The following is a 119243-nucleotide window of genomic DNA, read 5'->3' as shown; positions in this document are numbered from 1 at the left end:
CCAATCACAATATAAAAAGATTTTTCAATGCTTGGCAAGATCGGAAGATGGTCACCTTCAAACATGTCCACCTGAACAAATTTAATCTCATGTGGGAACGTGAGGTCGAGGATGAAAGATGATAGAGATAACATCCAGAGAATATAACACTCCGCTATATCTGTGAAATATTTAGAATAGATCCTAGATAAACTCGAAAGAGGAGTAATCCTGGAGCACTTAACAACAAAAAATACACTTTATACCTAATTGAACCTTGAAGCCTTTGAAGACGGACTTCAAAATATATTATAATTCTTAAAAAGACCAGCGACGCTACCCAAACAGTTGCCCCAATCCCAAAACAAACAACTACCTTCCAAGGATCCAATTTGTTACTGTGATTGTTCACCTTTAGATCTCGTGTTGCAGTCATCGATAATGAACATAAAAAAGCAAGGAGGTAAACAACGAATGATAATGCAGAAGAAAACTTTTGATAACAGTTCATGGTGAAAGTTAAAGCACGAAGTACTCCTCGACGTCAGTCCACCACTACAAGAAAAACAGGCCAACGACAACGCACCTACGACAACGATTTTTTTTGAAAAACCGATGTCGTATAGTTTTTAACAACGGTTTTAGTAAAAATCGTTGTCGTAGGTGCGTTTTGACAACATTTTTGTAAATAAAACCGTTGTCTTTTAGGGGGTCAACGACAACGGTTTTCTAAAAACCGTTGTCTTTTAGCATTTTTTTAGGGCAAAAGACAATAGTTCTATGAACTATTGTCTTTTGGCGAGTTTATTTTAACAATCGACAACGGTTTTTGAAAATCATTGTCGATTAGCGTGTTTTGTTACAAACGACAAAGGTTTTTTTAAACTGTTGTCTATTAGTATGTTTCTTAGGAAAATCGACAAAGGTTTTACCGTTGTCGATTGACGTGATTTTTGGACAAAAAACAACGGTTTTGGAAAAAAGTTGTCATATTTAGCGCCAGATTTTCTAAAATCGTCGCTAAATGTAGCGACGTAACCGTCGCTAATTTCTACTTATTGCGACAGTTTTAGATAAATTGTCGCTAATGATAGCGATACTGTTTTAAGGAAATTCGTCGCATGTTTAAAATTAGCAACTGTTTTACAACACTCGTCGCTAAACATACGAGGGTTCTATAAAACTGTCTCTACATTTAGCGACGGTTTTTCTAAAACCTTAACTACATTTGGCGATGGTTTTCATAAAATCGTCGCTAATTTAAACTTAGCGACGGTCTAACCTAAAACCGTCGCACACGCTCTATAAATAACTCCATATTCGGTCCATTTTCCTTCACAACACTTAAAATTTTTTCTTTTACACAATTTTATCACTTCACACAACACTTAAAATTTTTCTCACTACTTCTTAACACTTAAATATTTTCTCTCTTACACAATTTTATCACTTCACACAACACTTAAAATTTTTCTTACTACTTCATAACACTTAAAATTTTTCTCACTGCTTCATAAAATTTTTATCACTACATCATAACACTTAAAATTTATCTCTCTTACACGATTTAACTACTTCACTACACTTAAATTTTTTCTCTTTTATACGATTTTAGTTTCATTTAGATTTATTAAATTATTAAAAAAAATTATTTTATTTTTCGAAACAAGTTAGCGACGAAGATCATGATTAAAGGCCGTCGCTAAAATTAGCGACGATCTATATATGCTAACCGTCGCTAATTTTAGCGAAAGTTTAAATAAAAATTAGCGACGATTTTCAAAAACCATCGCAAATTCTACCTACTTACCACGGATAGATACCGTTGTCGTTGAACGGACTTTCAACAACACTCTCAGTTACAACAGTTTTAAAGGCTACGACAATGGATAAAACCCGTTGTCGTATGCCGTTTTTGTTGTAGTGCACTTTAAATCATATAAATAACAGAATGAATGATTCATGAAATAAAATTTAATGTTAACCAAATTTTAATTCTAGAAAAAAAACAAATTAGGCAGAAACAACAAAAAAATTGATGCTGGAAAATAATAGAATGAAGGGGCGATATCAATATCTACCGGAACAACAAAAACAGAACTTTAATCAAAATTTTAGTGACGGTTTTAGTGAAATTGTCGCAAAAATTAAACATGTTTCAAAAACCGCCATAATTAGCGATGATTTTATTAATAACCGTCGCTATTAGTGGCAGTTTTAACGATAACCGTCGCAAACTGTCTATAAATACAGTCATTTTCGATCCATTTTCTTCCACCCACTTCACAACTCTTAAAATCTTTCTCTTTTACACAATTTTACCACTTCACAACACTTAAATTTTTTTTCTCTTACACGATTTTAGTTTCGATTTAGAATAAAGTTTTTCGCTTTAATTTTTGGTAAAAAAATTTAAGTCTTAGTTATGATCAGAAATATTGTTAGCATAGTAAGATTGTAAATTTTTTAAGATTTATTAAACTAATATAAGTAATTTTTTTTATTTTACATAAAATATTAGCGACGTAAATCATGAAAAAACCGTCGCTAAATTTAGCGACAGACTTTATGGCACATCATCGTTAAATTTAGCGACGGTTATTTAAAAATCGTCGCTAATTTTAGCGCCGGTTTAAAAAATCGTCCCTAATTTTAGCGCCGGTTTAAAAAATCGTCGCTAATAATAAAAAATCGTTGCAAATCGTAGTTACAATAAGAGTAAAAAACCGTTGTCTTTGAGCGAACCTTTTAACAATAGTTTGAAAAGGGCAACGACAACGGTCATTGTCGTTGGGCATTTTTTTGTAGTGCAAGTTCGAAAAATCGCCTCGCCCGAATCGGTAACTATAAATTCCATAACCTCAACTCTCTTTATGTTTGGTTGAAAGGGGTGAGAGCTTATGTTATGCTGGTTTCATCTAATTAGTAATACACTAGAATTAGACTTCATGACTTGAGTGCTCGATTTTTAGGTGTCACCACTAGAAAGTAAGTTCGTGTCAAAGATAGTCTTCTCGCTCTCGTTATATTGTATTATTTTTACTCTCCAAAACAAAAAAACAAAGGTAATAATATTTTGTTTTCTTCTATACTTCTCTTCATCCTCTCCAATAGCACACACATTCAAGAACAAGAAAAAATTCTGCTACGCAAAATTATTGAATCACACACAATTCACAACAATTTTTATATAAAATAAAACCGATTATAGTTCAAAATCAAACCAGTTTTATTTGGATATATATTCTTGGAAAATTTTGGTCATATACGATCATATAATGATTTCGTTTTATCTATCATGAACTCCTGAAGATGTTCCGGACATTCCTCCCTTCAAATTCAACTTACTATCTATCAACTCCTTTATTGACAACACCAAATCAATGATCAAATTTTATCATGATTCATTTGTTATCCAGGAGGTAACAACGAGGAAGATGATTAGCAGGGTAGGAAATTAGACGGCTATATGTATTGATTCAAGTGATACAACTTCAAACTATCAAGATGTTTTTGTCAACTTTATTTCCGCAAATACGGCATTATACATCAATACTCGTGTGTGCAAACACTGCAACAAAACTCGATAGTCAAACGAAACATCTCCTTAATGAGATTGTGTATTGAATGCTACTTACTTGATAAATCATATGCTTTCTCCCAAGAAACCAAATCTCAACTCACTTTCTTGCACACCGCAAGCCGGAAACCAACAATGGCGGAACAGACCGAGAAAGATTTTACTGAAGAGAAGAAGGAGAAGGTTCTCGAAGAGTCGGGAGAAACAGCATCCCTAGATAAATCTGCAGTCGGGAGAAATTTGCGACGGTTTTGCTTAAAGCCGTCGCTAAATTTAGCGACAGTTTTGCTTAAAGCCATCGCTAAATTTAGCGACGTTTTTCATCTGTCCCTAAATTTAGCGAATGTTTAAAGTAAAACCGTCGCATGTTTAATTTTGCGATGGTTAACAAAAATTGTCGCTAAATTTGCGACAATTTAAGCCAAACCGTTGCAAAATTTAAACATGTTTCAAATACCGCCATAATTAGCGATGGTTTTACTAATAACCGTCGCAATTAGCGACGGTTTTAAGTGATAACCGTCACAAACTGTCTATAAATACATCCATTTTCGATACATTTTCTTCTACCCACTTCACAACACTTAAAATATTTCTCTCTTACACAATTTTACCACTTCACAACACTTAATTTTTTAACTTTTACACGATTTTAGTTTCGATTTGAGATAAATTTTTTCCCTTTAATTTTTGGTAAAAAAATTTGAGTCTTAGTTAAGATCAGGAATATTGTTAGCATAGTAAGATTATAAATTTTTTAAGATTTATTAAATCTGTTGAAAAATAATATTAAAATGTGTGTGTTGAATATTTGAATGTTGAAAATAAGAGTTATAAAAATTAGAAATTTGTGTGTGATGATGTAGGTATTGATGTATTTTATTTTTGGATTATTTGTAAAGATTTTCTATAAATAGATCTCTCATTTGTGAAGAAAATCACAATTGAGTAGAGAGAAAAATATTATAAAGTGTGTAGTTTGGTAAATTTTGAGAGTTTGAGATTTTTACTTTTTACAATAAATTTTTACTTTTTCACAACACGTTATCAGCACGAAACTCTAAAAGTCCTACATACTTTTCCAAGCTCCAAACAGAAGAAAAATGTAACAAAAGTAATAACATTTATTTTACTGTTATTTATTTATTGTGTATTTATTTAATATATAATATAATGTTATTATTAGAAATAATAAAAATAAATTTTTCAAAAAACTTGTTATAAATCTTGGGAGGATGTTAAGACGACATCCCACACTTCCGGTAAGGGATACGACAAGTATAAAAGCCTATAAAGTTTTTAAACAAAATGAATTATGACACTCATTATAATAATATGATATGATATACATAATTATTTAAACATGACTAATATTAGATACACCATATTATTACCATAAAATTATATAAATACATACATTTATTTTTTTGTACACCAACGGTCATAAACGGTAAAAAAAACAGCTAGTTTTTGCCCTATAAATATCATCTCACAAACACATTCAATCACTACAACTTTTTCTTCTTCTCTAAAAATATTCTTCATCAAATTTTTCGAAGAAAAAAAGAAAATGACTCTCTCAATGTTATTTTTAATTATTTTGGTTATCATACTCACGAGTCTTGTATTTATCGGATAATATCATCCTCGTGTGTTTTCTTTATTTTTACAAATGCTTGTACTTGTTGTTTATCCATTACTTTGTATTGCAATATTCATTAACTAATAAAATGCATCGTAATTTTTTTTAGTACCACCATGTCAAATTTAACAAAGCTCGAATTTGTTGAGCTCGACATCACGGGAAAGAATTATATGCCATGGACTCTAGATGTAAAAATGCATCTTCAGTCATTGGGTCTAAGCGAGACCATTAAAGAAAATGGTATATCTTCGTCACTAGAAAAATCAAAAGCTATAATATTTTTGCGTCGACATTTCGATGAAGGTTTAAAATGTGAATATCTCATCGAAAAAGATCACATGACTCTGTGGAAAGGATTGAAAGAAAGATTGGAACATATAAGGGAAGTTATACTTCCGACCGCCTGTGATGAATGGAATATGTTAAGATTCCAAGATTTTAAGAAAGTCAGTGATTATAATTCAACGATGTATCGAATAATCTCGCAAAACATTCTGAACTCATCGCCTGTCTTCTCGCAAAATATTATAAGTCAGTTATACTTCCGACCGCATGAGATCACAAAATCTGAGATGCTTGAAAAAACATTTTCCGCGTTTCATGCATCAAATATTAATCTACAACAACAATATAGAGTACGTGGATTTGCGAGATATTCTGAACTCATCGCCTGTCTTCTTGTGGCGGAAAAGAACAACGAGCTATTAATGAGAAATCATCAGTCCCGACCCACTGGATCAACAGCATTTCCGGAAATAAATGCTGTAAGTAAAAATAAATTTAAACCTGGAAATCAAAATCAAATTCAAAGACAAGGTTTTGGTCGGGGTCGAGGTCGTGGACGTGGACGTGGAATTGGTCGTGGTCGTTGACGCGGCCGTGGTTTTGAAAATAATCGAGATAGTTATTTTTATAACTCATCTCAAAAGAGCGTTCCAAACCATCCACTGAAAAGGCATCATGAGAATACAAGTGTTAATGAGAATCACTCAAAAAGATATGAAAGTTCTTGTTTCAGATGTGGTACTCCAGGACATTGGTCCAAAATTTGTCGAGCCTCTGAGCACCTTTGTAAACTTTATAAAGAATCATTAAAGGGGAAAGAAAAGGAGACCAACTTCACTGAACGCAGTGACCGTTTGAGTGATTCAACTCATTTTGATGCTGGTGATTTTATGAATGATTTCTCTGGAAATGATCAATATGTTGATGGGATAGAAATGAACAATATTGATGCAGCAGATTTTCTCAACGATTTCTCTGAAAATGAACAATATAGTGGTAGAATATAAATGTACAATTATTTATTTTTCATGTATTCATGTTTTATTGTATAATTATGATAAGTGTTATATTTAAATATATATTGCCAGTAATTTATTTCATTGCATATTTTTTTGAAGTTTAAATATGGAAAATGCTATGAGCAAAGCTGAAGTTTGGCATACCCGATAGTGGTACAACGCACACTATCCTCCGAGATAAAAGATATTTCTTTGAACTAAAACCAACAAAAACAACGGTGAATACAATATCAGGTCCTGTAGACTTGATTAAAGGATGTGGTAAAGCACAATTTTTGTTACCTAATGGTACAAAATTTTTGATCAATGATGCTTTATATTCACCACAATCGAAAAGAAATTTGTTGAGTTTTAATGATATATATTCCCATGGTTATGATACTCAAACAATGAATGAAGAGAATGAGAAATATATGTGTCTTACCACATATAAATCAGGAAAGAAATATGTGATTGAAAAACTACCAATGCTCCCTACTGAATTGCATTATACACATATAAGTCTCATTGAATCAAACATGGTAGTTGATAATTCTTCAATATTAACCAATTGGCATGATCGATTAGGACATCCTAGGTTCAACAATGATGCGAAGATTATAGAAAATACACATCGTCATCCGCTGAAAGACCAGAAGATCTTTCAGAATAATAAGTTTCAATGTAAAGCATGTTCTCTTGGAAAACTTATTATAAGACCATCACCAGTCAAAATCCAAACTGAATCACCAATGTATCTTGAACGTATTCAGGGTGATATTTGTGGACCAATCCATCCATCATGTGGACTATTCAGATACTTTATGTTATTGATTGATGCCTCCAGCAGATGGTCACATGTATGTTTATTGTCAACTCGAAATGTTGCATTTGCAAGATTACTTGCTCAAATAGTAAAATTGAGGAATCAATTTCCCGATTATACAATCAAGAAAATTAGACTTGATAATGCTGATGAATTTACTTCCCAGACTTTCAATGATTATTGTATGTCTATGGGAATCATTGTTGAGCATCATGTTGCTCATGTATATACACAGAATGGATTGGATGAATCATTGATTAAACGTCTACAAATGATTGCTAGACCAATGATTATGAAAACAAAGCTCCATATTTCTATATAGGGACATGCAATTTTACATGCTGCTTCATTAATTCGTATCAGACCAAGTGCATATCATAAATACTCCTCATTGCAGCTTGCATTTGGTAAAGAACCAGATATTTCTCATCTGAGAATTTTCGGATGTATGGTGTATGTGCCTATTGCACCATCGCAACGAAAGAAAATGGGACCTCAAAGAAAGGTTGGAATTTATATCGGTTATGATAGTCCATCAATCATTCGATATCTTGAACTTCAGACAGGCGACGTGTTCACAGCACGTTTTGCTGATTGTCAATTTAATAAGGAAATCTTCCCAATGTTAGGGGGAGAACAGAAACATACCAAAAAAGAAATTACATGGTATGTATCATCATTGTTACATCTGGATCCAAGAACAAAACAATGTGAAAAAGATGTACAGCAAATTGTGCACTTGCAAATAATAGCAAATCAAATACCTAGATGCATTTGCAGACACAAAAGGGGTAGCTAAATCATATATATATGCTGCAAATGCTCCTGCTCGAATTGAAATTCCGAAGAAACAAATTGAAGATACTCATGATGTCATTAAACGCCTGAAGCGTGGAAGTCCAGTCGGCTCCAAGGATAAAAATCCTCGAAAAATAAAATTCATAGAGAAACACGATGATCACAAAATAAAGAATGATGTTCCTGAAGAAACACATGATGATCACAAAATAGAGAATGGTGTTCCTGAAGAAAAACATGATGATGAAAATATTCTGTCAGAACCACAAACTGACGAGAATCATGAAATCTCTATCAATTACATTAATACTGGAAAAATATGGAACCGAAAAGATATAGAAGAAATTGATGATATATTTTCTTATAATGTGGCAATCGACATCATAAATGATAATGAAGATCATGAACCAAAATCTTTTGGTGAATGTAAAAGTCGGCAGGATTGGATAAAATGGAAAGAAGCCATCCAGGTTGAATTGAATTCGCTAAATAAACGTAATGTTTTTGGACCTATAGTCCTTACACCTAAAGGTGTAAAACCTGTTGGATATAAATGGGTTTTTATTCGAAAGCGAAATGAGAAAAATGAAATATTAAGATATAAAGCTCGACTTGTTGCACAAGGTTTTTCTCAAAGACCTGTAATTGATTATGAAGAAACGTATTCTCCCGTGATGGATGCAATTACGTTTCGGTATTTGATTAGCTTGGCAGTATCTGAAAATTTAGAAATACGTCTTATGGATGTTGTTACAGCTTACTTATATTGATCACTTGATAGTAATATATATATATGAAAATCCCTGAAAGATTTAAGATGTCTGAAGCACAAAGTTCAAAACCCAGAGAATGTTATTCTGCGAAATTACAAAGATCATTATATGGGTTAAAGCAATCAGGCCGAATGTGGTATAATCGGCTAAGTGATCACTTGATGAAAAAGGGATATGTAAATAATTCAATATGCCCTTGTGTTTTCATTAAGAAAACAACATCCGGATGCGTAATTATTGCTGTATATGTTGATGATTTAAACATCATTGGAACGAATAAGGAAATTCAAGAAGTTGTGTCATACTTGAAGGAAGAATTTGAAATGAAGGATTTTGGAAAAACCAAGTATTGTCTGGGTTTACAAATTGAACAAAAAGAATGCGGAATGTTTGTTCACCAGACAAATTATACAGAAAAGATCCTTAAACGTTTTAATATGGATAAATCAAATCCTTTAAGTACTCCAATGGTTGTTAGATCATTAAACATAGAAAAGATCCATTCCGTCCATGTGAAGATGATGAAGATATTCTTGGTCCAGAAGTACCATATCTAAGTGCTATCGGTGTCTTTATGTACCTTACAAATTGTACAAGGCCTGATATATCTTTTGCCGTGAATCTATTGGCAAGATTTAGCACATATCCAACAAAGAGACATTGGAACGGAATTAAACATATATTCCGTTATCTACGAGGAACGACAGACTTGGGACTTTTGTATTCAAAAGATGCTAATCCAAGTATAATTGGTTATGCCGATGCTGGATACTTATCTGATCCACACAAAGCACGTTCCCAAACTGGATATGTATTTACTCGTGGAGGCACTGCAATTTCTTGGCGTTCACAGAAACAAACGCTCGTAACAACTTCATCAAATCATGCCGAGATTATTGCACTACATGAAGCAAGTCGTGAATGTGTGTGATTAAAATCAATGACCCAACATATCCAAATCTCATGTGGATTATCATTCGATGAGAAGCCTGTGATACTATATGAAGATAATGTTGCATGTGTTGCTCAAATGAAAGAAGGATACATAAAAAGCGACAGAACTAAACATATTCCTCCTAAGTTCTTCGCATTCACCAAGGAGCTTGAGAAGAATAAATGTATTGATGTTCGTCACATTCAATCAAGTGAAAACTCATCAGATCTCTTCACAAAGGTACTTCCTACGACAATATTCAGAAAGCACATATATAATATTGAGATGCGCAATCTACGAAATTTGTGAAGAATTGTTCGTGTCAACATGAGGGAGAGTTTACGTGACTGCACTTTTTTTCCCTTACTATGGTTTTTATCCCAATGAGTTTTTCCAAGTAAGGTTTTTAACGAGGCAATATAAAAACACGTAATGAAGACAATCATTATGATTATCATCACAAGGAGGAGTGCTTGAAAAATAATATTTAAAATGTGTGTGTTGAATATTTGAATGTTGAAAATAAGAGTTCTAAAAATTAGAAATTTGTGTGTGATGATGTAGGTAATGATGTATTTTATTTTTTGGATTATTTCTAAAGATTTTCTATAAATAGATCTCTCATTTGTGAAGAAAATCACAATTGAGTAGAGAGAAAAATATTATAAAGTGTGTAGTTTGGTAAATTTTGAGAGTTTGAGATTTTTACTTTTTACCATAAATTTTTACTTTTTCACAACAAAATCAATAAAGTAATTTTTTTTTATTTTACCTAAAATATTAGCGAAGAAAATCATGAAAAAACTTAGCGACGAACTTTATGGCAAACTAGCGACGGTTTTGCGTAAATCCGTCGCTAATATTATTTGCGACGGTTTTTTAAAACCGTCGCATCGTAGCTACCACAACGGTGAAAAACCGTTGTCTTTGAGTGAACCATTTAACAACAGTTTTAAAAGAGCAACGACAACAATCGTTGTCGTTGGGCATTTTTTTTGTAGGGCAAGTTCAAAAATCGCTCGCCCGAAGCGATAACTATAAATTCCATAACTTCAACTCTCTTTATGTTTGGTTGAAAGGGGTGAGAGCTTATGTTATGTTGGTTTCATCTAATTAGTAATACCACTAGAATTAGACTTCATGACTTGAGTGCTCGATTTTTAGGTGCCACCACTAGAAAGTAGGTTTGTGTCAAAGATAGTCTTCTTGCTCTCGTTCTATTGTATTCTTTTTACTCTCCAAAACAAAAAAAAAAAAAAAAAAAACAAAGGTAATAATATTCTATTTTCTTCTATACTTCTCTTCATCATCTCCCATAGCACGCACATTCAAGAACAAGAAAACCTTCTGCTACGCAACATTAGTGAATCACACACAATTCACCACAATTTTTATATAAAAATAAAACCAATTATAGTTCAAAATCAAACCAGTTTTATTTGGATATATATTCTTGGAAAATTTTGGTCATATACGATCATCTATTGATTTCGTTTTATCTATCATGAACTCTTGAAGATGTTCCAGACATTCCTGCCTTCAAATTCAACTTACTATCTGTCAGTTCCCTTATTGACAACACCAAATCAGTGATCAATTTTTATCATGATTCATTTGTTATCCAGGAACAACGAGGAAGATTATCAGCATGGTAGGAAATTAGACGGCTATATGTATTGATTCAAGTGATACAACTTCAGACTATCAAGATGTTTTTGTCAACCAAATATCATTGGAAATATGGCATTATACATCAATACTCGTGTGTGCAAACACTGCAACAAAACTCGATAGTCAAACGAAACACCTCCTTAATGAGAGTGTGTATTGAATGTTATTTACTTGATAAATCGGATGCTTTCTCTCAAGAAACCAAATCTCAACTCACTTTCTTGCACACCGCAACCGGAAACCAACAATGGCAGAACAGACCGAGAAGGATTTTACTGAAGAGAAGAAGGCGAAGGTTCTCGAAGAGTCGGGAGAAACTGCATCCCTAGATAAATCTGCGGATTGGGCCAGACAAAAATAAATTCCACCAGGCCCACATATATTTTTTTAAGAGGTATATAATATATGTGCAAAAAAAATTTATTCTCAATTATCTAACTATAATGAGGATCCAAAAAAGTGTTATTGTGTAATGTGCTCACCGTTGGTGACACTTGTGTGGTAGAGCTTATAATGAATAGAGTCGTTTGCGAATTTTTGAGTCGACACGATAAATATTTGATTCGTATTCAAATTTATCGAACTTGAGCGGAACTCAAAAATGTTCGAACTTTTTTGTGAGCCGAACTTGAGAAAAATTAAAAAAATGAGTTTCGAATCGAACTCGAATATACTTAATACGAGCCAAATTCGATCCTTAAATTTTCACTAATATTTGACTCGGTTCGGTTCGGTTCGTTTAGACCCTTGTATAGAAATTCTAATATAGCAATCTACTCCATCGGTTGGTTATGTGTCAAATTATTTTTATTTTTTATTTTGAAAAAAGTTTTTTTTTAAATATATCTATATATATATTATATATATTGTGGGAAAAATATTGTGAATTGTACAGCTTAATTGATTGAGGCTCTCGAGTTTTCAAAAAAATACTAAGAAAAAAAAACTGATAACAAATTTTAATTGTGGGAAAATTATTTATTTAGTCTGTTATGCATGTAATATTGTACTATTAATCAGTTATATAATCAAATTGCAATTTTGGTCTCGTAAGTTTATTATTTTTGGCAATTTTTGTCGAAAAAACTCATGTTCAACGGAGTTTAGTGATTTAAATCAGAACTTGTCTATCTGCTTAAAAATTGGGGATATTTCAAAATAGTTGGAAAATTCTCTTTCCACCTATTCATTTTATAAATTATTACCTTTCAAATCATAAATATTCTAAAATAATAGTATAGAAAAATTCAATTAACATACAATGAAAGTCAAGCAATTGTTCAAGGGATTCAAGAAGAGCATTTGTTTTTGGAAATTTTATTTATTATTTTAAGATATTCGATTATTTGGATATATTAATTTATAAATAAATAAGTAGAAAATATTTTATGTGTGATGTAGGATAATCTTCCTTCCATTATTTTGAAAGATATCCAATTTTTATGTCACGTAAGCAAGTTCCGACGGTAAATCATCACAATCCGATGAACATTATCAGATCAAAATTGTCAAAAAAATTAAACATACTAGACTAACACTTCGATTTCACTATGTAGCGGACGAAAATCGCAAGTGGACAAATATAACAGACTGAATTTTTTTTCTCTTTTAACTATATTTTATGAATTCTAATTTATTTAGCTGCTGCAAGTATACGCGTAACAATAATTCATTCATATAACGTGTTTATAACTCGAGTTAGATCTAAACTATTTGAATCAACGGTTAGAGAAAATTCAATAATACATGTGTTCTAATATATTTGGAATTTTATATTTTTTTACATGTTTTGTTTAGAAAAAGATGTATTAATTAAAAATAAAATTTCCTTGCTTTGCTATTTGAGGGTCCATTTTCTAAAACTCATCTCAGAACTAAAAAATGTCAGGTCCGGCCTTTGCTAGAAGAATGCCTCTAATTTGATATATTTAGACATGTTCTTGACTCTACATTTTTCATATTCCTTTTCACGTCTCTAATTGGATTTGGCTCAACTTCATCTTTCTTAATTTCATTCTAATACTAAACAATGCTATTTCTACTGTTTTCGTCCCACAATTACAGCGTCATGAAAGTCTAAGATATTTATTGCACATGCAAAAAACTGGACTCAACTCTTGTTGTTTAAACCAAAATATTCTTTAATAATCTTGTCTATCAATTATAAATTATCAATTATACTAATGTTGAACCAAAGAGGTCACCGTTACGTTAAAATCATTAGACTCATCAATTATCACAATATCAACATAACCAATAACAGAAATCAAGTGAGTATATGTAGTGTGATCTAATAATAAAACGTGTATTTCCAAATGGTCCTTTTAATGACTTAAAGAGTCTACTAACAGACTTTCAACTAAATATTAAACTGAAATGAAGTCATCACCTTATTTCAGAATATACTTCAAATAAATCTTAGTTTTTTTAGAAACTTAAATCATGTCAAATAAGTTAATGCACAAATCAAATACAAACTCCTACTATATAGACATATCATTTATATGGACAATATCAATGTGTATCACCTGTCCATAACATATTTGGAGGCCAACCCATGATAAACACGTCTGCAACTATAAAGTTTGCAATAACAAGTTCAACTGACACACAACTTTGAAATATTTCCTTCACAACTAGAAACTTCATGTCAATATGTTTTAACTCTGCAAGCTTCAGTTGTTTTTTAAAATATAACTTAACGACTTTATTATCACAATTGATCCTCAATTGTTTCGTAAACTAATGATCATTCTTGGTAATAAAATTCGGCAACTTTATTCGGAGTCGAAATATCCAACGATTTCCAAATGTCAGATCTCCGATATGTAACATAAAACCATTAGTTCACTTTATATACTGCATAACCCAATTAATAATCCAATACCGTATTTCTTAAATATCTTTCCAACATCCTAATTATGTACACAATATCCAAATATATACAACTCATGCATGTATGACATTCCCACTGAATATAAAAATATGTGCAATGATCAGTTATATTCTCTCTATATCCGAATGAGATGATCACCTAAACAAATTATATTTCCACATATGAAAATATAAGCATTAATATATTTTTCCTCAAATTTGACTTTCCAATTTACTCATTCCCTCAAAAGTTAACATACTATATAAACTTAGCTTGCCCTATTTTAAAAAAAGTATCCAAACTAATTAGAATATAAACTGCTGGTTTAATACATTGTCACATCCCAAAATTTAACTTGGATTTAATTTCATAATTATATGCATGCATATTTTGGATGTCATTTAAAATATTGATGTTTAATTTATAAAGCTATCATTCAATGAACTAATAATTAGACCTAGCCAAGGGTCGGGTCAAACCAAGACCAGACCCGAAACCGGCCCGTGGTCTGGTTCCACCAACACAAGCATGTACCTTAACGCCAAGGTAGTCACCAAGTGCTCTCATAACCTTCTCGATCTGTTGAGCAAGTTCTCTGGTGGGTGCCAAAACCAAGGCCTGACACTGCGTTATATCGTAACCAAGTTGTTGCAAGATGCCAGAACAGAAAGTAGCAGTTTTCCCAGTTCCAGACTGAGCCTGCTGAATGACATCAAGTCCCTTACAGAATGGAACAATTCCTCTCTGCTGGATGGCAGAGGGCTTCTCAAAACCTATACCAAGAAAAGGCAAGCATTTAACATGAGCATGTTAACATCTATTGTAATAATACAAACAAACAAAAAAAAAACTAGCATGATCAAAGACTAAACAAGCACTCCAATTCACCTTGGGTTACAAAACATTCTGGCTAAGAATTATATAATAGAAAAAAAGTTGCTCACATAAAAATTTAGAATATCACAACACATACTTACCATAAGCCTATATGCCTCTAAGGAGATTCTCTTGAAGGGCCATAGCATCAAAATTATCATAGACTTCATCATAAGATGTGAAGAACTCTTGTCCATCAGCTTGGAGCCTGCATCAGAAATGGGACAAAGAATCTCACCTATATATCAACCTAGTACCTACCATTTTCAAAAATTCCAACGAACGGCTCCGGAAACATGAACATATAGGATTATGAGTGAATGAAATAAATAGATACTTACAACTCGTTCATTTTTGTGTCATATTGACAAGCATCAAATTGAGATCCTTCAGGAGCCAAGCCTGCCATAGCTGGAATGTTCTTGATATATTAGAAACAATATGCCCATTTTCAAAGTTTGGAGAAAACCAATTTCAATTACTGTAAAGAAGGATATGTTAATAATACCAAATATTGGGAATTAAAAAAAAAGAAAAAAACCAAGGAATAGTGATGGAATGCAAAATTAAAATTCAAACATGGATCAAGGATCCCAAAAACATCATTTTAATGGGAATATGTCACGGAAGAGCCAAACTTACAAAACATCCAATGTAAATTACAAACATTAACTTCTTTTCTCTTGTTTAGCGAAGATAGTCTCAGAAGCAAAGAGCTATACTACAAGAAAGATGGCATCCTTCTCAAAAGTATCCATTTCACCATCTCCCCCAAATGTATCGCGTGAGACAACTCTGACGCGAAATGAAGGAACTCGTGCCAGAAAAATTATCTTAGAACAAAAAATGTGCATAGTGTATTAGAGATAACAAATGTTTATTGAATGTGTTGAAAAGATGTTCAGAAAAACCAAGAGTTGAAAGAACCCGAAACTGCGATGGATGATAGCATGTTGTTAGTGGAAACAAAAACAAACACCATATCAAAAAATTGAGGGGGCAACAAATTATTAGTTTCAATCACTTGCACAAGGGATACCACCCTTGAAAGGAAAAATGTAATAGAAAAGCCAAATGGGCAAGCCATTCAATATGGATTGCCAGCATTAAACTTCTGTTCCCATGTTTGGGAAAGTTATTCCGAATGGCAAAGGGCAGTATCGAAACTGGGATAAAATCCACAACATATAGCAGCCCTTCTAACCCCTCCCCATAATTTATCAGGCCCACAGGCTCTGAAACAACCAAAGATTCAATTTTTAGACTAAAAACCACAAGAATGAATAATAAAAAGGACAACACAAAAGAAAACCTTTGATACACTACAAAGTTCATCTCCTATGCTACTTCAGTAAACGTAAATAATTTGAGATTTTTAAAAAATATGCACTGAAGCATCAGCATTGTCATTGACACACTTGGATACAAACTGTGAAGATAAAAATTGCCTAATAAGAAAAACCAAATCCTACCAATTTCAAGATCTCCCAAACTCAACAAGCAACAACACCTGATCCAACAGAAATCCCACCAGAAACCCAAACATATTTATCATCACCAAGCTGTCACCTTTTTCACACAATACAGCCAACATTACACAAAACGAAAAAAAAATTAAAAAAGGGAAGTTAAAACAGAAGAACCTTTGAATCAGAACAAAAAATGCTGAAGATTGATTTGTCGTAGAATTTGCTGTGCTGTAGCTTCCCCTCGGGTCTGCGCCTTTCTGTTGGAACCTGGATTCAAGAAAAGCTTCCCCCTTCCCTCCCCTTCCGGTATACATAAGGCATTACACGTGTCTTTTTGTTTCTTCATGTCTAACTAAATAATTTTAAGATAAAGTTAAATTTCTAAAATTTTAACAAACTAGGATTTTCACATTTTTTAAACCAACAAGTAGGTCAATTTTTATTGTTGGTATATAATATTTTTTAAAATCATTTTCTTGATTTTTTACTTTAACCAGCAACTACGATAAAAATAAATGAAACATTATATAAATAATATGTAATATATATATATATAATATGATTATATGCATCAATATTGTAGTAAATATATTTATTGTATAGTTAGAGATTTCTATATGTTTTTCAAATGAATTTTCCAAAGACGAAATTTTTATTAAAAACGAGAGAGAGAGACACTGGTTGTGGAGCGAAGAAGCGTATTAACAAAACGGAAAGTGCAGTGAAGGTGTGCGGATCCTGCTGACTTCCCCAAATCAATTTCATTCTGCGGATTACTCCCAATCTGGTGAGGAACGGGGCTCTCGTCATGACTTGCGCTTCTCGATTTTTCAGTCACTCCAAAAAGGTTGTCCATTTCTTGTGTTTTAGATTATTTTGTTTCTGTTTGTTATTTGATGCCCTGATTTCGTTTTGTCTATACCCGATGGTTATTTTGAGTGTTCGTGTTATTGTTACTGTGGCTGGCAAAAGTTTCTTCGTGGATTGGTATGGTTTTAGTATAGATTTTGTAGCTCAATCTCGATTCTAAATGTCATCATTCCCTTTTTAAATCTGAGTTTGGAACTTGGGAGCTTACCGTGGGTGATAAATTTGATTATTGCCTTTTATACGCTGATTTGGGCAAGTTTACTGTTCCTTTAGCTTGTTAAGGTAATGAATGACTTGGTCATTTTGAATACATGATTCATGATCCTTTTTTTTGCATCTGAATATTTTGTTTTTGAGTATGTTTTAGGGACAGCTTCTTCGTTAAAACATCATTAGTTATCAATTATTAGTAGTTTTTTGAATCATTTCATAATAAAACGTGAATGAGATTGTATTGAGGCGATTTAAACTAGAGACAACGATTTTCACTCCTCCTGTATCTGCATTTATGTATCTCCTCACTATCAATGTTACTCATCAGCTGGACGACGGATCTGCATTCCCTTAATTATTTTTCATGAAGCATTGTATTTTATTTTTTTCCATGTGTATTTTAATGACTGAATTGTTTGTGTTTTCCCCACTCACTTTACAGTTCAGGCATGCCCATATTGTTCTAAGAAATGATCATGCAATCTTGATGCGCTGGTTTGCCAATGATGCCAGACCGTCTGTTGATAAAGTAGATAGTAAGTGGTGCCGTACTTCTATCTGTGATTGTTTTCCTGCTGCCTGAATGTTCGAGTCCTATTCGAGTGGATACTAATCTCTGAGATGTCCTTCATCAATAAAGTCATTCCACATTGATGTTCAAATCAAGAACAAGCTATCTTTTTGAGCGACATTATGAGTTTAAGTATGGATGTGTGTGTAGGAGGATAGTTATTAGAAGCATAACCCGTGCTTAGACAAGTATGTGTGGTAAAGCCTAGGTGCGATATTTGGTGAGATGCTCACTTTATTGAAGTGAATCATCTAGAGAAATGATGAGCTAGAATCTAAAATTATAATAAGTAATCTAATATGTGGCTTAGAAGATATTAAACAAGAATCAAATTAATAATCATTATTTTATTCTGTGAGCGAAAATGAATTAGTATGGTCTTGCATTTCATTTTCGATTTTGCTATCCTTACAACTAATGCGAGCTTGAATTGTTCCTTGAGCTTTGAAAACACACCAAGGACGGGGCTTCATTTTTAAGGCATGCACTTTATTGAAGGTCATGTCTTTGCTTGTGTCGAGGAACAAGGACCAACCCTTGCTGGACCTTCAGCCTAGACGCATATCTTATGGACGTTTAGTAACAATGGTTGTGAGTGTATAATCTTAAGATTTATGTATTCACTGCAATGTGTATTGCGGTACAGAAATTTCAAGGTTCAGCCAACATGGTCATGTGAACGAGCATGGTATTTCTAAGTTCTCCAGTGGAGGTTGCTTTAATGTCGGTAATGGAGCGGGAAATCCTACCAAGGTTATTGGATTCATTGAAAAATTTCGTGCTCTCATTTTCAGGCATGATATAAGAATATAAAAGTTTGATCTTTTAATAATGTAATGCAGGTATCAGCTATGGAAATGCTCAGGGGAAATGTGAGAGCAAGGAAGATGCATCCACCAGCTATTGGGATAGTGTTTAGCAGGTTACCAAGATTTGTTTTGTTTTTTGTACCCTCCATCTTTACGTGTAAAATATGTTGATTCTTATTGGCCCTTTTCCGTGTGCATGTTCCCAGTCGACAACCAATTACAGCCAGAAGTTTTTCAACTGATGGAGGTTAGTTATCTGTTGTACTCTGTCTGTTATCACTTTGTAAATCTGAGGCCTCATAATTCCAGTGGAAACATTAAGTTGTGGTATGTGTTAGAGTTGTCTGATTGCATGTTCACGATAACTGAAATTATGTGTTTGTATTGACATATTGAAGTTGTTTCTTTCATAATGTTAAAGTTAAAACTCACTGTAAGATGTTTATGTATGACCAATTCCATCTACAGCTTCAACCTCATTTCTAGGATGCTGTATGATATTGGAAGGTTTTGCCGTTCTGTTTTGAGACATATCAGTGTAACTCTAGATTTGTTGCTGCCTTTCAGGTCTTCCACCACACCAAGCGATTGGGATGCCTTCTCTGTCGCCTACAATGACAGAGGCATGTAATTTTCTCGTTTTCTCCAAGTAATCTCCCTTTTTCCTTTTTGTATGTAGAGCTGCATACTAAATGCTTCTTCTATTATTTAAATGCAGGGTAATATTGCAAGGTGGCTGAAGAAAGAGGGTGATAAAGTTTCTACAGGAGAAGTGCTTTGTGAAGTGGAGACCGTGGGTCCCTTTTGTTTGCTGTGTGGTTCTCTTGACTGAATAAATATATTTCTCTGTGTTTCATGTAAATCTGATTTTCTATTTGTAAATCCACTTGATATCTCTAGGACAAAGCTACAGTTGAAATGGAGTGCATGGAGAGGGATATCTTGCAAAAATTTTACACGGGGATGGATCAAGTGGGATTAAAGTTGGTGAGGTGTGAACTGATATTATGTGAGAATTTCTAATTAGAATCTCTTGCATATCCTGCAGGTCTGTCTCTAGATATGTGGAAAGATGCAACACTTGATCAGAGGATTTTACATTGTTCTTTGTTACAGTTCTTTCAGCTTTGCATGTGAACCAATTCTATATCTTTCTTGGTCTTCATTTGTCATGGCCTTATTACACTTGATAATACATGCTGTTGAATGACATCTTTGGTTTTGTGTGTAGTGCTCATCCAAATTGAATTATCTTTCTTGAACTAAAATAAGTTTTGACAAAAATAAAGTTCCATGTCGTTGGTAATTTTATGGACTTCCTTGGTTTTCTTGAGATCCATTCCTTGTTCTGAGACCTAGACGATGTTGTGATTGTATATCAAACTAAATAGTTGCATCTAATGATCAGATTTGGAGACAGAAAGATTATTGATCACAAAGCATGAATATAGCTACTTAATTTTGGATACTGATTCAAGTATCATATGATTGTCTCTAGATTATTGCCATAACCGTCGAAGAAGAGGAGGATGTTGCAAAATTTAAAGACTACACACCTTCGACTTCAGATGCTGCTCCTGAACCAAAAGCACCTTCTGCTCCTACTCCACCAAAGAAAGAGACCGAAGAAGCGCCTGTTGCTTCACAAGAGCCAAAAGCTTCCAAGCCCACTGCACCTTCTTCAGGAGGAGATCGCGTTTTTGCTAGTCCTCTCGCCAAGAAACTAGCGGAAGATCATAATGTAACTTATATGCTCTTACTACAAACATTACAATACTATTCAATTGAAAAATGTAAAAGTGATTTTATGTTCCGTCTTTCAAAATGCTGCAGTGCTGAACATTACTCAAACTTGTCATAAATGCAGATATCTCTTTCAAATATCAGAGGAACTGGTCCAGGAGGGCGCATTGTAAAGGCTGATATTGAAGATTATCTTGGTAGTTCTCTTTTCTTCTGCACTAGCGTATAGTTAGTGAACTGATCACCTGATATTTGGATGCCATTGAATTTATCTCACCTTTGTTGTTCCCTTTTTCTGGCTTTCTACTGTCCTTTTTTTTTCTAGTTTCTACCCTTCATATTATTGGATCAAGCAGCCGATTTTTTAGACGGCTTGTTGATTCATTTTTCCTTCTCTTTTTTGTAGCCTCTCATGGCAAGGAAGTCTCACAAGCTCACAAGCTTGACAAGACAACCTCTGGTGACCTAGATTACACGGACATCCCTCATACACAAATTAGAAAGGTAAAATTTAGCATCTGTATTTTGATTTTTAAAAACTTTTATGTTAGATTCACCATCAGGCATCATGGAAATAGTACTTTAGGCTTCACCATCCTCTTCTTGTCTGCATAAATATCCTCAACTATGAAGTTTTGATCTAAGTTACTGAGTTACTTTAAGTCTTCATTATAGAGCTAATGTTTTTATGAATCTTGCCATGCCCTAATTCCACTTGGAGATATATTTTTCAAAGAGACTTATGTGCTAATGACAGTTTTTTTTGTTGGTTTGGGGGATTGTTAGCGAGTAATGCAATTCCTCGTACCAAAAACCAAAACTTACCAAAAACTAAAATTTGATGATATGATTGGCATGCCAATGGTGATTCTGAGTTCTTTGTTCACTTAATACGTGTCATCAACTGTGGCAGATTACAGCATCACGATTGTTGCAATCAAAGCAAACCATCCCGCACTATTACCTCACTGTTGATACATGTGTTGACAAGCTTATGGAGTGAGTGTTAAGCTTGTCTAGTTTTGGGTAATGAAAATAATGCATGGAAGATTTTTTATTTCCTCTTATGTTCTCATTCTTTTTAGACTGCGCGGCCAGCTAAATGCATTGCAAGAAGCTTCAGGTGGAAAAAGGATATCTGTCAATGATCTTGTGATTAAGGTACGAGACATTGATGTAATTATTCCTTCTTTTGTGTAAGGTCACCTTTCTTCATGCCCTCTTCCTTTTTATTCTGTTTTTCTTTGTTGACATTGCTTAAAAACAGAGGTGGGGGTTTATGCGTGTCTCACTACCAATTGTTTGACTGCAGGCTGCTGCCCTAGCTCTTAGAAAAGTCCCTCAGTGCAATAGTTCATGGACCAATGACTTTATTCGCCAGTAAGTATGTTCAGTGAAGAATTCGTTTTCAATATAGGCTGCTAATGATTTTCAATCCAATAAAGGTATCACAATGTGAATATCAACGTCGCAGTGCAAACAGATAATGGATTGTATGTGCCAGTAATTAGGGTGAGTGATTGCCTTTCTGAATGTTAAATGGTAGATCAGTCCTTGTTGGTGACACTTACCTTTTATTGGTTGTAGGATGCTGACAGGAAAGGTTTATCCAAAATTTCCGACGAAGTCAAGCATTTAGCTCAGAAGGCAAAAGATAACAGCTTGAAACCAGAAGATTACGAGGTGAAACTAAAACTGCAGTTCTTTTGCATTTAGACCATGTAGTGTTTTTATATTTACATGAAATCTTTAATATCCTCTTTGCAGGGGGGCACATTCACCGTATCAAACTTAGGAGGGCCCATTTGGTATTAAGCAATTCTGTGCTATCATCAATCCACCTCAATCAGGCATTCTAGCCGTTGGTTCTGGTAAGATAATCCACATCTCTTCGCGATTTTTACAGTTCTGCTACATATCAGTTAATCCTCACTGATTAGAACCTATATGCTCAGCTGAGAGGAGGGTAGTACCTGGTACCGGTCCTGACCAGTATAGATTTGCTTCATTCATGACGGTAACATTGAGCTGTGATCATCGAGTTATTGATGGTAAGCTACTCTCTTAGTACATCTCGACATGAAGCCTTAAATGGCTGCCGATTTAAGGACATTATTTTGATGCTGTTTTTAGGTGCCATTGGTGCGGAATGGCTGAAGGCTTTCAAAGGTTACATCGAGAATCCTGCGTCGATGTTGCTTTAAATCCATTTTTCACCTTCTGTAATTTTTACTACTTTTCCTGTTTTGATCCAAGTCCCATGGAGATACGAGATGCGATCTCAAATTTTCAAGCTTGGGTGTGTCTGCCATTGATTATCAGTATCAATATGCTGTTTTTAGAACTAATCTATAATACCAACATGATTTGTCTCCAAATAACGGGATACGAGGCAAACTTCCTGAAACTGAGTTTTGCTCTTGTAGAGTATAAACTTGCCTAGGATTTTTCTCCCCCCATCCCTTGAGAGAATATGTTGAGGCATGTTTCGTTCTTGAATAAATTTTTTGTTCTATACTTAATTGTGTTGCCAATTTGCTTACTTTACATATTTTGATAAGAGAGTGATGGTTTCATTCAAGAAATACCAAATTTTTATTTGTGAAAGAATTATTTTATTTGAGAAAAGCCAATGATGTCATCATGCTTGCTGGACGGAATCTATTGTATCATACAATGATATTTGTTCAAGTTAAATGATATGCATACTACTTGACGAATCGATCGATTGTGTTTTCTTTCTTTAAATAGATTAAGATATCATAGGAGAATCAAATATAATAAGCAAAATATGTATTTTATTACTATTTAATTGGTGATATCATCGGAGGACCAAATATTATAAGTAGATTATATGTTTTATTACTTTAGTTAAAAAATGTCTGTACATCTTTTCAGGGATGAATTATCAATAATTTCTCATCTCCAAGCATAATTTCTCTTCATTTTGTATTTTTTAAAGTTTGTTTAAGCTAGTTAATCTTTTATAATTTTCAAAAATATTTTTAATCTTCATAATTATGGTACGTTGTATTGTTATACCTGTCGAGTTCGATTTTTACGGAATATAGTCCAAAGACACCAAGGTTCATTGATTATATGTCATGTTTCAGATGATTGATTTTTTTAAATGATTCATCATTCTTCCGTTTAATAAATTAAACAATTCACCTCTTTGATCAGAGTGTTTTCGGGTTTTATAGACTGCTCTTCATAGTCCAACCACACGGTCGCAACAGTGGTTCCTAATGTAGATTCCTTCAACATTACCCAGCACAACTATGTTTCGTTCCTACCTCATGGTGTATAGTAAAGTAGTTCAATTTAAAAATAATACATGAGAGGTGCAGTGAGCATTGGTCTTTTTATTCAACAAAAACAATTTATTAATACCCTCTTGTAGAGGAAGAAGAACTTTGTTAGCTACCTATAATAGCCGGAATTACAACCCATATACAATAAAGAAAACTATTACAAGTTTATTTTGAGATAAAAATGAAGAGGTTGAATTATGTCATCATCATCCTTCTTTCTTGATATATATAAAAGTTTTGATAGATTTGAAATCCAGACTTCAAATCTTGTGAATTATTCGGCCCGTTGTATCCAACAACATCTTGTGAGTTATGGTCCCTTCAACCACTAGTTAGTGACTTTTCTTTATAGGTGGTTGAGTGGTTCATCTTCCACTGGTTGGTGGAATAATTTTTAGTGGTGGTCCATCATCCACTAACGAGGTGATTAGATCACGTGTTTGCTTTATCTTTGTGGGGAATTATCTGCTTTTGTATTGTCCCGAGGAAATTGTTTTTTATGTGGTCCATCACAATTTGGTTATTTCTCTGTAAATGCTTTCAATCTATTCTGGATCGAAATCCTTTACCAAATTCTAACTCTTTTTGGTTCGGGCATTCTGGGCAGATGTTTGCTAATTATCTTCCCACATGAGCGATATTATAGAATTTTCGACGAGTTTTTTTGCTCTCCTGACAGCTTGCTATTCCACAAAATATTTCTTTTCAAATAGGTCTTCTGCAAAACTTGCTTTTCTCTAATAGTGTTTCATAGAAAAGACCTATTCACAGAATTCTGATAGAACTTAAATGAAAACTTGACTTTGTTCATCTCGGTTAGACAGACTTATAGACTTCATGTTCTTTTGGTAGATATGACATCTTCAATGAATGAAGCAACAGGTGGTGTTTCTTCTATTAGAAGATCTTTGATAAATTTCTGAATATCCGTATCTGGCCTCCTTAGCTTGATAAATGAAAGGTTTCGAGTGAGCTAATCACAGTTGGTTCTGGTGTTATACTGAGAAGTATATCTACAAAATATCTCTTTTAGACAAATAATCATTGTTTTCGTCCATGTCTCGCATATTGTTTCCTGAATCCACTTAGGTAATCCTAAAATTTCTTGGAAGCTCTGTGATATAATATAAATTGAGACAAAATCCTCGAATTCATATAATGCTTTGACCTCGTTTGGATAAGAATTTGGTTTCATCTATACCATAAGATATTTTTCTGTTACATCAACCAGAATTGTTGTTGGGTCCATACATATTCTTGATTTCAGTTTCTCCAAGTTCTGTTGATATATCTGAAATGGAGAAACTACAAATTCATTAGTATCAACATTAGATTTACCCTTGTCTGTAGGAGGTCTAAAGTTGATATATCACTCTTCAATTCTCAAGTTGAAGAGTTGACTTGAAGACTCTAGATAAGGACATGGAGATTAAATTTTTGTTTTGGTCGACTCATCTGGAGTTGATCTCAACTTAACATTTGTATTAAGGGTACTTGAATTCCCTGCTACATGTATATAGTCATGTATTCAAAAACTCTCCATTTGGGAACCAGTGTCTTCTCATGCCTTGGAGGATAGGCCTTCCATTACACACTATAGCTGGGTATAAGCCTGTAAACATTATGCAATTCGATTAGAGACAATTCTCTTATCGGTTTGCTATAGCCTACCAGCAACTTCTGCATTTAGGACAAGCTTGTTAAACTCGTTTTGAAACATTTCAATGTGTTCCCTTAAATTCATCTAAATTTTTATGATATCATCGATATCACCGTTGTCCATCTCTTGCTAAAAAATCTGCAAGCATATTTTCATGATATTTAATAATCATAATATCAAAAATACAATTTTGACACAAAGTATGACATCTTAATAATTTAGTTTTCTCATGTTTAGATTCAACTCTATTCTTTAAGAAAGTATTTACATGTGTGTTATAAACCTCAAGATAAATTTCTTTGCAAATAAAAATAATGGTCATTTTTCAAAGTCTCTTCTTACAGCATAAAATCTCTTTTCGTTGATATGTCATCATATGGTCTCTGTCTCAGAGAATAGACCACTACAATACCTACATGGTTATTCTCTATCTAGTGTGAGCTTCATAAGAATTGTTGCCCACTAATAATCACTGACATCTATATATAATATCATATCATCTTCATCTCGAGGAATAACCAATTTTAGAATATTTTTACAAATCTCCTTTAGTTGGCTAATCCTTTTTGTGTGTTATTTTGTCTAAATTTTGCATCTTTTTCAATAATGGACTAAGCACTTTTATGTGTTTTGCTAGGTTTTTAATAAACATTCAGGCAAAATTTAAAACTCTTAAGAAACTTTACAGTAGTTAGAATTGTCAAATTGGGCCAGACCCGTCAGGCCGGCACGCCTCGTCATAAAAATTGAGCGGCTTGGATTGATAAAATAACATCCCTCTTGGAGGTGGGCAAAACGGGCTCATCTGTTTGGATTGTGGGCCGACAGGGCGGCCTAAACATGTTGGGCTGGCCCGTCAAATTAGGATAGAGTTTTACATTTTTAGGTTTTAAGAAATGGACATTGAATAAGTCTCCTCACTCTTGCCAAGCTGCTGCTGCCTCGATTTTCTTAATAATGATTTAACCATTTAATTAACCATCTGAGCTTATGTTGTCTCTTTGTTATTCAAGATTTGAGTGGCTTTCCTTGCCTGTTGAAGGCGGTCGCCGTAGCCATACACATTTTAGCTGCTCAATATATCTGGTAAAATCTCGGTGCCCATCGGACTCCATTGCTTTATCTTGGAAAATTGCTCTCGAAAGTGATTTTTTTTAGTTATTTAATTAGCATTTTGAGATTTATATTAGTTTCTTGAACATGATATAAATAAAATTTGCATTATTTAAGCTCAAAAACATTTCAATAACATATATCTCATTGTTTTTTGGGTTTCAAAGGAAAAAAAAAGAGAGAAAAGAACACGTTATTATGTGATTACATCCTTAAATTTGTGAGATTTTATATTTCTTTAAATTATCAAAAAACAGGGATCAAAGTCCGAAAGAATGCCCGAAAAGTACCTGAAAATGGCTGAGAAACAAATGATGTTGATCTTCCTTGTTGGTATTCCATATTGTAAAGGTTTTGTAACTCAGCATCCCAAGTTAATGGCTGAATTTGTTGTATTAAAGTTGGTTTTTGAGGGAAAAAAATGCTTAAAAAGTATTATATTTTGTCCACGGGTAATTCTTCATGTCAATTAGCATAAATATCTTTTATTAAAAAACTAAGAGTGAGTCTCATGTGAGACCGTCTCACGGATCTTAATCCGTGAGACGGGTCAACCATACCCATATTCACAATAAAAAGTAATACTCTTAGCATAAAAAGTAATACTTTTATATGGATGACCCAAATAAGAGATCCGTCTCACAGATACGACCCGTGAGACCGTCTCACACAAGTTTTTGCCAAAAACTAAATATACAACATAGGAAAATAACCAAAAGTTATTTAACTATTTAAATAAGAAACATAAGTGGAACTTGGAAATAGTTAAATAGCATATGAGTGTTGATAAAAATGACCACCACATACCATTCATCATGTCTTACTAGAAACTATCTCAACTCTTTACCATAATTATTGTACAACAGTACAAAAATAGCATCATTGTGTTCAAAAAATGCACATTTATACATTAAATGAGCTCCAAGCTTTGAAACTAAACCTATGATTGAACATATTGTTTGATGTATACAGATAGAGTAGTAATATGAAAGCAGAAATTGGTAATCTTATTTAATGGCTGAATTTGATGTCAAGTTTCCATGAGATCACGATTCTTATAATCTAATATATGCAACAAGGTGTTGATTTTGTATATGTACTATCTATATTTTTCTCTTGTATTTGAAATTTTTTTCTGATCTAAAAGGTGTGGATGAAGATTGCTTGAAAAATGTTATATTTGAAATAACTGAAGTTATTAATATTTTTCACCATTGTATTTGCAGATTATGGATTCTACCATAAACCAAAGTATTAACATAGATTATTATGAGAAAATTGGAAACAACAAGCATGGCAAGGAGGAAGCTACATCAAAAAAGCCTAAATAATTTTCTGATGTCTGGAATTATTTTACGAAAAAAGAGATTGGTCAAGATGGCATACAAAGATCCGAATGTAAGGCATGCAAGAAAGAGTATAAATGTGGGGGAAAACAATACGAGACTTCTACATTAAGGCGTCATCTTCAAAATTGAAAAATGGTAAAACTTCATGATGTTGGACAAATGATTATTGATCATGATGGGAACATAAGGTCAAAAAAAATAGATCAAAAAATTTCACATGAATTGTTAGTTGCTGTCGTTATTAAGCATGATTTGCCATTTTCTTTTATCGAGTATGATAGTATTAGAGCTTGAGTTAAATGTATAAATCCTGATATGCTTTGTATTTCCAGAAATACTCTTGTTTACGACATTTCAATAATCTACATGAGAGATAAAGAGAAACTTAGGCAAACTTTGGCTAACATAAAAAATAGATTTTGTTTAACTTCAGATGTATGGACTGCCTGCACTAGTGAGGGCTACATTTGCTTGAGTGCCCACTTCGTTGATGATGATTGGAAATTAAAATAGTAAAATACTTAGCTTTGTTCATATGCCTTCTCCACACCCAGGAGTTGAATTGACATCAAAATTGTTTAGAGTTTTGAAAGAATGGCAGATTGATAAAACAGTTTTCTGTTTGACATTGGATAATGCATCAAGTAATGATAATATGCAAGGCATTTTGAAAGAACAACTCTCGTTGCATGATAGCTTGTTGTGTGATGGTGAATTTTTTCAGGTACTTTGTTCTGCTCATATATTGAATCTAATTGTCCAAGAAAGTCTCAAAATAGCTAGTGTAGCTTTGAATAAAATTAGAGAATCTGTCAAGTATGTGAAAGGCTCAGAGGGTGGGATGAGAAAATTTGAAGAATGTGTGAGAGCAGTTGGTAACATTGACATTGATATTGGCTTGAGATTGGATGCGCCTACTCGTTGGAATTCAACATATTTGATGTTGACTAGTGCCATCAAACATAAAAAGGCATTTTCTTCTCTTTAGTTGAACAATAATAATTATAAATATTGTCCTTCAATTGAAGAGTAGAAAAGAGGAGAAAAAATATGTGAATTTCTTGAGTCATTTTATGATACTACTAATTTGATCTCTGGTTCTTCTTATCCTACATCAAATTTGTACTTCATGCAAGTTTGGAAGATCGATGTTTTGCTGTTTTTGAATTCTAGTACATCAAGGTTAAGCATAACATCATAAGGATATATATGTTCCAAAACAGATTTCCCATAGGGTATTTATTGCTAGAAAATTTGACTTTTCATTGACCTTATTCCTGCTGAGTGCACTTCTCCATCAACATGAAAATCTGTTTGGGGTCCTCTCATATTTATTATGAGATCACACACTTTCCATTGGTGGTTCAAGAGAAGATTTTCAGGTTATTGTTGGTGGTTCACCTCCAGTTGTGTTCATCTTCGGATCTATGACCCTAAGATTTGCAAAAAAAAATTCAAGGTTTTGGAGATCATCGAGACCAATCTTTTCTAAAGTTTTCATCAGATTAATTTCTTCTCTAAGACATTTTTAATTATATTGATCATTTTTTCTTCGTCGGTTAAATGTTTTGACATCACCTTAGCCATCCGTCTTTGCTGTAATAAGAGTTCAGGACCAAAGGATGATGATAACCTTCCAACCGAAGTCATTTTACTAGCATTTGTTTGTTGTTCTAGAGTTTGGATTCTTGTCTGAATATCATTTAGTGTTACAATAATTCTTTTTTGTCTTTCAATGATTTTTTCCACCTTTTGTGGTGCATAATACAACATACTGTCATAATTTTGTACCAAGAACTTATTAGACATAAACATAATTTTAACTATATATTCTGATAAGTTCTACTTTGCTTATTGTAGTAGCCCGAATTTCAAATTGGGTAATTAACGGATTAATGGTGATTAAGAAGGTTTAATGTGTAATTTTGACCGTGGTCATGATCGGACGGACCGAAGATGGTTCGGTAGCACCGAAGAGTTCGGACGGTCCGAAGTGTAGGTTCGGTAGACCCGATCATGAGGTGTCAAGAGTTGATCGACACGTTAGTTTTCATGCAAGTTCGGACGATCCGAAGTGTAGGTTCGGTGGATCCGATCATGAGGTGTCAAGAGCCGATGGACACGTGGGAGTTCGGACGTTCCGAAGTGGGTTCGGTGGATCCGAACATAGCCTATAAATAGTGCTCGGATTTCCTCATTTTGCATTGCAAATTCTTGAGTTGTGTCTCATTTTTTAGAGGTTTAGAAGGTTCTAGGGTTAGTTTGTCGGTCGAGCGATAGCCAAGAGCTGCCAGGATTGGTAGAGTAGCGACGCCGGAGTTTCGAGGCAATCGACATCAAAGGGCTGTCGACGGACGAAGGTAAACCCTAAACCTTTGGTAGTACTGGGGAGTACTGGTTTTGCTAGTCGAGCATGGTAGTTTTGTTCATTGGGTATGCTTTTGTTGCGTAGGCTTGTGCTAGACCTGATTAGCAGTGTTTGCGTAAGGCTAGGCTTGCTGTGATAAGAGGTACGAAAGTACTATCCGAGATATCCTGGTCGAGTATACATTCTTATATGTGTTGCATTATTATTTGCTGCATTGATATATGTCATATGATGCATGCTATTATGTCACGCTTTATGATGCATGTTGCATTTCATGTTGAGCCGTATCTCCTTCGAGATAAGCTATATCTTGGGGCCGCTCAGCCTTGTCTTGTGGACGCATGGACACCGAGAGTACACAGTGGCCGACGGGTCGGGAGGGCTTCGGTGATCCGGGACATTTTAGGTCCACGTCTGATCTTGTAGTGGATGCAGTGACCCAGAGGAGTACCGCGCGGCACTATCCACTTGGCGCCTCTAGACTGAGCATTTTGAGATCCTTTGTGACTCATGTTTCTTGACTACCCTGGTATCATGTCATAGCATGTGCATTTCATATAGGTTTGTATACTCATGCTTTTGTACTGAGCGTTCTTATCGCTCACGTCCTCGGTTTTGTTTATCTTGGACACCCCATTCCCACGGGGCAGGCCTCAGGTTGGACAGCTCAGGAGGAGGAGGAGGAGGACGTTGAGTAGCTGGTTGGTTTAGTTCTTCGGTATCTTTTTGATTCGATATGGTTGTACCGTATATTTCATTTTAGTTTGAGTTGTCCTGGATTTTCGATTGGGTTGTATAACTATCTTTTGGTAACAGTTTTCCGCCTTTATTTCTGATTGTTTTTAATTAAGTTAATCGCATGCTTAGTTCTTGATTAGTAGGTGATTCTGGAACGGGTCACTACACTTATGATATTTAACATTGGTTACATCTTTTTGTTCCAAATATTCCAAAGTAATGGAATAAGTCTGTTGAGTTCAATAATTGTCCTTGTTTGATAGAGCGATCGAACCGTGGTGCTTGAGCTGCTGTGCGGTTTAAAAGATTTGAGTTGCACCATTACCACTAGCTATAGCTTTTGGTAAAACGGTAAGCACTCGGCCCTACAATTGGTATCAGAGCCAAGGTCACGGGTTCGATTCCCATTGATTGCAAGGAGTGTAATTATTGAGAGGGAGATTGTTGGGTGCAATAATTGTCCCTGCTTGACAGAGCGATCGAATTGTGGTGCTTGAGCTGCTGTGCGATTTAAAATATTTGAGTTGCATCATTACCACTAAATATAGCTTTTGGTAAATCGATAAGCACTCGGTACTACAAAGTCCTGTAAATAATTAATCTCGGACATATGGTTCGGATTCATATTATTTGAGAAATTCTCCTCTTCAAACATTTAATTACACGTTAATAATGATTTTGTATGTCTGAAATAATTTTACTCCAACTCCGATACTATATCTAGCCTAGTAAATAATCATTCAATAAAATCAACAATTATAATGATATTTTTGATATTTTTAGCATTTTAGAGAGTTTAAACAAAAAAAAAATTAATGTAGGAAGTTATTATATATGTATATTTTGATTTGGAGATTTATTTTCAAGTTACCTTCTTTTAAAACTTGTCAGTAAAGATTATATACAGTTTTGATATCCTGCACATCTATCGTGCACACTTTTGTGAGCACCGATGAGATGTCACTCACTCATTGGATGCGCAATTTTTCTATATTTTATCACATCCAATGGGTGAGTGACACTTCATCGATGCTCACAAAAATGAGCACAGTAGGTGTGCATGATATCAAAACTGAATATATATAAAACGTAAAAGACAAGATATTACAAGTCCTTATAAATTCGAGACAACTGAAATAAATGCAATATATGAGATGAAGATAATAGTTTGTGAGTAATCAATGTTTTCTTTCAAATATGATTTAAAAATATTTCATCATTTATCTCATAGAGAACTACAATATTTGAATATTAAAAATATAAATTTGAATAAGTTTCAAGCTAGTTACATTTTTATATTTATATTATGAAATAAAACAATCTTTTTCTTATTCCAAAAATTTTATTTAATAATAGATATGTGAGACGATTCACAATATATTTATTCTATATTTAGTAGTGCAATATTATATAGCTACGTAGGATACATTGAAAGAACGGTTTATATATCTCAATTACAAAATGATTTTCAATTGTTGAATATATCTAACATAATTTTGGAGTCTCAAATATAGTTTTCGAGCTCAATAAAAATAAAAATTAATTTTGAAAACTAAAATTACATAAATGTATACTTTTTTAAAACAATTATTGGATTAATAATAATAATTATTATTATATATATATATATATATATATATGATTAGAAGTAAAACCTCTGTTTGAACAGCAAAAGCAAAAGCAAAAACCCTCTTCGTCTTCTTCTCCCTTTGCTGTAACAACCAACAATGGCCTACCAGTCCCGAGAAGACATCGATTCCACTCGCAGGCTTTACAACCCATACAAAGATTTACGACCGGAATATCTTTTCCAAGAAGAATCGCTCGCGCAGCGCCGCTCCTGGGGTGAGAATCTCACTTACTACACCGGTATCGGCTACCTTGCCGGATCCTCCGCCGGCACTGCTAGGGGTTTTGTCTCCGGGGTGAATTCGATCGAGCAAACCGACACCATGAAGCTGAGAACTAGTCGGATTCTAAACGGATCTGGTCATACTGGTCGACAGGTCGGGAATCGGTGTGGCGTCATTGGGCTGATGTACGCCGCTCTTGAGAGTGGAATGATGGCTATAAGGGACGAGGATGACGTCATCAACAGCGTCGTGGCCGGGTTGGGAACTGGAGCACTTTACAAGGCAGCAGCAGGACCCAGGTCTGCGGCGGTGGCGGCGGCAATTGGCGGCGTTATTGTGGGGATTGCTGTGGCGGGGAAGCAGGCGTTGAAGCGATATGTGCCCATTTGAGTTTCTTCTTCTCTCTTTTTTTTTTGCTTTGCTTTTTGTTGAAGATGGTCTGTTGTGATTATAGGCACTGAAAACAGGCGCAGTTTTTATGATTATTTTGCAATGAATTATGCAGAAAGTGGAGGATCCTGCATCTATAATACATCTTTGTTGCTTTTACTTGGCTTATTTTTTCTCTATAATATACTTGGTAGAAGCACAAAAGGTCCGTGCATGCCTTGGTTTGCGGCCTTTTGGAATATGTTGTTCACTCTCGTCACTTTCTCCAACTATTTTTGTCAGGAATGTTGAGTTTTCACATGGCTTCTTCTTCACCATCTCAAGGTGATAAACTATTAAGGCTTTCTTGAATATATTTTTTAATTCTATTTTCAACCAAGTGAAAGGAGTTTGACTTGTTGTAGCTTAAAATGGTTAACAAAATGTACCAATCAAGGGTGAAGGAATTCAACCGGTCGAGAGCTGCACAATGAACAACTGCAGGGATAATGTATACGGAAGATTTGAAAGCTCGAAATCTTAATGACATCTCAAACAGATTCTTGTTGATTTTGGCTAAACATATTGGCCATACTAAGTTTCAAAACAGAATCTCGCTCTACTATATGAGCATAGGGTTCAAACAAGAACATACGTATTTTTTTGTTGCACATCAATAACCACAGTCACACGCTACACAAGACGAAAACCTAGAAAAGCTCATAATACAAACAAAATGTACCCACATTCGTAAAATGCTCCTTAGGATCAATTAAACACCCTTGCTAACTTTCGAGTTATACAACACCCGAGTAGTCTTAATTTTAAGTGATCCTTCTAGCATTGTGCTGCCGGATGGGAGAGCTTGCACTTTTCAGGAAGCTGCATGGCAAGAGTAGGATCAATGCCGAGTGAAGGCAACATCCTTGAGTTCTTGAAAGAGCAGAGGCACGACATGTTTGCATGGGAGAGGGCGGAGCAACAGGTGGTCGAGGGCATTGGAGGACTTGGGAGCGCAGCCGCTGGCTCGCATGCCATGAGACCCTCAAAGGTCATATTGCAAAGCATTTGGGCATCGGCCCACTGAATAACATTTATGTTGTTGGCTAAAAAAGATGCCATGAAAAACATACTGAAAATTTCAAACTTTCGATAGGAGAAATCCATTGATTATCAAGGAGTCTTTGTGGCTCTATACATACTATATGTTGGTTTATATACAAGGAAGGTGGTGGGGTTGAGAAGCCGTGAACTTACATAGGCCATTCATTTTGGCACCAGAATTTAGAGTCACGGACGATAGATTAGTGGTGCTAGAGAACTTCGTTGATTTGTTTATCCAGTGACCAGTAGATTCAGTGTATCACTGCCCACTAGTTGCTATACGACACACGTGTATCCATTTTTTTTTAAAACGTCTGCACCCAAATTTTCACTGAGGATTAACTAAGCGAAGTGTAATTGAACTGGAGTAGACACATCCTCCCCCATAGTTTCACTTCGTTGCCATACAAATAAAAAGCCATGGCAACACTATTTAAATCAAAATGGTCAATCTCTTCTTCGATTAATCAGTTCTAGCAACAAACACTGGAAGATCGACAAATTGCGTAAAGAATAACATGTTTCATGTCAAACTAATAACTACCAAAAGTCCTTGGCTAAGGCTGAGATAAACTAAGTTCAGTTCTTGAAAGAAAACAACTAAACAGACAAGAATAAAGAGGATTATAGCATCCAACCACAAAAAATGTAAACCCCGACACGTATAACAGACCAATTATAGCATCTAGCCTTCAAAAAAGAAAAAAAAAAACAAACAGTAACAAAGCATACCCACGACTCCAACAAGGTAAACACGTTGAGAAGATCCTGCAAAAAGGAAAACCAAAGCTCTTAACAAGATTTGGTAGGAAACCCTCAAGAATAGGTTTTTTCCACCATATGAGATGAAATGGAGACAAGGGAAACCCTTCTCAACCTCCTGATGTCACAGGTTTTTAATTACAAAATATCCTCTATCCCAAACATATGCCCCTACACGTGCAAGATTCTACACTAAATAACTAGTTCGTGATATCTGAACAATTACCTCATACAAAAATTTGATGTTATTGCATCAAAGAACCTATTTCTCAAACTGGACAGAGAGAATAGGTGAGGGTTTTTACCAAGTACTAAATTTAAACACCAAAAACAGGGCAAGAATTGTAAGGGCTGACGGTATGCATGCTCTGTAATAATCCTGCTCTAAGAAAATTGTCTTGATTATTCAAATCCCCCTTGCTTTGGTGAGAAACACTGTTCTCCCTTTTCCATTTCACTTCTGATTCTCGATCAGAAGGAAGTACTAGGCTGGAAGAAAATGGCATGACAATCAACAGAGTTACTTTGGCGTTAAAACTTCCTCTCAGAGAGATGTCTATGAAAAAGCAAAGAAAATGGCATGACAATCAACAAAATTTGTGTACCACCAGATTAGTTCACGATAGAGTTAATCTGAAGCAACTGGGTGAGTGCAGCCCCTCCAACAATTGGCTAGTGGAGGGGGAATAGCAAGCACCTTTGAAGCAGAAAAATAATGATAACATTTTATGCATAAATTAATTGAGCCTCATTGAAAAGAGACCACGATAAAAAGTAAGACAAAAAACAGTAGCATGACTTATGCTATTGATAAAGGCTTCAAAAACAAATGATAAACTCAAAACATTGTTAATTAAAAACAAAAATTCCATCAATAATAACGGCAAAGGTAAATCGAGTCTCTACAGCTAGCTAACCAGCTCAATTCAAGACTAATAGCAAGACAAAACAACACATTTTAAGCACTCAATGCATTTTGGAATCCTTGTCGAGCAAATACGTCTTCAGAACATCCATAACCAACCCAAAATCCGCCTTAACTTGCACAGGCGGGTTTGCATACCGGCAAGTCATTTCTTTGATCTGATTGGAATGGTAATCAACCTTGGACTGTGTAAACTTCAATCCATGAGCAGTACTCACCACCACGGTCCTGTCTGTTGGTGCAATAATCCCACTATTCCTCAATTTTATCAATGCGGTCAATGCCACGCCAGTGTGCGGGCATATAAACATCCCAGTAGAGTCGGCCTGCGCCATAGCATCCATCAACTCCTCCTCTGTCGCTTCCTCCACAATCCCATTTGAATTCCTCAGTGCATACACCGCTCTATCAATAGAAACCGGATCGCCAATCTGAATAGCTGATGCAAAAGTTGTTCCCGCCTTCACAGCCTTAAAGTCCTTCCAGCCTGATTTGTAATGCAAATATAGAGGATTGGCATTTGCTGCCTGAGCACAAACAAGCCTTGGGATCCTATCAACTAACCCCAGCTCTTTGCACATTTGGAACCCTTTGTAAAATGCATATATATTACCAAGATTTCCACCAGGAACAATCACCCAATCAGGAACTTGCCAATCAAACTGTTGCAAAATCTCAATAGCTGCAGTTTTCTGGCCTTCTAATCTCAAACTATTCAGTGAATTTGCCAAATATATAGGCAGCTCCGCTGTAATTTCCCTTATCAAATGCATACAGCCATCAAAATCCGTATCAATGCTGAGCACGAAAGCTCCATTAGCAATTGGCTGAACCAGCTGAGCGAGAGAAATCCGGTTTGCAGGCAAAAACACGATGGATGGAATCCCAGCCGCAGCGCAATAAGCTGATAAAGCAGCAGATGTATCACCAGTTGACGCACAACCCACACCCACCAATGGCCGGTTCATTTTACGCAACCGATTCACTTGACTCACCAAAACAGTCATGCCCAAATCCTTAAAACTACCAGTGTGGCTGATACCACAATGTTTCACCCACAAATCACTCATGCCTAGAAACTGCTTACCGAAACGCTCAGCCCAAAACAGATTCGAGTTCCCCTCAAATGCACTAACGATATCATCGCTATCGATCTCGGGTAAAACCCATTCTTTCTTGGACCAAACACCGGAACCGTAAGGCCATGTCGTCTTGCCCACGCGTGAATCAAACAACGAACGCCAATATTCACCGTCAAATTTCTTCAACGCCTCCATATCATGCTCAACGTCGAGCAGACCGCCGGATCGGCTCCTGTAGACGATCTCGTCGAGCGAATAGAATTCATTGGACGTGGGTTCAGCGTTGAACGGAACGTACTTGGCGGAGAAGCTATGGGATGACGTATGGCGTCGGGCCTCGTCCCGAATATTCTCGTCTGCCGAGCGGCGGCTTTTGAGGTGGTTGGATGAAGGTGGTGGTGGGGGTACGGCGGCGGATCCGGAGGACGTGGCAGTGGCTCTGATGACCGGGGTGAGACGAATCTCCGGAGAGATGGCGGATGAGTGGTGGAAAAGCGGCTGGGGGTAGAGGAAGGAGGATCTGAAGATGGGAGGAGCCGCCATTGTCGATTCCCGCAGTTGGCCACCGACTTAGGTATGGTATGCTGTTTCATCTATCTGAGCATAGGACCTCTTTATATTTTTTTTGCGTTTTCGTAATAATTTAAATTTTTAATTTTTTTAACAATTATATTATGACTCACTATGATATCACAATTTTTAAAGATCAATAAATATTTAAAAAAATTATCTTTTACGATTTATTTTTGGGATATTATTTAAAAAATTAATTGATCAACTTCATTTTTTGAAATATACCCAATTTAATTTTTTATGGGTATCCATATTTTGCCCTCTTATATTATTAATTATATATATATATATAGATTTAATTGCCAAGAAAACACTATGCATATATTCAATGATGTGATTTTCGTTGATGGAGCTTTGAGTCTTGGCAAAAACTTGTGTGAGACGGTCTCACGGGTTGTATTTGTGAGACGGATATCTTATTTGTGTTATCGATGAAAAAGTATTACTTTTATGCTAAGAGTATTACTTTTTATTGTGAATATAGGTAGGTTGACTCGTCTCACATATTAAGATCCGTGAGACGGTCTCAAATGAGACCTACTCTTGAGTCTTATCGATCATCCAAATTTCTTGTGATATATCATCAAAATGAGAATATCATAAAACTTTTTTTTCCCAAGAAAACCATATATCATTCCTCTTGGATATAGTCCAATCCAACCAAAAGTTGCTAATCTGAGGATTTCAAATACAAAATATAATCTCATCTTAATCTTAAACATGCTGAATGTCGAACAAGTACGAACGCGTATTCTTGCCACGCAAACAAGAGAAAAAAGGGAGGAAAAAAACAAAGTGAAATCAGTTTAATAAAAACCATATGATCTATTGCCGGACTCGAAGGACATGGGGCCTGGCTGCCATTGGAATGCTATCGAACTTGCAGTCCACCGTTAAAGGTTGAACCGAGCTTTCTTGGATCCTGATTTTTTCTATAAGTTTTAGAAGAACACTTTCAAGCTCTGCTCCATCCACCCATTCATGGATTTCGGCCCGTATACATCCCTGATTTTCGCGTATCAAATTCCACACTGGGAAGTTCTTTCGTGGCATCATGAAGTCTCCTTCCTCCAGCTTCAAACTCGGGCAGAAATCGCCCATCCCGTCGCCGAGATAGATCATCCTTTTCTTCCCTTCTTTGGCTACAGAGCATTTGATCCTTTCGAGAATCATACCCTTTCATCGATTAAACAAACGCAAGATCAGATTCAGGAGTCAGGACACGTTCAAATAATAAACATGTATGATAATATTATACCTTGCACATGTTTGGAGGGCAAGGATTAATGCAGCCGTGGGGAGATGACTTGAAATCATTGTATGGAGAAATCCTCAACCTCCCTTCATCGTCCCGGTAGCTCGGGTTCGTGTTGATCTCGGAGAAGCAGTGTTTTATTCCGAGGTGATCAAGTATTGTCTCGATGAAAAAGATGTTTGCATCACTCACTATCCTCATATCACACCTAATTCACAAAAACATAGATCAAAAACCCGAAAAATTTCGGAATTCGTATGCATGTATCATGAGAATTATATATATATACCCTAAAGCATGTGCCGTTTTGATTGCAAAGATTATCCTAGGATGTATCGGGACCCTCCTCAGCACTTGTTCAATGTCTTCAATGGTTTTTCCTTGTGCATTAAGCTCTATCATCATCCTATCCTGTATTTTTTTTAAAAACAAAAAACATATAAATATATAAATATATATATATACACACACATACACACATACACAGACACAACCTATCAAGAAAGTTGCACGTACGTACCATGAGAGAGTTCCAAGGCATGGTGGGCAGAAGCTGGTTGAACAAATCGGTGGCGCCAAGCTCGTCCACCACCCAATTATCGCTATCGGGCTCGATGATCGTCTTGTCAAAGTCGAAAACCACCACGATTCCGGCCATTGAACAAATATATACGTACGTATAGAACTTGATACACGTCGAGACTCGTAGAGGGTAAGGGGTATAAATATATAGGGTTGGAAGAAAATCCAAGTGGGATATGATTCAAATTAGATTCTAATGGAATATTACTCTGAGATAAAAATTGTTATTCGATTCTTGTGGTCAAAATCAGCCGCTGGATTAGTTTCATCCAACGGCCGGGTGTAATTTAAGGGTAATTATGAATTTTTTTACGAGGGAATAAGAGAATATTCCACGAGAATTGAGTTCTTGTAGGAATCCACTTTCCCACAACTAAATCGGAATTAGATAAAAAGATTGTTCTCTATTTGTCGATTTGGTGCATTTAAAGCATCACCCACCTAATACTAGTGATTTTTTTAAAAAAAATTTAAATTTTAAAAAGTTTAGATAAAGATTAAATAAAATATTTAATATTTTTAAAAATTTTGAAAAATGGAAATAGATAAATGTACTAAAATATATATTTTTTTAAATAAAAATATAATACTTTTGAAAAGGTTTTAAACTTGAAGGAGCCGATAATGAAGGATAATATATAATAATATTTATTCCCCGTTGTCGAATAAAGTAAACAAGGATGGACAAGCACTATCATTCAATCAGGTAATAAGAATGTCTATTTATTGCTATGATGGACTAGCATTGTCTCATTACGACTCACCAATTTTTCTTTCCAAAAATCCTTATTACGTATGCTCGTAAATCAAAATCTTCACGAAGAATAAGGGATATGTATTCAATTTTAGAAATTTAATTATTTTTATTATTTTTTATAGAGTTTAAAATCTAAATATATAGATTTTTATAAACAATATAAAAGTTCAGTGATATTCAAATTAATTTGATTTTTAAAAAATTTAGATATCAAATATTTTCATAGATTTATAATGATTCGAATATAATTCTTTACTTACAAACCTTAAAACTCGAGGGTTACTCGAATTTCAGACTTGTGATTCCTTTCTTGAATTATTATTGATTTGATAAAAAAAAACATATTATGATTTGTATGCATATCTTTCTGTGTTTCGTTCGTTGTTTGTTTTTTTTTTGTTTATGTGTGTGCCAAATTTTTGCATATAATATGATATGAGGAAGTCTGTATATCTGACTTTCGATTTTTTTAATAAATAATATGTTTTGGTATCCGTATTTTCTCAAACCAAAAGTTGTGGTTTCTAGTTAGGAATTAAACATATCTTATTTCTCTAATTATATGTTTTGTTTTCTCTACTCAAATATTCATTCTTTTGAAAAAAATTAGAATATTTTTGTTAATTTGATGTGATTTAAAAAACTACAATATTGTATAAAGACAAAAACTTGTGTGAAACGATCTCACAGACGTATTTTGTGAGACGAATATCTTATTTGGATTATCCATGAAAATGTATTACTTTTTATGCTAAGGTAGTGTTTGGTTGTCTTGATTAGGTGGGTTTATTTTTTTTTAACCCACCTAATCACTCGTTTGGTACGTTTTTTATTTAACCAAGTCAGTCCCTCCTATGAACGATTAGATTATATTAGGTAGGTTAAAATAATACTTACTCACCCCCTAGGATTATTTATCACACCCTTAATCCATAATATTTTTTCAATTTTACCCTTCTCCTAAATCCAAACTCACCACCATTTCCTTCCACTGACCGCCCACTGCCAACCCCTGCCGCCGACTGCCGCTTCTGGCCGATCGCCGCCATCGCTTCTGGCCGACCACCCCCGCCGCTTCCGGCCGACCACCGCCGACCGTCGCCACCACTTCCGGCTGACCGCCGATGCTTCCGACCAACCGACCGGCTGCCACCGCCGGCCGACCACCGCCGACGCACAAATGGAAGGGCAATTTTGTCAATTCATCAAAAAATTATTAATTATCACATTCTTATCCATCATACCAAACATAATATTATTTTATCATTATATATTATATTTTTACTTCAATCATTCTTTTTTATCATTTCTCTTTTAATCATTTCATTATTTTATCCTCCAAACCAAACGTAGCCTAAGAGTATTACTTTTTATTGTGAATATCGGTAGGGTTGACCAGTCTCACAGATAAAGATCCGTGAGACTGTCTCATAAAAGACCTACTCTTGTATAAATGAGAAAAATATATCGATTAAAATCTCAGTAACATATATAGCTCTTATTTGTTAATATCAATAAAGTCGGGTAAAAGAGTTTACTTGATTACCTCCTAATCTAATTACATTTACTTCAGGGTGTGGGAATTCTGAAACATATATAACTCTTATTTTAGTTTTGATGAGGTTTTGTAATAGGATCTCTAAAAAAACAATATTGCCGATTGAGTAGGTCTCATTGATCTTAATATGTGAGACGGATCAACCTTACCGATATTCGCAATAAAAAATAATACTCTTAACATAAAAAGTAATACTTTTTCATGGATGACCCAAATAAGATATCCGTTTCACAGATAATAATAAGATATCTGTCTAACAGATGACCCAACAAGTAATACTTCTAATTACAATGAATTCCATTTTTTTTCACTTAATAAAATAATCGTAAATCATTTTAAACGAGATTACAAGAACAAAAAGTTCCTCAACGGAGAGAAATCCACCAAAAATATGTAATACTCAAGATAATAATAGTGAACAATTAAAATCATAGACCAATAAATTATTTACTAGCTTTTATACAAATAAAAACAGACTTCCTCATGTCAATATTCATTGATTTTATTTTGTGTCCGGGACTTATTTGTTATTTGATTATGTTGGTCAATACCTAGTAAAATTATATACTTGTTAGCTTTTTATCATTGTATATTTTCTATCTTATACAAGTAATACTATCTATGAGATATTCACAAGCAAATATAATGTGTGGACAACTGAATAGAGTAATGAATTGCTAAAAGTCATTGTTGATGCTGCAATGCAAGAATGACGTGATAAAAATGAAGTATTTAACAAAAAAAAACATAGATAAAAAATACTTCTTACTCTAAACGAAAAACTTGGATGTGAAGAGACTATTACACAATATCAAAGTTGTTCAAACAACGACACAATAATTATTATGAGATTTTACTTCATGACTCTAGTTTTGGATGGGATTTTGTAACGAAAAAATTCACTGCTAAAAACGAAATATGAGAGGATTATTTTAAGACAAGAGTCTTTAAGTTAAAATAATAAAATTTCTATTTATAATGAGAATTATAACTAGTTTTAACACCTTATATTTTTTATTCTTTATCAGTCTCATCCTAAACATGAACACTATCCGACGAACATTTTTGAGAATTATGAAGATTTGAGAATTGTGGTTGGGACATGAACTTCTACTGAGAAATACTCAATTGGACTAGAAGATGACACTGATGCAAGAACATTCGAGATATAAGAAAATAGGGAAACTAATTTATTTGAGATACCCAAATAATATGCGTGAAATATCTAACACTCTTGATAATGTAGTTTCTAATATATAATCAATAGGGAATGCATGTGACACTTGTTGAGACGTTATCAAGGAAGTCTCAAATTTGGATAACCGTACTCGATACAAGTTGCTTGATCTGCTTAACACCAGATAAAAAAAGATGGATTTCGTGAAAATGACAATTGAAGAGCATTCGAGATGGATTGATTTAAATTAAATGAATGAGTATTTTTAGGGACATGATCAATAATGAGTTATATTATGTACAATTTCTAGGATGATTGTTAAAGTATTAACAAATTATGGACTTTTGGATTATTTATATACGTTTGAGTTTTACTAGGAATTGTTTTCGATAAAAAAAATTATTTTAATTCTTTGTCTGATATCAAATTTTTACTTGTTTGAAGAAATGATTGCCACATTTTTATTTGTTGTCGTCAAAATATTCGATATTGTTTGATTCGTAAAATATTTGGTCGATCACTATACAATTCTAACCAAAACTTCAACAAGGTGTTGAGAGCATTGAATAGTATTGTTGTAATGCTTGAAGTAAATATCACAATTTGTTGATTTAGTAATGTGAGATTACTAAATAATTAATAATTTTTAAAGAATGAAATATGACATATCTTGGTCATATGAAATCCAAATGATTTGAAATTTGGATATAACGTAGAAATCTCAATGATATAGAAGTTTCATGTTTTGAGTTTTGATAAATTTGATTGTTTGACTGGTCCAAACGGATATATCGGCGTTGAAAATGTTAAATATTTTATATTATATTATTAATATAATTTAATATAATATTAAAAAATATATAATTTTAGGAATTTCACCGCGACAAAAGACATTTGAACAGAAATGTGATGCAGAGAGAAGAAAGAAAATAAATAATACAGTTTTGAATTTTATTTTTGATCCTATAACTTGTCGGTTTATACAATCGAAGAACCGATTTCAGTTTTGGAATACTTGACACGAGGTCTTCGATTTGAGATATAAATTTTATATTGTTTGTGATATTTGAAATTTATCGATTTCTGGAATAAATCCGATAAATTGTTAAATCATAAATAAATTGAAGATTGTTGAGTAGTATATGATTTTAACGAAGAAGAGAAGATTATAATGATGTTATTTTAAATTATTTTTAATTTATTATAATTAAAGGTTTTAATAGTTGGATTGAAACTAGAGAGTTGTTTGTTAGTTGTTTTTAATTCTGATTATATATTCGGAGTTTACGGAGTATATGCTACATGTTGATATAAAGTTTTTGCAGTTTAACGGATATTGTAAAATAGCCTATTATTTGAAGTTAATTGATTAGGTATATTTGATTTTAGTATTGTGAATTGAATGCACCATAATATTAATTGTTTGAACGATAAAAATTTATAATCGAGTTTTGTTCGTTGTGAATTGATTGTTAGGCTATTTGATGTTATATATTGATGTTATGATTGTGTTGATAATGTGACCATGATATGATATTTGTTGTTAAATTATTTAAATACATCAAAAGCCTCGGGATCAAAAAAAATAACTTGATTTTATATATACTCGATTATCAGGTACGTGTTGACGTACGAGCATACGCTATTATTGTTTTATATTGATGAATACTATTGTGTTGAACCTTGGGTGATTTGTTAATATATTCGTTGTTGTTTATTATTGTTTATATTGTTGGCTGTCGTTTATTGGGAGACGTATGGATGATGTTTTTTGTCGCATTAGTGGGGGAGCGACGTACTGATCGACGATATTTTTGTCACCGGAGTAGGGGAGAGTAGGGTACGACGTCTCGTTGATGTTGTTTGATCGATGATATTGCTGTAGCCGGAGTTGGGGTGCGACATATCATTGATGTTGTTGCAATAGTATAAGAGTGATGTGGTTGATATTGTTGATGGTTTGATTTTCTAGAGACAACAAATGTGGTATTTCTGTTATGATTTATGTTATATTTTATGTTGTTAATATAATTGTTATGTATTTTGATGATATGGGTTGTGTATGCTCACCTTTTGGGGGTTGTTTCTGTTGGACATGTTACAGGACTAGTGCTGAGACATGATAGAGATGAAAGACTACGTGTGTCTAGTTAAAAAAGTCATGTAGTTGATAGTGGATAGAGATAATATAGCTCATTGTTGTATTTGAGTTATGTGTGTATTTATTAAACTATTTTTGTTACACTGATGTAGATAGTGTGATGATTGCACTATTTTGTCGTATATGCATTATATTATTACGTTGTTGAAAATAAAATTTTTATGCATATGACGTCACTTATTGTATGATTACGTGACAAAGTTTGGGGTGCCATAATTGCAGTAGATATGATGGTCAAACCTGGATATGTAGTGCCAGAAAGAATAGGAAAGAGTACAAAATTTTATCTTTATTTTAAAATAAGTAACGAATTTTTTGTTGTTGTTATTATTATTAGTACCACTATTTTTATTTTGTTTTTCGTGTTGTACGATTGCATTGGGGCTATCGATGACACTCATTTTCTAGCAACAATGTATGAGCACATGATACTAACAGTTATCGTAATTGTCACGAGACAATTCCTGAAAAAAATTTAACAGCTTGTAACTTTAATTTAGAATTTATATATGTGTTTAGTGGGTGAGAGGGATCTGCTCATGATTCAAACATTTTGACAGATGCATTATCAAGAAATAATGGGATTAACGTGCCACAAGGATTTTTTTTTGTTCTATATGGCTACTTAGTTAAAAAATTTGTAATTTTCCATGTAATTTCCCAATATTATATATCTTATCCATTGGTTATCCGATTCTACAAATATGGTTCGATAGGTAATTTTTTTTAATGGATTGTGGATTTGCATATTGACGTCAATTCTTGGCTCTTTTTATAGGTATTCGTTATCACCTTCAAGAATTTACTGGCCAAAGTCGTCACCCTGAAGATGTAAAAAAATTTGTTCAATCTTTGTTGTGCCTATTTGAGAAACATCATTGAGAAGATATTTGGTATATTTAAATCGTGGTTCAAAATATTCAAAACAGCTCCTCCATTTACATATACAACACATGCGGAGCTTGTATTGGTTTGTGCCTGATTATACAATTTTTTTTCGAAAGAAGTATCGATCTGATGAATTTCTAGTTGAAACAGATAATGAAGTTCTACAAGTTTCATCAGAACAAGTTTACGAAGATAACAATTTTGATAAAATATTTGACACTCAAGAACAACAACGAGCAAATGCAAATGCACATAGAGATAATATGAGAAATCAAATGTGGAGTAACTTTGATCATATTGACAATAACGAACCTTAGAGTTTTTTCATAAAGACTGCTTAAAATTTATCAAATTTCATACTGTTTTAATTAGTTATTTATCTATATTGATATAAAAATTTGTTTTATATATATATATATATATATATATATATATATATATATATATATATATATATATATATATATTTAAATTTGGGTAAATTGTAGATAAATCCCTAATACCCAACCAAACTTTATTACAACTCCCTAAACCTAAAAAAACTTTGTTCAAACTCCCTATAAGTTTAAAAAAAACGAAAATACCCCTTATTCTTATTTTGATTTTAATTGATCCTCCGCGCTTTCACAAAATGGTATCAGAGCATGGTTAATTTATTTCAAACACGAAAATTTTATTATTACTAGTAACTAAATGTATGAGAAGGAGAATTTCGAAAAAATTATGAATCCGAACTTTAGTTCGAGAAGAATAATTTACAAGAACTATTCCAATATTTTGGAATATACACAAGTTTATCTAACTATTGTTAGATATCAGAATCAGAAGAACAAAGGAAACTTATCTCCTGATGAAAGACAGCAGTGTTTGCAAAACCTTGCATACACAAAAGGTAGACTCTTACAGGCCGAAAAGACCAGATCTTCAATGATCTGTTAAATATGCCAGGGACTACCATCCAGTTCGAAATTGAACTTATTTCCCTGGAAATAATTCAATTAGAACAAGAATTACAGCGAAGTACATGCTTTACTGAACTCAGAACGAAAGGTATGCGTTTACAAGGTTTAAGGAACCGTAAAAACATACTTCAAAATCTACTCAGAAGAAATTCTTCAGAGAACAATGGATCTGTATAGACAAAAGATCTACGAAGGGAAGCAACAGCACCCTCAGGTAAAAATTTATGATTCAGAATAAGATATTTCTGGAGATAGTACCAGATTCCTCTAAGCTCTCTTTGGATCTTAGAGAAATTCAGAAAACAGTACAAAGTTATGGCACTTTGCTATATTATGTACCATAACGAGTTGAGAAAATCCTAGAGAAACAAGAAGAAATTCTTGTGACCTTAAAGGATATTCAAACAAGAATTCAGAAACTAGAACAACAACCAAGTTCTAGTAGACGAACTTCAGGAGGTTGGTTACCACCATCTTTTGGTACTGAACCTTTGTTAAATCAACAAGGGAAGGCCAGAGTAGTGTCAAAACCTTTGACTGAAGAAGAAAAGATGATCAATCTAATCAAGTCTGTCTCAGAAAAGAAATTTATCTGATGACAACTTTAGAAAGGATTGGTTTAGACGATCTACAAGAGCTTGCAGAATCTTTTGCAAATCTCAAAGTAGTAGATCTAAAGATGAATACAGCAGTAGGTGAAACACCACCTGCAATAACCTAGTCATCTTCTCAGGAACCACCAAGGGAAAGTATGGGATCTCATAATGTAAATATGAGAGAATCTCAGACTGATTTCCATACTGGTGGAGGATCACACCCAGCGGGAACAGGGCAAGGAGAACTCAAATTCCTTTGCACCAAACACCCTATGGGAAAACTGTTTTAGATCCTATACATCCTTACGGGGTTATGCTTAACCTTGATGTATTGGACTTCAAAAACAGAGAAGATCTCATAGACGATTGGACATCTGCTATGAGGATTGCAGCAGGAACACTTGATCTCAACAAAGAAGGATTCATTAAACTTTTGGAAATGAGTCTTATGGGATCAGTGAAAATTGCTTGGGACATGACTTCATCAGACATGAAAGAGTCAGTCCTAGTTGGAGAATCTCTTAGTGAGATCGCTGGAAAGATGGCTACCCTATTCAAAGCACACTTTATAGGGGTAGACTATTTCAATAGTCAAGATACAGAGAAGGAGAAAAAATATACTCAAGCTCTGTATAGTCTTGAATTACATGATATATGTTTGGTAGATGAATACATTATGTTATTCACCAAATATATGGAATTCAGGAGTCGAAGAAGATATAGCTATACAGCTTTTCTTCGCAAAAATGCCAAGTCCTTGGAGAGAAATGCTCATAAGGGAATACGTACCTGGTAATCCAGATACATTGGCAAGAAGAGCCTCTTTCCTTAAAGGAAAATTGGCAGAATGGTGTCACATGGCAGCATTACAAAAGAATTACAAACGACTAAGGGGTATCAACAAAAGAACTCCTTTGTGTTGTAAGGAAAATGATCTTCCAACAATTATTGGAAGTAAACCACAGAAGCATAAAAGGAAAAGTTTTAGGACTCATCCCTATGCACGAAGTGGAAGAAGTTCTTGGAAACCAAGATCCGTATGGTCCAGACAGAAAGTCAGATCTTATAAATCTGGACAAAGAAGCGGACCATCGAGAAGTAGGATATCATCCCAGGCATCGAGTTCATCTCGAAGCACAGGAAGAACACCTACAAAGAAAACTTTCAGAAGAGCTCATACGCGAGCCAATGAAAGTTTCAAGGATTGTAATTGCTGGACATGTGGAGCAAGAGGTCATATCTCGACCAACTGTCCAGAAAATGAGAAAAGAGGTATTAAACGCTTCGATCCTACTCCGGATATAGAAGATGCAGTTTATTACCAAGATCTCATTCAAATATACCAATTTGAGGACATTGCCTCAGATGAGAGTATATATGAAGAAGAAGAAGTCTTAAGTCAGGAAGAATCTGATGGAACATAATCGGAATCTGACTGAAGACGAGGCGTTTCGACACGAAACACATGAAGATTTGTCTGGGTTTTTTAGCCAGACAACAATATCTCATAACATGGTTCAAAGAATCATGAGAGAAAACCCGAGTCTACAGAGATACCAAGGTTTCTCTGCAGGACAGGTAGAAAAGTTCTTAGGAAGTCTTGGCCTAAGAAACAGAAAGCATCATCTAATCTATAAAGTTTCTAGAAGGGAAATGGCAATCCCGATGGAACTAACAGGAAATAGAATGGAGATGCAGTTAATTCCTTTCGAAGAAATCAAGGAGGAATTACAAAAACTCAAGATAGAAGTAGCAAGGACTATGTCCTGGATTCATATAGGAGCAATCCAGATTATGATAAAGGCTACTTTCAAAGAAGGGATAGATTCACCAATTGATATCGCCATATGCGATAAAATAATGGGGAATCTACAAGATTCAGTACTGGGAACAATCTCAGGAAACCTCTGTGCAGGAAAAATTGTAGGAGTAATCTATCCAAGGATAGCCTACAACCTGGCAGATCGAGATTTCAGCCGAGCCTTGACATTACATCAGAACTTCAAGGAAAAAAGGTTGATGAAAGAAGGTAATAGACCATATTCTATTACCTATCAGATTTCATATGCTCTATCTAATACACATCATTCTGAATTGTTTATTAGAAACGAGTTTATTGAAATCCCTGAGATATTTGGAAAAGTTGCGCATGCAATTTATCCAGAAAGAATTGAGTTTCCTTTAATACAGGAAACAGATATCCAGATCCAAGACAAACCGATTCTACAGAGGAATCAAAGTCTTAGACTGGAACCAAGAAGACTATCTTTTCAAGGAGATAGAATTACAAGTTACAGATGGGATAAAAAGCCTGTCATAGAAACCCAACAAGAGCTGAAAAGTTTTTCTACAATAGAAAAGCTCAGATGCCCAGAAGGTTGGAAGGAAGTAGAAATAGTATTTGACATTACAAAACAAAGGAATCAATTTCCTTGTAATTCAATATACTATTTGGAACAACCGATGATAGGAACTTACCAAGGACTGATTAATATCGGAGAATTGGAGGTTCATATTCAAGGAATTCCAGGAAAAGAGTCAGATCGGCTGATTCTTGGACTAGAGTTTCTCGAGGAACATAAACCTTGGAAACGTCTAGAGTATGGAATGGAGTTTATGGCAGAAGATAAAATGTGGAAAATCCAATGACCACAAGTCCATTCTCCATATACATTCAGTAGGAATGTTGTATGAACAATATAAGGCAGAATACTTTGCTGCATATATTGATTCAGGTGCTGGAATATGTACAGCAAAACGAGGAGTTTTTCCAAATAATTTGGAAGAAGAGTTACCCAAGATTGCTGGAAGAGATTTTTTCAGAAGAATCTTAATCTTATGTAAAGGGATTAAGATGACTGAAATCATGATTGGCGGTGCTAGACAAACACCTTGGTACAAGGTAAAGACACCACCAATTTATTTTCATGATACAGGAGCTGACATATTGTTAGGAAATAATTTCCTACAAATGTTCAAGTCCTATACACAAGAAAATGAGACTAGAAGATTAGTGTTCACAACACCATGTGCTCACAAAATCATAGTCCAGAGACTTAGAGAGGCATTTTACAGAAAATTGCCAATCCAGTTTCGCAGCAAGCGTGGTGATTCAGGAAAACTTCTGAACCCAAAAATGAAAGATTCAAGACGGTTTGGAGAAACAATGCTCCAGTTAAGAGCAGATAAAGAACTCCAACCAGAAGATATAGAATGTCTCAAGATAACTCTACATACAAATGAAGTAGAGTTTGAATCTAAGGTATCACTGAAAGATGTCAAGAAGAGGATCAAAGAAAATTATAACGAAGATCCCTTGGCATGGTGGGACAGAAATCGACTCAGGGCTTGCCTTAAGATCAAGGAAGGCAAAGAGTATGAATTTGTCCGTTGTAAACCCATCCCAATGAACATCATTGATCAGAGGGATATGCAGATTATAATCAAGGAACATTTGGACCTTGGATTAATCAAAGCAGGTATGTCACCATATAGCAGTCCAGGTTTTCTGGTAAGAAATCATGGTGAGATTAAACGAGGAAAACCCAGATTGGTTATTAATTATCAAGAAATTAATAAGATTCTGGAGTTTGATGGGTATTTTATACCTAGTAGAGAACACTTGATTAGTTGCATTCGCAATGCCAAGATATTCTCTAAATTTGATTGCAAGTCTGGATTCTATCAGATTCGGATGCATGAAGAAAGCAAGAAATTCACAGCTTTCTCCACACCTCAAGGACATTATATTTGGGAAGTATTACCAATGGGATTGGCTAACTCACCCCAGATATTTCAAAGAAAGATGGATAATCTTTTCAAAGATTATTTCAAGTTTATGTTTGTTTACATCGACGATGTTTTAATAGCATCCAAAGATATGAATGAACATGTTAAACATTTGGAGATTTTCTCTAATGTTTGCAAGAAAGAAGGACTGGTTTTATCTGAAAAGAAAGCAGTCATTGCTACAAGAAAGATTGAATTCCTCGGAATTGAAATCGATGAGTCAGGAATAATTCTGCAAGAACACATAGTAGAAAAGGTGCAGAATTTTCCAGAAAAACTCAAAGACAAGAAGCAACTTCAAAGTTTTTTAGGGGTTGTTAATTTTGCTGGGATGTTTATTAAAAACCTAGCAAAACACAGGAAGGTGTTCAGTCCATTATTGAAAAAAGATGCTAGATTTATATGGACAGACGAACACACAAAAGGACTTATCCATTTAAAGAAGGTTTTCAAAAATCTTCCAAAGATGGCTATTCCTCAAGACAAGGATGATATGATATTATATACCGATGCCAGTGATCATTGGTGAGCTGCAGTATTAACAAAGCTCACACCAGATGGAGAACAACCATGCAGATATTGTAGTGGGTTATTCTCAGATGCAGAAGCCATAAGATGTCATATCAACGAAAAGGAATTTTATGCAGTAAAGAGGGCTTTTGAAAAATGGCCGTTATTTTTACTTGCAAAGAAATTCACTTTGAAAGTTGATAACACTCAAGTTAAAGCCTTTTTGAGGAATAGAATTGAGTCTAAACCGGAGAAGGCTAGATTATTACGATGGCAAGCTTTATGTCAAAATTATATTTTTGATATTATGATAATAAAATCTTATGAAAATATTCTTGCAGATTTTTTAACAAGAGATTGACAGCATTGACATTGATGCTATTATCAAGATGCAGAGGCATTTGAGGGAACACCTTGAAATGCTTCAAACCGAGTTCAACAAGTTAGCCGTTAACGCAGAAGTTGCGGGAAGGCTACAACAAGCTGATAAGAGAATTGTCTCTGATCGAATTACAGGATGTTTACAGGCATATACTCAGTTATGGTCTGTAACGCAAAGGCCTATCCTCCAGGGCATTGAGAGACCACTGGTTTCTCAAATGGAGAGTTTTCGAGTACAGGACTCTATACCTGTAGCGGGGGATTCAAATACCCCTTGCACAAGTGTTAAGTCGGGATCATCACCAGATGAGTCGACTGAAACAAAAGTTGAGACTCCTGATCCTTATCTTGAGTCCTCAAGTCAACCCTTCACCTCGGGGATTGAAGAGGGAGAGATCAACCTTAGGCCTCGAATTGATAAAGGCAAATCTAAGGTTGGTACTAACGAAACAACAATTTCTCCATTTCAGGTTTATCAGCAGAATTGGGAGAAGTTGAAAACAAGAATAGGCATTAACCCAGCTACAAACAGGGTTGATGTTTCAGGAAAATATCCAAGGGTATGGATGAAACCTAATTCATATCCCAAGGAGGTTAAAGCTTGGTATGAATTTGGGGCTCTCGCCTCAGTTTATACTACATCACCCAGCTTTCCGGAAATTTCATGTCTACCAAAATGGATCCAGGAAGCTGTTCATGAAACTTGGGCAAATAATGATTATTTGTCCAGAGGAGATATTCTGGAATTGTATTTTTTCAGTGCAGCACCAGAACCAGCAGGGAAAGGCACACATGAAGCCTTTCATTTCATCAAGCTAAGGAGGCCAGATTCAAATGTCCAGAAATTTATCAAGGACCCTCCGACAGAAGAAACACCCCTGGTGTCTTCAATAACTGAAGATGACATTTCTACCAGAAGAGCTTGGGGTATTTGGGTCTGTCTCACTGAGATGGACAAAGTCAAGTTTCCGTTCAAATTCTACAATCATTCAGTGAACGGATCATTCCTGTTAAATACCATGACAGGAAAAACAACAAGTTTTGCAGAAGATCTATTTGAAAAGAAAAGAAATCTTTTGTGGAACAGCAAGCTGCCGGCAAGCAAAGAGACTCGCCGGAAATTCTGTAATATGGCACATATAGGAAGATGGTCAGAAAACATCTGCCTTGAATGCCAAGACCAGAAGAAACCGGAGTTTGGTAAAGGTTTCAAACCGAGATCAGATCGGAAAAACTTTACCGACACAAGCACAAGTAGGGAAGGACCACATACACATTTTCCTCGAGGATACAAAAAACCAAAGATTCCTCGACAAAATTAAAAGGGACATGTGACCCTCCATTACAAAAAGCAGAACCACTACCATGTGAGTGGTAGAAACAAGACAACCACTAATTAGTGGTAAAGGACAAATGGACCACCAATAACAAATGGTGGATGACTCAGCAAGCATTGGATACCAATCTGAAGGGAATCCAATAAATAAAAAGTAAATTAACTGGTCCCGAAAAATCATCTATAAATAAGGACAGATTGGAAACCAGTTAAATACACCAGAATCAAAACTTAAAAATGTATCGTGTATATTTGAAAGTTTTGTAAAGAAGGTTAACATACAAGAGGAAAGAGGCAGAAGCTCTTAAATGGTTAGTAAATCATTTCCAAGAGTATAAAAAAGATGAAATTACTGCCGATATCCTGGAAACTCATCGTCAATGGTATCTAAGAGAGATAAAGGAGGATGAGAAGTTGATGTCCAGATTAATAATCTAGACAGGGACCCTTCAACCACTACATGGTCCCCAAGCAAGCTGTAAAGGCTAATGAAGATTTGAAATCCGAGTTTCAAATCCGAAAGAGCCTTCTATAAATAAAGCCGGAAGAAAGAAGTGAAGATCATCAAATATTTTCTCCATTTCTTTCATACAAGGTTGTAATATTTTCTTTTCAAGTTTTATGAGTGTTAAGAGTTCAGCTACGATAAGTAGCTAAACAAGTTTCTCCTCCTCTGTAGGAGGTTACTATGTAATATATAAATGTTTGTGTTTGAATAAAAGAGATATTTGCTCTCAGCCCCTCTCATGTATTATTTTCAAAATTTGATCTTTTGCTGTACGCTCTAAGGTAGGAAACGAATTAGAGCTGTGCTACGTACTGCTGAAGAAATCTGCTTAGTAACCATCGGTTGCGATCGCGTGCTTGGACTGTGAGGAGCAGTTCGTAAAATACGGTGGATATAACCCGGTGGTACTTCGGTCAAAGAGGTAAAAGATTTAATTTATTTTACGGAAGCATGATGGGCCATTATTTTAAAAAAGAAAAATCAATTACAAAATAAAAAGATAAGGGTATTATTGAAAATTTTAAAATATTGGGGAGCTAAAACAAAGAATTTGAGGGATAGGGAGTAAGGATAAAGTTTGGAAGGGATATGGGGAGTTATTGAAATTTTTCCCTTTAAATTTTTATATATTATTAATAATTAAAAATTTATTGATTTATCATTTATGCATGTTATAATATATATGGATATAAAAATTTGTTATATATTATTAATTAAAAATTTATTGATTTATCATTTATGCATGTTGAATAGGTGGAAGTTTTGATTTAGTTAAATTAAATTGTTTTTTTTTCCTCATATATTAAACATATTTATTTTTTAAATAAGTAAATTTATTTATATTAAAAAATTTAATTCGAAATGAATATATTATTTATATCAAATAATTACTATTTCAACGAAATAATAATATATATATATACAGATGTTTAAAAAAAAAACTTGCAAAAAATCCACAAAAGTCAATGAAAATCTATTTACAAATCCGTGAGATTCTATAAAAGTCAACAAAAATATACCAAATCTACGAAAATCTATCATTTAAAAAAATGATTGAAAGTCATTAAATCCCTCCGTTGAACACACCCACTAAAAATATAAAAAGAACCGAGGAAAAAACCAAATTTGTCCTTTAAAGAATCACCTTGCCTCTAAGCAAAAATTATTGTGTACAAGTAAATAAAGACAAAGTTGAACACTTCTACAAAAGAAATATTAAATGAGAAGGTGAATAAAGGCCATAATGATCATTCCTATAAAAGAAACAAGTACAAGCATCATGCTACAATGAAATTTAATGAATTTTCAGAATAAAACTAACATTTACCTTAGAACTAGGAGCAAACATAAGACCACCTTAGTTTCTGTATGTAGGAGAGCTACAATCACATTCCCTCCAGATTTCTACACGAGACGAACAGACCAGACCCAACACAACACAGAAAGAACAGGAGAACTACATCTTTTCCTTTGATGAGAAGTGAAAAAATAAATAAAAATGTTGAGGGTGGTAAAACAGCGGAAGGTGAATGGGAATACAGTTGTCTGCTCAGGTAACAACAAAGACACGCAGATATGTTCCGAAATTTGTCATGGTCGCTTATGAAACACAGCACTCGAAGCATGGAGTATGGAGGCTTGAGAAATTGATCGACCTTCTCTTCTATTAGATGAAAGAGGCATCTTCAAATGAGTCACCCAAAAATGTTAACCGGTGTTCAGGATTTGTGTTTTTTTATGCATAATACATATACAAGCTATTTGCAGCAGCACAAGCGATTGAGTTTTCAGATGGGTGCCACGCAAGGTGGAGTAGTTTTGTAGTGGAGTCAAATGAATTCCCATTTGTATCAACTCCCGGAGTTTCTGCACCTGCAACATAGACCCCGACATTATTTTCAGTTGAGATTATGTTACATGGACACAAAAACCAAGTAGATGAAGAGTTGGGAATGAGAATCATACCTCTTCTGACAACACGAGTGATGCTACTGCTCAACGATCTGGAAGGCCTCGAAGGGTTCTGGACCTGCCTTCTGAAAGAGAGTTGTCCGTAACCAGCAAAGATGAGCACAAAGACTTGAGTTAGCCCGAAAATTCAAAACTTAAAACTGGTAGTAGCCCGAAAATTCAAAACTTAAAACTGGTAGTAGTACCTCATTGGATTTTTGCTCGCTTCTAGGGAAGTGGCTTCAGTACTGCCCGGAGCACAGCCAAACACGCGGAACATATTGCTGAATCATACCAAGTATTTGTCACATTTTTATTGGAGAGACATACATGCAAATGACAGTAGGATAAAACTGAGCACAAACTTGAACCTACTTGTAAGAACCAGTAGCCACTCGGTGACCATCACCACTCAGACAGCATTCAAATTTATCAAAAATGGAGTCATTTTCATACAAGTCACAGAGCTGGACATGACAATATTAAAATAACAACATTTGATCAGCTCAAGAGTCACAAAAAAGCATCGGGCAAAATAGTCCAGGAGCAAGGACAACTCACCTTTGGTCTTAAATGCTCATGAACCTGGAAAGTTGCAATTGGACCAGCATCCATGTTAACGTCCCACAACTGAAACCAATTTATATTCGATCAGTGAAAAACAAATTGAAATTATGACACTGAAAATAGCAATGTGAAATCCAAGGAAACTCAAAAAACTACGGAATCCTGTTATTCTACAAGCAATGCATTTAAATAGTTTCTATGCAGTCAGCGAAATAGCATAACTGAATTACAATATCATATCCAATTTCCAGTGCCAAACTTAAGCTTTAAGTTTTGGAATTTCATATAAAATATGGCAAGTTAATCTGAGAGCAACAGTTTTCGTTCAATATTTATCTTGAACCACTTATTCATGATAACAAATGCATTTTTCTAACATTAAAATAGTCATGGAAACTATATTGTATCCAGCCCGCATTCTTTACTGAGCAAACAGTGCCCAAAGGCACTCACTACCATCAACTAAATCAGCACGAAGTAAACAGAAAAGTAACAACAACGAACTCGTTGGCCAATTAGAATATTAACAACCAATAAAGATAAAAGTGCAAAAATAACTACAGAAAATAAAACCTTAAGGGTCATGTAATCTCGACTAAGAATATATCTTCCATCCTTCGCGAACTTAATATCTGAAATCGAAGCAATTATCTCAGTGAAAAATGATCTTGAACCAGGTGCCTTCCTGTTCCTCGAATCTGTTCACGAATGAAAATTAATCTTTCATCCAATAAAAACACAAGAAAACAGAGGCTTGGAGCACAAAAAACTCCCCTCACAAAGTACTTAGAATTCCCCACGATTAGCATTCAACTTCTTAAGAAAATTTATTGAGTTTTTATTAAAAAGCAGATAAAATACAAAATCATTAATCAGAAGACCGTAATACAATCCGTCACTTACAGTTTCGAATGTGAATCACACAGGGCAGATTGTCGCAGATCAACGAGACGAATTGATCCCTTTGAACTACTATATGCTAACATGTTGCAATGAGAAGGATGGAATTCAGCTGAAGTTATTACCTCTGCAAAAAGAAACAAATATAAGTGAACATAAGATTACCCCACAACTTGTTCTTTCAACCTTTTTACAAAAAAATGAAGTTCCCAGACATTTAATTACATTTTAAGAGAGACATATCACATATCAGAGAGCAAGAATTACAGTAGCCTTAAACCTCTTGATATGACCCCTTTTCCAGTCTGTATGTCACTTAACATTTATCATGACAATCATCAAGCACTTAAGAGGAAATGATACAAAATCTTACGCCAGAAGTGATAATTAGAAACTGTTGAAAAAGATATATGAAGAAAGAAGATAAACAAAAAAACACACCAGTCAGATCCTCCATATTTGTGGGCTTCACGTCAACGATGTTGAAACTTTGATTACTTATTTCCAGGTTCCAAAGATTTATTCGTAGATCATCTGATGATATAAATGTTTCACCGTCGCTGCAAGCATTCCAAATATGAATTAATCATGAAACCAGACAAATGAAAATCAATAGAAACTAAGGACGACATGTCATCAGGCTAAAACCTAGTGATTATTATTTTTCGTTGCTAACATGTCAACAGCAATGACCACCCTTTCATGAAGTCACAACAGTAGAAGCCGCCCCGGTAAGGAAAGATGCATGGGCAAAGGAAAAGGAAAGGGGCATCGAATGACCACAAATCAATGCCATCCACACAGCTCTATTTTCTCTTTTCGTAATTCGAGGCAGATACTTGGGAAACACAATTCTCTACAATATTCCTTCCCCTCGTGGATAAATGATCATCGTCCCCAAGTCTTACTACTATGACTAGAGTTCTCTCACCAAAGATGAGAACCTAACTATGCCATTTTTTTTTCAATCATCAAAATAATTCTAGCTGTCCCACATATATGCAGGTATAATAAGATGAGATAAATTTTGGACCTTTACCTGTTATTTGATATAGAATTGATATGGTAATCATGGGCATGGGCATATACTCTCCTACATCTCGCAACAAGACTGGTCTCACTGCATGTGACCTATAGATTGTACCATCAAGAGTCACAAGAAACAAAGTGAGTGATAAAATATTAAATTGTACTTACAATCATGACGTGCATAAGTTAATTTTGAGGGAATGCCTACAATAATTTTAAGAGTGAGGGTTGAGCAATTGATCCTAATGATGTCATCACTAAACACCACAGTTCAAAATTCAACAGTTATGAGGAAGCCATAAAGGTTATGAGACTACATACCCAGGCATATTAAATCATTCAGTAGACAAAATGGATTTTACATGTTCGAAATAGAGAAGAATGGACAACAAACCAAATAGCTTTCATTTACTAAAACCTAACAACCAATTTTTGACCAAACACATAAAAAAGATGGTGCATAACACAGAATTCTTTACATCACAAATAGAAGTGTAGCTTAGTTAAATACGACTACCACTGGTAATCGAAGCGAGGAGATGCCCCCAGGTGGAAAGGATAAGTCATTGCTCAAGCGGTTGTAAAATCGATCAGGACTGCCACCATTTGCAAGACGCAATTTAGGATTCGAAGTAACACTGGAGCTTGCAACAGTATGATTTCCAGCTAGTTTAGATGGGTCAACATTCATATCAGATATTTTCTTGATCTTCTTCTCTTGAACCTGTTTCAAACAACCATTAGGCAAGTTTGCAAATTGAAAACCAAAGGCTGTTTTTGGTTTTGTTTCCGGATTTCTTACTTTTTCTCAAAATATTCAAGGGAAATTTGTACCAAAAGTTCACAGGAGTGCTCACTATATATTTAAGTTTGTTTCGGGGGACATTTTCCACTGTAAATGTCAAGTCATAGCAGGTTTTGTTGGTTACTAATCTCAAACCAAAAAACAAAATATAGTTTATTTTATCTAAATCGTATGTAAATTTTGATGAATAGTCAATTCTCATCTCATAATGGTGTAAATGTATTAAATAAATGAACCCACATTTAATGTAGTTTGGTCATAAAAAGACATTTCCGAGAAAAAAAAGATATGGAAATTGAACCAACCAACATGTGTAGAGTGAAAAATTCTGGAGTTGGTGAAAGTAATTTAGTAATGCCAAAAAGTTGTATTAATCAATGTCTTAACTCCTAAAAATACATTGAAGGAAAATTAAGGACAGCATTCAAAATCAATTACAATCTGAGAAAAACAAATTCAGAATACGAATAAGATGAGCATAAGTCTGAATGCATAATTACCACAACAAACAACCACAAAGTATTAACTATCATAACATATTATATCTCAACACCACAAAAATACTTAACAAAAACGAAAAATTCAATATCTAACCTTCCAAAACTTAATAGTTTTGTCATTCGTTGAAAGAAGAAAGAGTGCACCATTAGCAGTTTGACACCATCGAATCTTGTTGATTTTCTCCTCAATTTCCAAACTCTTGAGATAATCAAACTGAAGGAAAAAGATTTTCACGCTATATTATTACGATTCAAACTTTTATCCAATTTTTCCATCGGGGAAAAGGAATTAAAAACAGTGAAAGCAATGGATGCCTTCAAGCAATTTGTCCATTTGAAAACAGAAGCCTTTATGTTAAATCAAGGCCTGTGCATTTGAAAAAATGATTGAATCTCGAAGGTAGACCCCAGATAACAATAATTTGACACGGGCTGAAATTTAAATAAATACCTCTGGTTCATGGCTCTGAAATTCAGTTTTGTAGCGAAACTCTGGATGTCTAATCGGATAGTCCATCATCTCTAAATCTCTACGATTTCCCCCATGCTGCAATCAAAACTTGTGAATAGAAGATATTTTTTCAAGATGAACATGTCACCAATTAAATAAAACCATCAGATGTTGACCTTACCTCTTTCACATCGGTCCTTTCAAATAAGACCACCCTTCCACCGCGGTCACCAGTAGCCAGATGATCACCAGTTTTGTCGAACTCTATTGCGGATATGATGTCAACTGCCATAAAAAGAATTCAAAATAAAAGCACAGTTTTGAGTTGCACCCTAAATTTTCGAGTCACGGTTCCTATTAAATTATAACACGGACAACCACTGGAAACATGATTCAGGAAAAATTAAGAAAAAAATATAATACAAACCGCTGCTATCAATGTTCTTATCTACTCAAGAAGAGGAACAGATTCATAAAATAAGAGCAATGTACCCATAAACTTTTCACTAAATGGGAAACTGTAAGCGATGTAAAATAATAAAATCTATGAATAACCAAATAAATTAGAAAAATCTTTAGCGGATCAACGGTAAAAATTTGGCTGAGAAGCTAATTGCAATTGAACTAATTGAATCTGCGATTCTGCAGAATACTTGTCCTTACCGTGTCTCTAATAAATGGCATTTTAAGTTATTTAAGGTTAAGAAAGTACACAGTAAAACATGCAATTCAGAAGTAAGTAAAATTTCAAACTTCAGCCTTTCTAACAGTTGAAGTCCAATTACGTATAAAGAATAAAAATTACAACAAGATGATCATCACCTGCTTCAGCTTACACATGTCACAATTTACACTTTTGCAAAAGACAATGGAGCCCAATTCTTAACATATGTGCAGATCGCGACTAATTTTTTTTTCTTTTTTTGCACGAGTTAGATAATGAAAACCAAACATGGCAGAAAACCAAACATGGCAAAAAACCCAGTATCGAATAAAAAAATCTATAATTGATCACAGTCTATTTTAGAATGATCAACCCAATAACATAACAGCTCACAAATTTTCTTGCCCTCCTCCTACTCACCGCCCCCTCTACATGAACCAGTATGCTAATTTGACCCACCCAAGGTGTACATTGAACAGCATGTCATGTGATTGCAAATTAAACTAAGCGACAAAAGTTGATAAATGAATAACTGACAAAAAGAGATGACATTCCCTCTTATATGGAAACAAAATTGTAAATAGACATAATTTTTGTCTTTTCAGTTTAAGTGACACCACACAAGCATGTTTTGAATGGCCCCGTTAAGGCATCGAAAATACAAGCATCATTTTGAATCTCATAATAGGTCAGTCAGATCAGTGAACTTGGGTAAAGCATGTGAAGTCCTGAACCTGAACCCTTGCAACCCATAAAAGATTTTGGAAGCAATAGAACATATTTTGACGGTTATTCATACCAAAGACCAAAAACAACAAAAGTATATAAGCTGCAGCTCCAGTCCAAGATTAAAAAAAAAAAAAGCTGTCCAAGGCTACAAGCAACAGACAGGGCCAAAAGTTGGCAGAAAACCTTACACCCAGCACCACGTCACAAATTGGTAGACCTACAAAACAACAGTAGCACAGTTGTGGAAAGACATCCAACTCTGGCTCAGTCACTGAATGAAGTGTATAAAGAGACCAGCTCTCACTTCCCCAACAACATAAAAATAGTTCGGAGTTCAAGCTATAAAGTTGCATCATCTTCAAACTGACCATACACAAAACAATTTCAAAGACATACCAAACATGATCAAAGTAATCAAAACCCACAGTATAACACATTCTTAGGCCAAAAACCAGGTTCATCCCGCATGAAAACCCACCATCAAACTAAAGCTGAACTCTTTTCACTTCACACCCACACCATTAACCTTTTGCATCATTGATCAAAATAATGGCATGCAGATCACTAATTCACAATCAAACATACTGAAATCCTGCTAAATCAAGCAGTTAACAAACCCAAAAGGGATCAAATAATAGAAATCCAAACCCTAACGAGAAGATCCAAACCAAAAGAAAAAATATTTTCCTCACTCATAAAATCAACAACAAAAAATCTACCTTCCTGTACTTCTTCTCCGGCAGTCCGCTCGCCAAACACCTGAGAAAATTTCCACTCGAGCGCTGGCGGACCCAACGCAGCTGAATCCAGCTCTTCACCATCAGCACCGTTCATTCTCCTCGACAATCGAAAAAAATCAAAAGCGACAACAAAACAATATCAAAAGGCAACAGCTGATCTCAATTCCTCCCTATCTTCAGTTCATCAAGAAAAGTTTAAGGAATTGAGAAAGATCAGAGCTAACAGAGAGAATTCGGATTCAGATTCAACCATTATTCAGTGAGTTCATGGAAAAACGCAACACCGATTATTATTACAAAGGAGGCTGATTCAGATTTTCTCTCTCAATATACTGATGTGTATGTATATGTTTTGGAAACAAATCCTTTTCACTCTGCCTTTTTTTTTATTGTTACAGAAAAAATAAAGATGATTTAGATTTCAGAAACAAAATAAAAAGATAAAACTAAGAAATTATTGTCATTCTAATTGTGAAAAAAAATTTCATTAATAAAAAAAATTGGTAATTAATTACGACTTAGTCTCTTGTGACATGAATATTTATTGTGAGATAGATAAACCCTATCGATATTTACGATAAAAGTAACACTCTTGATATAAAAAGTAATATTTTTTCATGGATGATCCAAATAAAATATATGTCTCACAAAATACGAACCGTGAGCCGATCTCACCCAAGTTTTTGTTATTAATTATATAAATATTTTATAATCCAACTAAAGTGCTAAAAAATACATGCTAAAAAAATGAGCTAATGGTCAACTCGGATAAATTTAAAAAATTTATTTATACTTTTTTAACTTTTGATTAATGAATTTTGTTTTAGAGAAAATTAATTTAATTCTTTTTAATAAAAAAGACAATCTATTTTTTCAAAAATTAAAGTAAATAATATATATATATATTTTTAAATAGGTAAAATTAAAAATGACACAAACGAGGCTGTATTGGGCCAGAAGAGCGAGGCCAAAAAAGTAACTAAACCCAAATTTGTTGCCCACCGAAGCGCATCAGAGGGGATTGGAGCTGCCGCACAAGACGAGGAGCAGCAGAAATGGGAAGAAGAATACTGAACGACGCCTTGAGAACCATCGTCAATGCCGAAAAGAGAGGTTTCGCTTCAGCTGAGATCAACCCCATCTCTAATGGCATGGCTTCTTTTCTTCGAATCATGAAATTTAGAGGTATACTTAGTCTAAAATTTATCTATTCTTGTGTAGCGAATCTGTATGTGTTCTTCGTTGATTTTGAGTGGTGCCAATTACTTGGAATTTAAGATGATCAAATTGATTGGATTTGTTCTTCGGACTGTTTCGAAAGAATGAGATTTTTTGCGAGGTTGAGTTTGATATTGGAGTGTAGTGAAAATAAGAGTTTTAAAGTAGCCGATCGAACTAGTTTGATTGTGAGAACTGAGAAGTGGTCCTTGAATATTTTTTTTTAATATTTCCAATTGGCAAACGAAAGGAATGAAGTGTTTATTGATTCTGCTTTTGTTTTTCACTTTTCCATCACTGAATTCCTTAATCCATATGAAGCTTTGAGAACTATAGTGGGGCAGAAAAGTGTGATGGTTTTGAAATCACAGGGTACATTAAAGATTTTCAAGTGCATGATCCACAAAGGGTGGGGAGGATAACCGTTGAGCTACTGGGGAGGGTTAAAGATTGCCGTGCTCTCACGTATAGACAAGACATGAAGTCTCAGGACATCGAGAAATACAAAACCCGTGCTCTTCCAACACGCCAGGTTTGTGTATTTTCCTCACATTTGAAGTTTGTGTTATTGTGACTGCTTAGATTTTGTCATGCCTGCACGTCGTGGAGGAACGGTGAAATTGTAGATTTTTGTTGGAGTTCAAGATTTGTTGCGTCTGGTTTGGATATATTTGGTAGAATCATTTATGATGAGTAGTTAAATGAAGTATTGACATCTGGGAAGTACATTTGTTTTTCTTTACGTAGGGTCGAGCGCACGTTGATTTATAAAAATTTATAGTGAATAATAACGGTGCAACTCAAAATTTTAAACCGTACAACTGCTCAAGCACCACGTTTCGATTGTTATAACCAGCAGAGACAATTATTGAACTCAACAATCTCTTTCTCGATAATTGCACTTATTGTAATCAATGAGAATCAAGCCCGTGATCTTGGCTTTGATACAATTGTAGGACCGAATGCTTGTCGCATTATTAAAAGCCGTAGGACCGAGCACTTGTCGTTTTAACAAAAACTATTGCGGGTGGTAATGATGCAATTGAAATCTTTTAAATTATATAACAGCACAACATGTCAAACACCGTGTTTCGATAGCTCTAACCAGCATGAACAATTATTGTGCCCAACAATTAAGATTTATAATACATTCGTTTATGACTGTTTCTAACATTGCAATCGAAAAATTATCTACTTAAGCACCTTTATTGTAGAAATGAGAATAACGTTTTTCCCAGTTCTCGTTTGTTTGGTCTAAATATGATGTATGATGGGTTATTGATCTCAGAGTAAGAACAAAAGGCTCGACTTTTTACTGTATGCCTCTCGATCATACCTGCGAATCCACTTGGTTTTGTACTGGACTAGGTAGCCCTGTAGTGTTCAGTGATTCTCATCAATTACTCATGGATAAAACATGACTCATCTTGGGAATTTGTCATATATAACTTCATATTTAAGCTATCAACTCCAAAATTTTAGTTTAGAACCCTAAAACCATGCAATTCTTGCAATCTTATTAAACTTTAGTTTCCGGGTGTATATGTATATTTATGATCATTTATAGAAGTTATTCTCGTGTGATTCTTGTATGACGTCTCTGCATCATGATCCTCGAGTTATGAGGAAATATGTTGACCATCCCTAAATTATTTTCTCTGCGTGCAGTGGGGCTATGTCGTGATCACAACTCCAAATGGAGTCTTGGATCATGAGGAAGCAATTCGACAAAATGTTGGCGGCCAAGTGCTGGGATATTTTTACTAGAGATCTGATGGCTCTAGGGAGAAGTTGAAGTAGAAACGTCAAGCCCTGCTTTCTTGACACATTTTGTTCATTTTAGGTCTCCCGGAAACAGCTTTTGAAGAACATTGAATCATGTGAGAGCTTCCATGGCCGTGAAAGTATATTTTGTCTGCCATGCCCTTGCTATTTTCTGGAATCTGTATTACTGTTTCAAAATGTAGTCGAAAATAATACGGCTCTTTGTTTGTTGCTGCGGTCTGATATAGCTAATACTTTTCTTCCAATACAACAGTGAATCGCAGAAGAAGTGAGATGCTTGTGTTTGAGTTTAGTGCATTGTGACTTTTTGGCGTTGTTTGGTGCAATGTTTGCAAATTTGGTTCCAAATGCTGCCATGGCATTTTTTTAAGCACAATCACATACTTTTTCATAAGATAGATCAAATAGTTAAAATGTATATTATAGTCTTGTAGCAACCATTGTTCTAAAACTCGGGATAGGCTAAGGACTCAGTCAAGGCGGGCCGCCCCAAAATGTATATATATTATTAATAATATAATTATATTATTTCTTATATTAAAAGATAAATATCTTATCGATAATTTTGTTTTATAATATTTTAGTATGTAAATATATAATTATACAGTTTCTTTTCTTATTAATTATTAATTAAATAAAAATTGATGATTTTAATTTGTGATAATAGTTTTTGTTTTTAAATATAAATAATATAAAGTTGAAAAATAAATTTAATGATTAATTAATTTTTAAAATTTTATTTTATATTTAAAAAAATTAACGGATTCACAGGTCCAACTCGTTTCAAATGCATTCCGTTGTCATCTCTACTTGTTTTTGGTGTCTTAGATCTTGATCTTTGTTTCATATTTTCGATTGTTTAATATATACTTAGGAAGATAATGATATATTCTACTTAGTTTTCTATGTAGTTACTGCTTACAAGTCTAAAAAATATATCGAAAGCGATGATGACGATGCCGAGAAAAAGGAAAGAAGAAGAAATAAAATGGTGAACGAAGAAATGCTCACTGGTTTGACCGATGCATGTTGAGCATCTAGCATTGGTTGAGGAACAACGTCTTTTTATCCCTTCCCTCCTAATTTCCATCCATAGAGGTTTTTTTTTTTGTTTTTTTACTAGATCTTTCATTTCAAATTCTAAATTTACTTAACCTTAAAGAATCTTCATTTCCTTCTTGTTGGAACTTGTTATGAGCTTGTCAACCACATTTAATAGGAGGAAAGTGAATCACTTTATCATCATTGATTCTCAAGTACACACAACTGTCAAAGTTGTTTCTGGTAAAACCAATCATCATCATGTATTCATCAAATCTTTTTTATCACAATACATGCATAATGGTTCAAATCACAGTTGCTAGATAAAATAACAATTCAAGTTGGTCATATAATTTTGTTATTTGAATAGTTTTTAGGTATTTTAAAATTTTAAAATATAGTATATGTGGTTAAAATATAATATAAAGATGGAGTATTTTTCAAAAAGAAAAGAACTGATTTAAAATTAATGGTTGCATTGGGAGATATAAAATTGAAAGAACATAGAATTTTGATAGATTGTAGTAGATTATGATATATGTTAAGTTTTATTTTTGGGAAATGAAAAACATTATTAAAAAATGGTTCCAAATATTGGCTTTAGTTCTATGTTGGGCCCTTACAGTGATATCCGTCTTAGTTGAACTTTCTTCAACTTGCGTGGTTTGCACAACACATTGAACTTGATATGTAACATTGAGCAGATGTTAAAAGTTGATGAAATATATGATTTAAGCATTCGAGTATTAAGGACTTAATCCTTGATTTTGTATGCAGATGCTAAAAAATGCATTATCTCCATATAGACTTGGAGGCTCTTCTGGTGGGAGTGATTTTGATCCAAAAGGCAAAAGCGACAGTGAGGTGATATTTTTGTAATTTTGAGGCAGTTAGTTCCCAAGGTGTATCTTTGAAGTATTGAACTTTTTCTTTTGCGGTTGTAGATCATGAAGTTTTGTCAGAGCTTCATGAGTGAGTTGTATCGCTATTTGGGGCCTGACAAGGTTTGCAAGATGGTTTCTTGTCAAAATTTTGAAACTTGTTTCCTAGATATCTGTGATTTGCTAACCTTTTTCTTGTAACCTAGGATCTTCCTTCGGAGGATATGGGTGTTAGCACCCGTGAAATGGGTTATTTGTATGGTCAATACAGGCGCCTGGTTGGTCACTCTCAGGTTAAAGCTGTGTACTTTGTAGTGATCAGTTGCGCATGTTACTTATTTTCACACCTTTCTGTTGTCACGGATCCCGTAATGGCCTAATCAAATGTTTTTATTGCTGAAATAATTGAAAATTATTGTTTCATTGTGAAATCTGTTTTAGCTTTTGGTACTTTCAATTTAAATCAATAGTACTCCATTGAAGATGGTACTATCAGCATCTTGTGGTCTTCCATGTTGCCTTAGATCTGTTAAATTAAGAACGAGTAGAAATTTGTTCTAGTGATTTTTTATGGATGTACTTGGTCATGCTTTTAGTTTTATCCATAACCAATCTTCCTGTAAAAGTTTTATGGTTCGTAACAGTTTAAAAAATGTTAGGCGTGATGCATCTGCTTTAACTATGCAGGGAAGCTTTACTGGCCCAAGAATAAACTGGTCTGGCTCTAGTCTTCGAACTGAAGCTACTGGCTATGGATTGGTGACAAACTTTCTGTTATAACTTCTGTGCTTCCATGCCTGTTTTTATTCATTAGATCTTGTTTCTTGCAGGTATTTTATGCCCAACTTATGCTTGCTGACATGAATAAAGAACTGAAACTGAAAGGGCTAAGGCGCTACGTATTTACTGCTTTTCATGGCTTGTATTTGTTTTCTCCAAAACAAAATATGAATCTATAGTGTTGCTTTTGTTTTCCTTCTCCATATTAGTCATCCACCCTGTCTTATCATTGTCTCATCCTTAGTCAACTGAAACGATAATATGCTTTTACTGATTTAAGTGAGGATGAATTTATTTCCTGTAAGTTTATTTGTGAGAAATGACTGTATCAATAGGATATAATGAAGGAGATATCAAGATTAGTCTTGACTCGCAAACCTTTTATCAGGTTTTTACCACTCTAGAGAAATTAGTATGGCTATTCTCTGCATAAGAGTCATTTTGTGGAACAAATGTTAGCGCAGGAAATTAGTTTGAAAAATAAATAGGTTTATTATGTATGAATGTCTTGAAATCTAATATTTTACTTTTTTTTATATCTTCTTCTCTAGATGTGTTGTTAGTGGCTCTGGAAAGATATCTATGCATGTCCTGGAGAAGCTTATTGCTTATGGTGCTCTTCCTATAACAGTATCAGGTAAAGCACTGTCACTTTCCAAATTCATATATTTCTTTAAATTTGTGATCTTGCAGTTAGATGCTTTAAAATTTCCCTTCTGATTTAATATCTTGGTGTACCTAATGTGATTTCCTCACTTAGTGGGATAAAGCCTTTTGTCTTGTTGTTGTTGTGTAGCTAAATGATCTCACTATATTAAAGAATTAAAATGAGTAAAAGCAGTAAACATGCCAAAATATTTATTCTTATCTAGATTGTAGGTGCTTTGGAGAAGACTCTTGTAGTAGTTTCTGTTTTTTAATTATAATGCTCTGCAGTACACTCAATTTTCCTTTTAAAGAGAGCGAACAAACAAAATCTTATATTCTAGCATTTAATAGCAACATCTCTCGGTGTTGCTCTTCTTTTGCAATAACCTCACACTGCATGGATTGTATTTCTTCTTAGGATAAACCTCTCATTAGCTTTTTCGTCCCTATGAATTCAATCATATTATCAATGTTGTTTTGACAGATTTGGTTGGTGATTTTCTTTTTTCACTTATAATTAGTTTAGGCTTTAACTCAACACCAGCACCTAATCCTTGAGAATGTGATTTCTACCACTAATTAATTGATGGACATCATAATACAAATAATGTTGGAGGTGAAATAATTAAGTCTGCTTTTCAGTGTGGTTTTCTCACCAGATAATTTGTCTTACAGATGCCTAATCTTAGATTTTATCTTTAGATAAATGTCTGAATGACTAAAGTATGGAAACTGAATTTTTTTCTATTTTTTCTATCTGTGTTTCATCCTGTCTTATGTCTGTTTGTATGCACAGATTCTAAGGGTTATTTAGTGGATGAGGATGGATTTGACTTCATGAAAATATCCCTTCTGAGAGACATTAAGGCTCAGAATAGAAGTTTGAGGTTTGTACGCATTCCGGCCCCTCGCATCTTTCAGTGTTTATCAGCTTATGAGTATTATTTTCAGAGAATATTCAAAAACTTATGCCCGATCAAAGTACTATGATGAAACAAAGCCTTGGAATGAAAGTTGTGATGTTGCATTTCCATGTGCTTATCAAAATGAGATTGATCCATCTGATGCCATCAATTTGGTAAACTCAGGTTGTCGGATACTTGTAGAAGGTTGGTACCTGTTACTGTATCTTAACAAATTCTTTTAGTATACTTCCTCTTATTCATAGAATCTTCGTTGTCGTCTTTTGATTTTGTTATTGTCTTCAGATTGTAGCTAACTGCCTTTGTAATATTTTTAGGCTCAAATATGCCATGCACCCCTGAAGCAGTTGATATTTGATTTTGAGAAAAGCCAATGTTCTAGTTGCGCCATCTGTGGCTGCTGGTGCAGGAGGGGTACATCTTTTAGTCCTTTAGATAGGATTTGCAACTACCGTCATGCTGTGAAGGTTTAACTCCCCGTAATTTTTTTCAGGTAGTCGCAGGGGAACTTGAGCTTAAAGAATGCAGTTTGAATTGGTCTCCTGAAGATTTTGAATCTAAATTACAGGTGAGTTCTACTCTCTTGTGTTGGGAAAGTACTTGGCGTGCAATTTTCTTGATAGCCTTCCGGCTCAAGACTCAAAATTGTTTTTTTCTGGACTATCCACTGTATTTTTCATTGAGACTTCAAGTTATTTCATCCAAGGTCACTTCAATTTCATTTTACTTAATGACAGGAAGCAATGAAGCAAACGTATCAGAGAGCTCTTAAAGCAGCAACTGATTTTGGTTACCAGAAAGAGAGTCCCGAGTAAGGCTGTTCCTCTTGATTTTACCTTGAATTGCTCGTGGATCAGATAAATTTGACCCCAGATTTGGTCATAAAAATACCTGGTGTATTAAGATATTGATTTTCCTTTTGGCGCAGGGCTTTGGCACCTGGGGCGGTCATTTCTGCTTTTTTGACGATTGCAAGCAATATGACCGATCAAGGCTGTGTATAGAACATCTTGACAATATGCAACAAGAAGCTGTTGAAATAATGTGGTTGAAGTTAATCTGTCAAATACTTGTGGATTCAAGATTGTAAATCCTTCCTGTACCTGTGACAGCTTAGATTTTTGTAGTGGTCCGTGATTTAAAGGAACAATTCATTGTTTCAATATAATGGAGAAATGATCCGAGTGTAGAGAACTGGTATCTGTCTAACATTTCGCACCAGTTGCCGTTTTCGTCACAATACCTACTCAGCCTCAACATCAGTACTATGACCTCGTTCGGTATAAAATTTGGAACCAACTTATTTTGCAAAATAGCATAATCACCTCCACCACATTTCCGTTATTAGACTGTGGGAAGGGGGATAGGGAATGAATGCGTAAATCCATGGAAGTTGTCGTTATCAAACAAAAAATGCCTAAAGAAACCAAAAACAAAAATAACCAACCAAGAAGGTCCGACATTTGAGTATAAACAATCATATCATATAGTCAACTACGCAGTCCAAGAGCATCATATTTCAATCATCAGAACTAGAGGATGCAAAATCTAAAGATCAAGCACAATTCCATTAAAACTCAAAAATGGAAGAAAATTTAAAGTATAAGAGGTTGAAATTTAATTTAAGTATTTCGGGTCCAAAAGAAGATAACAATGCGCCACCCAACTTAGAGAATTTGGGAAAGGGGAAAACTCCATAAACATAGACACCATATCAAGCAGCCTGCCTGTTCCTCTTCTTGACTCCAGACTTGGAAACCTTGAGACTTCTGTTAACAACACTCAACCTTGCAAGTGCCGCCTTCTTCAGATCCGGCCTGTAATAGTTATCTGCCACCTGCACTCGAGAGGTTTAATTACTACAAGTCCGCATCTAAAACCCACCATTCAGTGAATTGAGCAGGTGAAAAAAAGGCCAGCAAGCCTTTCTCCACAACTGACGTGAATAAATATCTAGAGCATTAGATCCTTCATCTTGTACAAGATATTCATTTTTAAAAACAGTCATGTGCACTTAATAGATGAGGATTAACAATGCCTTTCATTGGGCAGATTGCATCTGGATCAAAGAAAATATTTCCTGCTGTACGCTCATCAAAAGTATAAAGTACAGCACATTTAACTTCTAAAAAAAGTCCGGAAAGTATGGATCTTTTGCAACTTAAACACAGATTAAATAAGAAAAAGAAGCAGTATTGAGGTAGAAAGTAGGGCAACTGGATAAACTCAAACAAAAATGGAACTACTGATTATTATAATTTATGTACCTGGTTAGAGACAGCCTTGGCCATGCGGCTGAACTCCTTCTTCATGACAGACTTGTGAAGCAAATGGCCAGGCTTGTTCTGTTTCTTGGTCTTTGCAGTAGCAAGCAAAACTGACTGGTCCTTTCCAGGTTGAATGGTCACAGTTTTCTTGTTCGCCAACCCTAATAAAAATAATCCACAAGACAATTCATTTCAGATATCATAATACAGACAAAATAAAACACTCTTCAAAAAACAGAATAAAATAAAATAAAAGATTCTAATTATGAATCCAGAAACATCTTATGTATTCATTTAAAATAAAATCATTTTATATTCAATAAAACCAATAGAGAATTGTCAAGCTAAAAATCGGCAGTTTTATTACCAAAGTTATTAAGAGAGTAATGGTAACTTTACGAGGCTGTATCGATCTCTTATTTCTATGTTGTGAAATTTGCAATAACAGATGTACTGTAGAAAAACCATTTCTTTTCCATGAACAAAACCTAGGAAACCAAAAATCAGATTGAAAATCATAATAACAACCATCATCCAATAAATCTGGGATAATTACATCTCAATTCGATTATAATGACAAAAAATGTAGCAAATATTCCCACGCTAACAGCTAAACAACCAAATAATCACAGAGTCTACGTAGAAAACAAAAGAAAAATGAGTTTTTTCTCACTGCTTTCCACATCAAATCGTCAAGTTCAAGTTTTTACTAGATAAAATGCTTAACACATGAAAATAATCAACAAACTAACCAGAGTACTTGTAGGAATGGATGTTGGACAGATTGTTAGGTTCCTTGCTGAATCTCACTCCCGCGGTTCCATTCCCGAATTCCTTCACAAGGAAACAGTTGTTCTTCTTAACGATCTCCCAGATCAACTGCCCAGGCACTGTCGCCATCTCTAACAAGCAGAAATCCTAATTCATGGAGAAGAAAATAAAATCATCAACATCAAACTTTAGCATTAGCAAATCCACAATTTGTCGGGAGCTAGGGTTTACCTTTAGACTGAAGAAATTGGACTCTACAATTCTGCTGGGACGGCTTCGGGGAGCTGAAGTTGGAGGAAATATATATATATATATAGACGCATACGAGGGGAGATTAAAAGCCCTAGTGAACTCAATGACGAAAATAGCCCTCACGGAAGAAAGTAATTTACCAGATTAATTTTGAATTAAAAATAAAATATATTATATTTCAAATTTTTATTTATCTTTAATTATTTTAGCATATTCTTATATTTATATATAACCACAACACCTTTTATTTTACAAAATTTTATATATATAAACCACCATGAAAATAATCAAACATATGATCTATATATTTAAATAAAACCAACCAACAAATATTTTTTAAGTTGAAGAATTATTTTCTTACGAAAAAATAAAATCAAACATAAACTTATGTAGTTATTAAGACTTGATCTAAGTATATTTTTTTAATATTCGAATTTCATATTATAAAAAATCATCCAATTATATTAAGTAAAAAAAAACTTAGATAAAATTTAATTGAAATTAGAAAACTTTTAAAAATATCTCAAATTTTCTGGAAAAAAAACTTATGAAATATATTTGAACTTCCGTATTTCTGTAATTAGGAGCTACCAGCTTTATCCAAAAATAATTTTTTTAATCCACAATTCAGTATTTCAGTTCACAAAAGATGATATTGATTTCGTTTAATCATCAACAACAGCATCCATAAGAAATCTAACCAAATTTTTAATGGTATATGACTTTATTTCTCGGGGGAAATAGTAAAATAACTTCGGTCAGCTCTTTTTTTTAAGAAAATGACCTCTTAAAGTGTATTTCAAGTGTATTAAAATAAAATACCTATAGTCCTTGAGCGTGAAACGGAAAAGTGATGAATGTTTTTATTTACAGTGTCAACAAACACACTCTAAATTTCTCTTTAACCCAATGTGGCTTCAACAAAAGCTGCTGCTACTCAAGTCTCTTTCTTTCTTCTTGTATAGACTGGAAAATCCGAGCCGCTGATTCTGGTGCCGACTTGGGGTTGTGAGGCACAACCTTTATCACTTGTATCGAATCCTTTGTGTCCAGAACTGATGGTGTGGTAGGAAAAAGAGGTAGCACATCTCCTTCCAAATGCGCGGCAGGACTACTTGTTCTACTGCCTTGGGATCCATGCAGTTTTTCACCAACATCAGATAATACACCACTCTGCTGGCTCGACCCATGTGAGTTTTTGTTAGGTCCATACAATGGGATTGCTTGCTTGATTTCAACATTTGAACCACCACTACTCAGTACAGGAATGTTGTATTGTTGCGAATAGCTATGCCCGAGTGTAACGCCGGGAAAACGTCCATTACCCTGATTGATCATTGCAGGAACACCATAAGCTGTTCCACACACTGTGCTTAAACTTATAGGCATGTAGTTTCCACATACAGATGCCATGAAGCCAACAGATGGAGGACACGGTCCTGCATAGGGCTTGTAGACCAGTCCCTCGGAAGGAGATCTCACAGGAACAAGCCATTGATTTCCGGGTGGTGGGTAGAAAGACCAAGGTGCTAGTTTACCATCTGTGGGAATGGATGCTGATGTAAATGGTGTATTTGAAGCTGATGGCTGAGTAAAAGGTCTTTTTTCAGCAGCGTTTAGGGGCAGTGAAAGCTTTCCATCCTTGTCATGATTTGACTTTACGGCATCTACTTTTGGTTTGTCGAAGATTGGTGAAGATTCCAGAGGAGTAACAAAGAGAAGCTTATTCATGGGCGGAAACTTGATAGATGGCTTTTTGAGATTGATTTGTTTTCGTAGATCACTTCAGGTGATCCTGCAATTAGTTTCTGCACCTGTTAATATTATCACATAGAGTTAGTAAATAACTACATATACTGTTCGAGGAGTGAAATAAACACAAAATTTGAACAGATGCGCCACAGAAGAGTTGCTTCGGTTGAACACAGACGTACTTACCTTAACCAGTCTGTGCAACTCAAAAATCTGAACCGCAAATACTTTTTGTTGACTGCAAAAAAATGAGTACAACAGAAAGACCAGAAGTTCAACAAAAACGGGTAGATAACCTCAAATTTGAATAACTTTTCTGCTGCAAGTAGGAAGGATAAACAAGCAACAGATTTACTTACTGCACAATTGTTCGCCTTGCTTTCCAGAACAATCTCTGACCAATCACTCCCGCTATGTCTTCAGGAGAATGCAAACCATGTACACAGTCTTCCACAGAATTGTCTGAATTTTCTAGCTTCTTGCCAGTACTTCCTAATGGCATTGCTTCAGAATCATTATCTTCAGAAACCTCCTCAATCCTGTCGATCTCAGGTGGCCTATTAATGTTGTCGCTCAAAAGTGAAAAGGAACATGTCAAATCATCCATTTCAGATGCATGTCTTTTCCTCATCGTCGTTTCAGCCTTGCTCTCTTGCAGAACTCTACATTCTTGAAATGGTTGTGTACAAGAATCATATAATCTGCTAGAATCATGGATCAAACTTAGGTCTCCAGTACCATTTGAGATTTTATTTCCACCAAGAGAGTTTGAAGTTGCATCTGCTGAAGTTTTCTCAATTATCAATATCGCGGGTTTATTTTCCTCTTCATCATCCATATTTTGAGAAAATTTACCCATTTTTACTTGATCCGCTGCACATGTTGTCTCGTCTGACTGGTTCAACCGAATATTATGGAGTTTCCCAGAAGCATATGAACTTAAGGTAACACTTCTTTCATCATCCAAGTGTAATTGAAGTTTGCAATAATTTTGCTCCGTATCTGCTGGATAAAGGAACACTAAGATCGTTTGCATCTTCAGACAAGTTAGCTTGTTATTGAAAGCTGGAAAAACCACAAGGCTGAGAGGACTTACAGTCGTTGATCCTCATTGAATTTCCTGAAAATCGGGGATTTTGATCATTTGTATTCCCTGATATCGGTGGCTCGGAATTCTTTAGAGAAATGTTCAAATTTAATCCACCAGAATAATTACTCAAGTCTGCTGAGTGAGAAGATCCTGTCAAACTACAGAAAGGAGGAAGTGCTTTGGAATTTCCAGCCTGTTTTCATCAACAATTTGAGAGACATCACGGAGAATATTTGAGAAGCATTCTTGGAAATCATTAGCAAAATAACAGGAAAAAAATGGTTCATTGGCACCTTTTTAGCATCCACGCAATTTCTTTCCTAGAGTCAGTAGTTTAAATATCATCCTTCTATTCTTGTAGAATAGGATAGGATCGAACAAGAAGGTAAGTCAGGATGCTGATACATGTCTACTTGTGAATAATATTTTCAAACCACGGGCAGACTCAATAATTAGTACGGAACTGGTTCGATGTGCTCGGGGACAAAATCTCTTTTTTAGATGTAGCTATCCAAATGTAATCAATGTCAGCGAGTAATGACAATGTTGTTTCAGCAATAAGATTTATGGGTTAAATCTTCCCTTCAAAGGCCAAGGGAATGCAAAGTCCTCACATTTTGATGAACATATGGAAAACCAAGAAACAGACGATGATTAATTATCTAAAAGACTTTCAAGTTAAACCACAACAAATTGAAAATTTAAGGCACATAAACTTCATATGAAGGCAACGACTTGTAAGAATAACAACCAAAGACACTCATGCAAATGACTCGAGCAAATCCTCTGATACAGACAAGTGAACTCAATCGATAAAGATGAAAACCGTGATAAATAAATAAATAAAGATTCGCGATTTTCATAGCTTACATTGCTTGAGGGTGGTGGTTGGACACATGTACCATATCCGTTGCTCGGTGGAAGATGCAGCAAATTCATGGATCCAGACTTGTACCTCAGATTTTGAGTAGATACATTATGCTTAAACTGTTCAGAAAGAGCCATTTTATTCCTCGGGGGGCCCTTGGCCCTCCTCTATCAGCATCATTGACATGGAATCTAGGAAACAGAGGATGATCCATTACCATTTGTTTCCCTTCATATTTTACACCTTTCATCTCAAAATTTGACCAAACAAATCCCACTTATTTCATCAACAAATCCACCCCTACCAAGTTTTGAAAACAACGAATATCAAGGAACTGGAAATAAAATATGTAACTCCGGCAACCAATCGACCTTGAAACTTAATTTACGTGGCTTGAATAGGAATGAGCAAAGCACATGAAATGACAAGCCAAAAACATTCTTGAACACAAAATCAAATATTAAACAAAGAGCACGGACTAAATATAAAGTTTCTAGGTGGGATATTTATGACACATGAATATTCAGAGCATCCCGGATACACTCACTCCAAGAAAACCCAACTTCTAACCAGTAACTCGGACGGGTAGGCCCCAGAAGCAATAAAATATCCCATCACTTCACAAATCACCATATATAAAACAACCCCAGTAAAAAAAAAAACAGGCTTCAACTGAAAACCAAGAAAATGAAGACCGGATATATCATATCATACAACGTGAGAGACAGGTGGCTAGAGTTAAGGGCTTAATGCACAGGTGGAGAAGATGGATTGATGAGAATCAGCGAAGGACGAGGGTCACCTTAGAATCTCAAAGATCACACTGCGAAAAAGTGGAAGAGAGATAAATTTATTAAGTAATAATTCGTGGGGACGTGTTTTTCGTTTTGAGGTCCCCCGAAATGGAAATCTTCCTTGGTTCTAGGTAGAGAAAAATACAACAGAGATTTGACTTTAGACTCTCTTTTTATCATCTCCATGCAAAATATGTGAACTTTATCATCTTCTAATTAAAGTATATATAAAAAGATAATTTATAAAATATTTCTATCACATATGATTTTAGATATTATAATTTTAAAAAATTAGAAGCAGTTATATTTGTTTATGATAGTGAAATAAAAGAATGATTTTTTTTAGAGGAAAACAAAGTCTAAAATCATATCCTTTTATTTCAATTATTTAAAAGTTTTTTAAAAACAAGATTTATTTTTATAATAAATATATGGTAAATACATTTACTATAATCTTAATTAGTAATCCACACACACAGTAAATTCACTTGCATATATAATTTATGTTATATCCAAAAATGAAGAATATTTTAATTATTTGTAAATTGAAAAAATAAATATGAAAGATAATATTATAAGTTGATAAATGATAAATTTATTGAAATATAAAAACAGAAGCATTTTTGTCTATCTATTAAAATATCAAAGTTTCTAAATTCATTATTATATAACATAATAATGATATAGATTATTTTGAATGTGGTTCTAACAATCTATTTTTTCTACATATCTCATTTCTAAATATCTCATTTCTTTTTTCTCCAACCATTTTTCTACCCAAAATATCTATTTTTCTTTGTATTTTTTGCTTAAAATATCAATTTCAACCTGACAATAAATCATGGTCCCCTTGCTCTGTCCACCTTTGGTTCGGCATTCAAGTAGATAGATATATATGTAACTTTTTTTTTATAGAAGATATTTGAAACTTGTGAAGAAATGAATTCTTTAAAGTCAAATTTAAAGAAGAGGAAATCAGTATCCATGCATAGAAACAGCATTCCTGCAGTTTGAACTCCCTTATAGGCAGATAATTCTTCATTTTACATTCTAATCAACAAAACTAAGAAAAGAATATCCCTTATTATATGCTTCTTGATTCACTTGCAGTAAATTCAGAAAAGTTGATAAAAAAAACGTGTATCACAACTCGTCGTGATAGTATCCATTATACGTGGTTGTTCTGGTCTGGCTCTCCTCAAGGTATCTAACAGCCAAAGATGCATGAAATGCAGCACCAAAAGGAAGTGCAGCTTCGTTGATACTGAAATAAGGCGAGTGAGCAAACGTTGGCTGTTCCAGCGTTTCATCCTTCATTCCAAGAAAAAAGAAGTAACCAGGAATAATCTCTTGAAAGAACGAGAAGTCCTCAGATCCCATTAACGGCTGCATATCTTTAACTCCGGTACTGCCTAACATATCACTGGCAACTCTGTGAAAGAGTTTATGCAGGCTGTCGTCGTTTACAGTAGGAGGGAAGAAGAGTCTGTCTTTTGAATCAAAAGTTACGGTTGCATTGCATCTTTGTACAGCGGCTTGTCCTACAATAACCTATGAGTGATAGGAATAAGTTTTGTTGTTATTCGGTCCAACTTGTATATATAACAAACCAAAAGGTACAAGTAAGAGAAGGTGTGGGGGGGGGGGGGGGGGCAGCTCAACTTTCGGGGGATAAAGTACAAGCACAAGCTAGTCTAAAAATGAAAAAGAGGCTAAACAGTATCAAAGAACTTCGAAAAGGGAAAGCTGCCAAATATTACAAGGTAAGTGCAGTGTGTCATACAAATGTTTAAGAACAGGGACAGAAGAGATATACTACCATGGCTTAAAGCTACTCTGAGATGTTACCTCTTTAATTCTCTGCTTAAGTTGCTGTAAGCTCTCCTTTGAAAAGGCTCGGAAAGTTCCACCAATGGTGACTGAATCTGGAATGACGTTAAACGCAGAACCTCCTTGGAATTTAGCAACTGTAACTACCTGTCTGATGGAATCTTGTAGTTAAAAGTCAAACAATTTTAAGCTTCATCATTTGAGGAGTCAAGTAACTGAGACACAGCATTATCAATGATGAAAGATTCAGAAGATCGATGGTTTACTATATAATAAAACTGCATGGATTATATAGGGCATTAGGCATGCTTTTGACGAAGATTCAGAAGATCGATGGTTTACTATATAATAAAACTGCATGGATTATATAGGGCATTAGGCATGCTTTTGACGTTTTGAGAATAATTCCAATTTATATAATGTTTCGGGGAATATGTCAAATTATAATCTAATTGGCAAAGAAATGAGAGTTATGAACTATGGCATCTTTCAATGACAATTCACTAAGGAGGTTTACTTCAGCTTTGTTCAAGATTGCTTTCTGTCATCAAATTCCATCCGCAGAAATGTGCAGCACACACAGATATAGAGGCACTCGAGTACCTGAGAGTCGAGAGGATCAGCTTCTCGTGAGACAAGATGTTGTAAACTGCCAATTACATTTGATGCAGCTAATATTGGGTCTATTGATTGCTGAGGAATGGCTGCATGGCCCCCTTTCCCACTTATTACGGCTTCAAAAAAGCCACTGCCAGCTAAAATAGGACCAGACCTTGACGCCACCTCACCCAATGGCAAGTAAGTACTGGAATGGAGACCAAAAATGGCTTCGACATTCTGAAGTGCTCCAGCTTCTATCATTTTTTTGGCCCCGCCACCTCCTTCCTCTGCTGGTTGAAAAACGAGAACCACAGTTCCCTGTTGTGATTCGGGAAGATTTAAGCAAACATGAGTGGTCAATACAGGGACATGTGAGAAAAGTTTGACTCAATCATTCAGAAGGGATGTGGTTGATAACACAAGGTCCATTTTACAGCGAACTGGCAACCAATTTTATTTTCAGTTTGTAACGCAGGAAAATGTCTCAGAAACTATAACTTAATCCATACAGCTTGAGATAGGACATGGATGGATATAGATAGCTACTTTAGTTCATCATAGGTTATTGTCACGTACAACAAATTAGAGAGAATTCCAAAGCAGCCTAAAAACAGACACTAGAGAAACAAGATCTTGTAATGACTACAACGGAGTCATTAGACTATACACATCAACTCCTACCTTGGCGGCATGTTAAGATAATGTACCTCATGTATTGTTCTAACAACTTAATTTACGTGCTTTAAGTGTCATTCAATATAAATGGAATAACAAGATCAAGTAAAATGAAAAATGAGAACTATAAAACCAAAAGGTGATGGAGACACGAACCTTCAAAGAGCCACGATGTTCTTGAAGTATTTTTGCAGCACCCAGAAGCATTGCGACATGTGCATCATGTCCACAAGCATGCATTTTTCCAGGATTCTTACTCTTGTGCTCCCACTCCACCAATTCCTATGCAAAATGTGAAACTTTAACTTAATAAACGGACTAATAAACACATAGAAGTAGCACATCTATAGCACGAGTCTCAAAGCCTCAAATTGGTAAATTCATCTTGCTCACTCTAATAAGTCTCAACATAAAAATAATTTTTTTTAATAAAAAAATAAGTCTCAACATCAAATCAAATGATTGAAAAAACAGCATTTCAATCCTTAGCTGCAAAAGGGGGGTCGCCACCAATTTTTTGAAAAATAAAATCTTTTATTTTAAGATAACTTTTCCAAAAACTGAGTTTCACCCACAAAAAAACCTCTCCAGTTTAAAGGCTCAAATGCATAAATTCATCCAATTCACACAAACAAATGCAATTCCAAACAGTAAAAAAAAAATCCAAATTTTTGATCGTAGAACACCCAGCAAAACATTAAATTCGAAGCCAACCTGTAAGGAAAGAGCATCCATGTCAGCCCTTATTGCAACAAATGGAGGTTTTCCTGAACCGATAAAGCCGATCAAACCAGTACCTGCAAGAGGGTACTTGTATTCAATCGTCATCTTTTCCAGTTCTTCTCTAATAAGCTTGCTGGTCTCAAATTCTTCATAGCCCAGTTCAGGATTCTCGTGTATCTTCCTCCTAACGCCCACCATCCAATCATAGACCTCAGATTTCTTTGCAAATTGGAGGAATTTCACGGGAATCTCAGACAGTTCCTTTGAACTCAAATTAAGCTCTGAGAAAATGGGTTTGAATAAAATCAAGGAAACAGAGAAAATCCACAAAGCCCAATTAGAATTCATGATTATTGGAACTCTTTCTTCTTAGGTATCTGCACAAAGCTGAGACTTGAAGGTGCTGGGACACTATATCTGTACAACCACACATGTCAAAATGGGCTAGTGGGCAACCCACAGGCCACAACCCGCAGCAACTTGTCGTTAGGCGGGGTGGGATAAGCCGGCAGGCCATTGCGGGCCTCCAAATAGCCAACTCAACTCATCTTTAGTCGCAGGCAGGTTAGATGGGCTAAACAGCCTAAATTTTTTATTAAAAAAATTGAATTTTTTTTTTATTTTTTTTAAATTTAAAAAATTCTAAAAATATAATAAATATTTATCAAAATAAAATCAAATTAAAAAATTATCTCATGAAATATGAATTAAATTTATCATTTTTACGATTCTTAAGAAAAACACAGTCAAACCCAAAATATATATATATAGAGTAAATATATTTTTACTAAGTTGTAGTAATAAATTCTAAGTAATAATAATAAATTGAGAGAAAGAAAATGGTAAAATAAGGATATTTTATGATTTTAAAATAATACAAGATTATATTACAAAATTTTAAGACATACTAGGTTTTCAATGAGTTAGTACAACTAAGTTATCTAAAATATTTGTTTTTAAAATTTATACAGTTTTGAAAATTCAGTAAATTTTTTAAAAATGTTATATTATGTATTCTATTTTTATAAAACATGGATATGACTCAAAATTAATTTCCACCCTTTCTTCTAGCAATAAAACTTACGCTTACAAAAAATAAATGGGATGTTTAAAGACAAGAAAAAGATCTATTTTTTAAAAAAAAATTAAATGGTAATTATGAACTCTTTTGTTCATGTTAAAATGGGCTACATAATGTTTAGTAAATGAATACAAGTGGTTAAATTCGGAAGAGTCGATGCTACCTGTGGAGACAGTGCTCCACAGGATCTAGGCCATTGATTTTAAAGAAATTGATGGACTCAATGTATGTTAAATGGACTTTGGATTCTATCATGGAAACAGTACCCACAGGATGTAATCTTCCGTTAAATTCAGTATTGTCACAGGTTACAAAATGACCAACCAGCCTATTATGCGACTGACCGAGACAATTTTGTATTGATATTGGTGTACTGTGTCCAGCATGCCAGCATTTTGGCAGATTGGGATATTATCAACCTAATCAATCCTATTTTATGTGGTGACTAACGAGCCTTATCCGTTTTGACGGCTCTAATTGTATTCCTATTTTGGCCAGTCTCTACATGATTTGTCTTTAATTCAAATTGTGCTTTACCCATTTAGGAGGGATGGGTACGAGAGAACAAGAAAATCAAAGAGAAAAAGAAGAAGCTATATTTCAATAATTAAAGAATCGCCATTTTAAATACTTGCCGTATCTTAATTAATATCATACTCGAACAACCATCCATGATTGGCTGATCTAGTACATTTCTCAAGGATCAAGAACTCATTCTTTTACCTATCGTGTTCTTAATTAAACCATGCACAATTCTTTTTGATGTGCCGTACCAGTAAAAGTCTCGAAAGAGTGGCGCAAAGGGTTCGAATTGAAGAGAAGTATTTGGAGAATCGAAAAGGGAGGATCAACGGAGCTCCAACAAGCAAACACATTCAATGTGAGGAGTGTGAGGGAACATGTCCACAGGTTGCAAGCTTTTGAGTTCGTAGCATCCTGTGATGTTTTGTTCCGGCTGCATCCAAGTACAATTTTTTTACATGGTGAATTTCAAGTCTCAACCAAGGATATAACGAGACTAAATGTCACGTACCACGCCATGGCAGAGATAATCAAGATCACGAGCACAAGTGGCAGGATTGCAGGAAACATAGACAATGCGTGCTGCCTTCAGTTTAAGCAGAAATTTGATCAATTTCATGTGCATACCTGGACGATTGGGATCTGCATCATTTAAACAGTACAACTGATCGTTACAGATGAAATAGTATGCAACATTGAATTGAGCCTTTCTTATCAGTATTATTATACCCAAATAAAACGGAATAGATAATTTGTAACTAAAGAAAAAGAGATAACCTGTGATGACCAGATCGGGCTTGGGAAAATATTCTCCAAAGTTCTCATCGATTTTGTTGAGATCCCCTTGGACAAACGTGGCGTTACATATGTTATTAATGTTGGCATTACGACGTGCATCTGATATAGCTTGATCAACGATTTCAAAACCATACACATGTTTCACCCTAAGAACATGGACAAGCAATTGGGAAAAACAGTGGTAGCCAGGCCAATCATCAAATCTAACAACAAAGGGAAAATTTACCTATTTGCAAGGGTAAGACCGATGGTTCCAGTTCCACAGAAGAGATCCAAAACTACTTCTGACCCATCTCCTTTCAGGCAGGCGCAGTCCTCAATTAGCTTATACAAAATCTCAGCCTGTAAGGTGCCACTAGTCATGGATGTTAAAAGGGAGTAGCATCTTTAAGCAACAACAAACATTTGAGACACGGATAACCAAAGCCGGTGTGTATGTTCAATTGCATACCTGGTGCGTATTTGTCTGGAAGAAAGAATTGGCTGAAATTTGAAAAATTAGTCCTCTTAAGCTCTCTGTAATTGTGGATTTACCAACAAGTGTGTATTCCTCCTCTCCAATGGATGTGTTGCCCACAGAAGTATTTACATTGTTCACGATACTTACCTACAATAAAAAAAAAAATTGAAAACACGGACAACATGAGACAAACTATGACCCCTTAAGAACATTCCAGTAATTTTTTAAAGTTAACATGAGATAGCTTAAAATGCGTCTATCAAGCTGCAGTAGCTCATCAGGAAGCGTGGAATCTTTTGCACAATAGATAATCAGCATAAAACAATTTCATTTCAAAGTGTCAAATTCAAGTTCGTTAAAATGTGAAACAGCAAGCTATTACCATGCATTCCTTAGCTCAATAAGTTGCCTTTCTAGAAATAAAATCAACTTTAATTCAACAACTGTCTAGACCTCCAGTGATTTAAATTTGATGAAATGCAATATTTATGAAGAAAACAAAATATCTCATCCGAAGTCTGGATAACAATCAAAGATAGAATTAATGAAGCAGTTTGGAAATCTTCTTATTTTTTATAACTAGTAAAAGATAATAAACACCTCTTAAACTTCTGAACAACAATAGAAATCCCAAATTGGTCTAATTCTCACCACATTAGGATAAGTTTCAAGTTTCTCAACAAGGGGAATCAGAAGCTCAGGCTTGTGTGACGAAGTCACAAAATTAACCATTAGCTCAGGCCTGCCAGTTTCCATATTCCTGAGGCAGAAATAAGACAACTGAGAACAGAATTCTACAGCGAAAAATTCCATAACAAGTACAATTCAGGTCAGAAGCTTCTTTAGGAAAAACGTAATTTGTCAGATTTCAAGCACAGCAAAACATTAACAATGTCAGAAATCCTTATCTCATAAAGGATCACAACAGAAAAATCAATTAATCATTCCTTCATCAAAACTAGAGACACTGTTTATATAAAATGCCAATTTTATTTCATTGACCAATATATTATGGTATTTGTTCCAAAAATGCTCGAGTATTTCGATGATGTACAAGGATGTAAAAAAGAAATTGTTCAAGGTCCTCTTTTAGTATTATTGTCAAAGAAATAAGACGATAATCCATTGTGCTGATTCTTTTTGCACTACTGAGCCGTTATCGCACTCTTACATGAAAAAAAATTTATTACATGACCAACCCTGTGCCACTACCTGCCTGTTCTGAGCATCAAATGCTTCAAAAATCCATGATGGGAATGCACATCATATGGAGATAGACCAAATTGTGGATCCCTCCAAAAATCTTGAATAGCTGCAAGGACCTAGAAATTAGAGATGGAATTTAAATGGAAAGCTACAGGTATATTATCTGGTAATTTGGTTCGTATCAACTATTTTGTCCAAGTAAATATTGGAACAGCTGAATATTGAATAATAAAGGATATGCATAATCAACACCTCACAGAAAGGTAGCACCTAGAAGAACACATATCGAAAGATAAACCAGCCTAAAATTTGTTTTATCATTGTCATGTATCTCCGAGGAAAAAAAATTGCAAGAAAAATTGCTCTCCTAAAAAAATGATGAATGTGCACGAAATGACATATCAAAAATTTAATCAGCTGATGCACTAAACCTTCATTATTACAGTTGTTTTGCATGCTGCCTCATGACAGCTTGAAAATCAGAGTTGTCCAGCAGCTATTGTGCTTAATGTTTAGACATTACAAGATGATGAACTTGAGATGATAATAGCAGATAAACAAACATGAACTTTAGACAGAAAATCATAAACATAATACCTCATTTGCTGGATCACTTTGTAATAGGCACTTATTGATATTTAGAACCTTATCAAAATATCCAGGAGCATGTAACCCCAAAGCAGGTTCATCGTTTTCATCACACTTTTGCTGCAATAGTTTCGCAGGTACCCATTTTTTTTTGCCGAAGGAGAATTCCATCTACATCATGATAAAAACAAATGAGTAATCATTTAGCTCCTCCACTGAAATCCCTCTTCTCCCCTTATATATGTTCATCCCATTTTTACCATCCTTTTCTACCCTAAGATGTTGAGCCTAAAGGAAGTCTAGGCATTAGAGTAGAATGACATTATTTTGAAAATGGGAAGGAGAAGTGTTAAAATACTTGTTGCACATTCTAGTTGCATTTTCTACCGGAGATGTCCTTACAGGAAGTGTCTCAACTGAAGAGTAATTTATCAATGTTTACTACTCGGCTTGAGGAGTGTATATAATTTGAGTTCAAATTATACAAGGCATTATTGATTATCCTGTTTCCTTTAATATAGATGAAGAAAGATAAGTAGTCGATACTAAGCAGCTCCACTTTAACAGGAGTTGACAAGTATAATTAGAAGTATATATATTGTCGTAACCTCAGTTTTTGAATACAACAGAAATTCTCCGTACTCCGAAATTTTACCAGTGATCTAAAACTGTAACAAGTACATCTAGCCAAAATTAACAACCTTTTTTAAGGGCTATATCTTTCCTAACCTTGTTGCGGTAATGGAACTGGCTATCGCAAGGAACAATGGGCTTCATAATGCCACCCTTATCCAGGTCTTTATCAGAAAACTTGCCAACATGTACAATCAACTCGTGCACCTGTTGCTCCTTTGCCCTCACTTGGACTTCATACAACAAGTTCTGTGTCTTACAACCTCCACAATGTGATGAATATTCACAAGGTGCTTCGACATAGTCCCGATGTGGAGTAATTGTTTCCAGTTTCTTCACCTGCCATCCATGCAGTTGCCAACAACCGTAAGACGCCTAAATTGAATCTCATTTCAACTAGCCATTTCATCCAACAGATTAACTCATTACAAAACGCAATATTACAAAACAGCCAAAACACAGAATAGTTATCCTTTAAATTCACACAAAGATAAGCCAACTTAATCAGCTCAAGTTTCAACAATTCAATTTACATCAGACAGGTTATATGCATATGAATTGTTAACAAGTAGACATTTTTAACTGGACGGAGAATCGCCAAAGATACAAAAATAAAAAGATATGAGTAGCTAAACCTCGGCATAATTATCTTTCTTGCGGGTGACACGACCAATGAACTTCTCGCCTGGTAATGCGCCATCGCACATAACTACATAACCAGTGTCAGCGACTTTGCACACGCCCCTGCCTTTAAAAGCCAAGCTTTCGCCTGCACCAGCTCCAAAGTCTGGCCTCGCTTAGGGAAATACGAAAATGGTAACTTTTCGGGTTTCGTAGTCGTTTGACGGTCGGGTGTGGCAGCGGTGGTAGATTCTTCCGAGTGTTGGACTGAAGAAGAAGCAACGAGTGTCGAGAGCGGACGAGATGTACAGCGTAGGCTTCTCGGCCACGGTCTGTGTTGGAGGAGACGCAGGCCGCCGGTGGGAGTGAGCGCCGCCATTCACTTAAATCCGATAAAAACCGGTGGCTGACAAAGTGGACTAGGGAATCAACCCTTCCAGTTCCATTACGGGTCCAAGCCAACCAGGGTGTAAACTAATTGAATGGTTCGCAGGCTTCGGACAAGTACATCTGATTAACTGTATTTTTTATCTCTCATTTTGAAGCACTGAAACCCAGTGAACTAACTGGCATCACTCCTAGAGGAGAGAACATATAAAGGACTGATATCGGTTTAGTCATGACCTTCACAAACGTGCTCAGTACTTGCTTGCTAAATATTAAGTTCTGATTCTATTCTGAAGCCTGTTATTCCTGAAGATTGATTCTTGTTCTGAAAGTAAGAGTTTCTGTATATTATTTGTATTACTGTTTATGTTGAAAATGGTTTTGAAAACTGAGAATTATTCCCGCCCCCGCTTACCCACCAACCACTCTCAGATAAGGACAAGGAAGAAACGTTAGAAGAAGAGCAAAATCAGTTCTGGGGCTGGAGAAGAAGACTGTTGTTCTCAATTCTAATTTATATTTTGGGCTGCATCCGTTAGACATTTATATGTCTGATTTTACATTTCCGCTATAAAATATTAGTTATTTGAGTTTGTATCAGACAATGAAATATTCAGTATTACGAATAAAAAGATTGGTTTCTGAATTTTGTACTTCTGAGGTTTATTGTTTTCGAATGTAAAATTTGAGAACAACGACAGTGTCGACCAACCCTGTCATGGGGACGTGACACATATACCTCATAACACTAAGTAGGCAAACAAAAATGTGGACTGAGTATCATGCAGGTGCTGCATCTTCTCGTGCAGCCTTCTCACCTCCTCAGTATAAGCGTTCTGATTTGGGAGAGGCGGTGGAGTTGGATTATTTTCGTGCCTCCGAGCCAACACATGTTCAACGGTGGCGATGATTAGTTGGGTAAACTCCACGATATTGAAACCCCGAGGAGGCGGTAGCGGTGAATTATTTTCTTGATTTCTCTTGGTCATTAATATCTTGATTCTTGTTCTCTTGGTTTACCCCGCAGTCTCTTCTGCGGCCTACACGAATTCATCTTCTTCTGACCATCTTATCTTTGTTTCTTCAGTTTATCATTGACGTCGCTAATTGATGGTACCAAAAATCGTATATTGGGTTTCGATCTGGTGAACTCAATACTTCAAAATTGTTCATCATGGGTCGGTCAAGGAAGGCACGAACATATAAAAGTTAGCAAGTCGTAAGTTATTCTGGCATAGTCCTTCTGATGCTTAATCAGTACTAAGATAAAATTTAAGCGTGTGATATCAATAGTGCTAGTGATAACAATATTTGAATGTATATAATCATGAGAGATATCCGGTATTTATAGGATTATGAGAGTCATATATCTTATAAGAGAAAAATTCTTAGTAAGACGAGTAAGTAAAACACTAGATTTGTCGTGTGATTTGTACTTATATTACTTTATCTTGGACATATTATGAATTTTGAATGTATCTTGATATTTTTGGAGTCTTATGTCTATCATGAAAGATTTGTCAGGGCGTTTTATCTTAGCATGACATTATCTATATTTACCGTCATATTTGTTTGAGTTTGGCTGGATAACATCTTTATTTAGTTTGACTACTCGAGCCTAATCATCTTGTGAGGTCTTTTCCTAAGTAGAATACAACTCGAACTATGCATAAGATTTTGGGCTCTTACTCTGGTCTAATTATATAAGTTATGGACCATCCATTCCTGTAGATGGTATTGTCAGCTTAGTAAATGGGCTTGGACACTTAGTTTCGGAAATCATTCGGGCCAGGTTTGATATAGTTCGGGTAGGATTTGGATCGGGTCGGTGATATCAATCTAATAATATGTAAAAACCAAAGTTTTTGTGTGTTTAGAGTACTAACCCTAATTATATATGAAAGGAATTTTATTCCTTGATATACTTTCCATGTTTATCTTTAATATTTTGCCTTTCTAGACGTGTGAATAATATTTGATATGATATTATAATATTTTTATGATATGATATGGCAATATCTTTAAGATATTATCCTTATGTTTAAAGAGTTTGTTTCCTAATGAAATTGCTTTTTGTCTAGGTTAAATAGGACTACAAGAAGAAAACGGCTGGGGACGACAAGTAGAGAGACGAAGGAGTTCGAGGAGTTTGGAGATCGAAGCTATCTCGTACTATTGTTTAAGTGTTGCCGAGAAGTGCTTACATCCGATGACGACAACACCTAATCATTGTGTTGATTAGTGTGTTGAATCTTTGAAGACTTTTTACTTCTCGGTTGATGCATCCCTTGTATATTGGTTATACGGTTTGTTAGAGGTTTAGGATGCAATTTGTTACTCGCCTTAATAAGGAAGTTGTTTTATTCTTTCACTAGTATTGGTTTTTGTAAACTTACAAGTTTTCTAGTGAATTATTTTGCCCTGAGGCACCGCACAAGTATTTTATACTTGTGCATAATTCATATCTCGGTTGTCACTTTATTATAATTCACGTTGTGTGTTAATTTGTCAAAACGTAACTTCCGCTGCATGTTGTCGTGAGTGTTGCAACACCTACGCACAACACCTATATTCTGTAACACACAACACTGACCCTCAACTCATACATACACTGTGGAAACAGAACTTTCAATTGGTATCATAGCTTCCACTTGACGCTACTAAGTGAGATCCTGTTTTGTTTTGTTTTCAGAGTGAAAAGGGATCATGGAAGGATCAACAAATACTGTTTTTAGGTCTCCCATGTTGGATGGATCAAACTATGCATTGTGGAAAGTAAAAATGAGGGTTTTTATTAAATCCATTGATGAAAGAGCTTGGCAACGTGTACTTGATGGTTGGAGTCCACCAAAACTCGAGGATGCTGATGGAGACACACGGCTCAAACCTAAAAGTACATGGACTGTCGATGAAGTGCAATCTTCAAACTACAATTCCAAGGCTCTCAATGCTATATTTTCATCTGTTGACACAAGGATGTTTAATTTAATCACCACTTGTGTATGCGCCAAAGATGCTTGGGAGATACTCCAGAAGCACTGTGAAGGATCCGCAAGTGTGCGTAAAACTAGGCTGAGGATGGTGGCATCAAAATTTGAAAGCCTGAGAATGGAGTACAAGGAGTCTATTCTTGAGTATGACTGCCGGTTGAGACAACTCTCAAACGAATCACATGGTCTAGGAGATCCCATACCAAATGAAAGACTGGTGAACAAGGTCCTAAGATCTCTTCCTGAGAGATTCAATGTCAAAGTCTGTGCTATTGAAGAATCTAAGGACACTTCAACGATCAACCTGGATGAATTAATGAGTTCTCTCAGAACTTTTGAGATGAATCTTGATTTACAAAGGAAGGATAAAGGGAAGACAATAGCCTTTGAAGCCTCAACCGAATCTTATGATGAAATCCTTCAAATATCTAAAGAGGTGGATAAGTCTGATTTAGGTGAAGAATCGATCTCTCTGTTTACTAAGAAATTTGGAGATTACTTGAAGACTATGAGAGAAAAGAAGATAATTGGACAAAAATCTGAGTTGCCAAATAACTCCACTTCTGCAAAAGCTCAAAAGTTTACTCCTATGAAAGGACAATTTCTACCGAAAACCGAATTGCAAATCCAATCAAATGTCAAAAATCTGGATTCAGTGCAATGTAGAGAGTGTTACGGATATGGACATTATGCCAATGAATGTGCCAATCGACTTCGAAGAAACAAAGGCATGACTGTCACTCTAAGTGATGAAGAGTCTGATGATGACCAAGAATCAAATGAATCTGAAAAACATATATCGTTGTCTGCTGTGATCAAGGAGAAATGCTTAATGCAAATCAACCCATTGGGTGTTGCCACCGGTGTTGCAATACCTGGTCGCAACATCTCTTCAAATTCCTTATGTCTCAATTCTACAACCCTTAATGAATCAAGTCAGTCTGAAAATCAGGAAATAGATGATGATGAGATCACTCTGGAAAGTGTGCAGACAATGTATGAAGAATTGTACGAAGACTAGATCAAACGAAATAAAGTGAATGCAATTCTATCCAAAGAGAACACTGAGTTGAAGTCTCAAGTATCACGACTTGAAGTAATCTTGAGCAAGAAAGATCTGGAGCTATGCAAAGTCAAGGAGGAGCTTGAAAAATCATCTCAAATTTTTGCCAAGCTTAATTCAAGTACATCTAAACTTGATTCACTTCTAATGAATGGAGAGAATGACAAAGCTGGACTTGGTTATTCAAATAGCTTGTTTGAAATTGGAGAATCATCCAATACTGAAAGAAAGCCAACTGTCTTTGTCAAGGAAAAGGCTGAAACTTTGAATGTTCCACACACTGGTAAAGGTGCTCCATCGAAGAGGCAATTGTCTACCAAGAAGTCCAAGTCTAGGAAACGTCACTTCATCTGTCACTACTGTTTTAGACCTGGTCACATCAAACCCTACTGTTTTAAACTTAGAGATGACTACAAAAGACGGGAATCTAAACAGGTGTTGCCACAGGTGTTGTACAACACTCGGCGCAACACTGCCAACAGGAAGCCATCGGTAAAAAAGGTTTGGGTACCCAAGGCCAATATTAAATGTTCTGTTATCTATACTTCATTAAAAACTAACATTGCAGGTATATGGTACTTTGACAGTGGCTGCTCACGCCACATGACAGGCTCTAAGGACCATTTGATTGACTATATTGAATTACAGAATGGTCATGTGACATATGGAGGAGGTGCAAAAGGAAAAATTGCTGGTAAAGGAACCTTGAATGTTGATGGATTTCCTAGTCTACATAATGTGCTTTATGTTGAAGGGCTTAACTCAAACTTAATAAGCATAAGTCAACTTTGTGATGATGGTTTATATGTTAAGTTTGATAAAGACAATTGTGAAGTTTTTGATAATACTAATACTTGTATTTTGTCAGGTACAAGGTCTGCTGACAATTGCTATCAACTTGGAGAAGACCTGGTGTGCAATCATTCAAAGGTGAGTGAACTGAACTTGTGGCATCAAAAATTGGGTCATGCAAATTTCAAGACACTAAAGAATCTTGGTAAGTACGATGCTGTGAGAGGTATGCCTAATTTATCCTCTGGAATTCCTTATGTTTGTGGTGCATGTCAAAAGGGTAAGCAGACACGTGTTCCTCATCAAGTATTGCAATACTTTGGGACAACACGGTGTCTTGAACTGTTGCACATGGATCTTATGGGTCCAATGGAAGTGGAAAGCCTTGGAGGTAAGAAGTATTCATGTGTTTGTGTGGATGATTTCTCTCGCTTTACATGGGTAAGATTTCTTAGAGAAAAATCCGATACATTTGAAGTTTTTAAGAAATTACATGCTAAGATCACTAATCTACATAATCTGAGTGTTGGAAAGATAAGGACCGATCATGGTAAAGAATTTGAAAACTCACACTTTATATCATTCTGTGAAAAGAGAGGGATAACTCATGAATTTTCGGCCCCTAAGACTCCCCAACAAAATGGAATAGCCGAAAGGAAGAACAGGACACTGCAAGAAATGGCTAGGGTCATGCTAAGTTCAAAGAATATTTCAAAAAGATTTTGGGCTGAGGCCTTAAACACAGCATGTCATATTTCAAATCGTGTGTACTTAAGGAATGGTTCTACTATGACATCCTATGAAATCGTCATGGGAAAGAGGCCGAACCTGAAGCACTTTCATGTTTTTGGGTGTGTATGTTATGTTTTGAATGATCGAGACCATCTTGCAAAGTTTGATTCTAAAAGTGACAAATGTTTATTCCTTGGCTATTCATCCAACAGTCGTGCATATCGCATGTACAATCTTAGAACAAGGACGACTATGGAATCTATTAATGTTGTTTTTGATGATCTTGCAGATCTGACGGGAAAAACAATCGAGGATGATGTTGATGGGCTGCTGAATGTAAGTGAGCCACTGCCTAACACAGATGTTGCACCCGGTGTTGTAACACCGAAGCCAACACCTGCACTGGCAGAAGCAAATGATGAACCAGAAGAAAATGGGGAAGATGATGTTGATGTAACAAATGGGTCTGACATTCCCAGCAAGATTCAGAAAAATCATCCTTCGTCCCAGATCATTGGAGAGACATTTGAAGGAATGCAAACTAGAAGAAAGGAGAAGGTGGACTATCGGAAAATGATGGGACTAGTATGCATGACTTCCGTATACTCTCAGGTAAGCCATTCTTGTTTTGTTTCTCTAATTGAACCCAAAAATGTTAATGAAGCCTTAATAGATGAATTTTGGGTCAATGCTATGCATGAGGAACTTGAACAATTTGTTAGAAATGATGTGTGGGATTTGGTTCCTAGACCCGATAATGTGAATGTTATTGGAACCAAATGGATCTTTAAAAACAAAACTGATGAATCCGGAATTGTTGTGAGAAACAAAGCTAGGCTAGTTGCTCAAGGGTATACTCAAATTGAAGGGATTGATTTTGATGAAACATTTGCCCCTGTTGCTCGAATTGAATCAGTTCGACTTTTACTTGCTATTGCTTGTCACATGGATATAAAATTATATCAAATGGATGTGAAAAGTGCATTTTTGAATGGCATTTTGGAAGAAGAAGCGTATGTAAGCCAACCTAAAGGATTTGAAGATCCACACCACCCGAACCATGTCTACAAGTTGAAAAAGGCACTGTATGGACTGAAACAAGCTCCACGGGCATGGTATGGTAAGCTTACGGAATATCTGCTTGACTTGGGCTTCAAACGAGGTGAGGTTGATAAAACCCTTTTTATTAAAAAGTCAAAGCATGATATACTTGTGTGTCAAATTTATGTGGATGACATAATCTTTGGTGCTTCTTCTCAAAAGCATGTTGATGATTTTGTTAAATGCATGTCTACCACATTTGAAATGAGTATGGTAGGAGAATTGAGTTTCTTTCTTGGTTTATAAATTAAACAAATGCATGATGGTATTTTTCTATGCCAATCTAAGTATGCCAAGAATGTGGTAAAGAAATTTTCTACTGAGAACACTAAACACATGAAAACTCCAATGGGGTCGACTGAAAAACTATCAAAGGACGATGTTGCTGCAAGTGTTGACAACACCCAGTATCGCAGCATCATAGGCAGTCTCCTTTACTTGAGTGCAAGTCGTCCCGACATCATGTTTAGTGTATGTTTATGTGCCAGGTACCAAGTTGATCCTAAAGTCACTCATTTAAAAGCTGTTAAAAGAATTTTGCGATATATTTCTGGAACAGTTGACTTAGGCTTGTGGTACACCAAAGAAACAAACACCAATTTAGTGGGTTTTAGTGATGCTGATTCGGCAGGAAACCTAGATGATAGGAAGAGTACCACTGGTGGATGTTTTTATCTTGGTAACAATTTGGTGTCATGGTATAGTAGAAAGCAAAATTGTGTGTCCTTGTCCACTGCTGAATCTGAGTATGTCGCAGCTGCTAGTTGCTGTTCACAACTTTTGTGGATGAATCAAATGGTTAAAGATTATGGATTCAACAGTGACACCTTAATTGTATACTGTGACAACTCAAGTGCAATTGATATTTCAAAAAACCCAGTACAACACTCTCGAACGAAACACATAGACATTAGACATCATTTTATTCGAGATTTAGTTGAGAAGGGTATAATTCGAATGGAATTTATTAGAACTGAGAACCAACTGGCTGATATCTTTACAAAACCATTGGACTTTGAGAGATTTTCCAATCTTAGGAAGTCTCTCAGCTTGTGTGCACAATGATCACTCACGGATTTTGTCCTTGGTGTTACAACACCCGCGGACAACACTTAGCATGCATGTACATTTTATTTTTAGGATGCTAGACATATTGCATACATCCTGTTTTGTGTGTAGCCTGTACAAGTGTAGGATACTGAATGGCGTGCTCTCAGGTGTGAATCGAACTTTCTATCAAAATTCTCTGAAGTATGAAGTGTGCTCAAACTAAGTCGTAAAAATGTGAAGATGTTCATGTACTACATGATCTTATCCACTAATGACTTCGAAATATTCTTGAGCAATAAGGTGAAAAATTGAAAAGAGGATGAAATAGTTCAAAATTTTTGTTTAGAAGAAAATGGAAAAAGCTACCTAGAGGAGTCCAATGAAGACCGTTCTTCTAGTGTGGGAGCTACCACTTCTAAGTCAGAATACAGATGGAAAAAGCTACCTAGAGGAGTCCTTTGAAGACCGTTCTTCTAGAGTGGGAGCTACCATGCCTGAATTAAACATGTTTAAGAAAGTTTGAGTCCAACCTGTGAGTGTTGCCAAGACGTGTTGCCAACACCTAAGTACAGACTGATCACAGTTTTACCACATGCGTGTTTATTTCATTTCTGATCATATCATAGGCATAAACTTAGGTCATTCATACTGCTGTTTTGTGAATTCATCATATCCAGTGGGGTGCCAGTTTTTAATTCATGAAATTCGAAAAATAACCTAACCAACTTAATCTTGAATATTCTTGATTTCTAACTGATTGTGGGGTTAATTTGATGTGGTGTTTTGTTCTGATTGGTTTCTTGAAATAATAATTACACCGGTTCAGAAAAAGTTACCGTTGGGTGAGCGAAAAAAACTGATTCGGAAAGGGCTGTAGTTGCGGCTGAACAAAATATTACCGTTGGAGGGTAATGCTTAAATTCTTGCGGGGGTATAGAGACTAGCTTTACTGTTTACTCTTTCCCTCACATTCTCAATATTTCGCATACCCTTGCTGTTCATTTGTTTTTCGCGCAAATCATTTGTGAAAATTTCTGTGCAGTTCGAAATCTTTCTACCACTTTGTTTCGTGATTTTGCTGATGGCTGGTTTTGATCCTCAAGATATAAGGAGTGAAATGGCTGCAAGTATGGGTGGTGAGTCACCGGACACAACACCCTCCACCGAAGTTAATGTCGAGGGAAAGGAAATTGTGGCTCTATCAGACGAACCAATGCCACTGGAAACTATCGTCCCTGGGGAACCTGGGAATGATATTGATGTTGAGAATCCACCAGATTTCGAAGCCCTGAACAGAGCATTTCTCCCTGCCCCCATGCGCAGAAAGTCAAAGAGACAAGCAGGGTTCGACCCCGACTTTGTTCCAACCAAGAAACCACGGGCATCTACAACTTCTAATCTTCTGGACACCGATTTCTCATCGGGGGACGACTCCGATGATGCTGATTTTGAGTTGGTGGCTCGTCCCAGACCAACTGCTGCAGCAAAGGTATCAAGTTCCACCTTTGATACTGGAAAACAAACCCCCACTCAAAATCCCCAAAGTTCTGCTGGTGAAGGAACCTCAGAGAAGGCTGAAGAAGATGAACAATCTTTGGCGGAATTTCTTGCTCACCTTAAGGAAGAAAAGGCTGCCCAGAAACGAATTTCCAAGGAGGATGATCCTGACTCAGAAATGCTGAAGGAATTTGAACAAAATCAACCTGGAGCTCCTGAAGATTCCTCTTCAACATCTATATCGGATTTTGAATCTGAAGAACAGAATGATGAGGGTTCTGAAGATATTAGTTCTGAGGGGAATGAATCTTTCGAAGAAGAAGCTGCCCCTGATGCTGCCGGTGTTGAGGACGAGGTTGACAACACCGAGGACCACACTGACTCTGCTAACTACGACTTGAGTAAGTCATTCTCTCCCAAATTTTATTCTGAAGATGCCATGGCGTTATGGCCGCTATTTGTTCAGAGAGAGATGATAGAAGAGAAAAATATTGATGTTAGTGCTTATGGGAGATACAACCTGATTGAGTTTCTCAAGAACCGAAGGTTGCTGTCAACTGTCACTACAGCTGTGCCCTACTGCCGTCGTGTAGTGCTGGAATTTTATTGCAATCTCTTGAAGAGTGTTGGAGATGAGGACTCTGTGAAGTTTGGAAGGGTGTTTGTACGTGATCGTATTTACAATTTCTCTCCGTCAGTGATCAATGCCTTCTATGACACTCCCGATGTTGAGGAAGCTGACGAGGATCTTGACATCCATGCTGTAACCTCCGTGCTGACTGGAGGTGTGATCACCGTGTTTCCTGACTATCCTAAGAAGCTGAGTGCTGCTAATCTCACTTCTTTCTACTCTGTTCTCCATAAGACTTCCATCTGGAATTGGACGCCGTCGACAAATTCCACCACTGTGACCAGAACACAAGCTCTGGTCCTCTTTGATATCGGCACTGGAAGGGCCTTTAATTTTGGGAAGCTGGTCTTCACAACAGCATTGCAATATGCTGAGGGGGACTTCAAGAAGACTAAACTGCCATATCCCTCACTGATTTATGGCATTCTGGAGTCTCAAGGATTCATTCCGGATATAGATGAAGATTACTGCCCTGTTAGAGACTCCCTGAAGATCTCTCCTGCATACTTTAAGGGCCACCGAAAGATTGATCTGCCCTGGCAAAGTTCGAGTGTTGCTTCGGATGTTGGCCACACTGAAGACACAACATCTGAGCCCCAGCCTGACACTGCTGATACATCTGAGCCTCTAACTGCGAGTCTACCTCCTACACCGCCTCCTGGTTATGTTACATTATCTGTCTCCTATATTCGCACTCAAATTGACTATGGTCGACAACAGATTGCTCATGCCAAGCAGACCATTGATTATTACGAAAATCAAGTGGCAGATTATGAGCTTCTACTTGCTGCCAGCTACCATTCTGGAGAAAAAGGGGGAGTAGATGATACAGCTGGAACCAGTGGAGCCCAAATGGATGAAGATGCTGATGGCAGTCATGATGAATAATGATATGGCAGTCATGATGAATAATGATATTTTATTTTGCGTTATTTTCTCTCTTGATGTTTCTAGTACTTCAGTTGTTCTTTTATTCTCTCTGATATGTGTCACTCCTGATTAATGAAATATTCCGGTGTTATGATCTACATTGTTGCAATATTTAACATACAACACTGGCCAATTGTATCTGTCATCAGGTGAAGGCTTAAATTCAGGGGGAGTCACTGAGTTATCCATTCAGGGGGAGTTCAGCCAAATACCATTTGAGGGTTGTTATGTCCAGAAAGGCAAAAAGGGGAGATTGAAAGGAATTTTATTCCTTGATATACTTTCCATGTTTATCTTTAATATTTTGCCTTTCTAGACGTGTGAATAATATTTGATATGATATTATAATATTTTTATGATATGATATGGCAATATCTTTAAGATATTATCCTTATGTTTAAAGAGTTTGTTTCCTAATGAAATTGCTTTTTGTCTAGGTTAAATAGGACTACAAGAAGAAAACGGCTGGGGACGACAAGTAGAGAGACGAAGGAGTTCGAGGAGTTTGGAGATCGAAGCTATCTCGTACTATTGTTTAAGTGTTGCCGAGAAGTGCTTACATCCGATGACGACAACACCTAATCATTGTGTTGATTAGTGTGTTGAATCTTTGAAGACTTTTTACTTCTCGGTTGATGCATCCCTTGTATATTTGTTATACGGTTTGTTAGAGGTTTAGGATGCAATTTGTTACTCGCCTTAATAAGGGAGTTGTTTTATTCTTTCACTAGTATTGGTTTTTGTAAACTTACAAGTTTTCTAGTGAATTATTTTGCCCTGAGGCACCGCACAAGTATTTTATACTTGTGCATAATTCATATCTCGGTTGTCACTTTATTATAATTCACGTTGTGTGTTAATTTGTCAAAACGTAACTTCCGCTGCATGTTGTCGTGAGTGTTGCAACACCTACGCACAACACTTATATTCTGTAACACACAACACTGACCCTCAACTCACACATACACTGTGGAAACAGAACTTTCAATATAATCTCATAAAAATTGAAGCAACCTTCGTTATTTGGAGGATATAACATATATTTTTTAAAATTATTTTATTACAAGACACGCGAGATGATATTTTTTGGGGTATATACAAATAAAACTTGCTATACAAATTTGAACTATTTGATTGGTTGTTATTACTCTAATTTGAAACTTGGATAAAATGGGATTATTTCATCCTACCTCTGTGTACATCCCAGGGCTGGAATTTTTTCTGACCCAATATTTTTTTTCCATGAAGTGGAATCCCAACCATTCATATGGGGTGTGAACACTACCCCACACCCAGGATCGAACGAACCGATAAAATGTAGCACACCGCCCGACAAGTCAAAGTCTTACACCTTGTCGAGATTAAAAAATCTAACCTTGTGGCACATAGACAAGAAAATTTTGTATAATTGACTAAAATTTATCGTTTACAAACGTATGACATTATTTAAATATATGGCGGTCATATAAACGTAAAGTCCAAAACATATATAGGATAATATTTTAAAATAATTAATACCATAATTGAAAATTCGAATTAAATTAAACGAATAGAAATGTAAGCATATAAACCTCGAATCAATATGTTCACATATGTTTAATAAATATAGGCAAAAACTTGTGTGAGACGGTCTCACGGGTTGTATTTTGTGAGACAGATCTTTATTTGGATAATCCATGAAAAAATATTACTTTTTATGCTAAAAATATTACTTTTTTATTGTGAATATGAGTAGGGTTGACCCGTCTCACATATTGTGATCCGTGAGACGGTCTCACATGAGACCTACTCATAAATATATGAGTGAGTCTCATGTGAGACCGTCTCACGGATCATAATCTGTGAGACGGGTCAACCCTACCCATATTCACACTAAAAAGTAATACTCTTAGCATAAAAAGTAATACTTCTTCATGTGTGACCCAAATAAGAGATCCGTCTCCCAAATACGACCCGTGAGACCGTCTCACACAAGTTTTTGTCTAAATATATTATCGCTATCTCAATTAATGGAAAATATATTTTTCACGTCCCAATTCATCCATAAATGGAAAAGTACGTAACATCTTATAAATCCTCTTTTATGGATATATCTATTTTTTAATAATTTATTTTATGAAAAAAGTTTCTGGTTTTAAACTTGTAAATTTCTAGGTATCCAATATAAAGCTAAACAGTTTTAAAAAAAAAATAATAATAATACAAAGCTAAACTGAAATCATATCTTCTATTATATATTAAAATTAGGCATAATAATTTCAAGATCTATTCCTAACATATCCGAATTAATTCTTTATCCAATTTAATTACATTAAAAAATACATGAACAATATTGACGTACCCAAAATCTATATGTTAGAGATAAAAATAAAAGAGTAGATGAGACGGTCTCACGAATCTTTATCTGTGAGACTGGTCAACCCTACCGATATTCACAATAAAAAGTTATATTTTTTATGGATGACCCAAACAAGAGATCTGTCTCACAAAATACGACCCGTGAGACCGTCTCACACAAGTTTTTGTAAAAAAAAAAATTAAATTTGATTTTTAACATTTTTAAACTTAATTTTTATTTTAACAAATATATATAAATATATATATATATATATATATATATATTTATATATATATATATTTATATATATATATTAAGTTTTGTTCAACTGTGAATGAATATAGGTTATTTAAAAGGTAACTGGAAGAGGAGCAGGAGATGAGAACACGCAGGCAAAGATGTTGACTGGAACCTCGTCACTGGGTCCCACTGTTTACAAAAACGTGTTTCTAAGGCAACAGTATACTGCGTCAGAATGTGACCCCACGAGGCCACAACTCGTTATCTCCGCCCCGAAATCGCTTCCACGTTTTATCTTCATGAAACAGCTGTAGCCGTTTATTCCTCCACGTAAGAAGATATCTGGAGCTTCTTCGAATACTTTAACATAATGGATAACATTAATAATACATACATGTATATATATATATATATGAGAGAGGAAAGCTATATTTTCAGGGAAGGACTCCATTCATCCGAAATCTCAGTGAAGGACTCTATCCGGAGAATATAAATACAGTCCATTCTGTTGTATCTAAACATGCCACAGTTCGATATAATTATTATATATATTATTTTCGAGAAAATATTCGATTCTTCTTCCCAAGATCTTGACCGTTTGGATTCAGGATGACTATCACCATTGATCAGTCTGCTTTGGGTAAATTTCTTGGTTTTTCTTCCCTGTTTCTTGATATTGTACAGGGAAAAGAATAATCTTTTCTTTTCTTGTTTTCCATAAAGCTTCTGCATGATTCTTCTCCATTTTCTTGACAAAATTTTTTGTTCATTCTGAGAAGGAAAACTGGGTGTTTTGGCAATGATATTTGGCTGTAATTTTGTTCACATTTACCAGCTTTTGCATAACTTTCCTTTTTCATATTTTCTAATTTCTTTCTTTGTTGTTTTTTGGTCCTTTTTCTCGGAGAGCAGGCAGTACTGAAGTTGAAGAGAAGAAGTTAAATAAGGAGGGAGCTGGGTTTCTGGTACCACAAGCCAATTCATTCGGCCATCACTTTAGGTCTTTTCTGATTAAGATTCATCTAATTTTGCTCCTAATTAAACTTGGTTATTTATTCGCTATTGAAACTTAAAAAAATGATAATATTCATTAACTGTGCTTTATTATTTGACTATGCATATAGATTAATTGGCTTGTTAGGGACCATTAGAGTTGTTGATTATTGTTTTAAATTTATTAATAATTATAGAATAAAATAGACGATTCTAAATGTGGGGCTTGGACACCTAATTAACATACTTTTTTTATACTTGAAAAAAATTATTTATTGACATTTTTTTATATATAATTGCACGACTTTAAAATTGTCTAACACGACTATATATTATTTGGATGATCTTTTTTAAAGAAGTTTCTTGAAGAAAAGGTGCATTTTTGTTAAAGAAATTAATGTACTATTTGGACACTCCTTTCTTAAAAAATATGCTCTTAGAAAATCAGAAAGGCTCTCTTCTCTGTTTTCAAAAACAAAAATTTATAATACAAGATCAAATACAGGGTTGCATTTATCTTTTGTTTTTTTTTTTTAAAAAAGAGGAAAATCACTGGAAAATCCCTACGTAATATGTCAGCTACTTTGTTTTTGTAAATTATTCATTTAATTCTTGATATGTGAAACATTAAAAAACAGGGATTATGAGGCTGAGAATGAAAGACAAGGAGGAGTTGAAGCATTCTACAAGGCCAATCACATTAACCAAACTTATGACTTCGTAAGTAACCATCCCATCTGAAAGAAATTAACCATTCATAACTAAAATACTTTAATTTTGTGTCTATATAGAATATATAATTGTTCATATGAATGAAAGGTAAAGAGAATGAGACAAGAATATGGGAAACTGGACAAGGTTGAAATGAGTATATGGGAATGTTGTGAACTGTTGAACGACGTTGTTGATGAAAGTGATCCTGATCTTGATGAGCCCCAAATGGAGCATTTACTGCAAACAGCTGAAGCCATAAGAAAAGACTATCCTAAAGAGGATTGGTTACACTTGACAGGCCTCATTCACGGTACTTGTCGAAACTCGTGTTTTCGAGCAATAAAGGACGTGTATTATTCGATTTATCGCTATTTTGTTTCGCTTTTGTTCGTGTTAGATCTTGGAAAGGTCCTTCTTCATCCTAGCTTTGGTGAACTCCCTCAATGGGCTGTTGTAGGTATGCAGATCATGCCAAGAAAACGAAACATTTTGAGTCATAATTCATCACCAGCTTAGTCTTTGTATGAAATGTATTGGCAGGTGATACATTTCCTGTTGGATGCGCGTTTGACGAATCAATCGTTCACCGCAAGGTGTTTTTTCCTTGTATTTGAATCATGTCACGCTCGAATTTATCGAGTTCGAATAAGGATTGCATTTCCATTCAAATTTGAAAAACTCCGTTATGGTTGCTGCAGTATTTCGAGGAAAATCCCGACTACAAGAATCCCGCTTACAATACGAGATATGGAGCATATGAACACGGATGCGGACTTGAAAATGTTATGATGTCTTGGGGGCATGACGATTATATGTATCTGGTTCGTGCTTTAAGCCGAACCCTTTTGTGGAATCATAAGCTTCTCTCAGAATTTATCAAATATATGCTAATAATTTATGATTATCAGAGAGAATATATATGAATCCATATCACTAGCTACTTTTTTTTCAGGTGGCTAAGGGAAACAAATCAACCTTACCCTCGGCAGGTTTTTTCATCATCAGATTCCACTCATTCTATGGTAAGCAGATGGTATTAAGGAAAGGTAAAATTCCTTAAAAGAATCGAATTCTATCTCAAGAAACTACTAATCAGGTAGATTCGAATCGCAGCATTGCATAGGTCAGGAGCGTATAAGCACTTGATGAACGAGGAGGACGAGGAGAATTTGAAATGGCTTCAAATTTTCAAGTAACTAGAATCCTCATTCTTGTTGGTATAATTTTCTTGAAATATTTCCATAGGTCATTTGCAAACCATATATTTATTTGCAGCAAGTATGATTTGTACAGCAAGAGCAAGGTTAGGATTGATGTGGAGAAAGTGAAACCATATTACCTTTCTCTCATTCAAAAGGTAACAAGTTTCGAAAGAATATGCATACAAATTTCTTGCTTTATACATTTTTTTCCTAAATAATTTGGGCATTAACTGTTTTTTGCAGTATTTTCCATCCAAGCTTAGGTGGTGAAATTGTGGTTCAGAGCCAGCTGACAAAGCTTCTTTAGACCATTTTCTTTCCCGGCCCCTGAATCTTTGTTCTTTTATCTTGTAATAATAATAATAATGTAACGTTTTAGCTTTGTGTAATTGAGTGGTTCTTGGTGAATATGTAATAAAACAAGAGGTGATCTTCTCCTAAATATTTGATTTTCTGATTGAATTCTTTTTTTTTGAAAAATGGACTTGGTCTCATATTTCAGCTGTCGGTCATTGGAAGTAGGATAACATAAAATAATCCATCTTTAGGAGAAAAAAAGGGTGGAAAATATTTTTTTTAAAAACTATTTGAACGAATCATAATCTTATAGATATGGTACACGTTAGAAAAAATAGGTACATTAATTTGTTTATTGATAGAAAGTTACCTAAGCCACAAAAATTCTTTATCTAATCAATTATTTAACATCCAAATTCACTAAATATTAAAAGTTATAACCCAAAGTCAGACACTTCGAAAATACATTGCACTTTCGTTCGTTCTCATCTCTTGAAATATATAAATAATCGATAGTAGTTTACATTTTTTAATTATTATAAGAATTTATTTATTTATTTTAAAAAAAACATTATTATAAAAATCTCAACACTATATATATGGGTCAAAACATCTCCCCAAAAAATGAAATTATATCAAAATAATGGCAATCAACACTAGCAAGAGTAATGTTTTGGTAACATTTCTGATTATATTATTTGTAGTTTCTCCCACTTTAATGCCATGCGATGCTGCTCGATTCAATTACCAAGGTATAATATTATTAATCCATATTATATCTAATATATGTGTGTATATCTTTAAAAACATTATTGATTTTATTGCAGAAGAGGGTTTTAAAGAAGAGAAATGTGGTCCTTGTGCTTGTTGCCAACCCAATAATCCAGTTTGTTGCATATGCGCCTGCCCGGTTCCACCATGATTCCGGTGGGGAGGTGTTTCGAGTCTAGACTGAGTCGAATTCGAAAATATTTTGAGCTCAATACTCAAGTCAGAATTAGTTTATTGATTGAATAGGTGTCCGCAGAATAAAATATATTGAATAATATGTAATAAGCAGATACAATCATTGAACAAGGATCTGCAGCCAGCCACGGGTTCTTAATTTGCGGTTAGACCATATGTAGTATAAATATTTATGAAAAATCAAGTGGGCAATGAAATTTTTATATAGGTTAGGCACATCAAATTTGATGTTATCTTTAAAGGTATTAATTCCTCCCACAAAAGGTGCAAATGGTTCACAAAGAATTAACCTTCCAGGATACAAAACCTATAATCACCACAATTCGAAGTTTGCACTCCCTCGAATTTTCAGAGCAAGAATTTTCAAGTCTATATCAAAGTTGAATGTATATATTTTCTGTGAAGAACATTCCTATATTTATACAAAGAAGATGCAATTTAAAATATTAGTTATGAAAAGTTATCATGATTCACAAAGGGCCAAAAGACACCTTCAAATGAGAAAGATGCAACCTATGAGAAAGATGCAACCTCTTGATGACAACGCATCTCTTCAATTCAAATTTAAAATTTAACCGTTTCATTATTATTAAATTTACTTCTTATATTATTATATGTAAATATATTAATATATAACAATCCCCCACTAAATTACATATATAATACAAGAATAATTACAATAATATATGTAAATATATTAATATATAACAATCCCCCACTAAATTACATATATAATACAAGAATAATTACAAACTTGTTTTACATAGTGAATAGCCATGAAGTGGACAAAGCCTTTAACTTATGGTTGAATATGAACACGAAGGAAACATATTCTCACTATGTACGATTTCTTGCTCTTTTAAAATTTTGGCAGCACATTTATATATTACATATACGGACCTTGTGCTGAATCCTGGATCTCGCAAGTACTCTAGGATTTAACCGTTTTAATCCATAAGAAGCGGCCTCTCACTTCTCTAATTGCATAGGTAGACTCGTCAAGAATGTCCACAACTCATTCCACAAAAGCTACAAGTCTATTAAGGATCTTAGAACCAGCCTTTTCTTGTTGTGGTAAAATAAGTGCATAGGTCAAATATGAGAATTTTATTAGTGATACCCCCACTATTTCCATGTATGCACTTTAAAATGTATCCAAGTTTCCATTCCGTCAATGTCTAATATTGAATTGCCTTTTTAACTCATTTGTTAAGATGACAAATTCTTGACTTGTACCTTAAGATAGAGTTGGTTTCAATCAAGACATCTTATTTATCGGTAATAGTCCCATATTTCTCATGACCTTAATAATTTTTTCTCCATTCAAGGATTTTGTTAATGGATCCGCTAACATTTGATTTGTTGGAAGATACTCGAGTACAATCTTCCCTCTTTTAACCATATCTCTTACATGGTTATACCTCATAGCAATATGTTTGCTATGATTTGATATTCTCTCATTTTTTGTATTGTAAATGGCAGCTTGATTATCACAATACAAAGTCGTAGGACCCTTTCTAGGATCTATGAAAGGAATAGTTCGAAGGAATCTTCTAAACCATATTATATCTTTGCTCGCCAAAGACATAGCTATATATTCAGATTCCATAGAAGATAAAGCAACACAAGTTTGCTTTTAGAAGTCCAAGCAACTATGACCCCTCCAATTGTAATTAACCAACCACTAGTCGACTTTGAGTCGGTTACATTAGATGCCCAATTAGCATCACTATAACATTCAAATACAGACGTCTTACACTTGTAATGTAAGCCATAGTTTATTGTGTACTTCATATATCTCAACAACCTTTTCAATTCCTTCCAATGTTCGTTACTAGGGTTGCTAGTAAATCTACTTAATATGCCAATAGAACATGCAAGATCAGGTCTTGTGTGATTCATTACATATATAATGCTACCAATTATTCTAGCATATTCTTCTTGATTTACCGTTTGTCCTTGGTTAGGAACTAACTTCACATGAGGATCAATAGGACACTTACTGATTTTACAATCAAAATAGTTAAATTTTCTCAATATATTTTCAATGTAATGTGACTGAGTTAAAATGTAAGTTCCATTACTTTTAAGAACTTTAACACCTAAAATGACATCTACAAGACCTAAGTCTTTTATTTCAAAAGTTTGTTTCAGGAAGTTCTTAGTTTCTTCTACACATTTTATATTGGATCCAAATATGAGTAGGTCATCAACATACAAAGTCATAACTACTTTATACTCAAGAGTTACTTTAGTAAAGACACAATTCTCTACTTTACTACTTTTGAATCCAAATTTTCAAATTTCTTCTTTAAATTTCTTATACCATTGTATAGGTGCTTGTTTAAGTCCATAAAGTGATTTATTTAATTTACATACTTTATTTTCTTTACATTCAACTACATATCCTTCGGGTTGGTGTATATAAATTTCTTCTTCTAAAACTCCATTTAAGAATGCAGTTTTAACATCCATTTGATGAACCTCAAGTCCATAAATAGATGCAATAGCAAACATAGTCCTAATTGATGTAAATTTAGTAACAGGAGAGAATGTCTCAAAATAGTCAATATTTTCTTTTTGACTATACCCTTTGGCTATTAATCTAGCTTTGTATTTATCGATTGTGCCATCGGTTTTGAGTTTCTTTTTCAAAACCCACTTGCAATCAATTGGTTTAGTACTCGGGGGTAAATCCACGAGAGTCCATGTTTGATTGTCAAGAATAGATTTGATTTCATCATCCATAGCTTTTTTCCACATAATAGAATCAGCCGAGGACATAGCTTCTTGAAAAGTTTTAGGATCCTCTTCCAACATGTATGTCAACATGTCAGGACCAAAATCTTTTTTAATTCTACGTCTTTTACTCCTCATTAACTCAATTATTTCTTCATTCTCATTCTTTTCTAAATTTCCATCATTCTCATCATTTTCTAAGTTTCTGTCATTAACAGAAAATTCACTAGATTTATCATCATAATTATAAAGTTCAAGTAGTAATTTATTATTCAACTCTAAATTATCAGCATCCTTAATATTCAAATGTTCATAGAATATAGCATGTGCAGCCTCAAATGCAACATTCTCTTTAAGTCTAAGGAATCTATATGCTTTACTAAGTGCAGAATATCCAATAAAAACATATTTAACAGCTTTACTACCAAGTTTTGGTCTTTTTAGAGTCGCATCCAAAACATATGCAACACAACCCCATACCTTAAAATGTTTAATACTAGGCTCATGCCCATTAAACAACTCATACGGAGTTTTCATATGTTTTTTATTTACAATTCTATTACTAATGTAACAGGAAGTCAATAATGTCTCTCCCCAAAAATTCATTGGTAATTTTGAATGCAAAATCATAGCACTAACCATTTCCATCAAAGATCTATTTTTTTCTTTCGGCTACTCCATTTTGTGGTGGAGTATTTGGTGATGAAAGTTCTCTAACAATTCCATTTTGTAAACAAAGATATGAACTCATTTGATAGATATTCACCACCTCTATCCGATCTTAATTTTTTGATCCTTAAACTTGTTTTATTTTCAACTTCTTCTTTGAATATTTTAAATTTTTCCAAAGCCTCATCTTTGGTTCTAAGTAAGTACACATATGTGAATTTAGAAAAAAATCATCTATAAATGTAATAAAGTAGCGTTTTCCTCCTCAAGTCAAATAATTTTTATTATCACATATGTCGGTGTGTATAAGTTCAAGTAAACTGGTTGATCTTTCTACGTTTTTAAATGCAACTTTAGTCAACTTAGATTGCACACAATATTCACAATTCTTCATGGAATAAATTTTTGATTTACTGGGAATTAGCTCATGATTCATCATTCGATTCATAGCATTTATACCAAGATGTCCTAATCTAAAATGCCAAAAATCATGCTTTTCAAGATTAATTAAAGAATCAGTAATATACGCAGAAGAACTAGTAATAATATCATTAATGTTTAACAAGTACATCCCATTTTTCATGTAGCCTTTTCCAACAAATATACCTCTCTTGGTAACAATAATTTTTTGAGACTCAAAAGCTACTTTGAAACCACTTTCATCTAACTTGTGGACCGACACAAGATTTTTTCTCATCGACGGGATGTGATACACATTTTTCAAAGTCAAAGTCTTGCCGGGTGTGAGGGGGAGAAGAATGGTTCCAATTCCATAAACCTTGCTTGTAGAGGAATTGCCCATAAAAACTGATTTTTCATCCTTCAATTCTTCATATGTTTTGAACAGATCTTTATTTGGGGTAACATGACAAGTTGCTCCGGAATCAACCCACCAATTAGAGTCAACATTTTTCACGAAACATATTTCGGTCAAAACAGCAATAAAGTCATCATCTAGCAAATTTGTTTGATCAACAACTTTCTGTCCCTTACGGTAACGGCATTCTCGGGCATAATGATTTGGCTTGCCACATACATAGCATGAGCCTTTTTTCCTTTTCCCATTTCCATTTCTGTTGAATTTTAAAAATTTCTTCTTCTTGATCTTTCCTTGATTTCTCTTGGAACTTTCAGGAAGGTTTTCCACTTGATTCACACCATCATTTTTTAAAGAAAATGTACCATCTCTTTTGAGACTTTCGGCCTCAATTTGGATCCCTTGAAGAAGTTCATCCAAAGAAATAGACTTTTTCTTATGCTTTAATTTCTTTTGGTAATCCCTCCATGAAGGCGGAAGTTTACCGATGATGGTGGAAACTTGAAACGTTTCAGAAATGGGTTCACCCGCATCGGCACACTCGGTGGCTATATCGTTTAATTCATTCACTTGATCTATAACATTACGTGTATCCACCATCTTGAATTCAATGTACTTGTTAACCAAAAATGATTTATTACCATCATCTTCATTGACATACCTGCGTTTGATTGCGTTCCAGAGTTCCGCGGCAGTCTTGTGGATGTGAAACACATTGAACAATGTATTATTGAGTGACTGGAATATCGTAAACCGACACATAAAATCATCGGCTTTCCATTTCTTTACTTTCTCTGCAGAATCCTCATTTGATTAAGATGGTTCCCCCGGGTATGGATCAGTCAATACATAGAATACCTTTGCTATGGTTAAAAGGTATTCCATCTTCAAACTCCAACGCTTGTAATTCAGGCCATTCAACTTTTCCAATTTTTCTCCATCATTGAGTTGCGCTTTCATCAGAACGGATTTCATTGTAACTAATACCTTTAAAACTGTAGTATAAATATTTATGAAAAATCAAGTGGGCAATGAAATTTTTATATAGGTTAGGCACATCAAATTTGATGCTATCTTTAAAGGTATTAATTCCTCCCACAAAAGGTGCAAATGGTTCACAAAGAATTAACCTTCCAGTATACAAAACATATAATCACCACAATTCGAAGTTTGCACTCCCTCGAATTTTCAGAGCAAGAATTTTCAAGTCTATATCAAAGTTGAATGTATATATTTTCTGTGAAGAACATTCCTATATTTATACAAAGAAGATGCAATTTAAAATATTAGTTATGAAAGGTTGTCATGATTCACAAAGAGCCAAAAGACACCTCCAAATGAGAAAGATGCAACCTATGAGAAAGATGCAACCTCTTGATGACAACGCATCTCTTCAATTCAAATTTAAAATTTAACCGTTTCATTATTATTAAATTTACTTCTTATATTATTATATGTAAATATATTAATATATAACACCATATATTTTCGTCAAGTATGTATTAAGTTATTGAATGCATGATAATTTTTTGTCTGCATTTCTTATTTTTTCACTCATTTTGTCTCGATCCGGACCGTGCAAGGCTACCGGCCTAACTTACCCAGGCACATGTAAATCTCAATTTGATGCATATAGGCTAAACGCAAAACCAAAATTTTGGTTTTTTTTTATCTTGACAAAAACTCGTGTGATACGGTCTTACAGGTCATATTTTGTGAGACAGATCTCTTATTTGTGTCATCCATGAAAAACTATTACTTTTTATGCTAAGAGTATTACTTTTATTGTGAATATCGGTAGGGTTAACTCGTCTAACAGATAAAGATTCGTGAGACCGTCTCACAAGAGACCTACTATTTGATCTTTTATGTTGTTCAATTTCAGTCTTAATTTTTTTTTTTTTGTTGCAATTTTAGTCATTATTTATCAGAATTGTTGATGTGACACTGTACATATCAGCGAGAAGTCGGATAAATGAATAAAATTGCATTAAAAAAAAGACTGAAATTTGACAACATGGAAGATCAAAATCGTAGATAAACTAATATATAAGACTAATATTATAGTTTTTAATTCTTTCGCGAAACATCAAATCGTCATTTTGATGCTAATTATATATATTCTATTATGTCATCCCAAAAATTCATCATATCATCTATCTCGGTGATTTAAAGCTCTCCCTTATCAAATATTCAAATTAAATCTTGGTTTCACGGTTTTTATTATATAAAAAAAACATTCATATTTTGTGATGCGAAAATATAGTAAATTTTTTATTTACACCGGAAAATATCCAACATTAAGTTTGTTTATATATATGTTGCGCCACACAGAAGTGATGCAGAAGCCGAGTTATCCTCCAATGTTTATGCTGCGAAACTCCAATTCCTCCACCTTGGAACAAAGCCCTTTAGGTTTCATTTGGATCCATGGTTTTCAAATCTATGAATATAAAATATATTTTGTTATTTTAGAGAAACAAAACCATGAACTTCAAATTCATCAATGTATGCATGTTTATATAGTATTTCATGTTAATCAGGGTATAACACAAATTCAATGAATAACAGTGTCATTTTGTCACGCCCCGGGACGGGGGTTGGTTGACACCGGCGTTGCTCTCAAATATTCATTCGAAAACAACAAGCCTCCGAAGTACATAATTTCAGAAATCCGTCTTTTATTCATAATAATCATTGTCTGTTACAACTCAATGACAAATGTTTTACAGCGGAAATGTAAAACCATAAAATTACAATGTCTGAACAGATGCAGCGGAAAATAAAACATAAATCAGAACTAAGAACAACGATCTTCATCACCAGCCCCAAAACTGACGTTGCTCCTCTTCTTCTATCAACTCTTCCTCGTTCTTATCTGAGATGGGTTTGGTGGGTGAGTGATATGATTGTCACTCAGTAAGCAGAGGCGGGAATAACTCCCAGTTTTCGAAATCGTTTTCAACAGAAACAGTAATATAATAATATACAGAAAATTCGTATTTTCATAACAGAAATCAGAATTTACAGGCTTCAGAATAGAAATCAGAATTAGTAAGCACTGAACACGTTAGTGAATTTAATGGCTAAACTGATATCAGTCCCCTATATGTTCTCTCCTCTAAGGGGTGAGGCCAGAATCAGAATCAGAATTCAGAAATGTTCAGAATATATATTCCTACCATTAGTTCACTAGGGAGTTTCAGTGCTTCAAAATCAGAAATCAACATACAGAAACTGAACTTTAACACAGAATTATCAAACAGATTTCAAGATATTTATATGTAAGCCCACTTACCGTAATTTGCTAAAAGTTTTTCGGTTGAAGTCTGAAATCTGCTTGTTCTTGCTATTGGTTCTACTGCTCGAAAATCAGCACTCTCTTTAGATCGAAAATTCAAGTGATAAATCTCAAGATTTGTGTAACCCAATTCAGAGATTTGAGAGTGTTATTTATAGGCCAATTTCTGACTGTTAGCCTCCCAATTAATGACCATAATCTGACATTAACAGCCTTTATTCCGTGTTAAATGCTTCAGTTACAAGTCATGGCTGAATTGGTAACTGTCTGCTGGAATTTCGTGCTGCTGGTGGATTCTAATCTGCTGGAAAAGTACCAGCTTCTGAAATATTAGCTTCTGCTGGAATTTTTAGCTTCTGCTGAAATTTGCTAGCTGCTGCTACTGCTGGAATTTCAGGTTCTCACACATTTGAAATACATTCAAGTTTGTGTAACTAACGTGTATATAAGTAAAACGTGAATTTAATATTTGATCTATTGTTTCATTATTTAAAATAAAATTATAATCAAAATCCATGAATTTCAAATTCATCCCCTATAGTGCACCCTTAGTTAATGATATATATATATATATATATATATATATATATATATATATATATATATATATATATAATGTGAGACGGGTCAACCCTACCCATATTCACAATAAAAAGTAGTACTCTTAGCATAAAAAATAATACTTTTTCATAGACGACCCAAATAAGAGATTCGTCTCACAAATACGACCCGTAAGACCGTCTCACGCAAATATTTGTCATATATATATATATATATATATATATATATATATATATATATATATATATATATATATATTTGTGTGTGTGTGTGTGTTTGCCTTCAATCTATAAATGATATTATGTTCTAAATAAATATTTGGGGATAAAGAAGTACTTTACAAAAAATGCACATACGACAGCGATTTTAGTGAAAACCGTTTTCAAAAAGCATACGACAACGATTTTACTGAAAAACCGTTGTCGTATGTGCGTTGTTGTATGCCAAAATTCTTGTAGTGTTTCAACTACAAGTTTATGACATGAATGTCAAAAGACTCAAAACAATGAGTAAATAATAATTGTGAAGATAAAAACGAAAGACACTTTATTCTCAAAACCACAAAAAAGACACGTTTGATTAGTTTCTCGTCCAAAAAAATCGAGAAATATACTATGATAAACAAATAAAAATAATATTTATGAAGTATAGGACGAAAGGTCGATAATGTTGAGAACGATGCGACATCGGTGAACATTATATTTAGTATCACTACCAATATAAATTTAATTCTCTCATTTTATTGATAAGTGATAAGATAATTTGACAACAAAATCAACATAGGATAGTCTATTCCTGAAAATGTAGCATGCATAATACATATTAATCAGTGTATTAATTTGTGAAAATAAAGAAATAAATCTAGTATCAGTACTATGCAAAATCATTAAATCCATTTTTATTTTCAAAGAATTTTCTTAAATAAATAATTCATCTTACATACATATATATATATATATATATATATATATATAATTTATATATAAAATTCTTTGAAAAAATAAAAATGGATACACATGCACACTAGATTTGGAATTTATCAGCAGTTGTAGGATTGATCGAATGCTGCATTAACAAAAGATAAAGTTGGTGGTTTTTGTGTAACTTAAAATTTTTAAACTTCACAACAGCACAAACACCATGTTTCGAATGTCGCTCTTAATAATTGCACTTCTTGCGATCAATAAAAATCAAACTTGTCACGCCCCGAAACTCGGGATTGACACCAGCGTTGTTTAACAATCACACAATCGAAACAACAAGCCTTTCGTAGCACAGTATAAACCGAACCAGTTTATATATCATAATTCCCACGAAATAAATATTGTCTTTACAATAACGAAATCCAACGAAATAGTAAATAATGCGGAAGCGTCTTACAATTCTTTAAATCAGAAAATTCGAAATAAAGCCTATTACTAATCTGGAAAATCACCAACCCCAAAATTGATCCGTCTCTTCGTCCTCAACCTGCTTTTCAGACTTATCTGGGAGGGGAGAGTAAGGGAGATGAGTATTTTGGGAATACTCAGTAAATGGGGGACTTTGAACACAACATAACCAATTTAATAATATTTTCGAAACATATCATAAACGTACATCAAGCTTTTCATAATCGTAACGTAAATTTCATAACATAATAACACTGCGATTTTTCACCTTTCAACGGTTTACTGACATCAGTCCCTAAGTTTTAATCCTCTAAGGGGGCGTGGCCATAAAACAGTTCTATCCCACTGTTAAGGGCCATATATTGGAATTTTACCCATTTTCAGGGAATCCTCACAGTGTCAACACATACATGTATCAAATTTCGTAAAACATATAGACGGGAGACGAAGCTCGACCGACTTTTTAAACCAACAAAACCGAAAGTTTCACATTCATAAAACCGAAATTATAAGTATTTAAAACAGCCCACTTACAGTGTTTGAATGCTGGAGAAACGAAGATTCTTGGCTTCGGGATGGATCGCTCCTTGTTCTTCACTCGACGGCGGCCCTACGGCTCGATTTTTAGGCTAACCTCAGAACGATTTTCGGGCAGAGTTTCGACTATGGAGAGTTGCTGAATTTCGAGATTTCAGCAAGGGGATTTTCGAAAATTGGGGTGTGAAGAATGATGGGGTGATGGGGTATTTATAGGTGAGAGAAAGGGGTTTAATTAAGGCACAAAATCATGCTCAAAATTGGCATAAATCTCTCATTATTTGACTCCAATTTCCTTGCCATTGTTGCTGATTTATCTTCCAATTTCGTGGGATTTAAATCCTTGATTCCCCACCTTAATATTTTCGAAAATATGGTGGCTAATTGAGGGGATTTTCGAAAATAGGCAATATTTATGCCTTAGTCTCCTAGGTCTAGTATATTACCTTCCCATCTTTACAATATATTCCCCAAATTTCGAAATTAAGCATGATATGTATGACTAAATATTGTATTTCCAAGGTATTCCAATATATCTCCTCAAAATATAGATACCCAAAAATATAGTAATAAAATCCTAACAATTCCTCAATTATCTCAAGAATATAATATCTTAATCTAATTATAATTGCATGGATGAAAAAAAAATCGGATCTTACACATGTGACCTTGACTATGATACTTATAATGGCATAATCGAACCATTGTCTCTTTACCAAAAGTTATAGTTGGTGGTAATGATGCAATTCAAATATTTTAAAATATACAGCAACACAAACACTATTTTTTGATTGATCTACCAGCAAGAACAAATTAGTCTTTTCCCGTTAAGTTTCCATTTTCGTCTTTCCGTCGTCTTTTTTCTAAGTGGAAGAGAATTAAACCACATGCTCCACCGCTTGTTAGGGGTGTTCATCGGTCGGTTCGGTTCGGTTCGGTTTTCGGTTTTTGTTTTCGGTTTTTTATTTCGGTTTTCGATTTTACAAATATATAATCCGATATCCGAACCATTTTTCTTCGGTTCGGTTTTCTACCGAAATGGTTCGGTTAATTCGGTCGGTTATTTCGGTTTTGATACAATTATTTAAATTAATAATATAAATAATATTATAAAATATAATATGTTATCTTTTTAAATGATTTCTTAGTAAAATATTTAAATATAAAGTACAAATGAATTACATAAACAACAATCAACTAAGTATTATTCAAAATAATTCTTCATTCACTAATATCATCTCAATAAATAATATAAAATAAAAATAACATTATTAATTTAATTAAATTTCGGTTTTTTCGGTCGGTTCGGTTTTGACATTTATAATCCGAAACCGAACCAAATTAATTTCGGTTTTAACATTTATATCCGAATTATAAAATTCGGTTTTTCGGTTCGGTTTAGTGTTCGGTTTTTTCGGTTTTATCCGAAGTTTGAACACCCCTACCGCTTGTGCGGGCCCTAGTCAATTTCTTTGAGTTCCATTCTTGCGAACTTACTCCTCGGGTGGATTCCTATTCGAAAGAGTGCATAATTACATGGATAAGCTCACACCAACCCGTCAATTTGGGATCCAATTCGATTGCAGTATGACATCACTGATCTCATATATTCTGATTTTTTTTTTTTGTTTTTTTTTTCATGAGAGTCCGGTCAAGAGGAGATTTTCAAATAAAAAATGAATACGTATTATGATACGTGTGTCTATATATATTTATATCTATTAGTGTCTATATATATCTATATCAATTAGTCAAAAAAAGGGAGCAGCTATATCTTAATGCAAGAACAGAAAGTCATGTAGTTCACATGGTAGACGAAGAATATAATCGAGAAATAGATGTACAGGGAAATTAATTATTTATGTATTTTAATTTAAAATTTATATATTTTCTTAGTTTAAACATATTTTATATTTTTTCCCCGTTTAAGATAACAATAAAACATATATAAATCGACGTATCAAATAAGTTCAAAGAACCAACAATCTATTCCACGACTCTGTGCCTTTTTTCAATCATTTTTTTCCATTTACTTAAAATCTTGAACGAAATATTACCCAACGAATTCAATGCTTCGATTTTCAAACTTCAAAGTTCAAACTTAGGTAGCTTAGATGGAGCATTGAAGTAAAAATTTTTTCCCTATAAATACAACTCTAATTTGGGCAATTATCAGAATCATATAGAATAATAATAACAATTATCCATGGCAAATAACACTTCGATATTCGCTGTTGTCACGATATTATTTCTTGCTGCCTTTGCTGTTATGCCAAGTTGTGATGCATCTCGAGTTAATCTTTTTCAGGGTACGTACATATACTCTTACTCCATGCATCTCCAATTCTATAACCCGACTCGTCGATTTTATCGAAATTTAAATTTTTTATTCTGCTTATACAAATATCAGTTTCATTACTATAAATTTTATGTCATTTGCATAAATATGTTGATCTATTTGTTATTTTATTGTGTTTGCAGAGGAGTTAACGGGGCCAATTTGCGTACAATGTGTGTGCTGTGAGCCTCCACCGCCGGGCAAATGTTGCGCCAAATGTTGCGCTTATCCTTACACTCCGCTTGCAGTTCAGCCTTAAAACGGTTCCCCATAATCCCGTCCTTTCAATGTTTCTTAGTCCCAAATAAATAAATTTAACAGTCAAAAAAATTGACTTGTTTGCTGAATAAACGAGGGGATTTGTTTGTGTCTATAATTTCTTTTTTTTAAGTATCTATTTTAATGTTTTTATGTTATGTCGCTTCTTGATAAAGCTCAGACTTGCAACAAACCTGGCATGAAACTAATCATAGCTACACTCTGAAAATAAAAATTGGCACATCATAGCACACAAAATATCACACCAGCAAACAAAAATCCTCTGCCAAGTCTCATCAATTTGGATACATTGCCCAAGAAGATTAACACGGATTTTGTTCGTTAGAATACGAAAAACATCATACTAATTATTAAAACTTGAGAAGAAAGGTGGTTCCCAGAAAATAGTAGCTGCAGAAAGAATTAGTAATCAAAAATATCTGAAACGTAGGGGAGAATGCATAAATCCAGGCCATTTCTTGTTCATCTCCGGCATCATGGGGCTACATCCTTTCCATGATTTTTCGGTATCTCCATCAGTGGTCTTGTGTACCATTCTCCTCTGTGGTATTTGATCCTTTCTTGTTCCAAGATCCTGATTGTCTTTACTCCCACCAGAGGTTGCAATTTGCACAGGCTACACAAAAAGAAAGGAAAAAAAAGAAGATTATGGACGAGCAAAGTCCAGCCAAATGGAATTTTTGTGTCATCCCACTTACATATGGCGAGAAGATCTGTTGAAAGTTCATAGCTTCGAAATGATAAAATGATCTAAAAGCTGGTGGAAAAAAGTTCTGGTACAATACAGGATGGAATGGACTCAGTTTTGGGACAGGAATCGAAGAATAAGAGTTTGGGAGGTTGCAATGTGGTGGCTGTCTTTTGTGTGCAAGGACATTCCAGTCTGCGGTGTAAAGTGCCGGGCCGGCTCGAGTTCGCTGTTCTCTTGGTCGAGCCATGGTCACGTAAAGTCTCTGTCCGG

The 119243-nt window shown here is 34.8% G+C and overlaps 10 protein-coding genes, 3 long non-coding RNA genes and 3 pseudogenes across 13 annotated transcripts in view; 7 read left to right on the top strand and 9 right to left on the bottom strand.

Annotated features, from left to right (window-relative positions):
- Positions 1-14664: 14664 nt before the first annotated feature.
- Positions 14665-17005, bottom strand: LOC140803510 (uncharacterized). Its single transcript, XR_012111891.1, has 4 exons — positions 16884-17005; positions 15582-15651; positions 15342-15448; positions 14665-15137 (listed from the first exon to the last, which is right to left on the bottom strand). It is a non-coding gene; the product is annotated as an uncharacterized lncRNA (long non-coding RNA).
- A 305-nt stretch (positions 17006-17310) lies between these two features.
- Positions 17311-23418, top strand: LOC140803508 (dihydrolipoyllysine-residue acetyltransferase component 2 of pyruvate dehydrogenase complex, mitochondrial-like). Its single transcript, XM_073159406.1, is given in 21 exon segments — positions 17311-17556; positions 18235-18328; positions 19010-19116; positions 19206-19285; positions 19379-19419; positions 19740-19795; positions 19891-19965; positions 20073-20100; positions 20103-20164; positions 20671-20913; positions 21040-21112; positions 21322-21419; positions 21829-21914; positions 22001-22076; positions 22228-22295; positions 22361-22427; positions 22503-22598; positions 22683-22712; positions 22714-22786; positions 22871-22966; positions 23049-23418. Coding segments are annotated over 21 exon segments (1659 nt in total). The 5' UTR covers positions 17311-17517; the 3' UTR covers positions 23120-23418.
- A 9699-nt stretch (positions 23419-33117) lies between these two features.
- Positions 33118-33855, top strand: LOC140803506 (mitochondrial import inner membrane translocase subunit TIM23-1-like). The gene has a single exon (XM_073159405.1). The coding sequence runs from the start codon at positions 33185-33187 to the stop codon at positions 33698-33700; it is 516 nt and encodes a 171-aa protein (XP_073015506.1). The 5' UTR covers positions 33118-33184; the 3' UTR covers positions 33701-33855.
- Positions 33856-36372: 2517 nt separating this feature from the next.
- LOC140803504 (threonine synthase, chloroplastic-like) lies at positions 36373-38141 on the bottom strand. The gene has a single exon (XM_073159403.1). It carries the CDS (start codon positions 38093-38095, stop codon positions 36512-36514), a length of 1584 nt encoding a protein of 527 aa, XP_073015504.1. The 5' UTR covers positions 38096-38141; the 3' UTR covers positions 36373-36511.
- Positions 38142-38772: 631 nt separating this feature from the next.
- On the bottom strand, positions 38773-40072 carry LOC140803505 (inorganic pyrophosphatase 1). Its single transcript, XM_073159404.1, has 4 exons — positions 39901-40072; positions 39670-39791; positions 39384-39588; positions 38773-39301 (listed from the first exon to the last, which is right to left on the bottom strand). Exons 1-4 carry the CDS (start codon positions 40036-40038, stop codon positions 38951-38953), a joined length of 816 nt encoding a protein of 271 aa, XP_073015505.1. The 5' UTR covers positions 40039-40072; the 3' UTR covers positions 38773-38950.
- A 15745-nt stretch (positions 40073-55817) lies between these two features.
- Positions 55818-63305, bottom strand: LOC140803503 (serine/threonine protein phosphatase 2A 55 kDa regulatory subunit B beta isoform-like; annotated as a pseudogene).
- A 553-nt stretch (positions 63306-63858) lies between these two features.
- LOC140803972 (small ribosomal subunit protein uS8my-like) lies at positions 63859-66293 on the top strand. Its single transcript, XM_073159820.1, has 3 exons — positions 63859-64105; positions 64510-64670; positions 65807-66293. Exons 1-3 carry the CDS (start codon positions 63976-63978, stop codon positions 65903-65905), a joined length of 390 nt encoding a protein of 129 aa, XP_073015921.1. The 5' UTR covers positions 63859-63975; the 3' UTR covers positions 65906-66293.
- Positions 66294-67469: 1176 nt separating this feature from the next.
- LOC140803502 (uncharacterized) lies at positions 67470-71410 on the top strand (annotated as a pseudogene).
- Positions 71411-71745: 335 nt separating this feature from the next.
- On the bottom strand, positions 71746-73618 carry LOC140803501 (large ribosomal subunit protein eL28z-like). Its single transcript, XM_073159402.1, has 4 exons — positions 73466-73618; positions 73216-73381; positions 72464-72624; positions 71746-72033 (listed from the first exon to the last, which is right to left on the bottom strand). The coding sequence occupies exons 2-4, from the start codon at positions 73361-73363 to the stop codon at positions 71911-71913; spliced, it is 432 nt and encodes a 143-aa protein (XP_073015503.1). The 5' UTR covers positions 73364-73381; positions 73466-73618; the 3' UTR covers positions 71746-71910.
- Positions 73619-74262: 644 nt separating this feature from the next.
- LOC140803500 (ELF3-like protein 2) lies at positions 74263-78148 on the bottom strand (annotated as a pseudogene).
- Positions 78149-78975: 827 nt separating this feature from the next.
- On the bottom strand, positions 78976-82365 carry LOC140803499 (IAA-amino acid hydrolase ILR1-like 4). The gene is made up of 5 exons (XM_073159401.1): positions 81810-82365; positions 81252-81377; positions 80424-80738; positions 79839-79967; positions 78976-79541 (listed from the first exon to the last, which is right to left on the bottom strand). The coding sequence occupies exons 1-5, from the start codon at positions 82164-82166 to the stop codon at positions 79134-79136; spliced, it is 1335 nt and encodes a 444-aa protein (XP_073015502.1). The 5' UTR covers positions 82167-82365; the 3' UTR covers positions 78976-79133.
- Positions 82366-83469: 1104 nt separating this feature from the next.
- LOC140803498 (uncharacterized) lies at positions 83470-88243 on the bottom strand. Its single transcript, XM_073159400.1, is given in 11 exon segments — positions 83470-83854; positions 83933-84063; positions 84199-84365; positions 84446-84561; positions 84671-84826; positions 85331-85439; positions 85892-86001; positions 86483-86644; positions 87203-87445; positions 87742-87876; positions 87879-88243. Coding segments are annotated over 11 exon segments (1665 nt in total). The 5' UTR covers positions 88107-88243; the 3' UTR covers positions 83470-83746.
- A 13656-nt stretch (positions 88244-101899) lies between these two features.
- On the top strand, positions 101900-104820 carry LOC140803497 (inositol oxygenase 1-like). Its single transcript, XM_073159399.1, has 11 exons — positions 101900-102118; positions 102391-102478; positions 103110-103191; positions 103291-103495; positions 103583-103642; positions 103726-103778; positions 103884-104006; positions 104138-104207; positions 104299-104377; positions 104461-104542; positions 104631-104820. The coding sequence occupies exons 1-11, from the start codon at positions 102088-102090 to the stop codon at positions 104655-104657; spliced, it is 900 nt and encodes a 299-aa protein (XP_073015500.1). The 5' UTR covers positions 101900-102087; the 3' UTR covers positions 104658-104820.
- Positions 104821-105286: 466 nt separating this feature from the next.
- Positions 105287-105684, top strand: LOC140803971 (uncharacterized). The gene is made up of 2 exons (XR_012111998.1): positions 105287-105436; positions 105512-105684. It is a non-coding gene; the product is annotated as an uncharacterized lncRNA (long non-coding RNA).
- A 12064-nt stretch (positions 105685-117748) lies between these two features.
- Positions 117749-118373, top strand: LOC140803496 (uncharacterized). The gene is made up of 2 exons (XR_012111890.1): positions 117749-117974; positions 118147-118373. It is a non-coding gene; the product is annotated as an uncharacterized lncRNA (long non-coding RNA).
- A 117-nt stretch (positions 118374-118490) lies between these two features.
- The window catches only part of LOC140803495 (polyadenylate-binding protein 6-like), a 2433-nt gene continuing 1680 nt past the window's right edge, over positions 118491-119243 (bottom strand). Inside the window, exons 5-6 of the mRNA XM_073159398.1 lie at positions 118981-119243; positions 118491-118898 (exon numbers count right to left, since the gene is read on the bottom strand). The exon at positions 118981-119243 is cut by the window's right edge and continues 12 nt beyond it. Of these exons, the coding sequence (XP_073015499.1) occupies positions 118692-118898; positions 118981-119243 (470 nt within the window). The 3' untranslated portion in view covers positions 118491-118691. The remainder of the gene's footprint in view (positions 118899-118980) is intronic.

The sequence above is a fragment of the Primulina eburnea genome, chromosome 10, assembly GCF_022965805.1.
Source record: "Primulina eburnea isolate SZY01 chromosome 10, ASM2296580v1, whole genome shotgun sequence".
Classification (NCBI taxonomy): Eukaryota; Viridiplantae; Streptophyta; class Magnoliopsida; order Lamiales; family Gesneriaceae; genus Primulina; species Primulina eburnea.
This window is presented reverse-complemented; position numbering and strand designations above follow the sequence as displayed.

Bases quoted from the DNA above. Each gene is read 5' to 3' on its own strand.
- LOC140803506 (XM_073159405.1), top strand. From the start codon at position 33,185: ATGGCCTACCAGTCCCGAGAAGACATCGATTCCACTCGCAGGCTTTAC.
- LOC140803504 (XM_073159403.1), bottom strand. From the start codon at position 38,095: ATGGCGGCTCCTCCCATCTTCAGATCCTCCTTCCTCTACCCCCAGCCG.
- LOC140803505 (XM_073159404.1), bottom strand. From the start codon at position 40,038: ATGGCCGGAATCGTGGTGGTTTTCGACTTTGACAAGACGATCATCGAG. The intron at 39,792-39,900 runs GTACGTACGTGC...AAAAAAATACAG, and splicing joins TGCCTTGGAACTCTCTCATG to GATAGGATGATGATAGAGCT. The intron at 39,589-39,669 runs GTATATATATAT...TTTGTGAATTAG, and splicing joins AAAACGGCACATGCTTTAGG to GTGTGATATGAGGATAGTGA.
- LOC140803972 (XM_073159820.1), top strand. From the start codon at position 63,976: ATGGGAAGAAGAATACTGAACGACGCCTTGAGAACCATCGTCAATGCC. The intron at 64,106-64,509 runs GTATACTTAGTC...TTGAAATCACAG, and splicing joins TCGAATCATGAAATTTAGAG to GGTACATTAAAGATTTTCAA. The intron at 64,671-65,806 runs GTTTGTGTATTT...CTCTGCGTGCAG, and splicing joins GTGCTCTTCCAACACGCCAG to TGGGGCTATGTCGTGATCAC.
- LOC140803501 (XM_073159402.1), bottom strand. From the start codon at position 73,363: ATGGCGACAGTGCCTGGGCAGTTGATCTGGGAGATCGTTAAGAAGAAC. The intron at 72,625-73,215 runs GTTAGTTTGTTG...TATTTTTATTAG, and splicing joins CCATTCCTACAAGTACTCTG to GGTTGGCGAACAAGAAAACT. The intron at 72,034-72,463 runs GTACATAAATTA...TCTCGAGTGCAG, and splicing joins CCAAGGCTGTCTCTAACCAG to GTGGCAGATAACTATTACAG.
- LOC140803499 (XM_073159401.1), bottom strand. From the start codon at position 82,166: ATGAATTCTAATTGGGCTTTGTGGATTTTCTCTGTTTCCTTGATTTTA. The intron at 80,739-81,251 runs GTTCGTGTCTCC...GAATCACAACAG, and splicing joins AACATCGTGGCTCTTTGAAG to GGAACTGTGGTTCTCGTTTT. The intron at 79,968-80,423 runs GTACTCGAGTGC...TCCATCAGACAG, and splicing joins CTGATCCTCTCGACTCTCAG to GTAGTTACAGTTGCTAAATT.
- LOC140803497 (XM_073159399.1), top strand. From the start codon at position 102,088: ATGACTATCACCATTGATCAGTCTGCTTTGG. The intron at 103,643-103,725 runs GTATGCAGATCA...ATGTATTGGCAG, and splicing joins CCCTCAATGGGCTGTTGTAG to GTGATACATTTCCTGTTGGA. The intron at 103,779-103,883 runs GTGTTTTTTCCT...TGGTTGCTGCAG, and splicing joins AATCAATCGTTCACCGCAAG to TATTTCGAGGAAAATCCCGA.